We start from the raw sequence: 144179 nt of genomic DNA on the forward strand, positions 1-144179 counted from the left end.
AATTTTGCGTTTAACTTGGGAAGTCCGCCACCGAAACGTTTCCATTACTTCATCATGCCTTCGGGACTGACTGCTTGTCCAAATAACAAGTTTTCCAATGGCGCAAGTCGTTCATGGAGGGCCGAGAGATCACCGACGAACCTCGTAGTGGACGGCCATCAACTGCACGAGTCGACGAAAATGTGACGCGTGTGCGCGGTTGTTTGAACTCTGACAGACGACTGAGCCTTCAATTGATAGCACAAACTCTAAACATGTCAAAAACAACCGTTTTCCGCATTGTGACCGAAGATTTGAACACGAGAAAGGTGTGTGCCAAACTCGTTCCAAAAGTGTTGAGCGACGAACACAAACACATGCGAGTGCTTCAGTGCCGAGAAATGTTGGAAATGTGTGAAAATGATCCTCATTTTTTAAACTCAGTTATCATTGGTGATGAGTCGTGGATTTTTTAGTACGACCCTCAGGCAAAAAGACAGAGTTCAGAGTGGCACACCACATCGTCGCCCCGTCCCAAGAAGGCACGCACGAGCAAGTCCAGGATCAAAACCATGCTCATTGTCTTCTTTGATGTCAGAGTCATTGTCCACCACGAATTCGTACCAACTGGAACTACAGCGAACTCAGCTTTCTACTTGGAAGTGCTAAAAAAGACTGAAATGAAGGACTGCCAAACCGACATCAAGGACACGTGGAAAGTTCACCACGACAATGCGCCGAGCCACAGTGCCTTCTTTGTCAATTACTTCCTGGCTAGGACCAAGACCCCATTGGTTCCCCAGCGTCCCTACAATCCTGACCTGGCTCCCGCTGACTTCTTTTTGTATCCTCAGTTAAAAGGAGTCATAAAAGGAAAACAGTGGGACATGATTGAAAGCAACCAGGAGCACGTTACATCAGCTCTAAAGGACATTCCGGAAAAGGCATTCCAGGATGCCTTCCAGGCATGGAAACACCGCCTCCAGAAGTGTATCGACGCCAGATGGTGCTATTTTGAAAAGTTTTGATTATTTGTACGAATATATTCAATAGATGATTTTTTATGAATTTTGTCGCATTACTTATGGAACGCACCTTGCAGCAATATGCCAAGAATTAACCCATAGTCTGTTAAATATGTGTGATAAATCAAAACCAATATAACGGCTGAAATATTTCACATGAGAATTTAACTATAATATACTACACTGATGAACCAAAGAAACTGGTACATCTGCCTAATATTGTGTAGGGCCCCCGCGAGCACGCAGAAGTGCCGCAACACGACGTGGCGTGGACTCGACTAATGTCTGAAGTAATGCTGGAGGAAATTGACACCATGAATCCTGCAGGGCTGTTCGTAAATCCATCAGAGTACGAGAGGGTGGAGATCTCTTCTGAGCAGCACGTTGCAAGGCATTACAGATTTGCTCAATAATGTTAATGTCTGGGGAGTTTGGTGGCCAGCGGAAGTGTTTGAACTCATAAGAGTGTTTCTGGAGCCACTCTGTAGCAATTCTGGACGTCTGGATGTCGTCTTGTCCTACTGGAATTGCCCGAGTCCCCCGCAATGCACAATCGACTTGAATGGATGCAGGTGAGCAGACAGGATGCTTACGTACGTGTCACCTGTCAGAGTCGTATCTAGACGTATCAGAGGTCTCATATCACTCCAACTGCACACGCCTCACACCATTACAGAGCCTCCACCAGCTTGAACAGTCTGCTGCTGACATGCAGGGTCCATGGATTCACATCCGTACACGTCCATGGGTACGATACAATTTGAAACGAGACTCGTCCGACTAGGCAACATCATTCCAGTCATCAACAGTCCAATGTCGGTGTTGACGAGCCTAGGCGAGGCGTAAAGCTTTGTGTCGTGCAGTCACCAAGGGTACTCGAGCCCATATCGATGACGTTTCGTTGAATGGTTCGCAAGCGGACACTTGTTGATGGCCCATCACTGAAATTTGCAGCAACTTGTGGAAGGGTTGCGCTTCTGCCGCATTCTCTTCAGTAGTCTTTGGTTCCATTCTTGCAGGATCGTTCTCGGGCCGTAGCGATGTCGGAGATTTGATATTTTACTGGGTTCCTGATATTCACGGTACAATAACGAAATGGTCGTAGGAGAAAATTCCCACTTCATCGCTATGTCGGAAATGCTGTGTCCCGTCGGTCGTGCGGCGACTACAGCACCACGTTCAAACTCGCTTAATCTTGATAATCTGCCATTGTAGCAGCAGTAACCGATCTAACAACTGCGCCAGACACTTGTTTTATACAGGCATTGCCGACAGCAGTGCCGTTTTCTGCTTGTTTACATATCTCTGTATTTGAATAGGCATGCCTATACCAGCTTCTTTGGCGCTTCAGTGTATATTGCAAACGAAAGTGCTCGTTGCTGCTCTCTGAAGTAACATCTGCACAGTAATATTGTTTCATTATTCGTTACCTTACATAAACTCTGAAAAAGTCTGCTATTCACGATAAATTACAAGTGTGTTTTGGATGGCGATCTTGAAACTAGTCGAAAGTGGCTTGTTGAGCCAGTTTTAAAAGTTGCTGCAAGCAAGTTGATGACAACATGGCAACCCTCACAGTGGCTCACATAATAATTCAGACAGACGTGGTGTGTTATACTTCCCTCCGAGTCAGTGATTTCAGTGATAATAAAGCACTAGCGTAAGGTTAATACAATTTCCTGTAAGGAAAGTAACAACAAAATGTCCACCGTACTTCTAAGGAACACTCCAAATACAAACACAAGAATGTACAATCACAATCAAAAACAAAATCAATATTGCACAAAATTATTCGGACACTTTTCCTTCTGCTTAGGGTCCTAAAGTTCAGTATCTGGCAGGCATTCTTTTCACCTTAATTATTTCTCTGAGACGACTTGGAATGCTCTTCACTAATTTCCGGATGTACCGGAGAGATATTTTCTGTCACTCTTCTTTCAGTCGCCGGCCGGTGTGGCCGAGCGGTTCTAGGCGCGTTAGTCTGGAACCGCGCTGTCACTACGGTCGCAGGTTCGAATCCTGCCCCGGGCATGGATGTGTGTGATGTCCTTAGGTTAGTTAGGTTTAAGTAGTTCTAAGTTCTAGGGAACTGATGACCTCAGATGTTAAGTCCCATAGTGCTCAGAGCCATTTGAACCATCTTCTTTCAGTCTGTTTTTCAGCTGTTCTCTAAATGTGATTGGTGCTTTCCTTATTTCCTTATTAAGTTTGTCTCAAAGGTACTCAATAACTATCAGGTCTGGTGACTGAGGGGGCAGGTAAAGCGCCTTTCGACAGTTAAATAATAACCACATCCTCACATACCAGGTCGCTATCTTGAGAAAACTGAAAATGTTTCCTCATCCCCATGTTTTTGGCGCTCTTTTGGAAATTGTCCCTCAGTATTCTCAGGTACTGAAATTAGCCCACTTTACCCTCTATAAAAACCAATTCACCAACAACATTGCCGGCCACGGTGGCCGAGCGGTTCTAGACGCTACAGTCTGGAACCGCGCGACCGCTACGGTCGCAGGTTCGAATCCTGCCTTGGGCATGGATGTGTGTGATGTCCTTAGGTTAGTTGGGTTTAAGTAGTTCTAAGTTCTAGGGAACTGATGACCTTAGAAGTTAAGTCCCATACTGCTCAGAGCCATTTTTGAACCAACAAGATTTGTCGACATGCAAGCCGACACCATTGCATGTCTACCGCCATATTTGACAGTTGCTCTGAGATTTTTCTCTTGAAGCTCAGTATCAAGTAGTCGCCAAACCATTATCCTCCCACCAGATGAAATGGGTTAAGTTTACTCCGCCATATATTATCGTCTCTAAGCCGCGCGGTCCAGGGCGTCTTGTCACGGCTTCCCCCGTCGGAGGTTCGAGTCCTCCCTCGGGCGTGGGTGTGTGTGTGTGTCGTCCTTAGCATAAATTAGTTCAAGTTAGATTAAGTAGTGTGTAAGCTTAGGGACCGATGATCTCAGCAGTTTGGTCCCATGAGACCTTACCACAAATTACCAGTTTAAAATTATCGTCTCTAACATATTCTTTGCCAAATAGCCTTCTCTCTCTTTGACTTATTTTGCTTATGAAGGGCTTCCGTCATGCAATACGGCGGTAAAAGTTACCTCTTCTGAGCACCCACCGTATATTTCGCGATGCACTTCCTTTCCGATGTCTTTGGCAGTATCAGTAGTGAGTTTTGGAGCACTCAACTAGAGTTTTTTTTTAGTTTTCCTGATGATGTAACACTCTTCTGGCATAGAAAACGTTCTTGGACGTCCCTTGCGCGGTAGATTGTCAATCCTATCTTCCTCCGGGGGATCTGCTGATTGTGTAGGAAACTGTACTTTTCTTCATTTGTACCATTTCAGCATTTTTACAACTTTTGCCTTTACCATGGTGTTAAATTGCTAGCCGCCGCTGTTCCAGCGAACTCTATCTTCCTCTGCGGCCCATCGTTACTTCAGCGCACTACCTCGCTTTATGTTTAAGTTCACATTGTCCGTGGCTCTTCTACAAACGGCCTCTGTGGGACAACTGAACGTGTCCGAATAACTTTGTTGATGCACGTTAACGCCGTTCGGAGGTTCCAGTCCCCTAGAACTTGTAAGTAGGCTGTTTAAGTTTTCTTTATGTAAGTACGCTGTTTATGTTTTCTTATTGGCAACGTTACGTAGCGCTCTATATGAAAATCACTGGCTGTGCTGTGTGCAGTCTGTGGCTAGTTTGCATTGTTGTCTGCCATTGTAGCGTTGGGCAGCGGCAGCTGGATGTGAACAGCGCGTAGCGTTGCGCAGTTGGAGGTGAGCCGCCAGCAGTGGTGGATGTGGGGAGAGAGATGGCGGAGTTTTGAAATTTGTCATGAACTGCTATATATATTATGACTATTAAGGTAAATACATTGTTTGTTCTCTATTAATATCTTTCATTTGCTAACTATCCCTATCAGTAGTTAGTGCCTTCCGTAGTTTGAATCTTTTATTTAGCTGGCAGTAGTGGCGCTCGCTGTATTGCAGTAGTTCCAGTAACGAAGATTTTTGTGAGGTAAGTTATTTGTGAAAGGTATAGTTTAATGTTAGTCAGGGCCATTGTTTTCTAGGGATTATTGAAAGTCAGATTGCGTTGCGCTAAAAATATTGTGTGTCAGGTTAAGCACAGTCATGTACAAATGTTCTAAGGGGACGTTTCATATGTCGACCCTTAGCCTAGGATACCTCACTGGAATCTTCTGATTTTTTCTTGTAGTTTGTGTATTTAGTGTAGCTTTTGTTTATTGCTAGCGCGTAATTATAGAGAGAATTTCCTTGGTAGTTGTGGTTTTTCATTGTTGCACAGTAAAACAGTTGTGGCATGCATGTAGATTTGCACCAAGTATTTCGCAGCTGCAATTAACTAGATATTATTTTCAGTGCTATGTTAATGTGTTCTCTTATTTTTGCTATTCAAATTGTGCTTCACTGTGTTATCGTGTGAAATATTCTCACAATAATGGCGTGTGAAAAATGTAATACTAGGCTCCAAAGTAAACTGAGAAATAATAGTGACGACGAGCGTAGCTTATCAGCGCCACTGGGTAGTGAATTAACAGACATTCGAAGTAGTAATTTGGTAACTGTGCATAGGGAGATGGAGCGGGCGGCAAATAATGCTGTAGACAGTCAAACAGGTAGTGAACAGGGAAGCATTATCGATCGATCGGTCGGCAACAGCTCGCCTCAGGAATCCGAAATGATAGGACACAATTTTGCAAATACTGTAGATTCAGGTTTTGCGTCCTCACCGTTTTCTCAAATAAGCCAAGACACATTTTCTGCTTGTCAAAATGTGAATGTTGCTGGTGCAAATGCACTGCTGAAAAGCGTAGAGGAACAGATTACAGACACTAATGGATTGTTATTACAATTAATGCAACAAATGGGACAAAATCTTCAAAAGTTAGACACAATGGAACAGAATCTTCAAAAGTTAGACACAATGGAACAAAATCAGAGACAAACACAGCAAAAGCTGCAAAAGTTAGACACAATGGAACAGAATCTTCAAAAGTTAGACACAATGGAACAAAATCAGAGACAAACACAGCAACAGTTAGACACAATGGAACAAAATCTTCGGAAGTTAGACACCACACTTGAACAAACACGTGAAGATTTAACTACTGAGTTACATAACATTGAATCGAAATGTCAAAAAGTCTGTAATGACGTAAAAACACAGATTTGTGAGCATTTTCAGCCTATTTTTTCGCGGCATGAAAATGCATTGCAGAATCACGAAGCAGCCATAAAAGAGCTGCAAACCATTGTTCATGAAAATCATGAGACCTTGTGGGCTAAAATTGACTCAGTTGCATCTACCGATTCAGTTACGCAAAATTCAGGAAAACTTAAAGAACACAGTAGACTCGATTTCAACACAAATGGACACTCTGAAACTTGGTTCAGAAAAACACACTGAGGAAATGTGTTCACTATCGGAGAAAGTAGCTGAACTTTCAGATCAGGTCACTAACTTATTTACAAAGGTAGATGATGATCTGAATGACACAAGACCCGTAGCCTTCACTGACACAGAAGAGTATGAACAAATAAGAAAATTCAAACAAAATCAAAATCAAATCAATACACAGTACAAAAGAGAAATCCGGGAAGTACAAGATCAGTTGACACAGGTAATACAAGAATTACGTATTTCAGAGGACACTCGCGCCCCAATACGGGAAGAGGAACTTAGAAATACGGAAAAGCCACAAAATAATAACACAGGGCATTTCGGTAATTATGAAAGGAATTGGCAAGGTGCACCGAATTTTGAGATGGAACCGCCGACACGACGTAACAATGACCGATATGTGACTCGCCGACATTATGATTTTGACTATAAGCTGTTCATTACTACACGTAAATTCAAAACATTTAAGAATTCTGGCAATGACATTCATCCACAAGCGTGGCTCCATCAATTCTCTCATTGTTTACCTCCCAACTGGTCATTGGAGCACAGGTTAGAATTTGTGTGTGGCTACTTGGAGAATGAACCAGCTGTAAGAATGCGATCGGTCATTCACGATTGCCACGGTGAAGGAGAATTTTACCATGCCTTCCTCTCAGCATATTAGTCTCAAGCCACACAAGACCGAGTAAAACATGGCATCATAATGATGAAACATTTCGAACAATCTGAATTTTCCAGTCTTGTGAAATATTTTGAAGACATATTGCACAAGAATCAGTACCTGTCAAACCCATACAGCCCCTCAGAACTCATCCGCATTTGCTTAATCAAACTGCCTGAACATTTACGACATATTATTTTAGCAGGACGTTGCAAAGACGACATTGAAGCTTTTCAGGGACTCTTACAAGAATTAGAAATTGACACGGACAGTCGCTGGATGCGAAAACGGGAAAACAATCACTACAGGGCACATCCGTCACAATTCCGTGACGACAGAAATAATAACTGGACACGACAAGGCTATTCTCACAACGTAAATCGTGACCAAAACAGACACCACCCATATGACAACCACTGGCAGAGTAATAGTTACAGAGAAAGATCGCATTTCCGTAGTAATGAATATGACAGAGACAATCATAGAAACAGACAATTTGGCAACCAGAACTATTATTATCACAGGAGACAGAATAACTTCAGACGCAACGCTCCACCATGCAGTGATAATTCAGGGAGAAATTCTCCACCACATGACCGACAAACAAGAAACTATGTAAACTACCGACAAAACGACAGACGTGAATTTCATCAGAACTGGCGGGGTTCTAACAGAGCAGAGCCCTTTCAGCAAGGCGAATTTGTAGAAGTTAGGCCTCCTAATCCCAGTAACGACGCGCGCCAACAAAGAAACAGACAATAACTCGCACCGCAGGCAGCCACATGCGCCCGCTGGCTCAGGGAAAAATAACATTGACGCTAACCTTGAGCAAAATTCCAGTATTCTTTACCGATGTATACCACATGATAATTGCGTTAAAGTTGAAACTCTGCGCGCTATAAAGGGCAAAAGGTTTACACTACATTTCACATGTAAAACCGTTTATTGAAAGATAATCTGCTTTTTAACTTTGTCTTTGCCATAAAACGTTTCACTTCACGTTACTAGTATGCTTTAGAAACTGTTATCATGCAACTATGTTTTGAAGTTAACTATCCACTCTAGAACCTAGGGTACATATTTAGACAGTAATTACCACTGCATTGTGATAGTGAACAGAGGACACAGTGTTACTGTGTGTGCACATTCTTGCTTGTTAGTTGCACGATCCCGTAACGACTATGAGGCTCACATACTTGGAACTTATACCAGCACTGCTAATGAGATTTTCATGCAATATTTTTGTTTGCTTGAGAGTGGATTCTGGATTTGAGGTGCTTTCTGTGAAATACCAGATGACACAGTGGTTAGTTTATGTGACAGCTACACGATTTCATCACGACGCTACTAATGAGTGACAATTTACAATGTTGCTTTTGCGGTGTTTCTGTTTCATATCTGCACAGTTTTTCTGAATTCTTCTGGAAAGTAAAACATGTTTAATAGTAACTTTTGTGGTATAGCTACAATGAGACAGCCTCTTTCGTAGCACAACAATACGTTACAGCACAGTACTTTCTTCATCACAACAATAAGCGTAATAACTAAGAAATACATACGCAAAGCATTTCACTTTTGTTTATCATGAGGTAAGTACATTGACTTCTGCAGAACTTAGCTTTCGGAGGACGATAACTACGACACTTCCACAGAGATTATCTTACAGCAAGACGCACATTTAGCGTTACAGGACACGTATTTAAGTGATTAATTTTGTACTTAACACATTTATTTTTAAAGATTTTTGAATTACAAAGAAAGTTGTCCGTGATACATTTCATTCCATTGCTGTAATCTGTAACACCTGAAGGTATAATTACATTAATCCTCAGGGGGGTACACGCCTACTTTGTGTACCATGTGTTTGGCAAGCACAAGGAGCCCTAGCTAATATGGTATTTGCTTATACAACTTTACACATCGGTACCATATTTCTCTAAAACATAATTACACAGCTATCTGATCATTTAACAGAGAAACAAACTTTTTTTTTACTACATCAGTGACATGTTTACGCAATTAAACAGTTGGATAACTTCACACTTATGAAATTGTATTCTGTCTGTACTTTGCAAACTGTTCATATTTTTTTGGACCCATTGTGATACTGTGAGAGCTTTGAATGATGTATTTGGTATGAGATCATGATTTTTAAAGTACGTTTGAGGTAGATGACACTACTGAAATGAGCAGAGAATTTTCTTTAGGTTTTGAAATTATTGCAGAAAGCTACGACGTTTTTGAGAATTGACTGAGATGTTATGATATTTTTACAACGACAATGTGTATTATGCTGTAAGATTTTGTTTCTACACATTTGGAACGCAAATTCTTGACCTGTGAAATATTTTTATATGAGACTGTCACTCTAGCGGAAACTGCTGTCGTAAATATTTCCGTAAGAAAGTTAAGTGACCACCTGCACGTGCGTCGTGGGTGCACAGCTGTGTCAGACACCTGGAGAACAAGCCTTTTCAGACGCTCAGGTAGAAAAAAAAAAGGGGAAGCCATTATCCTCGCTTTTGACATACCTTTGTAGAAAGCACCGCAAACACGACACGCTTACATCTGCACACCTGATTATGACAAGCGTCTTTCTCTAGAATTGAGGGAATTTTTACTGCGTTATGAAATGCCATATGGCTAATGAATGATGTTTCATGCCGTCCTTTGTACATATTTGCTCATTTTCTTTAATATCTAGTTTCTAGCTGCACTGCAGCATAGGTTAAAATAAAATTTAATATATGTACTAATATAGTTATTTTATGCCTACAGATCCAGTCAATAAGAAATTTATGATCTACTTCCAAGAAAACGAGGGCACATAAATAGACATTTCCCTTCACAGGAATTGCATAAATAATTTCTTTACGATTTGGTAACTTATCTGCTAGTGTAAGTTCTCGTGATGCATCACTTTAGTGTTAAGATGTGACATAGGTATTAAACATGGCCATTTTTACTGTAATATTTTTTTCTGCTTGAGCTTTGTCATATATAGATATAAGTTTTATATTTTTTATATTTTTTATATTTGCTGCTGCTGTTTGCCAGGCACAGTGCTACTGAATTTTAAATTGTGTTACTCTGCTAAGCTAGTTTTACTATTGATTTATTTTTCTTGTTGCTGCACATTGGCTCATATTAGTTGTAATGTTGCATTGCTTGGTAATTTAGATTTACTGTAGCTTGCTTTGCAATTTTCCATTTTTTTTGCGTTGCTGTTTGTGTTAATTTGTTATGTGCTGCTGCATTGCCTCGTCCCTTAGTTTAGCATCTGAGCTCAGTAGATTTAAGTTAGCTTAAGAGGAGTAGACTATATAAGAAACTAAGTATGATGAATTTATAAGAAATGCATTGAGAAACTATCAGAAAATGGTCTGGCAAAAAAAAGGATACTGTACAGTGGAGAAAAACTATTTTTGACAGAGGATGTGAACAGAATACAGAAAGCAGGCTTAGATAGGACTTTTGGGAATAATGATGAACGAAGGGAGATCTCCATGCAAAATACTGCAGTAAATCAAACCCTGTCCTTTCCTTTTGTGTCATCCCTCTATATGTTTGTGTACCCTTGTGTATTTGTGTTTTTCCTGTCTTTATGTGTTTAGCTGATGAGAGCTGTGTTGTAGACATTTTCTAATATTCTGTTATTTACTTTGTAACGACGTGTAGACATTATTTATACTGTTTGGTTGCTTACATGTGAAGGTGATGTTTCAAACGTTCTTCTGATCTTTTATGTATTTACTTATGTCATAATTCCTGTAACACTGATGTATATGTTAGTTCAATTCTTTTGTAAAGCCCATATTACTACAAATGTTATCTGTATTGTTATGTTTTTAATGATGTATTTTGTACCTTTGTCATTGTATTCTTATGTTATAAAATTGTAATTGACAGCAGTTCATCAAATTAAGTAACTTGTAAGTTCCATTTCACTGCACACATTTCTGTTGGTCATAGTATATGGACAATATGTGAGAAGTAGGGACTGATAGTGTTTGCACGTGTGTTAATAATTCAGCAAGGGACTGGATAACAGCATTGCTGGTTCTAAGGACAATTCAAAAAACTTTGTGAGTGCACGAGTGGTGGTTTATGGACTTACTATTTTCTCTGGAAGACTCTTCGATGGTGATTGTGCACCTGCACAGTCGTAACAGATGGCTGCTGGCCGTCTCTACAAGGACTACAGTGGGTCTGCATCTTTGATGCCCAACCAATACCACAATCTCCACCAGAACTATAGTGGGCCTGTCCACAATTTCTACAAGGACTGCAGTGGGTCTGCACCTCTGGTGGCCCACCAATACCACAATCTCTACCAGGACTACAGTGGGTCTACTCTGTGATGACCTACCTACCAATCTTCTTCAAAATGTCGAATGACTCTGCTGTGGGTTTGCTGTGTTGTGGCCCATTACCTGTCAGCATGTCAAGTGTCAGCACTGTCCTTCCGTTGGAAGGACAACACTACTTCTTCAAGACTGCACGAAAATCCACTACTTCTGTGTGCAATTACTTTTACTAATGAGACTTTGTGAAAAAAAACTGTAATTACTATTATGATGAATGATCAGGACTATCTTTATGGACTGTGAGAAAATTTTAGCTTTTGACCAACATTGTGTTAATAAGTGTGTGCATTTGATATCTTTGTTATTGTAATTATGAAAAATTTTTTCAAATCATTATTGGCCACGGCCCAAAAATATTTTTTAAAATTTTTTGTGGGGAGCATGAGGGCTATGTAAGTAGGCTGTTTATGTTTTCTTTATGTAAGTAGGCTGTTTATGTTTTCTTATTGGCAACGTTACGTAGCGCTCTATATGAAAATCACTGGCTGTGCTGTGTGCAGTCTGTGGCTAGTTTGCATTGTTGTCTGCCATTGTAGCGTTGGGCAGCGGCAGCTGGATGTGAACAGCGCGTAGCGTTGCGCAGTTGGAGGTGAGCCGCCAGCAGTGGTGGATGTGGGGAGAGAGATGGCGGAGTTTTGAAATTTGTCATGAACTGCTATATATATTATGACTATTAAGGTAAATACATTGTTTGTTCTCTATTAATATCTTTCATTTGCTAACTATCCCTATCAGTAGTTAGTGCCTTCCGTAGTTTGAATCTTTTATTTAGCTGGCAGTAGTGGCGCTCGCTGTATTGCAGTAGTTCCAGTAACGAAGATTTTTGTGAGGTAAGTTATTTGTGAAAGGTATAGTTTAATGTTAGTCAGGGCCATTGTTTTCTAGGGATTATTGAAAGTCAGATTGCGTTGCGCTAAAAATATTGTGTGTCAGATTAAGCACAGTCGTGTATAAATTGTTCTAAGGGGACGTTTCAAACTCCTTTCTCTTTCTTCTTTTAGTGGTCAATCCTGAGGTTGGTTTGCAGCACAGCGCCATTCCTCTCTTCTGCCTGCCTTCCTCTTCATTTCCACGTATGTGTTACAACCAACGTCACTCATGATCTGTTGCATGTATGATATCCTTGGTCGCCGCAGCCGATTCCTTCCCTCAATAGCTCCTTCTGCTATTGTTCCAATGATGTTGCTGTGTCGTAGGATGTGCCCTATACGTTTGTCTCTTCTTGTTTGGATGTGCCTCCACAGAGATCTGGTTTCCTGTACTCTTCCAAGCACCTCTTCATTTGTTACTTTGTCTCTCCAGCTGATCTTCATCGTCCTTCTATAGCACCACATCTCCAGGGCCTCTAGCCGTCTACTCTCTTCTCTTCCAATTGTCCAAGTTTCAGATCCGTATAGGGCCACACTCCAAACGAAACTTTTCATGATACGTTTCCTTATTTTCAGACTGATGTTGCTGGTGAGTTAGTTCCTTCTCTGATTAAATGCAGTTTTGGCCTTTTGTATTCTGGTCGCAATTTCTTTCCGGCTTCTACCATCTCTTGTGATTTTGCTTCCCAGGTAAAAGCATCAGCAGTAAATCCTAGAACTTAGAACTACTTAAACCTAACTAACCTAAGGACATCACACACATCCATGCCCAAGGCAGGATTGGAACCTGTGACCGTAGCGGTCGCGCGGTTCCAGACTGTAGCGTTTAGAACCGCTCGGCCACACCGGCTGGCAGTAGGTTAACTCTATCTCTTATTTCTAATCCCATACTATTACATTTACGAGGCCATGTTCTAAGGCTAATATCTATATAGGTTTTTAATAATGATGCTGACATGGGACAGCCCTGTAAAAGGCATTTGCTTGTTATAAACACGCAGTTGAGAATTATTAAACTTGTTTCAAATAGTCACTCGTTCGCACTTTAACGAAGAACGGCGCGTTTCGTCATGGGATCATTTAGTCTGCGCCAGAGCGTTACCCAGATGATAATATTCCACTGGCAGATTTGGAAGAGTGGTGTTGAGCATCATGGAGAGATTTACTATTGAAACAGCGAGAGAGCACTTTCCGGGAAGAGTCGGACAACATATTACTTTCTCCCACCTACATCTCGCGTTGTGACCTCGACGAGAAAATTCGGTAAATTAGAGCCAATAGAGTGGCTTTGCGACAAGCATTCTTCCCACGCGCCATTCATGAGTGGAACTGGGTAGGGGAGTGTAAGTTAGTGGTGGCCACACAACATTAGGTAAGCTGCGGGATATGATCTGGATATATACGTAGAAGAAAACAAAGGACCTTCAAAAGAAGCTACAACATTTGTAGTTCTAAGTACATCTCCTGTCGGAATATACAGTAGTATTAGAAAACTTTATCAGCACAGTTCCAAAGAAAAATTTGCTTCACTATCAGTTAATAAAGATAACGATATTGAATGGAATAATATTAAGAATTGTATTATCTAACCAGGGTCAGAAACACTTGGTAAAAGGATGAAAACAGATGGGAAAAGATGACTTAGGTCTTGGAACACAGAAATTAAAGGGGCTATTAAAGAAAAAGCGGTAGAGTATTTGAAGTTTCTATAGACAAAATATCCAAGAGTCGGGAACTTCTTTACATACAGGGTGTCTCAGGAGGAATTTTCAATACTCAGGGATATGACAGTAAGAACCATTCGAAGCATAAAAGTCCAGTAAACATGGGCTCTAAAAGGCATGCCTTAACAGGTATTAGCACAACTTCAGCTTCAATATCGGGCAACAAATCTCTTCTACTGCAAGCCCTTTTCTTTCCATGTTTTGGTATGTGATAGTATGGAATAAAAAAAGAAAAAAATCCAGTAAACTTGGACGCTAAAGTGCATATCTTTAACAGTTGTGAGCAATTGTTCGTCTTCCCTACAGTGAAACACGTCTCTCCTACTGAACGAGTGCTCATAGCTCTGAAGATGTTAGCCCTTTCTCAGTGCATGAAAAATAGGTGTTCTTGGTCTTTTTCAAGTAAAATAAAAATTAATGCTAAATATGATGATACAGTTTTATTTGTTACACTTCTGACTTTAAGAAATCATTTTAATGTCCACATCGGAGTCCCCCTAAAACTGCTGCACCGGCAGATAACCAATGTTATCGGCGAAAATTTCTGAAGCCCTCGTTTTGGAAATTTAACAAAATGATTTGGTATAACTCATCTTCAATACATTTTCTGTCAGAGTATGTAGGGTTACCGAAACATAGTAAGTTCTACAAAATGATGACGTGTGTCATTTTCTCCGCCCACAAAATGGAGATAAAAGCGTCCATCGAAAACAGACTTTTGAAGATAATGCAGAACTGTTACAGAAGGAATTCCATTTAGAATGCCAGCACCAAATCCGATCAAAATCGTATGTACCCGTCTCAAGTTATGTTTCCCAACAATATGAAAAATACGGTTTCGAGAAAAACGCGTTTAAAGTTTTGGGTTATTTTTTTGTAGTTAAATTAAACATAACTCTAGTCAGCGATCCCTCGACCATACAGCAATCCTTCCAGATCAAAAAGGTTCTCCTCTATCTACTTCGCAGCCGTGGTGATTTTGCCGGTCTCCTTGGCAGCTTCTGTCATCCGCTGCTCCGTTCGTGCGATATGCTTTGCGTAGAATAAACCTAGGTAAAACACAAAGGTGGGGACTATCGCCCATTCTTTTAATATTTTTATAGACTTCATTCTTTGTAGATTGTACCATTTCCTCCTTTCTGCGTAATTGCTGTAGTGTTAATTTAGTTATTTCGTGTAAGTCAAAGCAGATTGCTACGTGCGGTTTGAAATACGCGCGCAGACGTCAGTCGCTAACTGCAGCGATGATAATGTAAGGTAGCAGTTTAAATTCTGAGTATTGTTTATGCAACGTTATGCATATTTTGAGCGCGAGTAAATGCGCCTTAAATATACGTAGCGTGACTTAATCTCAATACGCAGACAAAAAGTTATTTATTATCAATGGAAATATTACGCTCTCTTTCAATGAATGACAAGAAACGTAAGCTGCAGCTAACTCGGCAATAATATAGAGCATGATATGATTTATTTTCTCAGCAAATTAATCTAATGTTACACAGAGAGAAAGAATGTTACAAACACCTGCGTGTGTTTGAAATAATTGCAAAGAATTTCTTTAGCTTTATCGTTATAAGAACTGAGTAAACTTTTAATGCTTGGAATTAACTGAAAATATTTTAAACCAGAGGTGAAGGCTCACCTGAGCTTTCCGAATAAGTTTCGTAATCAAAATATTACCTAACTTTGATATTGAAAATGGCTGTAAAAATTCATGAAAGCACTTAGAATTATTTTCCTTTGCGAGTGAAACTCGTAAACACTGAAATATTTTTTAGTAGACGTACTGGCGGACTCAGCGCCACCGAAACAGTCGAACCCAGATGGGCAATCGACAGCAATATTATCATTATCTTTAAATAAATTTCACGTGGTGGGAGAGGCATTTTTGGAAGGAATCATAAGATACTTTCAGTATATTGTAACCTTACAGCTCATACAGATAGCTAGTTACACACACATCGATCTACAGGAGAGAGAGAGAGAACAAGCGAAAAACAGAGAACAAACAGGGGCAAGAAACAAGGCTTTGTGTATATACAGGGTGATTCAAAAAGAATACCACAACTTTAGGAATTTAAAACTCTGCAACGACAAAAGGCAGAGCTAAGCACTATCTGTCAGCGAATTAAGGGAGCTATAAAGTTTCATTTAGTTGTACATTTGTTCGCTTGAGGCGCTGTTGACTAGGCGTCAGCGTCAGTTGATGCTAAGATGGGGCCGCTCAACAGAAAGCTTTTTGTGTTATTGAGTACGGCAGAAGTGAATCGACGACAGTTCAGCGTGCATTTCGAACGAAGTATGGTGTTAAACCTCCTGATAGGTGTTGTATTAAACGATGGTATAAACAGTTTACAGAGAATGGGTGTTTGTGCAAAGGGAAAAGTTCTGGACGGCCGAGAACGAGTGATGAAAATGTAGCACGCATCCAGCAAGCATTTGTTCGCAGCCCAAGAAAATCGACTCGCAGAGCTAGCAGAGAGCTGCAAATTCCACAATGAACTGTATGGAGAGTCCTACGAAAAAGGTTAGTTATGAAACCTTATCGTCTGCACTGTCTGCAGCTGATAAGATTAAAAGAATCGATTTCTGTGATTTTATCCTTGCTCAAATGGAAACAGATGAATCTTTCGTTTCAAAGATTGTGTTTAGTGATGAAGCAACTTTCCACACTAACAGGGAAGTCAACCGTCACAATGTCTGTATATGGGGCACTGAGAATTCGCGGGAAACAACTCAGTATGGACGTGACTTGCCTAAGGTGAACGTTTTCTGTGCCATTTCAGCCAATAAAGTTTTTGGTCCCTTTTTCTTCGAAGGTGCTACTGTAACTGGACTACAGTATCTGGAGATGTTAGAGAATTGGCTGTTCCCTCAGCTCGAAAAAGAAGCACAACAATTCATATTTCAGCAGGATGGAGCGCCACCACATTGGCACTTATCTGTCCGTAACTACCTGAACGTCAACTACCCGAGGCGATGGATCGGCCGCCAGGCAGCTCGTGACAGAGCACTTCATCACTGGCCTCCAAGAAGCCTTGATCTTACCCCCTGCGATTTTTTCTTATGGGGGGTATGTTAAGGATATGGTGTTTTGGCCACCTCTCCCAGCCACCATTGATGATTTGAAGCGAGAAATAACAGCAGCGATCCAAACTGTTACGCCTGATATGCTACAGAGAGTGTGGAACGAGTTGGAGTATCGGGTTGATATTGCTCGAGTGTCTGGAGGGGGCCATATTGAACATCTCTGAACTTGTTTTTGAGTGAAAAAAAAACCTTTTTAAATACTCTTTGTAATGATGTATAACAGAAGGTTATATTATGTTTCTTTCATTAAATACACATTTTTAAAGTTGTGGTATTCTTTTTGAATCACCCTGCATATTACACTTGAAGTTCCATGTTTTCATGGAACGTATTGAAATATAGTATTCTTTGCGATCAATGGAAAATATTTACAATATTTGTATCATACTCGACAAAATGGCTTATAATATTACAGGTACTATTTTCTCTTTTTTACATTTCATTCATATCAGTTGAATAAATCGCGTCATACATTTGATAGGCCTTCAGGTGATGCCACAAGATGGAAATTTGATATAAACAAAGAAATTAAGACGACAAATAATAAGTGACTGGCAGTGCTTCTATTTGCGGACGATCTCTTTATTATTCACGCTAATGAAGATGATCTCCAAAGATCACAGCTGAACGAAATATGCCAGAAATATAATTTAAAGGTTCTTACAACAACACGAAAATAACCGCACACCGAGGAGAATATACGGTCACATCAAAAATTATTTTAGAAAATTCAATTTTAGTCTCTTGAATCTGTTACTTAGGCTGTGAAATAAGTTTTAATTTTGTCTCAATAATAAAAATAAAGATAACAATTTCCAATGTGTCTGTGGTAGCATTACTGGAACATTGGGTCATTAAGTACAAAGAAATATTACTACAGAAGTAAATACATTATTACCACTTAGAAATCAAGAAAATGAAATTAAAACGGCAAAGACGAGGTTCTTGAAGGGCATGAAGGGCTTCACAAGAAGAGACAGGATTAGAAATGGAGGTACTAGAATAGAATAGAATTTAATATTTTCAACAGCAATGAAAAAATTCAAAAGTGTCGTGAAAATTGGAGACAACACGTTACGAAAATGCCACGTCATAGAATTTCCCAGAAAATCCTGAACTACAAGCCGAATGAGAAAGAGATACTGGAACTTCTCGGAAGACATGGGAATTGTTTTGTTATTGAGATCGGAACTGGCAACAGCCTAATCCTTGCGAGGAAAGTGTCGACGACGGCATTTGAAAACGGAGTTCAGCATTTCTACTTTTGCGTTGCTATTGTCTATTACAGAGTCCCTCTCTCATCCGTCCGCATCCGGACATTAACTTTGGTACCACTAGCAGCTTTTACATAGGATTTGAATTTCTCTGGTTTTTGTCAGAGGTCTTTCGATAATATTCGACGACGTGCAAGGAACCGAGGGGCACATCAGAAGCACCAGCCGATACGGGAACCCAAGCAATACAAAGGAAAAGGAGATGTCTTTCCGTCGGTCTCACGGGGTAAATTTTGATCCCGAGAACTGCACGGCATGGACGCCGAACTGGTGCCGCTGAGAGCAGCTGCAACCTTAAACTGGCAGCCTCTGTCGGTCACTTCGAGGTTTCCAGTAAGACGTTGGTACCAGGACTACCGTGAGCACGGGGGACTTGTTGTCCACTCGTGTGAAAATGTAGCATAGCAGTCTCTTCAGCCGTCCTCACACGAGGCGTGCTTCTCATCGCGAACCACGCCAGCCGCGATGTCCGTCGTGACTGCTTCATGCTCTGAAAAGACCTCCCTGCATCTCACGAAACGTGCTCCTCACCGTGTTTTGCGAACTTAGCGCTCTCCAGCGGCAGTTCCAGGCTGAATATGGCGCGTAAATCACACAGTTTCTTTACGAAAACGGACGCGCGTAAAATAGATGCTTTAACTCTGTAAGCGATTGTAGAAAAAGAGCAGAAAAAACTGCAAGGAAGACTCTGGACTTGTCGATGGCTTGAACTGTGAATTGCTGATAGAGGAAAACTACGTAATACTGTACAACTATCTGAAACACATACTAGTAGAAGTTATTCGTTAACTAAATTAAATCATCATCCCATTTTCGATGTTTTTCAGATGTGTGTGAAATCTTATGGGACTTAACTGCTAAGGTCATCAGTCCCTAAGCTTACACACTACTTAACCTAAATTATCCTAAGGACAAACACACACACCCATGCCCGAGGGAGGACTCGAACCTCCGCCGGGACCAGCCGCACAGTCCATGACTGCAGCGCGTAAGACCGCTCGGCTAATCCCACGCGGCTCCCATTTTCGGTTTTGAACTGAATATAGCTTAAGATAATAATCTGATATCAGTCTGAGCATGCATAATATCCATATTCTCGATGTTGCATTTACCGCGATCACACTGAAGGTACGTAATTCATCATATAGATTTCAGGATCGAGAAGCTGCTTACCATTACTGAGAAAGATGTTTACTGGCAAGATACAAACATGGGGCAGGCCATAAAACCAACAGATAGGTGTATATGGTGGTCAGAATCAGCGTGAAAAGCTTGTAAGGGTGTTGGAAGGTAGGTTGTGGCGAGAAATGATTTATAGGAAAAAAATTCGATACGTTGGGATCTATCCGAGTTAATAAGCATTGAAGACAGCCAATCAGGCCCTTGCGTGCGCGGATTCAAGCATCCCCCCAGAGACAGTGTTTCTTCGTTTGTATTCGTGAAACCGAAGAAGAGAGCGATACAAAAACTGAACATTGGTCGGTAGTAAGGATCGAAGCCAAGCCAAAAGCCGAACACATTCCACCCTGTTTTTCAGACTATTTCTGACTACCCTGAATATACACTCCTGGAAATGGAAAAAAGAACACATTGACACCGGTGTGTCAGACCCACCATACTTGCTCCGGTCACTGCGAGAGGGCTGTACAAACAATGATCACACGCACGGCACAGCGGACACACCAGGAACCGCGGTGTTGGCCGTCGAATGGCGCTAGCTGCGCAGCATTTGTGCACCGCCGCCGTCAGTGTCAGCCAGTTTGCCGTGGCATACGGAGCTCCATCGCAGTCTTTAACACTGGTAGCATGCCGCGACAGCGTGGACGTGAACCGTATGTGCAGTTGACGGACTTTGAGCGAGGGCGTATAGTGGGCATGCGGGAGGCCGGGTGGACGTACCGCCGAATTGCTCAACACGTGGGGCGTGAGGTCTCCACAGTACATCGATGTTGTCGCCAGTGGTCGGCGGAAGGTGCACGTGCCCGTCGACCTGGGACCGGACCGCAGCGACGCACGGATGCACGCCAATACCGTAGGATCCTACGCAGTGCCGTAGGGGACCGCACCGCCACTTCCCAGCAAATTAGGGACACTGTTGCTCCTGGGGTATCGGCGAGGACCATTCGCAACCGTCTCCATGAAGCTGGGCTACGGTCCCGCACACCGTTAGGGCGTCTTCCGCTCACGCTCCAACATCGTGCAGCCCGCCTCCAGTGGTGTCGCGACAGGCGTGAATGGAGGGACGAATGGAGACGTGTCGTCTTCAGCGATGAGAGTCGCTTCTGCCTTGGTGCCAATGATGGACGTATGCGTGTTTGGCGCCGTGCAGGTGAGCGCCACAATCAGGACTGCATACGACCGAGGCACACAGGGCCAACACCCGGCATCATGGTGTGGGGAGCGATCTCCTACACTGGCCGTACACCACTGGTGATCGTCGAGGGGACACTGAATAGTGCACGGTACATCCAAACCGTCATCGAACCCATCGTTCTACCATTCCTAGACCGGCAAGGGAACTTGCTGTTCCAACAGGACAATGAACGTCCGCATGTATCCCGTGCCACCCAACGTGCTCTAGAAGGTGTAAGTCAACTACCCTGGCCAGCAAGATCTCCGGATCTGTCCCCCATTGAGCATGTTTGGGACTGTATGAAGCGTCGTGTCACGCGGTCTGCACGTCCAGCACGAACGCTGGTCCAACTGGGGCGCCAGGTGGAAATGGCATGGCAAGCCGTTCCACAGGACTACATCCAGCATCTCTACGATCGTCTGCATGGGAGAATAGCAGCCTGCATTGCTGCGAAAGGTGGATATACACTGTACTAGTGCCGACATTGTGCATGCTCTGTTGCCTGTGTCTATGTGCCTGTGGTTCTGTCAGTGTGATCATGTGATGTATCTGACCCCAGGAATGTGTCAATAAAGTTTCCCCTTCTTGGGACAATGAATTCACGGTGTTCTTATTTCAATTTCCAGGAGTGTAGAATGAGATTTTCACTCTGCAGTGGAGTGTGAGCTGATATGAAACTTCTAACATTAAAACGGTGTGCCGGACCGAGACACGGAGGCTTCTAGATAGTCGTTTTTCCCTCACTCTATTTGCGAGTGGAACAGGAAATGAAATGACCAGTAGTGGTACGTGGTACCGCCGCCATGCTTGAGGAGTAGATGTAGATGCAGTTTTGCTAAAGAAATTAGTTGAATCGTTTCTCAAACTAGAGGTATTATACTTGAATTAAGTTAATAGAGTTCTATTTTCGTCAGCTGGTGTAAGTCTTGTTTCTAAGGAAAATACGTTTCTGCTACGACTAAGAAATGATATGAGACACAGTCTGACGGTTTAAACCCAGGTCCGGCCACCCAGCTTTAGATTTTCCGTGATTTCCCTAAACCGCTTCAGGCCAATGCCGGGATGCTTTCCTTGAAACGGCGAGGCTGATTTCCTTCCCCATCTTTTCCCAATGCGATGGGACCGATGACCTAGCTTTGGTCCCTTCCCCCAAAATCAACCAACCAACCAACCAAGACACCGTCTGGGGACGCATGAATCTGACATCTAAGATTCTTAGGTCCGTTTTGTGTCTACAACTAATACGATTGTAATGGAAGACCAATTTCACGTTCTGTATGGATTGCGTCCATGTATGTTTGTGGGTATCTTTTAGCGAAAACTATCCATAAGCAATTTTTACTTTCTGTTGTTCACATAAACGAATTTGTCTTTCGCCATTATTATTCATTGTAGACACTCTGTAGCATCCTACTACGGCGACATTATATTTGGAACCCGTTCTATTACTTAGGTTACCAATTACAAACGTCTCCTTACAATTTCCAACCTTAGCCAAAGTTGTCGCCAGACCAAAAAAGAAATTGTCCATTCACTACTTACGGCAAGGTCTGTTGGGACGTGCGGTGTTATGATTACGAAAGAATGATTTCTCACGTCGATACCCACAGTCTGTGGTTGGTTTGGCCCCAAGATTTTATACAGTTTTTGTACTTCTTTTCAACTGCTAGGGATACTCCCCTCGGGCTTTTTCTTCTTTTGTACACCACTATGCGTACGACGTTTCCATCTCTTTCCTCTCTTCCTTTCCCTACTTCAACGATCTCTTTGAGAGCTGCTATGTCCGTATCATGCCATTCTAAATGTTTAAATACTTCTCTTGTAATCGATATACGTTGAACATTCCGCATCAGTAATTGTCAAGTCCGTTTCCTCAACAGTTTCCATAATATTTTTGATAGCCCACGTGTTAGGATTTTTTTAGAAATTTTTTATTTTGTGGTTTGTTTCATGACTGACGAGCTACAAACCCATGGCGTCAATCCCCAACCTCGAGAAGCAGGTCATTTTTCTGTCGGGGAGTTTTCCCATAGATTGGTTGTCTTTCGTTACTTAAGGCAGCAATTTCGTTTTTAAAGGTCTCTATTTCTGCCAGTTCCATAGTACTGAAGTCCACATCACTAGGCAAGGAGACTGTGTTATACCAAGCAGTAATGGTTCCTCAGCAGATCTTATCCACCGATTATTTACACTACTGGCCATTAAAATTGCTACACCAAGAAGAAATGCAGGTGATAAACGGGTATTCATTGGACAAATATATTATACTAGAACTGATATATGATTACATTTTCACGCAATTTGGGTACATAGATGCTGAGAAATCAGTACCCAGAACAACTACCTATGGCCGTAATAACGGCCTTGATACGCCTAGGCATTGAGTCAAACAGAGCTTGGATGGCGTATACAGGTACAGCACAATTACCACAGTTCATCAAGAGTAGCGACTGGCGTATTGTGACGAGCCAGTTGCTCGGCCACCATTGACCAGACATTTTCAGTTGGTGAGACATCTGGAGAATGTGCTGCCCAGGGAAGCAGTCGAACATTTTCTGGTGTCCAGAAAGGCCCGTACAGGAGCTGCAACATGTGGTCGTACATTATCCTGTTGAAATGTAAGGTTTCGCAGGGATCGAATGAAGGGTAGAGTCACGGGTCGTAACACATCTGAAATGTAACGTCCACTGTTCAAAGTGCCGTCAGTGCGAACAAGAGGTGACCGGGACGTGTAACCATTGGCACCCCATTCCATCACGCCGGGTGATGGCGATGACGAATACACGCTTCCAATGTGCGTTCACCGCCATGACGCCAAACACGGATGCGACCATCATGATGCTGTAAACAGAACCTGGATTCATCCGAAAAAGAAATGACGTTTTGCCATTCGTGCTCCCAGGTTCGTCGTTGAGTACACCATCGCAGGCGCTCCTATCTGTGATGCAGCGTCAAGGGTAACCGCAGCCGTGGGTTCATGCTGCTGTAAACGTCGTCGAACTGTTCGTGCAGATGGTTGTTGTCTTGTAAACGTCCCCAACTGTTGACTCAGGGATCGAGACGTGGCTGCACGATCCGTTACAGCCATGCGGATAAGATGCCTGTCATCTCGACTGCTAGTGATACGAGGCCGTAGGGATCCAGCACGGCGTTCCGTATTACCCTCCTGAACCCACCGATTCCATATTCTGCTAACAGTCATTGGATCTCGACCAACGCGAGCAGCAATGTCGCGATACGATAAACCGCAATCGCGATAGGCTACAATCCGACCTTTATCAAAGTCGGAAAAGTGATGGTACCCATTTGTCCTCCTTACACGAGGCATCACGACAACGTTTCACCAGGCAACGCCGGTCAATTTGCTGTTTGTGTATGGGAAGTCGGTTGGAAATTTTCCTCATTTCAGCACGTTGTAGGTGTCGCCACCGGCGCCAACCTTGTGTGGATGCTCTGAAAAGCTAATCCTTTGCATATCACAGCATCTTCTTCCTGTCGGTTAAATTTGGCGTCTGTAGCACGGTGTAGCAATTTTAATGGTCAGTAGTGTAGGCGTTCATTCTTTCCGCGCGCTATACGATATTGGAGTAATAGAGAATTGTGAAGGTGGATCGATGAACCCTCTGCCACGCACTTAAATGTGATTTGCAGAATATCCATGTAGATGTAGATGTTTACGTCGCATAACTCGTATTATTATTACGATTTTTTTCCCGTCAGTGTGTATTATTTCTCACAAGTGAGAATTTATTTGGAGCATATTGTTAAGGAAACGCCGCCGAATGCTGGCTAGGGCTGCTGGCGTTATCGCGGCACTAAGAACGGCAGTCATCTTTTCGAGCAGTTGTTGGACATGCCGGGACACGGCCGAATCGAGCAGAGCCTCGGCGTCGGCTCCCTGCTCTGTGGCAGACACTCCAGTGGTTCAGAGAGCCTGTATAGGGAGAGAGTGGCCATAGGTGAAGTTGCCCGTGGTTGGTTGATTATCTTTGGCAGAAAAATGGCGCGAAACGTCTCTCGCGCTTCCTATGTGCGCCGTGCTTTTGAGTTGAACTGAAGTTCAGAGGGCTTTTGGAAACGATTAAAAGGTATTTGAATTATTGAGAGACTTGTTATGCGTTGTGCATGCATGTTCGATTTAGTTGTATATCGTTTTTAGTACGTAATTAGCGTTTGCGATCTTAAATACTAGTTGAAATAATGAAGCGTTTTGTGGTGAAGTCGGTAGGCCTACATGTAACATGTAAACACGTTAGTAATTGTACAGTTTTGTTTTGACATCTGTAATTCGTTCTGCAGACGTTCGTAAACGATGCCAGGTTGTGCTACATTTGGTTGTTCCAATAGAGGCGAAGGTGGATTTCGCATGTCAGCATTTCCACGCAGTGAAGAGAGACAAAAGCAGTGGGCACTCGCAGTCAACAGGGCTGACATAAATCAAACAGGAGCCTTGTGGAAACCAACCAAGCACTCTTATCTATGCGAAGTAAGTCGTTTTTGCTTTTTACTACATACAAAACGACTTGCAATACACATAGTTAAATTTGAAAACAGATCTGTAAATTGGCTGTGTGAAAATTATTATAACACATTATTCTTATAAACAAAGGCATTAACGAATGATTTCGTCATATTGTCTTGTGCTTTTGATTCGGCGAGTGAGTACTCCACTACTCCACTACTGGCCATTCAAAAGTCCCGCCCGCAGTTTGGCAGAGAAATGGCCGCCGTATCTTCCGGTTGGCCACTCTCTCCCTATACAGTCTTTCTACGGTGTACCGTCACCTTTTTTTTGTGTAACATAGTTTAAGATCAGTCCCATCGTCTTCGACGGTTTGACGCGTTTTGTTGTGGTGTTATTTGGTTTTAGCGCTGTGGTGGCACCTTTTGTTTAAACTTTTGGGGACAGGATCGTGCCAATCCGCAGGCATAGGTGGGGTTCTGCGCACCGTTGGGACGAGGCTTTGGTTTTACGTTCCTCCATGCGTTTTCTAGCGTTGTCGTCACTAGGTCAATGTTCCCTTGCTGTCTTGGTTTGACTTATATCTAAGATGACTTATTTAGATGTCCTAATCTTCTAGCCTGGGTTTGTGGGTAGTCTATTTTAATTGATAATGCGCCATGAAATTATCCTACATCCCATTGATCTAATATGTTGTTGTGGTCTTCAGTCCTGAGACTGGTTTGATGCAGCTCTCCATGCTACTCTATCCTGTGCAAGCTTCTCATCTCCCAGTACCTAATGCAGTCTGTATCCTTCTGAATCTGCTTAGTGTATTCATCTCTTTGTCTCCCTCTACGATTTCTACCCTCCACGCTGCCCTCTAGTACTAAGTTGGTGATCCCTTGATGCCTCAGAACATGTCTTACCAACCGATCCCTTCTTCTAGTCAAGTTGTGCCACAAACTCCACTTCTCCCCAATTCTGTTGAATACCTCCTAATTAGTTATGTGATCTACCCATCTAATCTTCAGCTTTCTTCTGAAGCACCACATTTCGAAAGCTTCTATTCGATTTTTGTCTAAACAGTTTATCGTCCATGTTTCACTTCCATACGTGACTACACTCCATACAAATACTTTCAGAAACGACTTTCTGACACTTAAATCAATACTCGATGTTAACAAATTTCGCTTCTTCAGAAACTCTTTCCTTGCCGTTGCCAGTCTACATTTTATGTCCTCTCTACTTCGACCATCATCAGTTATTTTGCTCCCCAAATAGCAAAACTCCTTTACTACTTTAAGTGTCTCATTTCCTGATGTAATTCCCTCAGCGTCACCTGCCTTAATTCGACTTCATTCCCTTATCCTCGTTTTGCTTTTGTTGATGTTCATCTTATACCCTCCTTTCAAGACACTGTCCATTCCGTTCAACTGCTCTTCCAAGTCCTTTGCTGTCTCTGACAGAATTACAATATCATCGGCGAACCTCAAAGTTTTTATTTCTTCTCCATGGATTTTAATACCTACTCCGTATTCTTCTTTTTTTTTCCTTCACTGCTTGCTCAATATACAGATTGAATAACATCGGGGAGAGGCTACAACCCTGTCTCACTCCCTTCCCAACCACTGCTTCCCTTTCATGTCCCTCGACTCTTATAACTGCCATCTGGTTTCTGTACAAATTGTAAAAAGCCTTTCGCTCCCTGTATTTTACCCCTGCCACCTTGAGAATTTGAAAGAGAGTATTCCAGTCAACATTATCAAAAGCTTTCTCTAAGTCTACAAATGCTAGAAATGTAGGTTTGCCTATTGATCAAATACGAGGTAGTAATTAGCCTATTCTAGGCGATTATATATGGGACGTCTTTTGCAGCTGGTGGGCCTAGTTGTAGGTTGCTGGCTCCACAATGCTTCGTGGGACTCATTGTTTGTGCCATGTCTTAGGTTGGATTGTGCCGATGTTTTGTAGCTGTCTACTGGTTTGTCTATACATATCTAGCTCTTTCTAGACTGCTGTGGCCAGCTTTTCTTCTGCAATTTCGATTGTGCCCATCTCCAGGGTTTTGTCTACCTCCACTGCGTTGGCTCGCTCTTGACTACACATGGCGCTGACTCCCCCGCTGTGAACCAGATGGCGGGCTCGGGGCTCCTGTCCCCCACTCTCACTAGCGGATCACCGCTAACGGGTTATTTCCGTCGTGTGCCTACTGCGTCCGCCTCCTGCGGCGCTGCCAACCGCCTATAATTGCCTATAATTGTCGCTACTCAGCGTGAAAGAGGACCCCTCACTTTGTTCTTCCTCGCTCTTCGTGATTCCCTCCCCCCCCCCCCTCTCCCGCTCGCTTTCTCTCTCTCTCTCTCTCTTCCCCCCCCCCCCCCAGCCGCCGACAGTGGCGGTCACGAAAACATGACACCTCAAGGTCATCTCAACGTCCTACAGTACTGCCAGTTACAATTTCAAATGTTACGAAAAATTCCGAAAAAATATTAGACATGTCTATTTTTTATGTAGAATATAAAGGAGCACTTTCCAAGAGAAAATTCTTGCGAGTTGCTATAAAAAAAATAATGTAAATACAAACTAACGTTACAAGAAATCCTGAACAAAAGTATCTTTTCTATATCTACATCTACATCTACATACATACTCCGCAATCCACTATACGGTGCATGGCGGAGCGTACCTCGTACCACAAATAGCATCTTCTCTCCTTGTTCCACTCCCAAACAGAACGAGTGAAAAATGACTGCCTGTATGCCGCTGTACGAGCCCTAATCTCTCTTATCTTATCTTTGTGGTCTTTCCGCGAAATGAAGTTGGCGGCAGTAAAATTGTACTGCAGTCAGCCTCAAATGCTGGTTCTCTAAATTTCCGCAGTAGCGATTCACGAAAAGAACGCCTCCTTTCCGCCAGAGACTCCCACCCGAGTTCCTGAAGCATTTCCGTAACACTCGCGTGATGATCAAACCTACCAGTAACAAATCTAGCAGCCTGCCTCTGAATTGCCTCTATGTCCTCCCTCAATCCGACCTGATAGGGATCCCAAACGCTCCAGCAATACTCAAGAATAGGTCGTATTAGTGTTTTATAAGCGGTCTCCTTTACAGATGAACCACATTTTCCCAGAATTCTACCAATGAACCGAAGACGGCCATCCACCCTCCCCACAACTGCCATTACATGCTTGTCCCACTTCATATCGCTCTGCAATGTTACACCCAAATTTCTTAACATTTTAGGAAGGTGAATCTCAACAGCCGTCAAGTAATGTATCAGACACATGTTTCACCATCAGCTGCTTTTATTTTAAACAAAAATATCAACCATTTTCAGTCATGGGCCATCTTCACATATAAGGGTTAACATGGTTTAATGCACCACATTACATTTGTCAGTACTTAAGAAATGTGTAGAGCATGTCATGAATATCAATACACGACACAGAACTCTTAGAAGCAAACGTACTAATACCAAGTGTACACAGAGCTTATAATCCTGATCTTCTCTTCAGTACTGATACTAACTGTACATGGAGCAGTACTGAAGAGAAGAGTAGTTAGGTAATGGGGGAGCTGGGACACATTTTGGGACGTATATACGCAGCTAAGGTTAGCTGCGGTACCGTACCCAAGCTGCCGTCACTTGTCATCTGTTCATTATGTCACACTTGGCAACCTTCCAGCTGGTGAGCTACACAGGCACACACACACACACACACACACACACACACACACATATTAGAATACACCAGATGTTGCAGATGTGTTTTTTTTATGAAGGACATTGCTTGGACTCATCTCTTTAAACGAGAGGGAAAAGTAAAACAAATAAAAAAATATTAAAGCAAGGCTTTTTTAAGTGAGAAAATGTTTATTGCAGGATTAGCTTACAAATAATTTTTCTATAAACATACATAGAATGATGAATTAATAGACTACATTTCATATATTAATCAATAATAGCAGCTTCTCGAAGTTCTTCCTCTATTGAAATAATTTCATTGTCGTGCGAGTTTTTGCCGGCTGTTTTTGAAGCAAGCAGGAAAACTAAACGTTCGACAAGTTCATTAGGGTTATTCCAGTGAATGTAGTCAGTACGTGATTTAGTGGAGTACCTCTTTCAGTCTTTAATGTCAATTTTTTCTTTTTCTTCGTCTTTTTTATCTTCTTCTTTGGCAGGTTCATAGTAGATTCCTTTTACTGCATGTTTTTTACTTTTGATTTTCACCGCTTTGTCACTTTTGTAATCATCATCTTCTTCTAGCGGCTGTGAAAGGGGTCTAAATGTCTCCTCTAGCGCAGACTTGGTTTGAGCTTCTCTTTTGTGAAGAGCTAACAGCTTTCTTCGAATGTTCTCTCGAGCTTTGACGATCTGTTTTTTTAAGATTAATGTTTCTTTCGATAGACGAAGAAGAAGAATTCCGAAGCATATTGTCATTGCCAACCGATCAGTCACCATCTGAACATAATTTAAGTGATTCCTTTAATTTATATAACATGATAGTCAAATTCGGCATGAAGTGACTTATTTCCGATTACTAAGCGATCGGTTCTGGTGAACTTGAATCTGTCTCCCTTGCGTACAGCAATCTCTGTGTTCATCGAAAGTTGGCGGATGTCGCCATTCAGTTCCAAGACAACTGTTCCGATATCTGGGCTAATAGAGCGCAAAGTAACTTCGCCATCATAGGGTAATATATATTCATACTGACCATTGTGTAAAACGTAAGCCAATTCGTTGGGATCTCCCGAAGGAATGCTGTCAATTCTAAGAATGAAAGAAAACCTCAAGTTTGCTTGCTTTTCAAAATATCCTTTCGTTATCACATCTGAATCCAAAAACGGTTCACGTACATTTGTAATACGTTTGTTCTGAACGTCTAAAACGCGTTCAGTTACATTAATCAGGTCAAAAAACTCTTCAACTTTTGCAGCCATAAAGACACGTACATTGTTTGTTAGCTCATTCAAGCTGCTAAGCTGATTTTGCAGCTTATGAAACAACAGATCAACATACAGTTTACTTGCTACATCACTCCTCTGTGGCTTTGCCATCTCAGAATCGATTTTTTCCTTCACACGTCTCACAGAATTTTCAATTCTTCTTCGAGTATCGTCAACATATTTTTTCGTAGCTGCATCATGATCAGTTGCGGGATCAGCTAAATTACCGATAGTTGTACGATTCTTGAGCTTAAGTGACCTTTCAGTTACATCGAATGCGTGTCTTTTTTCCATTGCGTTATCTACATAGGCTTTCGTGCAAGCGTCATGATTCTCAGCAGGTTCATGCAAACCACTTAAATGTTTATTATTGAAATACACTGCTGCGTCAGTAGCATATATGGTAGAAAAGAAAGAAGCCATCTGCTGCAATAATTTTGCCAAGAGAGTATCAGTATAAGATTTTGTTTCAGCATTTTCATTTACTTTTGCTTTCGGCGACAAACCTTCACTATTCGTATCTGTTACGTGTTTCTGAAATAACTAATGTACTTTATCGATAAGATCTGTTATAACGTTGGAGTATGATTGGAATTTTGAATCCACATACTTTTTATTAGCAATGTCATTACTGTACTGAGGATCTACCACCAGAAGCAGAGTGTTGCTGCTGCTGTTGTTGTTATTGTTGCTGCAGCTGATGCTTGATGATGATGATGATGATGATGTTGCCTTTGCAGAAGCCATGGCGTTAATAATCTGTGTTGCTCCACGATTCGAGTTAAATACAAATATAATTGTCAAAATTTACTCGATAACGTCCAGTGTTTAAATTATCATCTTTATTAATAACGAGAAAATCATAGGTGTTCCCACTCCATGCTCGCTGACACATTTCAAGGAATTCATTGAATGTCATATCGGGATTGACATGATCACTGAAGACATGCTTCAAATTACGCTCATCTTGCTTGAAGAGCACAATAACATTAGCATTATCTCTGATTAATTGCTTTGGGATTTTACTGTATGTTTGACATAAATAGAAGCTGTCTATACCATAATGGCGTCCCATGGAAAAGTAAGCTTTCATGTGATCTTCTTTGTCACAAGTAATGTCATCAAATATAAAAACTGAAAGCGGACGTGCTTGATCTGGTGATATAACATCTTCCTTACTGGAAAATGTAAAATACCCAATATCATTTAGGTTCTTTAAAACTTCTTCTAGAAATTTGTACTTGTATTGTTGCAGCGATTTGGAAAACACATAAACGTTCTTAAATTTGAGACCATTTTCGTGAATTGGGAGATTAACAACCACATTTGTTTTTCCACAGTTGGAGGGGCCTGCTACTATACATCTAATCGTATCAGGAAATAGATCACCATGTCTACGATCTTGCATTAGCACTCCATCTCTGTGTTCAGTAATAGGACCTATGGGAAGCTGAAGTACATGTTTCTTGAAATGCATCTTCAGGCACACTAATAAGTCTTCTCGTATTACAATTGCTAATATAAGAGAACATTCTAAACTGTAAAAGACCAGTCTTTAGTTAACACTCGAGCAATGAAGATGTGTCACAGTAACAACAATAAACAGAAGAAAAAGAAAAGGAAGAAGAAGCATGGTGGTTCTCTTCTTAATCGCATGATTAATAAGTTACCTGTCGAACTTCATTTGCCTGGTTACTCGTACTGCGGTCCAGGGACAATGTTAGAGGAACGACTCAAAAGAGGTGACACTGGTATCAATCCACTAGATGAAGCGTCTAAAGAACATGACATAGCGTACGCAACTCACCCACACAGTTTCCCTGACAGACATCGAGCAGATCGAATTCTGGCTAGAAAAGCGTGGGGCAGAGTAAAGGCAAAAGATGCCAATTTGAAGGGAAAGTTGGCTGCTTTAGCTGTGACCGGTGCAATGAAAGCTAAACTTAAAATGGGGATGGGTGTGAAGAAAAGGTTGAAAGCAGCTGGTGCAGTACTGAATAACATAATTAAAAAAGTTCGAAGTGGTCTCAAATATGTGAAGCCAGGCAGTAATCTGATGACAGTTGTGAAAGTAGCTCGTAAAATTGCTTCACAAGTTGCACCGACAAAAGCCATGGGGAAATTGCTCGACAAAGAACGAATAATACCTATTCCCAAAACAGTTGGAATAATACCTCTAATTCCAATATTTGCTGCTTTATCGGCACTCGGAGGACTAGCCGGAGGTGCTGCTGGAATTGCTAAGACAGTTAATGATGCAAAGAGTGCTCGAAAGCAGTTAGCTGAAATGCAAAGGCATCATCGTGTACTTGAGGCAATTGCTTTGCGCGATGGAAAAGGACTGTACTTAGGTCCATACAGGAAAAATGGATTCGGTCTGTATCTAACTGGTATAAATGGAATGAGGAAAAAAAATTTCTCCATAAATAGCCTTCCTACAAGGCCACTTTCCAACATTGACTTACAGCACTATGCTAAAAAGCTGCAGATACCACACTTTCGAGGTGTCTTTATGAGAGATACTTTACCTTCAAAGTCTAACACTCGTGAGAGTGCAATTATTAATCTTAATACCGAAGATGAACCAGGTTCACATTGGGTAACTTACAAAAATAAAGGTAATATTGTGTACTATTTCGACAGCTTTGGAAATTTACCACCTGCTCCAGAAATAGTAAGATATCTGAGAAACTGTACCATATAATATAATTACAATACGTTTCAGTCACTTAACAGCCAGAGATGTGGTCATTTATGTTTAAAGTTTCTGAATTCCAAATAAAACAGTCAGCTTTGCAGGTCACTGTTTCAGTCTAACAATGGACATTGAACACGGCATAACGTTAAGTCTGACGGGTAAAGAGTCACTTCTAACTGCTGTCTTCAATCCTGCACTAAATTTATCCTCTCATGTTTACGAAATTGCTCTGCTAAACCTTTTTACGTATAATTCCATCCCAAATATTACATCAGCAAACAATAATTTCTACTTCTACAACTATTTAAACGATGTAGAAATTTTGGACAAAGTTAGTCAGCCACATGGAACATATGAACTGCATGACATTTTTTCAGCGTTAATGAAAGAAATTGAAGCATACAACTTGAAGATTGTCAATGATAACTCAATCAACAAGAAAAAATATGAAGTACAGTTAAATATTTCCTTCAATAAAACACTGAATCAATGTCAGATTAAGAGTAATGTTACTATTGATTTTAATATCTCTAACAACATAGGTTCAGTTTTAGGTTTTGCAAATACTGTAGATGACAAAAGAGTCACGAAGACGGCTGAATATGCAGTTAACATTCAAAGTGTTAACGTCTTATGTGTTGACTGTAATATCTCAGGAGGGTCGTTTCACAATGGAGAACCTACACATACATTACATCAGTTCTGGCCTACTGTCCCACCAGGATATAAGATTGTGGAAACGCCGAATTCACCCATTTACATGCCAGTAGTTGCAAGATACGTTTCAGAATTAAGTGTGGCAATTAGAGATCAAGACGGGAATCTTGTGGATTTTGACGGGGAAGAGATAACTGTTCAATTGCATTTGAGGAAAATACGTTAAAAAAAAGAGAGAAAGGAATGGGTATCATATACCAACAGGATGCCTGCATAAGCAAAGACACTAGATGTCTTGACAATGTGAGCCACAATAACAACAACAACAACAACAAGAATAATAAGAAGAAAAGAAAAGCAAAGAAGAGGAAAGTGAAAAACGTTTTAACTCCGAACAATAGACAAATACTGTCATCACTGGGATATAGAGTGCTATAAATACTGAGACATTTCTCTGTAACCTCTCATTCGAGTCTTCCGACTTTCACTGATCAAACAGAAGGAGGTTAAGGAGGAAAAGAATATGTTGAATGTTAGAGAAAAAATTCTCGTCGACGACTCGGTCAGTCGTCTTCAGTATCATAAGTATAAACCTTTTGGTCAACCAACTTTTGCTCAGAACAATTCCATATCAATTGTTATACAAAATGAAAATACTTACCTGCTGCCCTCTGAGAGTCTGCTGTACATAGAAGGACGACTTGTCAATGCAGAGGGAAAGGGAAAAGCTACTGATACTGAGTTAACAAAAAACTGCGCGCTTCATCTGTTTTCAGAAATTCAGTACCGTCTCAATAACCAAATTATCGACCATGTGCGTAATCCTGGAATTGCAGCATTAATGAAAGGATATGCATCTTTTACCTAGGTGAAGCAAACTAATTACAAAATGCCGGATGGGGGACAAGAAGTGAATTGAAAGAGTTAGTCGATAACGATGGACGTTTCAATTTTTGCATTCCGCTTAAAATGATCTGAGGCTTTGCAGAGGATTACAAAAAGATAATTTTAAATGCTCGTCATGAATTGGTACTGAATCGTAGTAGACAAGATATTAACTGTATTGTCTCAGAAACAGCAGATACCAAATCGAAAATTGTGTTGGAGAACATGCACTGGGAAATGCCACATGTCCAAGTTTCTGAAAAGCAACAAATATCACTGTGGAATATTTTGAAAAATGCTATCAGTCTCAGATTAGCTTTTCGTCACTGGGATTTGATTGAAAGCATTGCACCAGAAATTAACTCCTGGACATGGCAAATTAAATTTAATACAGCCCTTGAAACCGCAAGGTATGTAATATTGGCTTTTCAGTCAAATAGAAATTCGATTACTGCTGACTCTAGTGTATTCGACAAAATAAACATATCAGACTTGAAAGTATATTTAAATTCATCTAAATTCCCAAAGGAGAATTTTGCTGTCGATTTTGACACTAAGAATACAGCACAAGCGCTTGAAATGTACGCGAATTTTCAGTTACTGTATTATGGAGACAGTGGTGTAAGAAGAAGAGGAAATCCACTCATGAACCGTACCGAATTTCAGAACTGTCCTATATTTTTCATTGATTGTTCACATCAAGACGAAACACTGAAATCTTCCATCGTTGACATGAAGATCGAAATAGAAACAAAAAAAGCATTTGCAAAAAATACAATAGCTTACTGCTTGGTCATTCATGATTCAGTAATTGAAATGACTCCATCAAGCAATGGGTTGCAAAGCGTACACAGATATAAAAGGAAGTGCTTCTCAACCATTTCATCATTACTGTGCTACATCGTCGGAGGGGAAGAAACAGGACAGAAAGAACAAAGTTTTGATAATAATACCAGTTCAGACAAGAGAGTGTTAGTGGCAAATTTAAGTGCTGGAAGTGAATGTATACTACAGGTTCTAGACACAGAAGCCTCTTTCAATGCATTGAACTCTTCCATTCAATCACTACTAAAAGAAAACAGTGACTGTAAAACGCTGGTGTTTTCACAAGACCTACTGTGTCCGTTTGTCTTAAGTATTCTGCAACAAATTATTCCTGAAGATGTCGAAATGCTCCGACTGCAAGACTATGGATTCAACTGGTGTGCTGGAAAGAAAGAGGGAGCTACTACTTTTATCGCTGATGCTGATGCTAACTTCTTGTTCGAGTGGATTAAATCGAAAAACATTTGGAAAGTGCTTTCTGAAATTTATAAGAAACTTGTCCAGTGTCAACATTTGAATGCAATTGATTGTTATTTATTTCCTACACAACTGTTACCATCTATATGTGATATTTCACACAACTTTCACAGGTTGCCACAAGTGTTTATTTCTAAGTATCAGCATTGTTATAAGCATTACAACTTGAATGCACATTGTCAGATTGATGGTCCACCTCCTATTAAAATGAACTGTAGAGGTTACAGAAAGGAACATCGTGATGAAATGAAAGAAAAATAATGTAATATGCATTTTTATTTTCACACAATAAATCAGTTACAAATCACATTTTTTTGTTTTTCTTCCTTGCTCAGTGTAAATCAGTTACAAAACATTTTTTGTTTGTTTTCACACAATCAATCAGTTTCAAAACATATATAATGTATTATGTATAGAAATCAGTTTTCACACAATAAATCAGTTTCATATCATATATAAGGCATTACATACAGAAATCAGTTTTCACACAATAAATCAGTTTCAAAGCACATATAATGTATTATATACATAAATCAGTTTTCAAACAGTAAAAAAAAAAATAAGAATCATCATCTTTCTTTAGGCGATAGTGACCCCAAGCTAAAGTATTACTTTTATCAGTAAGTATAAATCGTTTATCGTCTTGAGCTGATAAACCTAGCTTGTGCTGTTCAATAATGTATACAACATGACTTTTGGACTGTATAACATACTGTGTGGTAGATTTAACATCTGAATTCAATACACAGTTTTGGTAATCATCAATGGTCAACTCGTTGACAGAAGATTGCTTCAGACCCTTTGCCCTACACATTACACGTTGTGACTCAGTCTCAAGAGCATACATTTTAGCTCGCAGACCTATAAATTCTGTTATAGGATCACCATTTAATTCATCTTTTAATAACCCTACCACTTTCTTATTGACAATTGGAAGATTATATTTGTTACCTACAGGATAACCTGAGGTATCAAACCATTTATGAACATCAGTCTTAATATCTTCATAAATATTGGAAGTTTTAATGTGGTAAATTAAGCTATCAGTATCTGTATAACACAGTTTTACATGATTTGCTGGGAACTTGTTTAGTATGTAGTTATAATGAAACTCTATGAGAAGAGTCTTTGATATATCTGAAATATCCATACCTACTGCTATTGGTTTATCAAACACAAAATTAACTTTATTTAGTTCAATACCAACTAAATTTTCATTGAAAATTACACTCCTTTTGAAATTAGGTTTAGCAATCAGTGCAGCTGCTCCATATCTACCACCCCAGCATGTTGATAATATTATATCTACCATTTTTCTTACATTTTGCATGGTTTTGCCGAAAACACTGTTATTCATAAGTTTGAAGAAATTTTTTTCAGTCATTAATTGCTCTCATACGTTTCTCTGAATTAATGACAATGTATGGTTTCATCCATGGCGCTTGCTTGAATGATAGTATTCTGTGAATCTTTCGCAATTGTAACTTATATTGTAAGCGCTTTTTTAAATTCCTATAATGTATTACATAATTTTTCTTATCATACAAAGTAGAAATTAACTTTTTGGAGCACTAGATTTGGTACTGTTACAGTCAGTTGTGTCCGCAGCTCGTGGTCGTGCAGTAGCGTTCTCGCTTCCCACGCCCGGGTTCCCGGGTTCGATTCCCGGCGGGGTCCGGGATTTTCTCTGCCTCGTGATGACTGGGTGTTGTGTGATGTCCTTAGGTTAGTTAGGTTTACGTAGTTCTAAGTTCTAGGGGACTGATGACCATAGCTGTTAAGTCCCATAGTGCTCAGAGCCATTTGAACCATTTGATTTTTGAACAGTCAGTTGTTGTCGTTGTTGGTGGTGGTAGGATCTTCCCAGGACACAGTGGTAGATCGGAATGCAGATCATGGATATTTTCAGGATATTCAAGATCTACTTCTAAAATATATTCTACATCAGAATCATCTGGCACTGTTGTCACATCAAAAGTATCTAATAACGTTTTTGAGTCAATCCAAGTAAAGTCTGACACAGGAAGGTGTTGCATCATTGACCAGCTGTAAAGGCTATTAACATCAAGATAGATAATGTAAGAGTCATCAATATTTGCATTATAATTAGACATAAATCTGTTGTTTGCAACAGCATGCCGACAAGAGCAATGAACAATCCCACCTCTAATACCTCGCTCAATAAACTGAAGTTGCTCAATGTCAGTAATAAGCTGTAGTTCTATTTTGCTAGTTTTAAGTAAAGCATTCCATGCCAAGCCAGGAGAAGTAACGTAATGAGCAGGGTCTAACTCATATGTTTTAATGCACAGGTTGCGGAAATTCTCAAAAACGTCAGACAACAGCAATACATCAATTTTCAAATATGAATCAGAATACTCTCCTAGTGTTTTACATTTGAATAAATGCCATACATCACATGCTCTTTGGTAATCGGATTCCGAGACAGTTCTACCGCCTGTCAATAAACTTTTAAAATTTTCAATTGGAGGTAAGTGGTCCTCTAGTAAAACAGATTCATTGCTCACATACTCATATGGGAATATACCTTTTTGATTGACTAAATTAAACTCTTGATCATCGGGAAAGTATTTCCTAATTATCTTGAGTTCCTCTGGTTTCAAGTATGAGGCACACTTTTCAAGCGAGCATGTCAGAAAATTTAAGGAATCTATGAATCGAAAGTTTATGCTACATCTCCTACCTCGGTGCATTACTGGAATGCTCTTCGTAAATGATTTATACTTTTCCATGTTTGATGGTAGAATGGAAACAGGGCCTGGATTTAATGTAATTTTTTCATCATCGTCGTTATCATTATCATTATCATCAACAGGCACAGTTTTTTCGCAAATGCTTGTCATCAAGAAATGCCCGTCGTAGTTTGTCAGATTATGAAACACTACAGGTACCGTAAAATGAGGTTCACGTTGCAGCCGGCATGAGCCACGCCTCTGTAAACGCCTGTGAAATGACAATGGTCACGATGCTTCACGTCATCCTCCTGAAAGGGTTTCTCACAAATGTGACAATCCTTCGCAGAACGAAAAGCTAATTCTTCCTCAGCGCTGATAATCATCTCTTTATTTCGCGCTAAAAAGCCATTCACAATGTCAGCGACTGCATAGAGCTGTTGAGTAAACCAATCCATGCAATCACGACCTCTGTACAGTTTAAACTCTGAATATTCATCATTGTAGGTACAGTGAATATAATAGGCTATACTGAATGGAGTATGTAAATGTACTTGATTTGAATTAATACTACGACTACAAGTAGCAACTTGTTCTAGCATGCATTCCGTATCGGCATATATTATAAAAGGCAGCTTTAGCTTGTTTCTGAAGTTGCTAAATTTTACGTACTGTTTCTCACCACTAGGCATAACACTGCTAACTGGCTTAAATTGTACGCAGTCGGTCAAGTGTACATCTAACTTTTCTTTGGAATGAAAATAACAAAGGTAGCGATGACAGACCACTATAGATTTATTATGACTAGTAATGCTATAATGCGCCAGCTTTGACAAGTTTTTTATATAATAGATATGGTAAATATCTGTGTTTTTGACCTGTAACATTAATAGATTTACATGAAAAAACAAAACAGAATATTCGCTTCCAGAGCATTCGCAGAGGGAGTGAGAGCGAAAGAAAGAGAGAGAGGGACGAACTGACGCCGCCGCCTACTGATATTGTACCGATGCCAAAACCAAAATCAGAGTATCCTTTTCCAAAACATTCACGGAGGTAGTGAGAGTGAAAAAAAAAAAAGAGAGAGAGATGGGCAAACTAACGCCACCCCTACTGCTGTTATGCTTAATGTTGTTGTTGATATAAAAGAAACATTGTTGAGTGCAAGGAATATACACTCCTCGAAATTGAAATAAGAACACCGTGAATTCATTGTCCCAGGAAGGGGAAACTTTATTGACACATTCCTGGGGTCAGATACATCACATGATTACACTGACAGAACCACAGGCACATAGACACAGGCAACAGAGCATGCACAATGTCGGCACTAGTACAGTGTATATCCACCTTTCGCAGCAATGCAGGCTGCTATTCTCCCATGGAGACGATCGTAGAGATGCTGGATGTAGTCCTGTGGAACGGCTTGCCATGCCATTTCCACCTGGCGCCTCAGTTGGACCAGCGTTCGTGCTGGACGTGCAGACCGCGTGAGACGACGCTTCATCCAGTCCCAAACATGCTCAATGGGGGACAGATCCGGAGATCTTGCTGGCCAGGGTAGTTGACTTACACCTTCTAAAGCACGTTGGGTGGCACGGGATACATGAGGACGTGCATTGTCCTGTTGGAACAGCAAGTTCCGTTGCCGGTCTAGGAATGGTAGAACGATGGGTTCGATGACGGTTTGGATGTACCGTGCACTATTCAGTGTCCCCTCGACGATCACCAGTGGTGTACGGCCAGTGTAGGAGGTCGTTCCCCACACCATGATGCCGGGTGTTGGCCCTGTGTGCCTCGGTCGTATGCAGTCCTGATTGTGGCGCTCACCTGCACGGCGCCAAACACGCATACGACCATCATTGGCACCAAGGCAGAAGCGACTCTCATCGCTGAAGACGACACGTCTCCATTCGTCCTTCCATTCACGCCTGTCGCGACACCACTGGAGGCGGGCTGCACGATGTTGGGGCGTGAGCGGAAGACGGCCTAACGGTGTGCGGGACCGTAGCCCAGCTTCATGGAGACGGTTGCGAATGGTCCTCGCCGATACCCCAGGAGCAACAGTGTCCCTAATTTGCTGGGAAGTGGCGGTGCGGTCCCCTACGGCACTGCGTCGGATCCTACGGTCTTGGCGTGCATCCGTGCGTCGCTGCGGTCCGGTCCCAGGTCGACGGGCACGTGCACCTTCCGCTGACCACTGGCGACAACATCGATGTACTGTGGAGACCTCACGCCCCACGTGTTGAGCAATTCGGCGGTACGTCCACCCGGCCTCCCGCATGCCCACTATACGCCCTCGCTCAAAGTCCGTCAACTGCACATACGGTTCACGTCCACGCTGTCGCGGCTTGCTACCAGTGTTAAAGACTGCGATGGAGCTCCGTATGCCACGGCAAACTGGCTGACACTGACGGCGGCGGTGCACAAATGCTGCGCAGCTAGCGCCATTCGACGGCCAACACCGCGGTTCCTGGTGTGTCCGCTGTGCCGTGCGTGTGATCATTGCTTGTACAGCCCTCTCGGAGTGTCCGGAGCAAGTATGGTGGGTCTGACACACCGGTGTCAATGTGTTCTTTTTTCCATTTCCAGGAGTGTAGAATAAAAAAGGTATGCCAGATTGGCTTAGTGCGCTCTCATTGGTCAGCAACTTGTTACGTCACCCGGCAGCCAGACGGCAGCAGTCTCCGTTTGTAGAATATGAGAGATTGCAAAATAATTGTTTTCACGTCTCTTCTCTTCTCATATAACCTAAAGTTTCGCGCTCACAGGGTTGAACACACTTCATGTTAATATTATATACAAGGTTTCCGAAAGAAATGCGTTAAATATTAGTAGTAATGATGATATATAGCCACGCAAAACTAGTGGCCGATGTTCGCATCCGCATTCATGCTCGTGTTTTAGGCATCTGACTACGGTAAATGTTTTACAATTGGGTACTGCCTATTTTACACATGTTTTTGTAAATAAAAAGATAGTAATATTCGAACTTACCTTACGAAGCTGATGCAGAAGCTATGTCGAAGATGCTGAAGGCGACGCTGACCAGAGCCGATTCTTCCTTGCCGAATTCCGTTTCAATACATCAATTTTGGCGCTTTTGTTTAAATGTCTAATCCATATAAAAGTTCTTGTTCTGACATATAACTGAACTATTCTGCTATTAAGTTCGGGAAATTTCGCACTTATATGATCTGCTAAGGTTGCCATCACTCTATTACAATGAGAAATATTTGATCCATGAAAAGCAGCAAATATAATTTCTAACTCACGTATTTTAGCAAACCAGTCAGTAGAGGCAGAAATGAGGCCCCGTTCTGAAATAATAGTAATCCAGTCTTCCTTCAGACTTAATTCTGTATCAACAACAAACTGCCCTGCTGTATTTCCCAAAGAATTGTCAACGTTTTTGCACTTGAATGCTGTATATCCTGCTAGATATTTTAAAGCATCGTCATTCACGTCTTCACTGGTACACACTGAATCACTGAGCTCGAAATCTAAGAGCAAGTTTTCGTCATCTGTAGCGACGTCAAATGATTTATCAGTTACTCTGATACATAAATCACTCGAGAGAAAGATTTTTCCTCAGTTTCATCAGCTGGTGTTGGGTGGTTTTCAGAAGCAGAATTCTCATTTCTGTCCTCTGAAGTCGAAGCACCGGAAGACGAAGGTATTTCACTTGCACTTCCAGTCAGTATCAATAAACTAATTCTGTTTTTCACCTCGAAAAGTGTGGGATTGTTGTAAAAGACACGAAGGCCACGGATTCTGGAAAAGAAATTTTCCAGACAGTCTTGATTAAGTCTGGCTGTCAATATATAAGTAGCTCCGGAATCTTTCAAGTCATTGTAAAATCCAAAAAGTGAATTTATTGATATACTGAATCACTTCTGAAACGGGGGAAGACTGTTTCTTTTTCCTATTCGCATATTAGAATACATTTCAAGAAGTCTTTTTAGAGAGTTTTCCTGACTTCTGATATTAAACCCGTAACCACTTCCAAGGGGAGCTTTCTCATCTTGAGGGTATCTCGAATTCAGCACATCGAAAACATCGTTCACGAGCTCAATGAAGCTTCCTTCGCGATCTTTATGCAGAACATATCTCACAGCTTGGGCAGTGCGACGTGAAAATATCTGTGCAGCCCTTCGGACATTCTGACGATCCCGTCCACTAACGTTAAGATGAACCTCCGATACGTGGTGACTGATCGAAAGATCGCCTTTTGATGTCGAAGAAGATCTTCTATAACCATTTTTGTAATCACAGTACCATCAGGCAAAGTGATTCCGTCATCAAGAAAATGATTTCTTAATAATTTAAGCAAATGTGGAACATCAAAAATAACCCAGACTTTTCTGCTATGATCAACAGGGTTTGAAAAGAATGTCTGGGATGTAGACACACCAAGTTGCTTCCACACATTCCTATTTTTTGGTCCCATGTCACACGTAACAGCTACGATATGGAATCCTGTTGTTGCAACTTCTTTTATGACATTCTGCAACAAATCACTAGACATTGCAACATCAAAGTTATAATACACTGGCTGCTTCCTCTTTGAAAAGAAGCTGCGAACCATGGCGACTTGGACATTGTTGTGTGCTCCGAGTACTACATCGTCGGACGAATCGTAAGTCACACGACCGTCAATGCTCATCTCGTCGAAGCTTAGGACAGCAATCGCCTCTAATGATGTGAACATTTCTGACCTACCTTTAATTAACTCCAAAACTGGTTTCAAAATACCTGGTCGGCACTTGAACTCTTTCGTCCATGTCTGGAGTGTTGACCTGCAGGGAAAAAGATAATTCTTCCTCCTCAGATAGGCATATGCTTTAGGAGACAAAGCTCTAAATGTGAGAGCACCACTTTGCTTGCTTCCTCTTCTTTAACAGGCAACGAATTTGTCCTGGTGTGAAACACTGAGAAAGTGTACTTCTCACCTCCGAGCATACACATTTGTGCTTCTTAGTGTGAGATACATTACGTTTTATACAGGGTGTTTCAAAAATGACCGGTATATTTGAAACGGCAATAAAAACTAAACGAGCAGCGATACAAATACACCGTTTGTTGCAATATGCTTGGGACAACAGTACATTTTCAGGCGGACAAACTTTCGAAATTACAGTAGTTACAGTTTTCAACAACAGATGGCGCTGCAAGTGATGTGAAAGATATAGAAGACAACGCAGTCTGTGGGTGCGCCATTCTGTACGTCGTCTTTCTGCTGTAAGCGTGTGCTGTTCACAACGTGCAAGTGTGCTGTGGACAACATGGTTTATTCCTTAGAACAGAGGATTTTTCTGGTGTTGGAATTCCACCGCCTAGAACACAGTGTTGTTGCAACAAGACGAAGTTTTCAACGGAGGTTTAATGTAACCAAAGGACCGAAAAGCGATACAATAAAGGATCTGTTTGAAAAATTTCAACGGACTGGGAACGTGACGGATGAACGTGCTGGAAAGGTAGGGTGACCGCGTACGGCAACCACAGAGGGCAATGCGCATCTAGTGCAGCAGGTGATCCAACAGTGGCCTCGGGTTTCCGTTCGCCGAGTTGCAGCTGCGGTCCAAATGACGCCAACGTCCACGTATCGTCTCATGCGCCAGAGTTTACACCTCTATCCATACAAAACTCAAACGCGGCAACCCCTCAGCGCCGCTACCATTGCTGCACGAGAGACATTCGCTAACGATATAGTGCACAGGATTGATGACGGCGATATGCATGTGGGCAGCATTTGGTTTACTGACGAAGCTTATTTTTACCTGGACGGCTTCGTCAATAAACAGAACTGGCGCATATGGGGAACCGAAAAGCCCCATGTTGCAGTCCCATCGTCCCTGCATCCTCAAAAAGTACTGGTCTGGGCCGCCATTTCTTCCAAAGGAATCATTGGCCCATTTTTCAGATCCGAAACGATTACTGCATCACGCTATCTGGACATTCTTCGTGAATTTGTGGCGGTACAAACTGCCTTAGACGACACTGCGAACACCTCGTGGTTTATGCAAGATGGTGCCCGGCCACATCGCACGGCCGACGTCTTTAATTTCCTGAATGAATATTTCGATGATCGTGTGATTGCTTTGGGCTATCCGAAACATACAGGAGGCGGCGTGGATTGGCCTCCCTATTCGCCAGACATGAACCCCTGTGACTTCTTTCTGTGGGGACACTTGAAAGACCAGGTGTACCGCCATAATCCAGAAACAATTGAACAGCTGAAGCAGTACATCTCATCTGCATGTGAAGCCATTCTTCCAGACACGGTGTCAAGGGTTTCGGGTAATTTCATTCAGAGACTACGCCATATTATTGCTACGCATGGTGGATATGTGGAAAATATCGTACTACAGAGTTTCCCAGACCGCAGCGCCATCTGTTGTTGAAAATTGTAACTACTGTACTTTTGAAAGATTGTCTGCCTGAAAATGTACTGTTGTCCCAAGCATATTGCAGCAAACGGTGTATTTCTATCGCTGCTCGTTTAGTTTTTATTGCCGTTTCAAATATACCGGTCATTTTTGAAACACCCTGTAGATGTAGCTTGCTTTATAACTTCTTTCGTGGACTTAATTCTTTGTTCCAGTCGAACATTTTTAATCTTCAAACGAACCAATTCTTTCTTCAGTGCTTGAATTTCATGGTCTTTAAGTGAAATTAGCGGATCAGTAAAAACGTCTGTGTTGCTGGATTTGTCCAGCTTACTTTTCTTTGGAGATAAAGTTTTCAGTGTTAAGAGAGCTCTTTCTCTTACTGTTGTAGTGTCACAGCGACGTTCTCTCTCTGTTAGAACACTACCGGTAACATTCCCGGTGCTGGGACCTGGAACTTCGAATATATTTCCGTGCCAGTTTGGTATTTTTAGAGACGGAACAGCATTATCCTGTAGCTGTTTCCGTGTAGGTAGACCTAACAATTCATTCTGCAAGTCGCGTTTCTGATCGCTTTCAGAAAAATGTTCAGAACAAACTCTTGCATTATTAACGTTAATTTCGTCCTCTCGTTTACAACGAGCAATCCATTTACGCTATAGCTCAACATTTTTTTGGAAAACGATGATAAATTAAGCCTTCGCTCTTACGTCCACTATTACTACATTCAGCAACTGCACAATACGACGTATTTGTAGACATAATTCCAAGAACGAAGCTACAAGACTCATAGAACAATTCCTTTCCAACTGAACACTCGGCAGGACGAGAATTACACACAAACTAACGTGTAACACGAACTCACATGCACGCCTTCGATTGAAATACTGAGCGACACCGTTGTAAATAAACTGCAGTAGCTGCCAGGTGACGTCACAGCTCGAGATTCATCATGGCGGAGAAAAGAGTGGGAGGTCGCATTTGCACTCCCGTGGGGTGGAGTGGTCCGTGAACCAAAACAGAAACAGTCAGGTGCTACTGCTGCTACTGCTAATTATGAAACCACCTCCTAAAGATCTGCGTATGGCAGGGGTGGGCAGGAATCCTGCACATGTGCGGTGCACTTGGACGCGTGCAGTTAACAGGTGTTCCGCGTGCACACAGGGGCAAGCTGGCCACCCGCTTATCTCCCATCCCCACCATACCTTCTGTCCGCTCCTTCCTCTGTAATGAGTTTTGTTTCCTAGCTTGGTTTATTGAGTGAATGAATAAGGTTAGTAGGAGTGCTTGAAAGAAATCATGGTTTGAAAGAGTACCTATTACCTACAATACGTTTTATTTAATTATCACAGGTGGAGTTTACAATACGTTTAATATCTGGAACAAAATTTCTACATACAGACAAACACAAACAGTTACGTAAATTTTCATCACTGATGTTTGCTCTTAACCGAGACTTATTAATTCAGCAAATGGTTTTCCAGCTCTCGCTATATTAAGCGCAGTCTTATAACTTGCACATACCGCTGGGCTATTATTGTTGTCGGCCTGAAAACTTGAAAACAGTGCTCCATAAAATGTTAAATCAGTTAGATGAGAGACATGACGAGAGAAAGTCGCAGATCTCTCGTGACAACAGCAACTACGATAAACTGAAATGGCTCTGAGCACTATGGGACTTAACTGCTGTGGTCATCAGTTCCCTAGAACTTAGAACTACTTAAACCTAACTAACCTAAGGACATCACACACGTCCATGCCCGAGGCAGAATTCGAACCTGCGACCATAGCGGTCGCGCGGTTCCAGACTGTAGTGCCTAGAACCACTCGGCCACTCCATCCGGCCAACTACGACAGATTCATCTGGTGTTGTCAGATCGCTCTTCTTAAGCTCAGTCAATTCCCCATCCGCTCAGAATCCGACAATAAACTGTACTCGTCCTTGTGAAATTTATTATAATGGCCTTCAATACTAAACTTCTGTTGACCAGCGAGAATACTGCCACATATTAAACATTTCGAATTTTCACGTTTTTGCACAAAGAAAAAATGATTCTCCCATTACATTTTAAAATATAGCAAATCTCCACTTCTCCGTTTCTTGAAATACAACGTTCACTACATAGTGCTCGCTTCGCATCAACGTCCGCAGCTTAGCCTGGCACTACACTGCCGCAACCTGCCGGCTGTCGTCACAGTCCCGGTCGACGCCTGCACGCGAGCAGCACACGTGCAGCGCTGTGCGCTCGTGAGCCGCGTGCAACGTTTGCCCGCCCCTGGCGTATGGCTTATAAAGTAAACTTTGGCAACGATCTCTGCCCTCCTCAGGCACTGAGGTACACGCTGAAGACCAGAAATAGGTTATACGAACAGTCTCTGGCATGTGTACAAATGGTAACGGTTTTTTTTTGTCCTCCTCCACGCAGCCTCCAGCGTGATGATGGTAATAGCAGTATTACGTAACACACGTGTGGCGTGGAGGACATGGCATTGACCTCCTCCGCGTGTGCACAGCAAAAAACGCTGCGACAGCTGCTCCCCGCCACTTGCTGGAGAGCTGGGGGGCCACGCTTGCTGATTTTATTTCAGATGTTCCGAAACAGATGCCAAACCTCCTGCCCGCGTTCTCATCGCTGTTATTATTATTGTTGGTATCTGCTGGCTCCCTGCGTGCACATCACGTGCTTACACATACAGTTTAGCTTCTGGAGGAAGAATGATACTATTTTCTGCATTTTACAGCACGTCTTCCGAAAATAATAATGAATTTCCTTTCGTTTTCTTCTTCTTCTTTCAACTATAGATGTTAATAGTTTAGCAGTGCTAGCAGGAAGACTGTGATATGATGAGAGGAGGGGAATAATAATAAAAAATAAGGTTGCTCGTACACATAACACATAAAACGAGATGCTTTTTAGAGAAGTACTATCAGTCCATATTGTTCCACTGAGCAGGTTTACGCTATTGTAGTTTCTGTAGAATCAATCATCATCTTGTCGTGCTTCAGGTAACAGATATTTTCTTGTCACATACGCACATACAACGATTCCAGTCACAGCAGTAGTAAGCCACCGCTGACTTTTCTTTCTTTTTTTTTCTTTTTCCTCTTCCTCTCACAGAATGAAGATAGCATTCCTAGATCTGCAAGGATTCAAAGATGATGCAAATAATTCTGTGCCTAAACAAGCAGCTGCTATCATAGTAGATGGAATGCATGTTATTGCAGAGGAATATGTCACTATTGCTGAAGTTGTAGCCTTTAACAGCCTATCAGAAAAGACTCAGAAGATAAACTCGTGGCTGACACGTAATCATCACCACGAGCACTGGGGAATGGACGGCGTGTCATTACTTACTGCAAGGAATACTTTGTGGGAGTTGTGTAAATTCTGTGATTATATTATGGTAATGGGACAAGAAAAAGTAGAATGGACATCTGCTTTACTGGGTGTGCATCATGGATAGAGTCAACATGCAGCCTTTCGAGTGTCCTTGATTGAAAACTCTGAGAACATCTTTTAATATTCCTGAAGATCGATTGTTAGCAAAGACTAATGCAAGACTTATTATGAGATGGTACTTTGAGAATAATAAAAATTCTTCTTAGAATATATGTGTGTTCTTTCGTTTTTATTTTTTTATTTCCCTCCCTTCTTTTTCTTCCCGCACTCCAGTCCATATAAGCAATCATTTCATCAAAATTCTGTCATTACAAAGATATATTGTCTTCCATAAGGAACGCGCATTAAGGAGAGAGCATGATGCAAACTGCAATTGCTCATGAGCTTCACCGTCCTGCTCGTCGAACGTATCCTAGGAGACCGGTTATCACAAAAGGACTTGATGATCTCCATCAGGCAGACTTAGTTGACATGATTGCATATTCAAAATGGAATTCTGGATATAAATATTCATTAACAGTAATTGATGTTTACTCCAAATACGCGTGGGTTGCTGCTCTAAAGACTAAATCTGGTGTTGCAGTTGCTGTTGCGATTAAAAATATATACACAAAAAGCAAGCGAATCCCAGTACATTTACAAACTGATCTTGGGAAAGAATTCTACAATACTAGTTTTAAAAAGTTAATGCAACAACTCAGAATTAATCATTATTCCACTTTTTCAAATAAGAAAGCTTCTATAGTCGAACGCTTTAACAGAACTCTCAAGGGTCTTATGTTCAGAAAATTTACTGCTCAGGGCTCATACAAATGGGTTAACACTGTACAAGATCTGATCACACAGTATAATCACACGAAACACAGAACAATTCAAATGAGGCCAGTGGATGTAAAAGATAATAGCCTTCTATCTACTGTGTATTACAAAATCAAAATGATTGATCCACGTCGCTCAAAACTCAAAACTGGTGATTATGTCAGAATTAGTAAACAGAAAACAGTCTTTGACAAAGGATACACTGCCAACTGGTCCACGGAAATTTTCAAAATACGTGAAGTGCAAGAAACCAATCCGAGAACATATCTCCTTGAAGATTACAAATCTCAGCCCATAGCTGGAGCCTTCTATACAGAAGAGCTACAAAAAACAGATGACAAGCGACGGCAGCTTGGGTACGGTACCGCAGCTAACCTTAGCTGCGTATATACGTCCCAAAATGTGTCCCAGCTCCCCCATTACCTAACTACTGAGAAGAGAAGGACTATAAGTATTATATTGTACAAAATATTGAAGAATTCAATATTTTGTACAATATAATACTTATAGTCTTGATCTTCTCTTCAATACTGCTCTGTGTACACTTACACTACTGACCACTAAAATTGCTACACCAAAAAGAAATGCAGATGATACACGGGTATTCATTGTACAAAGATATTATACTATAACTGACATGTGATTACATTTTCACGCAATTTGGGTGCATAGATCCTGAGAAATCAGTACCCAGAACAACAACCTCTGGCCGTAATAACGGGCTTGATGCGCCTGGGCATTGAGTCAAACAGAGCTTCGATGGTGTGTACAGGTACAGCTGCCCATGCAGCTTCAACACGATATCACAGTTCATCAAGAGTATTGACTGGCGTATTGTGACGAGCCAGTTGCTCGGCCACCATTGACCAGCCGCTTTCAATTGTTGAGAGATCTGGAGAATGTGCTGACCAGGGCAACAGTCGAACATTTTCTGTATCCAGAAAGGCCTGTACAGGACCTGAAACATACGGTAGCGCATTATCCTGCTGAAATGTAGGGTAGAGCCACGGGTCCTGACACATCTGAAATGTAGCGTTCACTGTTCAAAGTGCCGTCAATGCGAACAAGAGGTGACCGAGACGTGTAACCAGTGGCACCCCATACCATCACGCCGGGTGATACGCCACTATGGCGATGACGAATACACGCTTCCAATGTGCGTTCACCGCGTTGTCGCCAAACACGGATACGACCATCATGATGCTGTAAACAGAAACTGGATTCATCCGAAAAAATGACGTTTTGCCACAGGCGCTCCTCTCTGTGATGCAGCGTCAAGTGTAACTGCAGTCATAGTCTCCTCGCTGATAGTCCATGCTGCTGCAAACGTCGTCGAAGTGTTCGTGCAGATGGTTGTTGTCTTGCAAACGTCCCCATCTGTTGACTCAGGGATCGAGACGTGGCTGCACTATTCGTTCAGCCAAGCGGATCAGATGCCTGTCATCTCGACTGCTAATGATACGAGGCCTTTGGGCTCCAGCACGGCGTTCCGTATTACCCTCCTGAACCCACCGATTCCATATTCTGCTAACAGTCACTGGATCTCGACCAATGCGAGCAGCAATGTCGCGATACGATAAAACGAAATCGCGACAGGCTACAATCCGACCTTTATCAAAGTCGGAAACGTGATGGTATGCATTTCTCCTCCTTACGCGAGGCATCACAACAACGTTTCACCAGGCAACGCCGGCCAACTGCTCTTTGTGTAGGAGAAATAGGTTGGAAACTTTCCTCACGTCAGCACGTTGTAGGTGTCGCCACCGCCACCAGCCTTATGTGAATGCTCTGAGTAACTAATCATTTGCATATCACAGCATTCTCTTCCTGTCGGTTAAATTTCGCGTCTGTAGTACGTCATCTTCGTGGTGTAGCAGTTTTAATGGCCAGTAGTGTAGTATTAGTATGTTCGCTTCTAAAAGTCCTGTGTCTTATACTGATATTCATGACATGCTCTACACATTAAGTAACGATAAATATTATGTGGTGACTTAAATCATTTTTACCCTTATCTTTGAAGAGGGTCCATAACTGAAAAGTCGCCTAATTCTCGTATATTCCGTGGAGAGCGGCGATGAGCTCTGACTTCATGGTCAATCACATTCCAGATGTGTTCGGTCGGCTTAAGATGTGGCGTGTTGAAGAGCCAAAACATCAACTGGATCTTGGCATCGTGTGCCTCGAACCACTCAAAGCACTCCTGGCCTTGTGACATTGCGCATTATCTTGTTGAAAAATACCACTACCGTAGGAAAACATGATTGCCATGAAGGGTTGTAGGTGGTCTGCAGCCAGTGTACGATACTTCTTCGCTGTCATGATGCCTTGCACGAGCTCCACTGGAACCATGGATGCTCACGTGGATGTTCCTCAGAATATAATGGAGCCGCCGACAGCTTGTCTCAGACCTGCAGTACAGGTGACAAAACGCTGTTCCCTTGGAGGACGACAGATTCGAGCCCTCCCATCGGCATAATTCAGAAGCTACCGGGATTCATCAGACCATGCAAAGCTCTGCATCACCCAGTAGCGATGGTAACTTGTCAATTTGAGAGGTGTCATGAGCCCCCTCTCATATTTCTATCTTACGATTCCCCTCTCTAATTGCATGCAGTGGAAAGTTGCTATTCCTTCATACGCGGACTTCCCACGCAGCATCTCTCGTCACCCGGGTGGTCCAGTGACAGGCGGGCTCGGTTGACTTTGAATGGGTAAGCCGAGAGGTGTGAGGGAGTCGAGTGAATGCTTTCCAGACGCCGACATTGTCAAGAGGCACGCCCGCAGGGCCTGAAGTAGTGGCTGGGCTAGAGGTTCCGTTACTTCACAGAAACTTAGCGAAAACACTTTCTGGCGCTCTACCAGCGAGGCGTGGGAATGACTTGTGTACCCAGGCAGCTGTGGCGGGAAAATTCCCGCGCTTTCTGCAAAATAGTAACTGTGATTGGCATGCTCAGGGCATAGCTCCGTGACGTAGCAAGATCGGCGCAGAAATTGGCGCCAAGAATCTCCATTGGTGGAATGGTAGTGTTCCGGCAATGGAGTGGAATTTTCCGCCGGTTTTCGAGTTGCTGATTGGAACGTTTAACCACGGCCACTGTCGTGGGGGCGGGAATGTTCTGTGTTCGGTTTTGTACGGGTGCTCTTGTGAGTAGTCGGCTCTCGCCTTTCGGTCGAGGACGTCGAAGCAACCAGCCAACGGCTCCGGTACGCCAGATCGCGTCCTGGCAGTCAAGAAGACAGTTTGGTAATGTATATCCCCAGCACCGGCAGATAGGGATTTTCCTAGGTGATAATCAGAGCTCAGCAGAGCGCGCCTGTTCGTCTTTTTTTTTAACTTTGTTCTGTCTTGGGTAGCAGCAATTAAAGTTGGGTTGGCTATGTGTTTTCTCTAAGATTTGAGTTGCAAGGAATTGGCTGCACATACCACTTCGTCATAATCCTCACAATCTAGTTTAGGGACAACTTCACATTCACAGCGTTTGTTTGAGTATCCAATTTGAGCCAATTTGATATATTGTAAATGTTTCATGTGTTTTTGTTTATTATTTTGTCTTTAGTCTTAATAAACCATATTGTTATTTTGGACAGAACTTTCATTCTGTTAATCGGTAGAGCAACCCCATCATTCCTCACTATGTTAATGGAACCTTCGTTTAATTAACTCATTTATCAAATTAAATTATTGCAGGTGCCAAACACTCTTCTACTCCACTGGCAGGGTCGATTAGAGTCAGTTCGCGTATTTTTTTTATCCTTGTGCAACAGAAAAAGTTGAAGTTAGAATAGGGGGGCTTAGAGCATCATGTACATATGTAGATTCTAGAAGAATTTAGTGTTAAATACACTGCTAGCCCCGGCACCTCGCAAATTTCAGTCGTAGTTGTGGATGTCGTGGTGTTAACATTGGCACATGTATGGCTCTTCAGCTGCGGAGGACCATCGTCAGGAGGGTTTGGTGCACTGTGTGTTCAGACACACATGTACTCTGCCCAGAATTGAAGTCTGATGTTAGTTTCACCACAGTTCGCCACCTGTCATATTTTACCAATCCGCCGAGCCTGTGACGTCCGACATCTGTCATGATGAGCGGCCACCCAACGCCACGTCTGGACGTGGTTTCACCTGGGGTTCGCCACATGTTGAAGACACTCACGACAGCACTCCTTGAACGCCCAGCAAGTTCTGCAGTTTCCGAAGTGCTCGTGGTGAGTTTCCCGGCCATCACAGTCTGTCCTCGGTCAAACTCAGATAGATTGTGTGACTTCGCCATTATACACGTGGACAGCACGCTCACTGTTACTACATGCACCGTGTGTGTGTCTGACTAGCAGACATTCCTCACCAGGTGACGCTACTATCGCCTGGATCGATTTATATCGATAGCTAGTTGGTGGCCATAATGTTCTCAATGATCAGTGTATATCCGCGATGCGAAAATTTATCTACAACTACATTTATACCCCACAAGCCACCCAACGGTGTGTGGCTGAGCGCACTTTACGTGCCACTGTCATTACCTCCCTTTCCTGTTCCTGTCTCGTATGGTTCGTGGGAAGAACGACTGTCGTAAAGCCTCCGTGCGCGCTCGAATCTCTCGAATTTTACATTCGTGATCTCCTCGGGAGGTATAAGTAGGGGGAAGCAATATATTCGATACCTCATCCAGAAAGGGACCCTCTCGAAACCTGGACAGCAAGCTACACCGCGATGCAAAGCGCCTCTCTTGCAGAGTCTGCCACTTGAGTGTCCTAAACATCTCCGTAACGCTATCACGCTTACCAAATAACCCTGTGACGAATCGCGCCGCTCTTCTTTGGATCTTCTCTATCTCCTCCGTCAACCCGATCTGGTACGGATCCCACACTGACGAGCAACACTCAAGTATAGGTCGAACGAGTGTTTTGTAAGACACCTCCTTTGTTGACGGACTACATTTTCTAAGGACACTCCCAATGAATCTCAACCTGGCTCCCGCCTTACCAACAATTAATTTTATATGATCATTCCACTTCAAATCGTTCCGCACGCATACTCCCAGATATTTTACAGAAGTAACTGCTACCAGTGTTTGTTCCGCTATCATATAATCATACAATAAAGGATCCTTCTTTCTATGTATTCGCAATACATTACATTTGTCTATGTTAAGGGTCAGTTGCCACTCCCTGCACCAAGTGCCTATCCGCTGCAGATCTTCCTGCATTTCGCCGCAATTTTCTAATGCGGCAAATTCTCTGTATACTACAGCATCATCCGCGAAAAGCCGCATGGAACTTCCGGCACTATCTACTAGGTCATTTATATATATTGTGAAAAGCAATGGTCCCATAACACTTCCCAGTGGCACGCCAGAGGTTACTTTAACGCCTGTAAAAATCACTATTGATGTGTTGCTACATGCGTCACGCGAGGTGAGATAGTGGGCGAGTCAGATGTGGACCAGTTGTCTGTCTTTTGACCGACTGCCGTGACATCACCAGCGTGCACGTGACTTCAGATCTGGGGTAGGAAATATCACGTCTTAAATACATTGACATACAGGGTGTTTCAAAAATGACCGGTATATTTGAAACGGCAATAAAAACTAAACGAGCAGCGATATAAATACACCGTTTGTTGCAATATGCTTGTGACAACAGTACTTTTTCAGGCAGACAAACTTTCGAAATTACAGTAGTTACAATTTTCAACAACAGATGGCGCTGCGGTCTGGGAAACTCTATAGTACGATATTTTCCAAATATCCACCATGCGTAGCAATAATATGGTGTAGTCTCTGACTGAAATTACCCGAAACCTTTGACAACGTGTCTGGCGGAATGGCTTCACATGCAGATGAGATGTACTGCTTCAGCTGTTCAATTGTTTCTGGATTCTGGCGGTGCACCTGGTCTTTCAAGTGTCCCCACAGAAAGAAATCACAGGGGTTCATGTCTGGCGAATAGGGAGGCCAATCCACGCCGCCTCCTGTATGTTTCGGATAGCCCAAAGCAATCACACGATCATCGAAATATTCATTCAGGAAATTAAAGACGTCGGCCGTGCGATGTGGCCGGGCACCATCTTGCATAAACCACGAGGTGTTCGCAGTGTCGTCTAAGGCAGTTTGTACCGCCACAAATTCACGAAGAATGTCCAGATAGCGTGATGCAGTAATCGTTTCGGATCTGAAAAATTGGCCAATGATTCCTCTGGAAGAAATGGCGGCCCAGACCAGTACTTTTTGAGGATGCAGGGACGATGGGACTGCAACATGGGGCTTTTCGGTTCCCCATATGCGCCAGTTCTGTTTATTGACGAAGCCGTCCAGGTAAAAATAAGCTTCGTCAGTAAACCAAATGCTGCCCACATGCATATCGCGGTCATCAATCCTGTGCACTATATCGTTAGCGAATGTCTCTCGTGCAGCAATGGTAGCGGCGCTGAGGGGTTGCCGCGTTTGAATTTTGTACGGATAGAGGTGTAAACTCTGGCGCATGAGACGATACGTGGACGTTGGCGTCATTTGGACCGCAGCTGCAACACGGCGAACGGAAACCCGAGGACGCTGTCGGATCACCTGCTGCACTAGCTGCGCGTTGCCCTCTGTGGTTGCCATACGTGGTCGCCCTACCTTTCCGGTACGTTCATCCGTCACGTTCCCAGTCTGTTGAAATTTTTCAAACAGATCCTTTATTGTATCGCTTTTCGGTCCTTTGGTTACAGTATACCTCCGTTGAAAACTTCGTCTTGTTGCAACAACACTGTGTTCTAGGCGGTGGAATTCCGACACCAGAAAAATCCTCTGTTCTAAGGAATAAACCATGTTGTCTACAGCACACTTGCACGTTGTGAACAGCACACGCTTACAGCAGAAAGACGACGTACAGAATGGCGCACCCACAGACTGCGTTGTCTTCTATATCTTTCACATCACTTGCAGCGCCATCTGTTGTTGAAAATTGTAACTACTGTAATTTCGAAAGTTTGTCCGCCTGAAAATGTACTGTTGTCCCAAGCATATTGCAACAAACGGTGTATTTCTATCGCTGCTCGTTTAGTTTTTATTGCCGTTTCAAATATACTGATCATTTTTGAAACACCCTGTAAATATCTTTGCAGCCTGGGAGTTATTAGCTACTGTTGTATACAGGGGATAATTGCGATAGTTATGAAACTACATACAGTGTAATGTGAAGAGAGAGAGAGAACAAAGCTAAATGTTTGTGTGTAGGTTGTTCTGTAGAGTGCTGCTACTTTGTAGAAGTAATGAATTTTATGCTTTCTTCTACACCATGGAATTCAGTTACTGCCTAATAATGATCGATTGTTGCTTGCGGTTATGAAGACTTGTTGTATACTTGTAACGTGCTGGATACTAGATGGTTCTGGTTACGTGATCTTGGCGTCACTTTCGATTAGGACTTCTAAATTTAGAGCAGATACTGACGCTACTGTTAAGATCGTGTTACATGATTGACTGGTTGTTGCTGAGCCGCACCAATACACAAATGAACCTGTGTAATATCGGAATCTCTGTGAAACTGCCAGGATCCTATGAGTCTAAATTACGACTACATATATTGACACCGTCCCCATATGGCTGTTTCCGAAGCTCTGCGCAGAAGAAACATATTTTTTTTTCTGACAGGTATCCAGGAAATCCGAATCTTTGATCCATTTTTGCACGGCATTTTACATGGTCCTCCACGTGAGCTAGACACTGTTGTCTCCAAAGTGTTCGACAGATTTTAGTTACACAGCCGAAGCGATTCTGAGTCACTGGCTGAATGTGCTTCATTCTTGCTTAGTGATGTCCGAACAGAGATATGAAATTAGGATATTATGGGCTCAGCGAACACTTATAATAGTTTTACATATATGTCTGCCATGTAAACACCATTTCTCGCCATCAAATGCAAGTCCTACATCCCGTCAAGGTCATACCGTCAAGTAAGGATACTTTAGCGAGTGAATAACTCCTCAAACGTATCGATTTTCTTGTGTCTTCGAGCTGTTTACGTGAATTGTGCGTTGATGGCTGTCACAAGTGCAATAATGTCTCGTGAAACGAACGTCTCCGAATTGTTTTGTTGTCTTCCTTAACTAACATAATTGGGGCGCATCTCTCCTCAGTCAGCACAAAATCAGATTAACAGAAGAGATAGAGAAGATCCAATTCTAAGCGGAAGTGCTCATTACGGAGACGCTAAAACAGCGGATCTCCATCCAGTGGTGTTCGCTACAAGATAGGATTTACTGTACGGATCTTGGTACGGAAAAAAGAAAATATATCATTGTGATGAAGTGTTAGAATCTCTTTTCCGAGAATATCTCAAATGACTAAGAGGAAAGTTAAACAAAATTCCAAGAGTGCGTGTATTAAGGTGGTCATCAACGGCACGCTTGAGACAGATGGCGCTGGCGGCAGTCGGCACCCCCGGGCGACTGTTATTTCAACTAGTGGGCCATAACTCATTGTAATAACCATAATTCATAGCGAAGATGCCGGACACTTGGAGAGGAGGGCAGAGCCGTTTCTACCGCAATTTTGATATCAAATTTATATCAAATTAATTGAACAATTAATTACCCCACGACCACCCCAGGATGGCATTACGGATTTTCCCCAGGCGGCACGAGGATCCTCCCTACTCCCCTCCCCCATCTGTCGTACTGGCGGGAATTTCGTATTTTGTCGAGAATTTTTTTTTTTAAAAAAGTTGGGAATTTAAAAATAGCAGGAATTTCTTTGTCCCGAGGCTGCACTGACGTCCCAGTCCCACCCTCCACACAAGAATTGGCATGAAATTCACAATATAGGGTACCCTTTCTGGGGATCGAACCCAGGTCCTTCACAGCCAGATTTTCAGTCTCTGTACAACTGCAGGAGAGGAAGGTTAGATCAGTGTAGTTTATTTATTTTGAGTGGGAATCTGAAGTAAAGATCGGTCCTAGTGCTGTAAACACCGGTACCTCTAATACCCAGTAGCACGTCCTCTTGCATTGATGCATCCTTGTATTCGTCGTGGCATACTATCCACAAGTTCATCAAGGCACTGTTGGTCCAGCTTGTCCCACTCCGCTACGGCGATTCGGCGTGTCTCCTTCAGGGAGGTTGGTGGGTCACGTCGTCCATAAACAGCCCTCTTCAATCTATCCCAGGCATTTTCGGTAGGTTTCATGTCTGGAGAACATGCTGGCCACTCTAGTCGAGCGATTTCGTTATCCTGAAGGAAGTCATTCACAAGATGTGCACGATGGGGGCGCGAATTGTCGTTCATGAAGACGAATGCCTTGTCAATATGCTGCCGATATGGTTGCACTGTCGGTCGGAGGATGGCATTCACGTATCGTACAGCCGTTACGGAGCCTTCCATGAGTACCAGCGGCGTAGTTCGGCCCCACATAACGCCACCCCAAAACAGCAGCCGGCCAGTGTGGCCGCGCGGTTCTAGGCGCTTCAGTTTGGAACCGCGTGACCGCTACGGTCGCAGGTTCGCATCCTGCCTCGGGCATTGATGTGTGTGATGTCCTTAGGTTAGTTAGGTTTAAGTAGTTCTAACTCTATGGGACTGACGACCTCAGATGGTAAGTCCCATAGTGCTCAGAGCCATTTGAACCAACACATTCAGCTAGCAAGCGGCACACATTACGGTGAGCAGAAGACTTCCCCAATAACGTAATGATGCTAGGACGAAACAGTAACACGATAACCAACAGTAAACGAATGTTCCAAGATGGATAGAAGTGAGTGGTAATAGTGCGTCTTAGGAGGAGAGAGACATAATTAAAAACACACACACACACACACACACACAGACGACAGCAACTTCTATATTACAATACGTCTGCACAGTAGCCTTGGTTCTATAGGAAGACAAAACAAAAAAACAAAAAAAAGCAGGTGCGGGTATCACAGTATCGATTTTCTTGTTAAAGCTACACGTGGTTTTATAAATTGCGGGTGCAAGTTTAGTATTTAGGTACGATATTGATTTGTATGATTCATTAAAAAAACTAGACTTTCGCTACCAGCTACAAAAGCCGCAACTGCACCTTGGTTGTGATCACAGTAATAGCGTACTAACCACTCGGTGGTAAGTGCAGGATCGTGCCACCGGAATGCAGGACGAAAAATGGTTCAAATGGCTTTGAGCACTATGGGACTTAACGTCTGTGGTCATCAGTCCCCTAGAACTCAGAACTACTTAAACCTAACTAACCTAAGGACATCACACACATCCATGCTCGATGCAGGATTCGAACCTGCGACCATAGCGGTCACCCGGTTCCAGACTGAAGCGCCTAGAACCGCTCGGCCACACAGGCCGGCGGAAAGCAGGACACCACATGGTGATCATCTTACCGAATTTTTATAAAGTGATGACATGTCCACAGTGTACCGTCTCCTGCAAAAACTTCTAAAACAGGTAGTTCAAATGGTTCAAATGGCTCTGAGCACTTGGGACTCAACAGCTGAGGTCATTAGTCCCCTAGAACTTAGAACTAGTTAAACCTAACTAACCTAAGGACATCACAAACATCCATGCCCGAGGCAGGATTCGAACCTGCGACCGTAGCGGTCTTGCGGTTCCAGACTGCAGCGCCTTTAACCGCACGGCCACTTCGGCCGGCTAAAACAGGTAGTAAAATATTACAAAACCCACAAGTGAAATTTGTCGATGACAAATAAAAAATACGTGTGTTTATGTATGTAAAAGTGTTAGTAATGATGAAATACAGTACTGGACTTAAAAATTGCTACACCAAGAAGAAACGCAGATGAAAAACGACTATTCATTGGACAAATATATTATAGTAGAACTGACATGTGATTACATTTTCACGCAATTTGGGTGCATAGATCCTGAGAAATAAGTACCCAGAACAACAACCTCTGGCCGTAATAACGGCCTTGATACGCCTGGGCATTGAGTCAAACAGAGATTGGATGGCGTGTACAGGTACAGCTGCCCATGCAGCTTCAACACGATACCACAGTTTATCAAGAGTAGTGACTGGCGTATTGTGACGAGCCAGTTGCTCGGCCACCATTGACCAGACGTTTTCAATTGTTGAGAGATCTGGAGAATGTGCTGGCCAGCGTAGCAGTCGAACATTTTCTGTATCCAGAAAGGCCCGAACAGGACCTGCAACATGCGGGCGAGCATTATCCTGATGAAATGTAGGGTTTCGCAACGATCGAATGAAGGGTAGAGCGCCGGGTCGTAACACATATGAAATGTAACGTCCACTGTTAAAAGAGCCGTCAATGCGAACAAGAGGTGACCGAGACGTGTAACCAATACCATCACGCCGGGTGATACGCCACTATGGCGATGACGAATAGACGCTTCCAATGTGCGTTTACCGCGATGTCGCCAAACACGGATGCGACCATCATGATGCTGTAAACAGAACCTGGATTCATCCAAAAGAATGACGTTTTGCCATTCGCGCACCCAGGTTCGTCGTTGAGTACACCATCGCAGGCGCTCCTGTCTGACGCAGCGTCAAGGGTAACCGCAGCCATGGTCTCAGAGCCGATAGTCCATGCTGCTGCAAACGTCGTCGAACTGTTCGTGCAGATGGTTGTTGTCTTGGAAACGTCCCCATCTGTTGACTCAGGGATCGAGGCGTGGCTGCACGACTCGTGACAGCCGTGCGGATAAGATGCCTGTCATCTCGAGTGCTAGTGATACGAGGCCGTAGGGATCCAGCACGGCGTTCCGTATTACCCTCCTGAACCCACCGATTCCATATTCTGCTAACAGTCATTGGATCTCGACCAACGCGAGCAGCAATGTCGCGGTACGATAAACTGCAATCGCGATAGGCTACAATCCGACCTTTATCAAAGTCGGAAACGTGATGGTACGCATTTCTCCTTCTTAGATGAGGCATCACAACAACGTTTCACCAGGCAACGCCGGTCAACTGTTTTTTGTGTATGAGAAATCGGTTGGAAATTTTCCTCATTTCAGCACGTTGTAGGTGTCGCCACTGGCTCCAGCCTTGTGTGAATGCCCTGAAAAGCCAATCCTTTGCATATCACAGCATCTTCTTCCTGTCGGTTAAATTTCGCGTCTGTAGCACGTCATTTTCGTGGTGTAGCAATTTTAACGGCCAGTAGTGTATTGTTTTGGAATGAGAAAATTCTGCACTTTTATGTGTTTTGAACTTTAAAGTATTAATAATATATATATATATTTCTGTGTAAACAATACTATGAATTACAAGGACTATGACTATATTATGTCATGGAATTTCTATAATTGTAAGGTAAAGACTTGGTGAATAGAATGATCGTTCTGGCGTCAAATGTCGAACTTGCTTCTGTAATGGAGCTTCTGAATGCACGAATTTGTTAACTGTACGTAAGATTTTTCAAAATATGTGTATAAAAAGTATTTGTCCCTGGCAAGTATAATATGAAATATAATTAATCACATGATTTTAGTCCTTGACTTACAAGATAACAGGAAAAACCACTGCAAATATTTGGCCATCAGAAAAAGAAAATAGTTTGTGCAGAAAATTTTTCATTCATGACTTGTGCAAAGGTAAGAAATTATAATTTGAGGCTCCGGCTTGCCTAAGAGTAAATCACTGACAGGTAAAAATCTTGTTTTCATTGCCGTAAATGTTATTCAACTCATAATTGACAGTATAAAAGGTAGGTGTTTAACAAAGAATTTACGTAACATTGAGCATAATAGTGCAGCTACGTAGTGATTATATCGTATCTCTCCTTGCAACAATATTTATTTTTAAGGACATTAGCTACAAATATTTTAAACAAACCACGCGTATTTTTGAGCTAGTCGCGTGTGTTGACAATGTAAGTAAACAGTTATAATCCAGATTAGAACCTTTACTCAGAATTATTTGCCTTTATAGCAACATTTATGATTGTTAGCGTATATTTTAGCCGCTAATGCAAGCGTGCGAAATATGAGCGACCTCACGCGTTAAAAACATTTTCATCCACGATTCTAAACGTAACAAACTGATACATTTTATAAAAAAGGAGAAAGAGCTACAGAGACGATATAATCAATTGTAGGTGAGTAACTAGATACGTATCTCGTCTGCGAAGATTTAAAAAATAGGAGACACTGGTAGTTTCACTTGTATTTTTCTTTTTAACGATTGCCGATGACAGTGATATAACAGATTCCAGATCATCCTTGTACTTTACAGAGTCATGTATGGTTTTAATACTAATAATAATCATGTCTTTTTCCCGTGTCTAGAAAACCTGCACATATCTCTTCCATCGGTGTTTCACCGTCTTGATTTAAACAACGCATCACAATCGATGTTCTCTCCATCAAATAAAGACGGGAACCGTGTAGAATGCACACATACACACACACACACACACACACACACACAGCGAGAGAGAGAAAGAGAGAGAGAGATTGTGTGTGAAATCTTATGGGAATGAACTGCTAAGGTCATCAGTCCCTAAGCTTACACACTACTTAATCTAAATTATCCTAAGGACAAACACACACACCCATGCCCAAGGAAGGACTCGAACCTCCGCCGGGACCAGCCGCACGGTCTATGACTGCAGCAAGCGCCTTAGAGAGAGAGAGAGAGAGAGAGAGAGAGAGAGATATAGTAAAATCTGTTGTACCTCTACAGCTAGACATGCACTGAAATCGCAATGACCCACGCCAAATCAGTATGTCCCTTACCACCAGACAGTTTGCTCACTTCCCACCAACATCATTTTCTTTTGCACATGTCGGAACACAGCTCACAATAACTTTACACTCCAGCACATACGCATTTTAGACAAGCAATGCAATTCTCCTTTGTATCCGTGAAACATCCGAAAAAATTATGGTGTGTCCGCATTCACTACAGCTAGATGTGGCTATTCTTCTTTTGTAGGAAATTATTTCACATTTAGGTATTCCAGCCAGTCATATTCGAGAACACATTGCCGGTATTTTCAGTGAGCGCTTCCGGGAGGTGTTTGCATCCCGCCAAGACTCTCTCAAACTAGTGTTGTGAAACGCGGATATCCGGTACTACGTGATACGGATACCGAACGAAACGTGCACTGTACTCCCATTGCAGTGAGGTAACTACTGTTCCGCGGAAATTGGCTGCCAACCAGAGCGACAAATCTCATCGTAAAGTGCGTATCCGGCATTCAGATCACACGAATTCGATGGCTGAGGAGTGCTCCTCAGACGACAGTTAATTACACGGCTAATGATTGGTGTATTTGTGTGGGTTGATGGTGTAAAATGCACTGAAAAGTGCTACAGCTATGTTTACTAAATTCGACTGGACGAGCACTTACATTTACTGAACTGACTATTCATTACAGCAACATGGTACTGCAGTGCTAGTGAAATACGGGAAGAGAATTTATTAAGGGTAAGCATGGTGTCATCTCCTGAGCTGAACAGTCACCCAACGTCTTCAAATTGAATGACGGACGAGTCTTTCGAAACGGGCTCCGATGATTGCTATACTTTCATCTGCCTAGCTTCAGATACTTTTGAGAGGGTACATATACGGTTAAATTCTGTCTCTGATTTCAATGCAGATCAGTTGGTGAAGTGAATTTGCTGTCAACGTACAAACTTATAAACCCAAATACAGACTATTTCAGAACGGGAGCTATTGATCGATGTTGTCATATTAGGGAACTAATAGACAGGGAGTAGTGGACGCGATTCCCTGTCTTTGTTAGCGGCCACTGCTGGGGTCCTCTTCGCACTCCCCATCGCTCTGTGGGCGTGCAGCAAAAGGAGTATTTGTTCTAGCCAGCAGTGAAGAATCGTCAGCGGCCCTCTCTATAATGACCTGACACTAGACTTGGCCACTGTTTCTATGTTTCGATACAGTGTATCGGTACCTGGAACTGTTTCAGTGTTTCGGAACGGCTATGGTTCACAATTTCGAAACAGAGGTGTTTCATTCCACCCCTGTCTCGGATCTCGAGCCAGACACAGAAACTGTATCGTTCTTTCAAAATAAGACTGTTTCAGTCCACCTGCGCCTGGAACGGAGTAATTGTATCGAAACAGTGATGTTTCATTCCGCTCTGTGTCGGACGAGATTCGTGCTCGGCACAGATACTGAAACACAACATACCACTTCATGAAACACTTTCAAGAGTGTCGAAATCTTTAGACAAGCAATAGCATGAAGCTTAAGATATCCGAAAATAAAGCTTCGTTTCTAGCTGACTGTCCTCTTCCGAAATGGCGTTACATGCTTTATAAACACTAACCAAACAATAAAACAACGCATACTATTCACATTCAAAATAATAAATATGTGAAAATCATTCAGTTAAATTACACTTTTTTTATAACATACGCTTCTCTGTTCATGTACAGTAATCATATTAAGAAACGCAAGTAAGACTACAACATTTTAAATAAAAAAAGGCGTAGAGTGATAGTTATTAGATATGTACATAAATTTGATGTAGGTATAATTGCAAGCAATCTGTTTGATATATCACTGATAGTGTAATGGTGAACGGGAAGCATAGTAAATTTATAGTAACGGTTCGAAACACCTTGAAACACAAAAATTTTTTTCTGTTATATTTTGTTGTTTATTCAAATTATTTGGCGTTATTTGTGAGTCTATAGTCACTGTGTCTATTACCCACAATGATTCCCTTTGTGTGCATGGAAATTAGCAGGATGGGTATATTAGCCCTACTAATGAAGAACCTCCAGTTCCGTTCGTGGTGGTTCTTCTGTCTTCAGCGAAGGCTTTCCTCAGCCAATTGAAAAGTATGAAAGTCTCATGAAAGCGCCTAAGTGATAGTTTCATACTTTCTGCGATATGATTAGCGCTCTCGCACCTCATTTGTGTTTATATGGACATACTTATACAGTAGACATTCAAGATGATAAAATGTGTAGGTTTATTAGATTACAAAACACAAACTGTTTCACTGTTTCGAAACACCGTATCGAAACATTATATTGTACTGTTTCATTTGTTTCGAAACATTTACGTGTTTCAGTTTGCCCATCTCTACCTGACACTACACAAACAATGGCTTACTCGACAGAGGCAGCGGTGTCATTGTCGGTGGACTAGCGCAGCTGCGAGCTCTGTGTTTCTTATTTTTCAGCTCCAGCTATACATCGATGTAGTGACCGCTCTAACAGTTGGCGACTACAAATTAAATACTTTGAAAGTGGATCACGATATTTGTCTTAGAGAAACGACGCTTCTCCAATGGTCTACAGTTGGCGGGACCTTGTGCTTGTGTGTGTGTGTGTGTGACGCCCGCGCCCTTATGAGTGGATTGCTGCTCCCGCACACACACACACACACACACACACACACACACAAAATACGTCTGCGACTTGCAAGCAACTCAAACCCCTCCGCTTATATACATATTTTCAACACTAAACGAAATTCATCGCCAGAAATACTGCATTGAGGTTCCCACGTACAGAAGTACATAAGTAGGCAGACAACATCGCTGGTGAATTATACATTTCCGCTGTTGATGAACACTATTCGCATTGCTTTTGTAAACGATCGGCATTCTGATAGAGCGAATGAAATGGTTATGGAGCGCTCGTCAATTACAAGTAGCTCTCACGCTAAATGGGAGTGATTGCAGCAGCCTCTAACAGCAGACGCTCGTTTTACATGTTAGCAGCCCGTCTCGCGCTCCGCTCCTCTTTTCATCGAATTCAACGTCTGAGTCGACTAAATGAGAATCCATTCTGCAAATACCCCTTTTAAACCCCCTTGATGTAATTATGTCATTGATCTGACAGGGGGGGGGGGGGCAGAACATCTATTATTACAGATTCTATCTATCTATCTATCGCTTGATCCTTGTCCCGCATTTACGCAGGGTCAGCCATCGTTAATCGGATTTGGCATGTTAATGGTTAAGGGGTGGCCGCATGCCCTTCCTGCCGCCACCCCGTACCCCCCCCCCCCCCCCCCCGGGGACGGAATTAGTGTATGGTTAAGGGGTGGCCGCATGCCCTTCCTGCCGCCACCCCGTACCCCCCCCCCCCCCCCGGGGACGGAATTAGTGTACCCCAACTGTCTGCGTCGAGTCTAATCCATGGAATAGTGCGAATGTGTTCAGATGTCTGCGAGCCGTCTAACTGAGGCGGAACAGGGGGACCACCCCAGTATTCACCTAGCGGGATGTGGAAAACCGCCTAAAAACCACATCCAGGCTGGCCGGCACATCGGCCCTCGACGTTAATCCGCCGGGCGGATTCAATCCGGGGCCGGCGCGTCTACCCGAGTCCAGGAAGCAGCGCGTTAGGGCTCTCGGCTACCCTGGCGAGTATTCAACACTCTTAACTATTTAGTATTATCATTCCAGGTTTGGTGTATAAGGCTGTGCAGCTACAGGACGTAAGCTAACCATTCGGGACGTATTCCAGCAGGCAGTCCCACCCGCAGCTAGTCGGGTATTTACAGGGCAGCTTGTCCAATAGCGATGTACTCGACCTACAACCTGCCCCCATCAACTGGCTAACCATGGCTCTGTCTCTCGTCCACAGCCACTACGGTTCCATCAGTGATCCACATTATCGTTGAGCTGATCATGGCTACGAGGATTTGGCGCAAATCTCTCTTTCTCCTTAATTACCAACAATTGGTGTGTCTATTCATCCACACATATATGTAGTTCGAAAGACTATGATTCTTATATCTTTTTCCAGCACAAAGCGATGAACGGCTGGAGCTCGTCCACACTTTTATGTGGATCGGAGTAGCTGAAGAAGAGGAAGAAGACACAATCTCCACAGTTGCCACTGTGGAGTTCAATGTGTACTGTGTTACGGCACTTTGATCTACGTAGAGTGGCGTGGCGGGACGCGACTCTAATCTGTTTATCGACAATAGCCCTGCCTTCAAGACTAGACACATATCGTCCCAGTATTAATGTAAATCGTTAAATTTAAGCCCAAGATGTTTAATTGTGTGAATCTAATGGTAACTGCGCACGAACTACTAATCCGACTGCCGCGCGGGATTAGCCGAGCGGCCGGCCGAAGTGGCCTTCCGGTTCTAGGCGCTGCAGTCTGGAACCGCGAGACTGCTACGGTCGCAGGTTCGAATCCTGCCTTGGACATGGATGTGTGTGATGTCCTTAGGTTAGTTAGGTTTAACTAGTTCTAAGTTCTAGGGGACTAATGACCTCAGAAGTTGAGTCCCATAGTGCTCAGAGCAATTTGAACCATTTTTAGCCGAGCGGTCTGGGGCGCTGCAGTCATGGGCTGTGCGGCTGGTCCCGGCGGAGGTTCGAATCCTCCTCGGGCATGGCTGTGTGTGTTTGTCCTTAGGATAATTTAGGTTAAGTAGTGCGTAAGCTTAGGGACTGATGACCTTAGCAGTTAAGTCCCATACGATTTCACACACATTTGAACATTTTGAACACTCATCCGACTAAAACAGAAGTACACAGGTTACATGCCCTCTTGCACCATACCCACAGTGACAATACTACACTCAGCAGTAGTATGGCAATGTGCTGAGGTGGTGAATGATAAACCCACTTTAGCATCGGTACTTGTCGTTATAATAATTGGGATTTGATTAAATCTCGTGCACACTGCACGTTATCTGAAACATAAATACGCTCGTTCCATGAGCGAGCGAATTAAATGGTTATGGAGCGCTCATCATCAAATCTCAGTAAAATTGCTTACGTTATAAGTTATAACCCATAACTTGGGCAATGGCGTTATTATTCAAAATTTAAATGATTAAAACCTCTTAATGACAAACCAACAAGTTTATAACCTGAAGTAGCTACAGCTATCGCTGGTTATTTACGTTATTCACGCTAACGCTCGGTATAGTTTACTATGCGAAGATCTTTCACTCACTTCTATAAAACAAAATCACCTAAAACGCGTAATAAATATTTGCCGTGAACAAATTTTCACATACTTACGGTAGATCTCAATTTCGCCCACCCTTCTGCAGTTAAATTTAATAAACTGTTTCTTATTACTATAATTTCGAGCGTAGCAACCAAAGCTATAATTTCATTGCAAACCAGCCATTGTTATCTCTGCGATACTATTAACTTACGATCTGTAAATGTTATTTATTATTGCCTCTTTTCCTGATTTCTTTCTCTTTAAATTCTTGAAGTAACCGTTAAGTGAATAAAGAAGTAATACCTTTACCTTTTCTTAAGTGAAATCTATTTAAATCCCTTTTCTCTAGTTACTGATTTTAAATCTTCATAACATCTCAATAAGAGATTGATTCTTTGAGTCTACCTCTATGAAGCCTCGAATAACTGACTTACCTTTGCAGGACTGACTTTTAACCACTTTGTATCACTGTGGCTTTTTATTATTTACGCCACTTGCGTGTCTTTCAGTGGTGACTCAAACTTTTCCAGTGCCGGACTAAGGAAGTGCTGGGCCTGTAGCAAATTCTGACAGTTGGGCCCGTGGTTGGTGTTTAAGTCATATGGTTCAGGATATAAAATAAAACAAGATAGTTGCAAATAAACTTTTCTCGATTTAATTTCGGAAAATTTAGAAATAATACAAGTTAGATCAACGTATCTGTACAAATCGTATTCAACGCTCATTATACTGAGATCATTTAGACATTCCTGTCCAGTCGTATTTCTTAATTCATTTTTAATGCGCTTTAACGTTGAAAATTAACGTTCTCCACTGCAGTTGGTGATTATTAAAGGTAATTAAACGCGTAAGGCTATTTCTACGTATCGAAAAAAATGGAAATGAGCAGATGGCATCGTTGGCCGGGAGTCCCCTATGCGGGGAATTTCGGCCGCCAAGTGCAAGTGCAAGTCTTATTTCAGTCGACGCCACATTGGGCGACTTGCGAACCGGTGATGGGGATGAAATGATGATGAGGACGATACAATACCCAGTCCCCGAACGGAGAAAATCTCCAAGCCGGCTGGGAATCGAACCCCGGCCCGCTTGCATGGGAGGCGAGCACGGTACCACACAGCAAAGCAGGCGGACTACATATGGAAAACACAATCCTAGCGAATTTTCCATAAAAAATTTGTAAATTTGTAGTTCAAAAGCTTCGTTTTTTTCTGTCAACGGCAGCTATATCCGTTTTCAGTAGCTGTGTAGGTACATGGTGAAATACCCCCTGAAAGGTAAAGTTAAAATTTATATATATAAAAAAGACACAGCCATCGACCATAAACGTCTGCAAAGATATTAATTATTAATGCGCGGTAAGGTGCAGACAAATGAACCAGAAACGTCACTCACTTTCCCTTGTACTTGATTTTGTTTCACTCTCTCGTATGTAGATGTATGGTTAAGATGTATTGCTCGAAATGTGACGTGCTACGAGTGTTATGTATTATATGTGATTCAGAATACGAGAAGGCTTAACAACAGTATTAAGTATTTTTATTGCAGTGAAGTGGAACCAAGTTGGGAGGATTTTCTTCAGTTTTTGACACGCACAGGTGTCCGGGGAGTCGGCTGTCTGCATCTACGATTGAAATATAAGAGAGGAAGTCCGAATAGCCCAATTTCGTACATGCACAACATTAACTAATAATGCAATTGTTCTATACTTAATTTTTTCCATTTATATTTATATTTTATTATAATACACAGCTCAGGGAACTGTACCAGTTTGTCGCCTAGCGACCCTTCTATACCATCTCGATTAGCATTCACGATATTAGGAGTTCTTTTCAAGATCTCTTTTGCTGTAAGAGCTTTAAATTCCTGTAAAATTCCAAAAACATTAGTCCATGCATTTAGCTAATGCTGCCAGTACTTTGTCAATATTATCACAATAAACACCTGAAATTCAAAATGTGCTCCAGGTGTTTGATTTTCTACAACTTCATCGAATGTAGTTGACCCACTAAAATGGCCATACTTTGTATTTCGTTTGTGTCTTTTTGTTGCTTTTTGCTGAAATTCCTAATGAGGGATTTGGCTTTTACCTCAATTTCTGAATATGTGAACCTCATTGCCTGGATATATTCATGTAAGGATGAAACGTCCCCTCAGAAAAATTATACATGACTGTGCATAAACTGACACACAATATTTTTAGTGCAACGCAATCTGACTTTCAGTAATCGCTACAAACAATTGCCCTGACTAACATTAACCTATACCTTCCACAAATCACTTACCTCACAAAAATCTTCGTTACTTGAACTACTGCAATTCAGCGAGCGCCACTACTGCCAGCTAAATAAAAGATTCAAACTATTGAAGGCACTAACTACTGATAGGCAGAGTTAGCAAATGAAAGATTTTGATAGAGAACAAACAATGTATTTACCTTAATAGTGTTGAAAATTCATAATATACATAGCAGTTCATGACATCCAGTCTTAAAAATTTCAAAACTCCGCCATTTCTCTCCCCACATCCACCACTGCTGGCGGCTCTCCTCCAACTGCGCAACGCTACGCGCTGTTAACAGCCAACTGCCCAACACTACAATGGCCAACAACAATGCAAACCAGCCACAGACTGCACACAGCACAGCCAGTGATTTTCATACAGAGCGCTACGTGGCGTTACCAATATAAAAACATAAACAGCCTACTTACATAGCCCCCATGCTCTCCACAAAAAATTTTACAAATTGTTTTGGGCAGTGGCCAATATAGATTTGAAAAAAATTTTTCATAATTACAATAACAAAGAAATGAAATGCACACACTTATAGATACAATGTTGGTCAAAAGCTAAAATTTTCTCACAGTCCATAAAGACAGTCCTGATCATTCATCACAGTACAATTGCAGTGTTTCTCTCAAAGTCTGAGCAGTAAAAGAAAATGCACACGGAAGCAGTGGATTTCCATGCAGTCTTGAAGAAGTAGTGTTGTCCTCCCAACGGAAAGACAGTGCTGACTCTCGACATGCAGACAGGTAATGGGCCACAACAGAGCAAACCCACAGCAGAGTCATTCGACGTTTTGAAGAATATTGGTAGGTAGGTCATCACAGAGCAGACCCACTGTAGTTCTGGTAGAGATTACTGTATTGGTGGGCCACCAGAGGTGCAGACCCACTGTACTCCTTGTAGAAATAATGGTATTGGTGGGTCATCAAAGATGCAAACCCACTGTAGTCCTTGTAGAGATGGCCAGCAGCCATCTGTTGTGACTGTGCAGGTGCACAATCACCATTGAAGAGTCTTGCGGATAATATAGCAAGTCCATAACCACCACTTGTGCACTCACAAAGTTTTTGGAATTGTCCTTAGAACCAGCAATGCTGTTATCCAGTCCCTTGCTGAATTATTAACACACGTGCAAACACTAACAGTCCCTACTTCTCACATATTGTCCATATACTATGACCAACAGGAATGTGTGCAGTGAAATGTAACTTACAAGTTAATAATATGATGAACTGGTGTCAATTACAATTTTATAACATAAGAATACCATTACAAAGGTAGAAAATACATCATTAAAGAACATAACAAGACAGATTACATTTGTAGTACAGGCTTTCCAAAAGAATCGAAATAACATATACATCAGTGTTACAGGACTTATGACATGAGTACACACATAAAAGATCAGAATAACTTTCGAAACATCAACTTCACACATGAGCATTAAAACAGAACAGAATAAATAAAGTCTAAACTTCTTTACAAAGAAAATAACAATGTATTTGAAAAATTCTACAACATAAATCTTATTAGCTAAACACGTAAAGACAGGAAAAAGACAAATACACAAGGGTACATAAACACATAGCGGAATAATACAAAAGGAAAGACAGGGTTCGTTTTCAGTGTAATATTTGGTACTGCAGTCCAACCCAAAACTTCATTCCATAGATCTTTCCTCTTATTTCAACATTTGTTTCCACCAAAAAAAATCCTATACAAGCATGCTTTCTGTATTTATATGTTCACATATTTCTTACCTCATTATTTATTTTCCATTATCTTACCTTATCATTTATTTCCAAGAAAATCCTACCTAAACCTGTTGTCCCTAAACCCTACTTTTTTGTTCATATCCTCTTTCAGAATACTGTTTTGGCCAAACCATTTTCTTATAGCTTCTCTATGCATTTCTTCCAATTCATCACAACTCGATCTCACATATAGCCTACCCCATCTTAAGCTAACTTAAATCTACTGAGCTCAGATGCTAAACTAAGGGACAAGGCAATGCAGCAGCACAAAACAATTAACACAAACAGCAATGACAAAAAAATGGAAATTGACAAAGCAAGCTATAGTAAATCTAAATTACCAAGCAAATGCAACATTACAACTAATATGAGCCAATGTGCAGCAACAAGAAAAATAAATCAGTAGTAAAACTGGCTTAACAGAGTATTACAAAGTGAAATTTAGTAGCACTATGCATGGCAAACAGCAGCAGCAAATGCAATAACTTATATCTAAACATGACAAAGCTCAAGCAAAAAAAATATTACAGTAAAAATGGCCATATTGAATACCTATGTTACATTTTAACACTAGAGTGATGCATCACGATAACTTACTCTACCAAAAAAATTACCAAGTAGTTGAAAAGAAAATTATGTATGCAGTTACTGTTATTAATCCCTTCTTATTGTTCTTTCCATTCCAAGTGCTCCTTTTTCAAAGAATATGGATCATAAAATTATTATTTAATAGATCTGTTGGCAGAAAGTGTTCACATTAGCAAATGCACTTAATTTTATTTTATAAAGCCAATGCTGCAACACAACTGGAAACCAGATATTAAACAAAATGAGCAATCTCTCAGCTACAAAGACAATAGATGTAAAATGTTTCTCATATTTCATTAGGCATTTCAGTAAATATCATAAATTAAGAGCTCCACAGAATAATCATATGTTTTCAAGTTTGAGCGTGTCGTATTTGCGATGCTTTCGACAAAGAAATGTCAATAGCGAGGATAATGGCCTCTTTTCTTTTTTACTCCCCCTGTGCCTCTGAAAGGCACACACTAATGACTTTTTTCCAGGCGACTGTCACACAGCTGGGTGCCCACGATGCATTACGTGAAGGGCACTTAACTTTCTTACCGAAATATTTACGACACCAGTTTGCACTACAGTGACAGTCTCATATAAAAAATTTCACAAGTCGAGAATTTGCGTTGCAAATGTGTAGAAACAAAATCCTATGAATATAACAGTGTGCAAAAAATTTTCGCCTGCATTGTGATACATTCACGCATTTACACACATATCATAACTCTTAAAGTACGATTCTCAGCTTATTGATCATAAACATACCACAACAGCATAATACACATCGTCGTCGTAAAAATAACATCATAACACCTCAGTCAAATCTCAAAAACGTCGTAGCTTCTTTCAATAATTTCAAAACCTTCAATAAAGTCATCTACCTCAAACGTACTTCAAAAATCATGATCCCTTACCAAATACATCATTTAATTTCATGAGTGTGAAGTTATCCAACTGTGTAATTACGTAAACATCTGTCACTGATGTAGTAAAATAAATGTTTGTCTCTCCCAGTTAAATGATCAGATACCTGTGTAATTTATGTGTTAGAGAATTATGGTACTGATGTGTAAAGTTGTATAAGCAAATACCGTATTAGCTAGGGCTCTTGTGTTTGCCAAACACATGGTACACAAAGTAAGCGTGTACCCCCCTGAGGTTTAATGTAATTATACCCTCAGGTGTTACAGATTACAGCAATGGAATGAAATGTATCTCAGAAAACCTTAGTATCATTGTACTTCAAATCTGTTTAAAAATAAATGATTTAAGTACAAAATTAATCACTCAAATATGTGTACTGTAGCGCTAAACTGTGCATCTTGTTGTAATATAATCTCTGTGGAAGTGTCGTAGTTATCGTCCCCCGAAAGCTAAGTTCTGCAGAAGCCAATGTACTTACCTCATGATAAACAAAAGTGAAATGCTTTGCATATAGATATCTTAGTTATTATGCTTACTGCCATGATGAAGAAAGTACTGTGCTGTAACGTATTGTTGTGCTACGGAAAAGGCAGTCTCATTGTAGCTATACCACAAAAGTTACTACTAAAACATGTTTTACTTTCCAGAATAATACAGAAAAACTGTGCAGATATAAAACAGAATCACTGCAAAAGCAACATTGTAAATTGTCACTCATTAGTAGCGTCGTGATAAAATCGTATAGCTGTCACATAAACTAACCACTGTGACATCTGGTATCTCACTGAAAGTACTTTAAATCCAGAATGTATTTTCAAGTAAACCAAAATGTTGCATTAAAATCTCATTAGCAGTATATGTTCTAAGTATGTAAGCCTTATAGTCGTTACGTAATCGTGCAACTAACAAGCAAGAATGTACACACACAATAACACTGTGATGTCTGTTCACTATAACAATGCATTCGTAATTTCTGTTTAAATAAGTTCTCTTGGTTCTTGATTGGATATTTAACTTCAAACATTGTTGCATGGTAGCAGTTTCTAAGTCTGACAATGCATACTAGAAATGTGAAGTGAAAAGTTTTATGGCAAAGACAAAGTTAAAAAGCAGATTATCTTTCAATAAACGGTTTTACATGTGAAATGTGGTGTAAACCTTTACTCTTCCTAGTACGAAGAGTTTCAACTTCAACGCAATTATCATGTGGTATACGTCGGATTCTGTAAGGTCCATTGTAAACTAGAAAGGATTTGTGACTCAAGTGTTTCTTCTTATTTGACAATGAATGAGCTTTAATGAGAACTTTCTGACCAATATATAATTTCTTTGCATTCGCTTTACCATGTAGTTTTCTCCTTTTGTCTGCTGCATATTTTATATTTATAATAGCCAAATCAATTATGTCTTTGTGTCGAAGTTTACGTGTATTCGGGAAAGGTACAAGCTCTCTGATTCTGTTCGGTGGTTCTTCATTCTTCAGTACAAGAGTAGGTGGTAAAGCAGTGGAATCATGAGGCATTTCATTCAGCACATTTTGAAATAAGTGTAAATATCTGTCCCAATGCTGATGCTTTCTGTGACAATAAAGTCTCCAAAGCTTATTGATTTCTTTCATAATCCGTTCAGACGGGTTACAATGTGGAGAGTACAATGAAATAAAAACAGGTTTGATTTTATGATTCCAAAGCATGCGTGACCAAACAGCAGATCCGAATCGCGGTCCGTTATCTGAAATGACTTTAGCAACGTGGCCAACTTCACTTAAGAAATTTTTAACAAAGGCGTTGGATACAGACCGCCCAGTGGCTTTACGTAATGGAGTGAAAGAAACAAATTTTGAAGTAAGTTCAACAGCGACTGGAATATACGAAAATCCATTCGACGTTCTGACAAGGGGTCCCAAGAGATCAACAGCAGCAAATTCTTTTAATTTAGAAGGAACAACGGAGCACGATGTGAGATAGTAGATGGTTTCACCTTTTGACAAAGTTTACAAATAGACAAGACTCTTCGAATTCTCTTTTCCATATTGTTAAAATAACAAGTCGTCCGAAGAATATGAAAATATTTTCGTGGGCCAAAATGTGCGTAGCTGAAATGAATGTACCAAATGAGCTTATTAACAAAATCGTGAGGAATGCAAAGTACCCATAGCTTGTCATCAATAGCGCAGCGTTTGAACAGTATGTTGTTTCTAAGCAGATAATAATACCGAATCTGCGTGTGTGTCTTTTCAAGCCATTTACTTTTGATGTCTTTCCAAATCGGATCTTTATCTTGAAACTTCCTGGCAGATTAAAACTGTGTGCCCGACCGAGACTCGAACTCGGAACCTTTTCCTTTCGCTGGCAAGTGCTCTACCAAAGCACGACTCACGACCGGTACCCACAGCTTTACTTTTGCCAGTACCTCGTCTCCTACATTCAAAACTTTACAGAAGCTCTCCTGCGAACCTTGCAGAACTAGCACTCCTGAAAGAAAGGATACTGAGGAGACATGGCTTAGCCACAGCCTGGGGGATGTTTCCAGAATGAGATTTTCACTCTGCAGCGGAGTGTGCGCTGATATGAAACTTCCTGGCAGATTAAAACTGTGTGCCCGACCGAGACTCGAACTCGGGACTTTTGCCTTTCGCGGGCAAGTGGTAGATCACTTAATCTGCCAGGAAGTTTCATATCAGCGCACACTCTGCTGCAGAGTGAAAATCTCATTCTGGAAACATCCCCCAGGCTGTGGTTAAGCCATGTCTCCGCAGTATCCTTTCTTTCAGGAGTGCTAGTTCTGCAAGGTTCGTAGGAGAGCTTCTGTAAAGTTTGGAAGGTAGGAGACGAGGTACTGGCAGAAGTAAAGCTGTGAGTACCGGTCCTGAGTCGTGCTTCGGTAGCTCAGTTGGTAGAGCACGTGCCCGCGAAAGGCAAAGGTCCCGAGTTCGAGTCTCGGTCGGGCACACAGTTTTAATCTGCCAGGAAGTTTCATATCAGCGCACACTCCGCTGCAGAGTGAAAATCTCATTCTGGAAACATCCCCCAGGCTATGGCTAAGCCATGTCTCCGCAGTATCCTTTCTTTCAGGAGTGCTAGTTCTGCAAGGTTCGCAGGAGAGCTTCTGTAAAGTTTGGAAGGTAGGAGACGAGGTACTGGCAGAAGTAAAGCTGTGAGTACCGGTCGTGATTCGTGCTTCGGTAGCTCAGTTGGTAGAGCACTTGCCCGCGAAAGGCAAAGGTCCCGAGTTCGAGTCTCGGTCGGGCACACAGTTTTAATCTGCCAGGAAGTTTCATATCAGCGCACACTCCGCTGCAGAGTGAAAATCTCATTCTGGAAACATCCCCCAGGCTGTGGCTAAGCCATGTCTCCGCAGTATCCTTTCTTTCAGGAGTGCTAGTTCTGCAATGTTGGCAGGAGAGCTTCTGTAAAGTTTGGAAGGTAGGAGACGAGGTACTGGCAGAAGTAAAGCTGTGAGTACCGGTCGTGAGTCGTGCTTCGGTAGCTCAGTTGGTAGAGCACTTGCCCGCGAAAGGCAAAGGTCCCGAGTTCGAGTCTCGGTCGGGCACACAGTTTTAATCTGCCAGGAAGTTTCATATCAGCGCACACTCCGCTGCAGAGTGAAAATCTCATTCTGGAAACATCCCCCAGGCTGTGGCTAAGCCATGTCTCCGCAGTATCCTTTCTTTCAGGAGTGCTAGTTCTGCAAGGTTCGCGGGAGAGCTTCTGTAAAGGTAGGAGACGAGGTACTGGCAGAAGTAAAGCTGTGAGTACCGGTCGTGATTCGTGCTTCGGTAGCTCAGTTGGTAGAGCACTTGCCCGCGAAAAGCAAAGGTCCCGAGTTCGAGTCTGGGTCGAGCACACAGTTTTAATCTGCCAGGAAGTTTCATATCAGCGCACACTCCGCTGCAGAGTGAAAATCTCATTCCGGCTCTTTATCTTGTTCGTGAGCAATGTCCTTTAAAGAAGTGGTGATGAAGTTTTCAAAGGCGACTTTCTGAATGTAAAGAATACTGAAATTTTTCTCGAGGTTGCCTTCTGTGTTACTTTTCTCAAGCCCAGCCGGTGCGCGTGACAGTGCGTCCGCAACAATGTTCTCCTTGCCGGGAATGTAGACTATTGTGAAGTGGAATTCTTGCAGATGCAATGCCCAACGTTGTAACCTGTCATGATTTTATTTTGAAGACATAAGAAATTGTAATGCACGATGATCACTGTATACTTTTACGTGCTTACCAGAAAGAAAGAATCGGAATTTGTTAAATGCCCAAACTATAGCTAATGCTTCTAATTCAGTAACGGAATAATTTTTTTCAGCAAAAGCAATGGTTTTCTGAACATTAGTGTCATTTTCTGTGGCTTCTTGAAATAAATGGGCACCAAGACCGACTTTAGAAGAATCCGTGCTAAGTCAGAAATCTTGTGACAGATCTGGATGAGCTAGTATTGGTGCGTTAAGTAGCGAGTCTTTCAAAGAATTGAATTCCAACTGTGCTTATTCGTCCCAGTTCCTAATAGTATTTTTTTCCAGTGAGAGAACAAAGTTTTTGTGTAACTAGAATTTGCATATTCAGAAAACGACGGTAAAAATTTACAAGACCTAGAAAACTGCGGACTTGTTTTTTTTTTATGGATGGAACTGGAATGGCTCTGATTGCTTCTAACTTTTCAGGATCCGGCTGAATGCCTACAGAAGAAGTAATATGTCCCGAAAACTTCACCTTTGTCCTACCGAGTTCAGACTTTTCCAAGTTAACTGTAATTCCAGATTCTGCAAAAATATTTAACACGCTGTTGAGGATGCGATTGTGTTGTTCCCATGAGGCTTCTGCTATCAGAATATCGTCCACATATAAGGCGATGTGACGTTTTAAGAACTCAGGTAATATAGAATTTAGCCCACGAATGAATGCTGCCGAAGAAATGTTCAAAACAAAAGGAAGTTTCCGAAACTGATAACAAAAGCCGGAACAAAGTAAAGCTGTGTATTTTCTACATTCTGAATGAAGTTCGATTTGATAAAGGCTGGATCTGAGATCAATAGAAGACAACACTTTACCACCATTAAAATTTTGAAGAAGTTCTTCTAACGTTTGCGGCCTGTCTGTTTCAGGAATGATGATAGTATTAATTTGTCTCGAATCTAAGACAAGCCTGATCGATCCATTTTTCTTCTCAACAACATGTAATGGATTGTTGTATGAGCTTACTGCAGGCTCAATAATGCCCTCGTCAAGCATAGATTGTATTTCTGTTCTAACACGGTCCCTAAAATGCCCCAGAATTACGTATGGTCTAACACAAAATTTAGTATGCTCACGAACACGAAATTGGTATTGAAATCCCTTGATTATTCCTGTTTTGTGAGTAAAAACTGTGGAATGTGCTTGTAAAATCTCAAAAATGTCTTGCCTATCAGTGTCATTACAATTCTCAATTGTTTGAATTTTATTCTGAATTAACTCGTTAGTATCAAATGCGCTGTCGATATCATCCCTGTCAGTACTTGCAGAGTGATTGTTAGTGTCAAGTTCCGTCGAAAATTCCGAACTGTTGTCGAACAGGAAGTAAAGCCGATTAATTTCTTCGTCATGGTTTGAGAGCCAATCTTCAAATTTCAAAGCTATTGACTTACCTTCTTTCTCTAAACTTATTTCAGCATCGTGAAAGTTTAAGATTGCTTTGTATTCATTCAAAAAGTCTACTCCCAATATAATATCTGTCGACAATAATGGAACAATAAGAAAGTTCATAGAGAAGCTGTGGCTTTGACATAAGAATTCTAAGTTGGTTTGTTGGTGTACATCTACTCTTTTTCCAAAGATTGCACCTTGTAATTTAATCTTACGTAACGGAAATTTGGGACAATCGTTCGATTTGTTGCATTTGCAAAAGGCTGTTTCACTAATTACTGAAATGGGACTGCCAGAATCAAGTACTGCCGCAAATTTTACATCATTTACTGTAATGTGAATCACAGGATATGTAATGTTGTTACGTTTTGCGTCGTGCTCCTGGAGTAAGCTGTCCCTAATGTCTTCCATTTTTACGTAATATTACTAGCTACAACAGCTGCGTCGTCAGTTTCATAAGTACGTTTTGTAGCTGCCAGCGGTATGAGTCATTGCCTATTGTCTATTTGATGGCGTGCGTCGTTATTGGGATTTGAAGATCTAACTTCTAAAAATTCACGTTGTCGAGAGGGCCCTGCTCTGTTTGAATCCCGCCAGTTCTGATGCAATTCAGGTCTGTCATTACGATCATATCGTCTGTCGTCATGTTGGTACATTCCATAGTTCCTTTCTTGTCGGTCATGTGGTGGAGAATTTCTCCCTGAATTGTAACTGCGCGCTGGACCATTGCATGTAAAGTTATAATTATTTTGGTTCCCATATTGTCTGTTTGTCTGATTGTCTCTGTGATAGTCACTACCGCAGAGAGGTGATCTTTCCCTGTAATTATTACTACTCTGCCAACGGTTGTCATATGGGAGGTGTCTGTTCTGGTCACGATTTGTGTTGGGAGAATAGCCTTGTCGTGTCCAGTTATTATTTCTTTCATCACGGAATTGTGACGGATGTGATCTGTAATTGTTGTGCTCCTGTTTTCGCGTCCCGCGAGTGTCAGTGTCAATTTGTAATTCTTGTAAGAGTCCCTGAAAAGCTTCAATGTCGTCTTTGCAACGTCCTGCCAAAATAATATGTCGTAAATGTTCAGGTAATTTGATTGAGCAAATGCGGATGAGTTCTGAGGGGCTGTATGGGTTTGACAGGTACTGATTCTTGTGCAACATGTCTTCAAAATATTTCACAAGACTGGAAAATTCAGATTGTTCGAAATGTTTCATCATTATGATGCTATGTTTTACTGGTCTAGTGTAGCTTGAGACCAATATGCTGAGAGGAAGGCATGATAAAATTCTCCTTCACTGTGACGATCGTGAATTACTGATCGCATTCTTTCAGCCGGTTCATTCTCTAAGTAGCCGCACATAGATTCTAATCTGTGCTCTAATGACCAGTTGGGAGGAAAACAATGAGAGAATTGATGGAGCCATGCTTGTGGATGAATGTCATTGCCAGAATTCTTAAATGTTTTGAATTTACGTGTAGTAATGAACAGCTTATAGTCAAAATCATCGTGTCGGCGAGTAGCATATCGGTCATCGTTACGTCGTGTCTCAAAATTCGGTGCACCTTGCCAATTTCTTTCATAATTTCCGAAATGCCCTGTGTTATTTTGTGGCTTTTCCGTATTTCTCAGTCGCTCTTCCCGTGTTGGAGGGTGAGTGTCCTCTGAAATACGTAATTTTTGTATTACCTATGTCAGCTGATCTTGTACTTCCCGGATTTCTCTTTGGTGTTGGGTATTAATTTGATTCGGATTTTGTTTGAATTTCCTAATTTGTTCACACTCTTCTGTGTCATTAAAGACTACCGGTTTTGTGTCATTCAGATTATCATCTACCTTCGTAGATAAATTATTTAGCTGATTTCTCTGATAATGAACTAATTTCCTCCATATGTCTTTCTGAACCAATTTTCAGAGTATCTACTGTGTCCCATAAGTTTTCCTGAGTTTTTGCAAGTTGCGTAACCGAATTGGTAGTTGCAACTGAGTCAATTTTAGCTTGCAAGGTCTCATGATTTTGATGAACAATAGTTTGTAGTTCTTTTATGGCTGCTTCGTGATTCTATAATGCATTTTCATGCCGCGAAAAAATAGGTTGAAAATGCTCACAAATTTGTGTTTTTACGTCATTACAGACTTTTTGACATTTCGATTCAATGTTATGTAACTCAGTAGATAAATCTTCACGTATTTGTTCAAGCGTGGTGTCTAACTTCCGAAGATTTTGTTCCATTGTGTCTAACTTTTGCAGCTTTTGCTGTGTTTGTCGCTGATTTTGTTCCATTGTGTCTAACTTTTGAAGATTTTGTTCCATTGTGTCTAACTTTCGAAGATTTTGTTCCATTGTGCCTAACTTTGTAAGCTTTTGCTGTGTTTGTCCGATTTGTTGTATTAATTGTAATAACAATGCACTGGTGTCTGAAACATGTTCCTCAGTGCTTTTCGGCAGTGAATTTGCACCGGCAACATTCACATTTTTACAAGCGGAAAATGTGTCTTGACTTATGTGAGAAAACGGTGAGGACCCAAAACCTGAATATACAGTATTTGCGAGATTGTGTCCTGTCATTTCGGATTCCTGAGGCGAGCTATTGCCGACCGATCGATCGATAATGCTTCCCTGTTCTCTAATTGTTTCACTGTCTACGCCATTATTTGCCGCCCGCTCTATTTCCCTATGCACAATTACCAAATTACTACTTTGAATATCTGTTAATTCATTACACAGTGGTGCTGATAAGCTACACTCGTTGTCACTATTATTACTCAGTTTACTTTGGTGCCTAGTGTTGCGTTTTTCACACGCCATTATTGACACAATATTTCACACGATAACACAGAAAAGCACAATTTGAAGAGCAAAATAAGATAACACATTAACATAGCACTGAAAATTATATCTTGTTAATTGCAAGCGCAGCTGCGAAATACTTCGTGCAAATCTACATGTATGCCACAACTGTTTTACTATACAAGAATGAAAAACTACAACTACATTGGAAATTCTCTCTACAGTTAATCGCTAGCAATAAAAAAGGCTGCACTAATTGCACAAACTACAAGAAAAAATCAGAAGATTCCAGTGAGGTATCCTGGCAGGGTCGCCATATGAAACATCCCCTCAGTGCTTAAACTGACACACAATATTTTTAGCGCAACGCAGTCTGACTTTCAGTAACCACTACAAGCAATGGCCCTGACTAACATTAACCTATACCTTCCACAAATCACTTACCTCACAAAAATCTTCGTTAGTCGATCTACTGCAATTCAGCGAGCGCCACTACTGCCAGCTAAATAAATGATTCAAACTACTGAAGGCACTAACTACTGATAGGCATAGTTAGCAAATGAAAGATTTGGTAGATAACAAACAATGTATTTACTTTAATAGTGCTGCAAAGTCATAATATACATAGCAGTTCATGACTTCCAGTCTTACAAATTTCAAAACTCCGCCATTTCTCTCCCCACATCCACTACTCCTGGCGGCTCACCTTTTAATATTTTTTTTGTGGGATCTAAAATTTAAAAACCTCTTTCACACCGGCCTGATTTAGCTTCACTGATCAGGATAGTAAAAACATGCGTATGTTAAGGGAATTTTCAATCACAAAGCTGGCTTATCACATTCATACAGTTTAGTACTGTTCTATCCTGATTAAATTGAGCTTAACTTAAATTCCATAAGGCAGTGAAGCAATTTCGAAGTCTCGGTGCGACGAAAATTGTCAGTCGATCTCCTGGAAACATTTGTAATAATTATTAACTTTCGGTGATCACATGGGGAAGATCTGCTGGTAAGACTGTGTTAGCCTATTTATTTGAAGTAACTGGATATCTTGAGCATACAAAACGGCAGGTTCGTCCAGTGTAAATCAGACGTTCCCCACTGATCCCGTGCAACACAGCGGAATAAGCAGATACTGTCAATAATAATCAGTTAAATAATACGCGAACACACTTACTTTAGGTTAGTTCATGTATTAATCTCCTTCTCATACAGAATCTCATCAAGATGGTGACTAGCTCAACAATACATACATATACATCCTCCTTCTTTCATGACTAATCGGCAAGAATTCCTTCATTCTTTTCATAAGAGAAAACATAGACAGCAGAGACGCTATTCCATGGAATAAATGGCCGCTCCAAGGAATAATTGGGCTTGAAACTACTTTGCATTGATAATCAGTAAAATAAGAAGAGATATTTCGAGATATTTCGAGATATTTACTGAGTTATATAATTTATAAAATTTCTGAAAATATCGCGAAGAGACGGCTGCAAGAGACATTACATCGCCCCTCGCAGCGAGCAAAGTTGATATGTATCCACTTTGCGAGCTAACTATTGGCTTAGCTAACTCGTTAGAATTTGTGGAACATGTTGTCGTTGTTGTGGTCTTCAGTCCTGAGACTGGTTTGATGCAGCTCTCCATGCTACTCTATCCTGTGCAAGCTTCTTCATCTCCCTGTATCTACTGCAACCTACATCCTTCTGAATCTGCTTAGTGTATTCATCTCTTGGTCTCCCTCTACGATTTTTACCCTCCACACTGCCCTCCAATGCTAAATTTGTGATCCCTTGATGCCTCAAAACATGTCCTACCAACCGATCCCTTCTTCTAGTCAAGTTGTGCCACAAACTTCTCTTCTCCCCAATCCTGTTCAATACCTCGTCATTAGTTACGTGATCTACCCACCTTATCTCCAGCATTCTTCTGTAGCACCACATTTCGAAAGCTTCTGTTCTCTTCTTGTCCAAACTAGTTATCATCCATGTTTCACTTCCATACATGGCTACACTCCATACAAATACTTTCAGAAATGACTTCCTGACACTTAAATTTATACTCGATGTTAACAAATTTCTCTTCTTCAGAAACGCTTTCCTTGCCATTGCCAGTCTACATTTTATATCCTCTCTACTTCGACCATCATCAGTTATTTTGCTCCCCAAATAGCAAAACTCCTTTACTACTTTAAGCGTCTGATTTTCTAATCTAATTCCCTCAGCATCACCCGACTTAATTCGACTACATTCCATTATCCTCGTTTTGCTTTTGTTGATGTTCATCTTATACCCTCCTTTCAAGACACCATCCATTCCGCTCAACTGTTCTTCCAAGTCCTTTGCTGTCTCTGACAGAATTACAATGTCATCGGCGAACCTCAAAGTTTTTACTTCTTCTCCATGAATTTTAATACCTACTCCGAATTTTTATTTTGTTTCCTTTACTGCTTGCACAATATACAGATTGAATAACATCGGGGAGAGGCTACAACCCTGTCTTACTCATTTCCCAACCACTGCTTCCCTTTCATGCCCCTCGACGTTTGTATTCCTTTTTGCCTGCTTCATTTACTGCATTTTTATATTTTCTCCTTTCATCAATTAAATTCAATATTTCTTCTGTTACCCAAGGATTTCTACTAGCCCTCGTCTTTTTACCTACTTGATCCTCTGCTGCCTTCACGACTTCATCCCTCAGAGCTACCCATTCTTCTTCTACTGTATTTCTTTCCCCCATTCCTGTCAATTGTTCCCTTATGCTCTCCCTGAAACTCTGTACAACCTCTGGTTCTTTCAGTTTATCCAGGTCCCATCTCCTTAAATTCCCACCTTTTTGCAGTTTCTTCAGTTTCAATCTGCAGTTCATAACCAATAGATTGTGGTCAGAATCCACATCTGCCCCAGGAAATGTCTTACAATTTAAAACCTGGTTCCTAAATCTCTGTCTTACCTTTATATAATCTATCTGATACCTTTTAGTATCTCCAGGATTCTTCCAGGTATACAACCTTCTTTTATGATTCTTGAACCAAGTGTTGGCTATGATTAAGTTATGCTCTGTGCAAAATTCTACAAGGCGGCTTCGTCTTTCATTCCTTCCCCCCAATCCATATTCACCTACTATGTTTCCTTCTCTCCCTTTTCCTACTGACGAATTCCAGTCACCCATGACTATTAAATTTTCGTCTCCCTTCACTACCTGAATAATTTCTTTTATCTCGTCATACATTTCATCTATTTCTTCATCATCTGCAGAGCTAGTTGGCATATAAACTTGTACTACTGTAGTAGGCATGGGCTTTGTGTCTATCTTGGCCACAATAATGCGTTCACTATGCTGTTTGTAGTAGCTAACCCGCACTCCTATTTTTTATTCATTATTAAACCTACCCCTGCATTACCCCTATTTGATTTTGTATTTATAGCCCTGTAATCACCTGACCAAAAGTCTTGTTCCTCCTGCCACCGAACTTCACTAATTCCCACTATATCTAACTTTAACCTATCCATTTCCCTTTTTAAATTTTCTACCCTACCTGCCCGATTAAGGGATCTGACATTCCACGCTCCGATCCGTAGAACGCCAGTTTTCTTTCTCCTGATAACGACGTCCTCCTGAGTAGTCCCCGCCCGGAGATCCGAATGGGGGACTATTTTACCTCCGGAATATTTTACCCAAGAGGACGCCATCATCATTTAATCATACAGTAGAGCTGCATGTCCTCGGGAAAAATTACGGCCGTAGTTTCCCCTTGCTTTCAGCCGTTCGCAGTACCAGCACAGCAAGGCCGTTTTGGTTAATGTTACAAGGCCAGATCAGTCAATCATACAGACTGTTGCCCCTGCAACTACTGAAAAGGCTGCTGCCCCTCTTCAGGAACCACATGTTTGTCTGGCCTCTCAACAGATACCCCTACGTTGTGGTTGCACCTACGGTACGGCCATCTGTATCGCTGAGGCACGCAAGCCTCCCCACCAACGGCAAGGTCCATGGTTCATGGGGGGTTGTGGAACATACGTTCCTATAAATTTAAGAAGTTAGTGGGATTTTTTTTTTTGATGACAAGAATTGAAAGAGATTTGGAATCTTCGTTACCTAGATACCTAGTTGTTGCTTTCACGTGTACTGGGGCATACCCGCATCCCACGTAGACAACCAGGGAAGATGGACTTATATAGTTGTTAATCAGGTCTACCTATTCAGGAACTGGCCTTCACAGGGAAACCCCGAAAAACCTGGAGGCTTAGACCCCAACTAGGCATCACAGATGATAGGAAAGACAGAATAATTTAAAAATTTGAGAGATATTCTAGAATTCATAGAAAAGATAATATCTGCCTCACAGCCAAAAAAAAAAAAAAATCTTTACACATGCAAATTTTTACAATCTTCTGAAAATTTTCTTCGTCGATGTCTTGCTGAACTGTGGTGAAACTGATCGAACAGGAACATGGGACACAGCACGGAGGACAGGCGTCGCATTGACGTACCGGACAGGAGATGTAACGGATTTGAGAGACCAGAAGGAACCTCAGGAACAGGTACTCAGGATTGTGGCATGAAACAATCGAAATTCGTCTAAGGAATGGTCAACTATTAAAGATTCCTGGAAGAGAAGGGTTAGTCAAATTTCTCCAGATTCATTTTAAACTAAAATATGGACCTGATCCATCCAACCTTCCATCTGAGGAATGGGAAAATCCATTTGTCTTATACTTTCCACACCTAGATGTTTTAATCGATACTGTAGTTGCACAATATCACAACTCCAGATCGGAAAACAATTTTGAAAACATGAATAATTTCATCCATCTTCTTGAGTAAGCCGAAAGGTTCTAATCCTGGTTTTAATTATTTATTTATTTTTTTGTTGGCTTTTCTAGGTGGAAGTAGATCTGAATCTTTCCTAATTTGGTTTCAAGTATGAATGTGGATAGCATGTCAGAATGTTAAAAACTTTGTTATTTGAGACAATTTCCAAAAAAAATATATCTTACTCATATATGATTGAAATGAAATTTTGCTGAAAGAGAACGTTTAATTAAGTCTTGCTGCATGACCTCTCCAGCTGAAATTAATCTTTGTTAATATTTTATACTCCGATTGCCGTATTTTCTCATGAACATATATGAATGCAATATAACAATAAACAAATCCAACTGGAAAATAACACATTATTATAAATTCAATGAAGAACTTTCTTATAAACTCTAATTTTATAAACACACACTAAGCTAGTTAATTAAATTCTCTTGAATAGAATTTAGCTCGCGCCAAAAAAAACCAGCGAGTCTTTATATCTGTGGACAGTAGCACTCGATTCTAATTTCCTAACTCGGTTCATTTGTTCTCCTGTGAACTGTCAGTTTACAAACACAAACTTCACACTCAAGCGCCGTATTCGATCATGTAGTTTCAGTAAACTTATTCTCACTGGAGATTAACACTCACTGAATGTATATTAAACTGAATGTATATTATTTCACACGCACAAGCTTCGTTGGTGATCATCGTGTAGACAGATAATCCGTTAAGTCTTCACAGCAGCAATAGCTACAGTTCCACTTACTTTTCTAAATATTCCTATACTATCACAGAATCACAGAAGCAATCGCTTACTGTTCATTAAACTATCAGAGATGCTTGAGTTTTAATAAATCGACGAAAAAATGAAGCCAAGCCTATAAAGCCTTTCAGTTGTCTTCTGTTTCTTTGAGTTGAAAAATTTTTTATCGCACTAATCTTCGCTTCTGTTGGGAGAATGCCTTTTGCATTACTCATATGCCCTAAGAATTTAATTCTCTGTAGAGAAAATTGGGATTTTTTTAGATTTGCGGTTATACCAGTTTGTTTGAACACAGCAAAAATCCTCCTAATAAGTTGTACATGTTCCTCCCAAGTTTTACAGGCAATTAGTAGATCGTCCGCAAAAATTGTTATTCGACTACATAGTTCTGGTCCTAGGGCGTAGTCCAACACAGAAATAAAAACTCCAGAGCTGATGTTGAGATCAAAGGGAACAACCTTGAACTGATAGCTTCTCCCTCCATAAATAAAAGCAGTATATTTTCTTGAGTCCTTGTCTAACTGGACTTGCCAGAACGAACTTCTCAAATCAATACTGGTTAAATAGGATACATCTTGAAATTTCTGTATTAACTCATCGATGTTCTCCGGATGTGTGTGCACGGGTACTATAATTTTGTTAATTTCCCTTGCATCTAATACCAATCGAACTTTTCCTCCTGGCTTTGGTACAACAAGCAACGGAGAACAATATGGGCTGTTCGACGGTTCAATAAGATTCCAGTTTAACATTTTTTGTATCTCTTCCTGAACTGGTTGTTTTAATCGCCAGGGAATGGGATAGTGTGTGAGGCAAAATGTCTTATGGGACTTAATCTGTAATGTACAAACATATCCTCTAATAATTCCGGGCTTTTCATCGAAAACTGACTCATATTCTGTTAATATATTGAATAATTGTTCCCTCTAACTATCCGTTAGGCAATCTGACTCAGCAATCTTCTGTTCGACTGTTTGTCTGAAATCCTCTACTTGAATCGACTTGATCGGTAGTCGGTACCTACTATTATTTTCAGCACAAATCAACTGCACAGCAGCACCACGGAAATATCGCTCATACACTGCCTCCTTTCTCAGTAAGATCAGTGTAACAAATTGATCTTCGATTTTAAAATGCACCTTTCCTTCTACCAAGTCCAACTTGCAATTGCAGGCTTGCAAAGTTCCAATGCCAAGAATACAATCTACTAACAACTTTTCCACTACAAGGAATGTGCATTGTTTAGCTACATTTCCCAATTTTATCTCTATAAGCGTTTGTACTTACAAGGACCTATAAAGTGCATATCCGGTGCTCAGATCTTGATCATATGGCTGCAGCGAAACGCTAGTCGCTTGCAAGCATTCTAAGATTCTATTCCATGCGACACATTGTTTCTAGTTTCCAACCAGTCCCTAAGCCTGATTTCGGCACTATACCTTTTCATGCATATTAGTCGATTTCTCATACAAAACCTGTTTGATCAGAAGAAAACCAAACAAAAGTGCCTCTTTAGCATCAGCTCGGGCCGACCACCTGGAGCCCGATAACCTTTTCAAAATCGGAGTTTTAGTACTATGATGTCTGCCCCAATAGCTGAACGGTCAGCGTGTTGGCATGCCACGCACGGAGGCCCGGGTTCGATTCCCGGCTGGGGTGGGAGATTTTCTCACCTCAGGGACTGGGTGTTGTGCTGTCCTCATCATCGTTTCATCACCGTTGTGGACACGCAAGTCGCCCAATGTGGCGTCGCACTCAATAAGACTTGCACTTGGCAACCAAACTTTCGCCTGGAAACTCCCGGCCACTGAGGCCATACGATCCTTTCAATTTTTTTCCAGTACTATCATTTTTCAGTGCTTTCAAAATAAGACCCCATCGATAGGTAGAAACGGAAAAAAAATGTACAGGGACTTTCAAGGAAATCAAAGAAAATGGATGCTTCTGTATAACATTCTGCTCCACACTTGGAGACCAAATTTAGCGAATGTGAGAAACAGGGAACATATTCAGCGTACTTATTTATATTGTTAATTCGTGCTTCTAAGCCGATGCACCTGCCACTTATTTTACTGGCATTGTCATAGCTTTGCCCATGGCAATCTCTGATATAATGGCATTCTCTGTTACAAAAAAAAAAAAAAAAAGTAAGCTTTGGTAGAATTCTTCAGCAGTACTACCTTCCATATCCAAAAACTTCACAAATCTTTCCACTGGTCCGGATGGTAGGACATGGAACACTATCAGAACAAGTTGATCCACGTGAGATATATCAGGAGTAGAATCCAATGAGACTGGATAGTATTTGAATCTCTTAAATAATATGATCCGGTATGGCTGATGCAATTAGATGGATGAATTCCTCGCACGTTGTCTTTGACAAATATGATGCATGACCCTTTCCGTTATTGCATGAATTCGTATATGTTGGGCCAGAAACACATCAAATTTGGATAGTAATTCTAATAACCCCAAATAATTTCCACTGTAGTGTGCACCAACAATTTCATCACTACCTCGATATGTTAGACCTTGCTCAGCTAAAAGACTTACAACTGCAACAATTCGTTCTAAGAGTGTTCGCCAATACTTTTGTTTCGCTCTCAGTTTGGCTTGAATCGACACGTGCGTCCTTGTTTTTTAGAACTATATACTTTCATTGAAAACAAAAAAAACTACTGTTCGTATACTGAACTTCGCTACTTCCTTTCATAATCCAAAAATCTCTGTCAAAGTTGCTTGGCAAAATCAGCAATATCGTTCGAATGCATATTACTTTTACTTTGTGTTCCACTTGTACAAGATGCAGTAACATCGGAAGCCTGTAACATGTTTTCGACTTCTTTTTTTCTTGAAGACGAGGTCTATGGGCCGATAGGACTTCCTATGCTTTTTAATTCAGTTTGGCTTGGAGACTATATGGCTGAACTGAGAAGACTTCTCCTCCACCTGAACATGGAGGCCCAACGGTACCAACCGGCCGGAGTGTCAATGGATGCGGATGTGGAGGGGCATGTGCTCAGCACACCATTCTCCTGGCCATACGTCAGTTTCCGAGCCCGGAGCCGCTACTTCTCAGTCAAATAGCTCCTCAGTTTGCCTCACAAGGGCTGAGTGCACCCCGCTTGCCAACAGCGCTCGGCAGACCGGATGGTCACCCATCCAAGTACTAGCCCAGCCCGACAGCGCTTAACTACGGTGATCTGACGGGAACAGGTGTTGGCTCCGAGAAGACTTGCCGTCTGTTTAATTGCTTTATAACTTGTGGAAAACGTTACTCCATCGGAAAAAGTTGCATACTCTGATGAATCTTCTTGTTGTATAACTATCACCCTTACAATCAACTGCAGCTTTCGTATTTTGTTCATTTTCTGTTTGTTCGGCAAAATCAGTCTGAACATTAAAAAACTCAGACAGTTTACGTGTTTCAGATATAACAGCATGTGTATTCCCTTCTTTTCATCTCAGAGTGGGCCGAACCGGCAGTCGCCTTCCAAGAGTTTAGACCAGGCTGTTCCAGCTCGTGGGCTCCGTTGTGAGCCGCGGGGCGCTCCCTGCTCCAGGGAGCCGTGTCGCTCGCTGCGACCATTCAAGTGGGCCGGCACGCCGGCACGTGGCACGGCTGGCTGAGGCAGGCGGCAAGGCAAGCGTTTTGACGTGCCAGCTGCGTCTTACAAGATCGACAACCTCATACTCTTAGGTGCTAAGATGTGGTGACATACTACACCAGGAAATACGATGTCCAGCAAATAAATAAGAAACAACTGTTTTACAAGAAATTGCGTACTAAATTTATTGGGCCTCTGCAGCTTGAAATTTTCTTTTCATTACAAGATCGGAAATATCAGTCGTCAAAGTGTTCGCAGCGTTAACGCGGAGGATGGCCTTCATTGTTGCTTCCTGAAGAAACGATCGTTCCTTGCTTTTTACTCTTTTCATTGCTGAGAAAAGCTGCTCACAATAGTAAGTAGATCCAAACATGCACATGATCTGAGCCGCATTGTTGTGTAGCTTGGGAAATGTTTTTTGCTGTAATGAACGATACCATCGTGACAAATGCAACGTGTTGTAGTACCTCAATTTCAACATAGTTGAATTTTGCAAGTCAATAATCTCCAATTGTACTGACGATGACATGTCATCGGAGGAAACTGAAAAATGAGTTCTGAACACCTTAAGTTCTATTTCCAAACTAGTGAGGTGTCGGAATCGTGTTTCAAACGACGTGGTGAGCTGTTTTAACTTTGCTTGGTCATCGCCGAAAGTAGTACCTTCACGTAGTTTTAAAGAAGCAAGACTATTGAAGAACGTTAAATGTCCATTACTCATCTGCCTCTCAAATAAACGTAACTTTCCCATGAACGCTTTGATTTGGTCGTGCATGTCAACGATTAGCTGCCCTTTGCCCTGCAATGACAGATTTAAATTATTCAGGTGCACAGTTAGGTCAGCTAGGAACGCCAGGTCTGATATCCATTTTATATCTTTCAGACAACGCATTTCTTCCTCTTTCATTTCGAGAAAAAGGGATATTTCCTCACGAATGGCAAAGAAAACATCAAGAACTTTTCCCCGACTCAGCCAACGAACTGTACTGTGGTAAGGTATATCCCCATACTCTGCTTCCATATCTTTCAGGAATCCTTTGAATTGGCGATGATTCATACCGTGACGCCGCACAAAATTCACACACTTCACGACATCTTTCATTACGCCTCCTAGCTCTACTGTTTCAGCACACAGTGCCTCTTGATGAATAAAACATTGAAGAGTCAAAATGTCTTTCCCGAATTCGTCCCTGAGTTTATTTTTCAAACGAGAAGAAAAACTTGGTGACGCCCGATAATTTGTGGTGCACCGTCTGTCGCTACAGAATGGAACATATCCCACGGCAAATTCATATTGTCCACTGATTCACAAACAGCTTCAAAAATGTCACGTCCTGTTGCGGTGTAATCGAGTGGTACCACATCCAAGAGTTCTTCAGTTACTTGAAGACGTGTATAATGTCGTTGTATATTGTACCTCTTCGCAGAATTAAATACTTTATGACATACAACACGACCTTCCCTCTCAATGGATAGAAAGGTATCCTCCAATAGAGGTACAGGGCTCCCACGACTAGTCATAGCTGTCATTGAAGACGGATTATTGCGTCAGTTGCAGCTGCATGCGGCCAGGGGGCAGTGAGTTCGCTTTCCCCCTCCACGCGGGCTCCGAGCTGTCGCAGTGAGCGCTCTGGAGCGCTCCGGCTCCCTGGAGCTCGGTTGGAACAGCCTGGTTTAGACTACTACAGCTTCGCACCTATGGGGATCTATTGAATCTATGCCCATAAAAATTATGCAGGAAGAAGAAGAAAACGAGTTGAGAGTGAGTTCTCAGCTGTTACCTACCCATCAATACAAATTCAGGCACATCTTTAAATTATTCGTAATGAGCGCTCTCAAGAAAACATAATCCACTTGACTTCATGTTTTATATATAATAAATGTCGGCTTCTACAAACGACCGAGCTTGAGAATGTGGGCCTTATTGTGAAAGTATGCCGTTAAGAGCTGACTGCTCTCGTGCACACAGACTGTTCGTCACTCGCTATGCCACACTGCTGCGATTTTAGACCTAAGCGCGAAGTACAAACGTAACCTCGACTTAACGGCTACCCACGAGCTACAGCGCGGCACTGCCAGGATTTGAACGGAAAGACGGCCCAATTGACAATGTTGAATGTAAAATAGCGAGAGCTAGTAAAGGCATGACTGGCTAAAATCATTGTTTTCCGGCTATTTCACATGCAAATGGAAGCGTATGGGCTTTTCTTTGCGTTCTTATTTGTATGTTTCAGTTTCGTTACAGATATCGTAGACAACTTTCCAAATGAAGATGCAAATAATGGACTGTCGTTCGATGCTTCTTTACAACCTCCAATGGTGGTAAGGTCAATGGACGCTAAAATCAGGAAGTAAGTGATAATGAAGACTGTTCTGAAGATATAAAATCATCAGTAATAGCTCGAGATGTTCGTTCGCCGGATGCAAGTCTTTCGATTTGACGCCACTTCGGTGACTTGCGCGTCGATGGGGATTGGGGATGAAATGATCATGATTATTAAAACACAACACCCAGTCCCTGAGCGGAGAAAGTCTCCGACCCAGCCGGGAATTGAACCCCGGCCTTTAGCATTGACATTCTGCTCGCTGACACGCAGCTACCGGGGGCGGAAAACAGCTCGAGAAGATAGTGAAGGAGAATACGAAACGGTCTCTCACTTTCTGGAAGACTAAAAAGAAGAGAATCTTTCAGGGTCGTTAAGAAGATTTGTAAATTATTTTACCAAAAACGATCTGTAAATTGACAGTAAATAGGGTAGAAAGCGAAGTCGCGTGTGCAAATGTTTTTAAAGGTCAACATTATCGATCTACATGAATTTAATATAGTATGCTACAATAACGTGACGATACGCGGCGTTAATATATCGAGCAATGGGACATTATAGCCACAATGCAAGTGGGCCGATTTTCTAAAAATAATCTGTTACGTGGTTGTACATATGCAATAGGAGTCCTATTGCGGCGCGAAGGGTAACCCATCTTACTACAACAAAAGAACTATGTATTATTAGGAAACAGTCGTGCCGGCCGGTGTGGCCTAGCGGTTCTAGGCGCTTCAGTCTGGAACCGCGCGACCGCTACGGTCGCAGGTTCGAATCCTACCTAGGGCATGGGTGTGTGTGATGTCCCTAGGTTAGTTAGATTTAAGTAGTTCCAAGTTCAAGGGGGCTGATGGCCTCAAACGTTAAGTCCCATAGTACTCAGAGCCATTTTGAAACAGTAATATTCGCTGTGTGTGAAGAATTTTTGAGCGAGACGCTAGTTACTATGCCTACGTGAGTTTTCGATAGACAGGATATGTATAAGCGTATTTTCATTTTAGAAATCACGTTGGTCGTTCTCCTATCAAAAAGGGACGAAAGACGACAGACTCGGGCAGCCCGTGCTTCAGTAATACTATATAAAGCTACACAACATGCCGACGGTGTCTGCAGATCGTCACTTGCTGTCGCCTCTGTTTCTGCTTTTAAAAGAAGCGAGGTCCATACTAGGGACACGAGATGGGCAAGGTTTGTTTTATGGGGATCATATTTTAGCAGATAGGTCATTTTATAGACTAGGAATACTGACGGATGTCGGAGAAGACGTATTTTCTAAAATCATACAAGATTACAGTAGATTAGTTTTCATTCTGTAATAGTTTTCAGGTCACAAAACCTTGTCAGTGAATGAAGAACATGGAACTAAAGAGTCTGCCGTTTCCGGGATGACGATAAAGATTGCCTACTGGTTTAGAGTTGTCACAAGTCTGACTTTCTCCGGATTTGTCTTCGCATTGACCACACCCGAGGCTGTCCATTGCGGGGAGGGACTATCTCGGATAAGACCGGACTTGTTTCTGTTGTCGGAGAAATTAGAATGATTGACAACAACACATTAATAGACACTCTATGCTAAAAATTTTCTAAATTGTGACAGTTGTGTGCGTAGTTTCGTTCAACGGACATTAAAAAAAGCTAGTGCCACGCACACGTAACCGCTCTCCTGTACACGTATTTGTTTCGCCACTTCCCGCGAAATATAGTTTTGAGACTGTACACGTGCTTCATTAGTCTGTAACTGGTGGCAGAGACGTCTTTGCTTTGTACATATTTATGGGCGACTAGCTTTCACCCGTGACTTCGTCCACACGTAAAAGACGCTGGCGGGGGCGGCGCCTTACGGGACATTGCCGTCCTGCATCTGCATCTACATCTACATCTTCATGGGTATTCGGCAAATCACATTTTTAAGTGCCTGGCGGAGAAATTATAATTCCCTATTATTCCAATCTCGTATAGCGCGCGGAAAGAACGAACACATATATCTTTTCGCACGAGCTCTGATTTTCTTTATTTTATCATGGTGATCGTTTCTCCCTATGTAGGTCGGTGTCAACAAAATATTTTCGCACTCGGAGGAGAAAGTTGGTGGTTGGAATTTCGTGAGAAGGTTCCTCCGCAACGAAAAACGCCTTTGTTCTAATCATGTCGATCCAAAATCTTCTATCATTTCAGGGACACTCTCTCTCTTATTTCGCGATAATAATGTGCTGCCCTTCTTTGAACTTTTTCGATGTACTCCGTCAATCCTATCTGGTAAGGATACCACACCGCGCAGCAGTATTCTAAAACAGGACGGACAAGAGTGGTGTAGGTAGTCTCCTTAGTAGGTCTGTTACATTTTCTAAGAGTCCTGCCAATAAAACCCAGTGTTTGGTTAACCTTCCCCACAACATTTTCTATGTGTTTCTTCCAAATTAAGTTGTTCGTAACTGTAATTCCTAGGTAGTTAGTTGAATTTACGGCCTTTAGATTTGACTGATTTATCATGTAACCGAATTTTAATGGATTCCTTTTAACATTCACGCGGATGACCTCACACTTTTTGTTATTTAGGGTCAACTGTCAATTTTCTCACCATTCAGCTATCTTTTCTAAATCGTTCTGCAATTTGTTTTGCTCTTGTGATGACTTTATTAGTCGATAATAACCTAAGACGGCTGCTCAGATTGTGTCCGAAATCGTATATATAGATAAGTAACAGCAAAGGGCTTGTAATACTACCTTGGGGAACGCCAGAAACCACTTCTGTTTTGCTTGATGACTTTCCGCCAGTTATTACGAACTGTGACCTCTCTGACAGGAAGTGACAAATCCAGTCACATAACTGAGACGATATTCCTTAAAGACGCAATTTCACTACCAGCCGCTTGTGTGGTACAGTGTCAAAAGCTTTCCGGAAATCCAGAAATACGGAACTGATCTGAAATCCCTTGTCAAAACTGCTCATCACTTTATGTGAATAAAAAGCTAGTTGTGTTTCACAAGAACGATGTTTTCTAAACCCATGTTGACTATGTGTCAATAAACTGCCTATTGGCTTCTGTCTCGGGTTCTTCGGCCGACGTTCATCTAATGATTTCACCAGCACGAGTGGATGGCATTGTCAAAGCTTAGCCCTCCATTGCCGGTGGTGAACTGGAGCCGAGCTCGCGGCCGCAGACTATATGTACCTGTCGCGCCAACGTCCGCGGGCTTGTCTGCGGTCATTTCCGGTGCGGTTCTTCTCTTGCTACCTGCGACGGTCGTTCGCTGCAGTACCGGAAGCCAGGATCCGTTTACCATAAGGCTTTCCTCTTTCTTGTTGAAACCGTTCGCGTGTTTTTGTATTTCTACAGCTTCTCTGAACAAGCGCGTGTGTCGGCCACAGTGGCCGATCGGTTCTAGGCGCTACAGTCCGGGACCGCGCGACCGCTACGGTCGCAGGTTCGAATCCTGCCTCGGGCATGGATGTGTGTTATGTCCTTAGGTTAGTTAGGTTTAAGTAGTTCTAAGTTCTAGGGGGCTGATGACCTCAGAAGTTAAGTCCGATAGTTCTCAGAGCCGTTTGAACCAAGTGCGTGTGATAGTGCTTCTCTACAGCCAGAACTTCCGTGTCGGGGAATTTTATTACGTGGGCCGGTCTCACTCAGTGCGTGCTCTGCCACTGTCTTCGACAGTATCTCCATTGCTAACGCGGAGAGAAGTCATTGATTGTGTCTTGTCACTAGCACACTTTACATACGACCAGAATCGCTTTGGATTTTCTGCCAAGTTTGGAGACAAAGTTTCATTGTGGAAGCTTGTATAAGAATCTCGCATCGAAGTCCATGCTAAATTTCGAGCTTCTATAAAAGATCGCCAATACTGGCGATTTCCGATATGTTTAAATTTGGCATGTTTGTTTCGTTGTTTCTGTAACAGTACGAGGGCAGTTCAATACGTAATGCAACACATTTTTTTTCTCGGCCAGTTTTGGTTGAAAAAACCGGAAATTTCTTGTGGAATATTTTCAAACATTCCCGCTTCGTCTCGTATAGTTTCATTGACTTCCGACAGGTGGCAGCGCTGTACGGAGCTGTTAAAATGGCGTCTGTAACGGATGTGCGTTGCAAACAACGGGCAGTGATCGAGTTTCTTTTGGCGGAAAACCAGGGCATCTCAGATACTCATAGGCGCTTGCAGAATGTCTACGGTGATCTGGCAGTGGACAAAAGCACGGTGAGTCGTTGGGCAAAGCGTGTGTCATCATCGCCGCAAGGTCAAGCAAGACTGTCTGATCTCTCGCGTTCGGGCCGGCCGTGCACAGCTGTGACTCCTGCAATGGCGGAACGTGCGAACACACTCGTTCGAGATGATCGACGGATCACCATCAAACAACTCAGTGCTCAACTTGACATCTCTGTTGGTAGTGCTGTCACAATTGTTCACCAGTTGGGATATTCAAAGGTTTGTTCCCGCTGGGTCCCTCGTTGTCTAACCGAACACCATAGAGAGCAAAGGAGAACCATCTGTGCGGAATTGCTTGCTCGTCATGTGGCTGAGGATGACAATTTCTTGTCAAAGATTGTTACAGGCGATGAAACATGGGTTCATCACTTCGAACCTGAAACAAAACGGCAATCAATGGAGTGGCGCCACACCCACTCACCCACCAAGAAAAAGTTTAAAGCCATACCCTCAGCCGGTAAAGTCATGGTTACAGTCTTCTGGGACGCTGAAGGGGTTATTCTGTTCGATGTCCTTCCCCATGGTCAAACGATCAACTCTGAAGTGTACTGTGCTACTCTTCAGAAATTGAAGAAACGACTTCAGCGTGTTCGTAGGCACAAAAATCTGAACGAACTTCTCCTTCTTCATGACAACGCAAGACCTCACACAAGTCTTCGCACCCGAGAGGAGCTCACAAAACTTCAGTGGACTGTTCTTCCTCATGCACCCTGCAGCCCCGATCTCGCACCGTCGGATTTCCATATGTTTGGCCCAATGAAGGACGCAATCCGTGGGAGGCACTACGCGGATGAAGAAGAAGTTATTGATGCAGTACGACGTTGGCTCCGACATCGACCAGTGGAATGGTACCGTGCAGGCATACAGGCCCTAATTTCAAGGTGGCGTAAGGCCGTAGCATTGAATGGAGATTACGTTGAAAAATAGTGTTGTGTAGCTAAAAGATTGGGGAATAACCTGGTGTATTTCAATGCTGAATAAAACAACCCCTGTTTCAGAAAAAAAAAATGTGTTGCATTACTTATTGAACTGCCCTCGTATTATGACCCGTTTTGTGTACCAAGGAGGATCAGCCCCGTCGTTTGTTAATTTATGTTGTATAAATCTCTCATTTGCTACCGATATTATTTCTTTGAATTCAACCCACATCTGGCCTACGCTTACATTATTAATTTGGAAGGAGTGGAGATTGTCTCTCAGGAAGGCGGCAGATGATATTTTATCTGCTTCTTTGAACAGGTATATTTTTCGCTTATTTTTGGAGGATTTGGGGATTACAGTATTCAATCTCGCTATGGCAACCCTGTGTTCACTAATCCCTGTATCCGTTTTGATGCTCGTTATTAACTCAGGATTATTTGTTGCTAAGAGGTGACGTGTGTTTTCAAAACCGTTTACTATTCGCGTGGGCTCGAAATAATATTCAGAGAATGCGTTTAGCATAATTTCGGATGATATTTTATGCTTACCTCCGGAATTAAACATATATTTTCGCCAACTTATCGAGGGAAAATTAAAGTCACCACCAACTGTAATGGTATGACTCGGGTACGTGTTTGAAACGAAACTCAAGTTTTCTTTGAACCTTTCAGCAACTGTGTCATCTGAATTAGGAGGTTGGTAAAAGAATCCAATTATTATTTTATTCCGGTTGCCAACAATGATCTCTGCCCATACTAACTCACAGGAAGTATCTACTTCAATTTCACGACAAGATAAACTACTTCTAACAGCAACAAACACGCCACCGCCAACCGTGTTCAGCCTATTCTTCCGGAACACTCTTGGGATCTTCGCAAAAATTTCGGATGAGCTTATATCCTTAAGGAATCTAACGGTTACGTTGGTTCACTTGTGGCTGGAGGCGATACTTAAACGTTGAGAACAACACCGTGAAAGAGTGAAGAAATTACATCGCTGCTGGAACTATTCTATGTTCAAATGGCTCTAAGCACTATGGGACTTCACATCAGTCCCCTAGACTTAGAGGTACTTAAACGTAACTAACCTAAGGACATCACACACATCCATGCCCGTGGCAGGATTCGAACCTGCGACCGTACGGGCAACGCGGTTTGGACTGAAGCGCCTAGAACCGCTCGGCGAGAGCGGCCAGCAGGAGCTATTCTACAAATGTGTTATGGATATCGATAAACTTACCCACCGTGTTATGCTTACTGGTGATAGATCCAAGTCACTTTCATTTACGTTGACCATTCGATGTCCTGTATTACGTTCCTGCCTTTGTATGTACTTAGTATAAGTCTCTCTCCTCTGGTTAACATCTGCGCCGTGTTTCTCTCAAGCGATGTCTCCTGATTCTGCGTACCCTTTGTTTTATACAGCTTACATGCAGTATTGGCTAGTGCTCTTTGCAGTTACGAGTGCCTATCAATGCACGTGAGGTTCACTGTAAAAATGACATTGTCTGACTGTTATGAACAGGTATTTGTTTAGTGTGTGTGTGTGTGTGTGTGTGTGTGTGTGTGTGTGTGTGTGTGTGTGTGCGCGATCCACAGACCTAATTTCATATTTATTATTTAATTGAAGCGCCACACGATAGCCCTGCATCCCATTCGCTACAACCACAAATATGGGAACCATCAAGGTGGTATTTGCCACCATGCGAGGATCAGGAGGAAGAGGAGAAGGAGGGGGAGAATGAAGAGGAGGAGAAGGGTAGTGACATAGAATTTCTGTACGAAGTGCTAAAAATAGAGAAAATGTGGTATAATATTTTAAAGAAAACTTGTTGTTTTTCTAACTCTCTCTCTGCAAGACCAGTCCCTTACAACAAGGTCTACCACAGCAGAAAATGTGTGTTCATGACACTTTTTTGCTTTAGAAATACGTCCAGTGATGCCTCTGGGGCTGTTAATTGCATCGCAGCAACACCAGGAACTGTGAGCAATCGCGGCACCAACAGTGCTGTTGGCAAAGAGCGCAATGCCGAGACAGAACGTGTCGTACATAACCGTCAGCTGCCTTCGATATACACGTCAGTTTGCCGCACAGCTTCTCCCAATCTACACTCCTGGAAATTGAAATAAGAACACCGTGAATTCATTGTCCCAGGAAGGGGAAACTTTATTGACACATTCCTGGGGTCAGATACATCACATGATCACACTGACAGAACCACAGGCACATAGACACAGGCAACAGAGCATGCACAATGTCGGCAGTAGTACAGTGTATATCCACCTTTCGCAGCAATGCAGGCTGCTATTCTCCCATGGAGACGATCGTAGAGATGCTGGATGTAGTCCTGTGGAACGGCTTGCCATGCCATTTCCACCTGGCGTCTCAGTTGGACCAGCGTTCGTGCTGGACGTGCAGACCGCGTGAGACGACGCTTCATCCAGTCCCAAACATGCTCAATGGGGGACAGATCCGGAGATCTTGCTGGCCAGGGTAGTTGACTTACACCTTCTAGAGCACGTTGGGTGGCACGGGATACATGCGGACGTGCATTATCCTGTTGGAACAGCAAGTTCCCTTGCCGGTCTAGGAATGGTAGAACGGTGGGTTCGATGACGGTTTGGATGTACCGTGCACTATTCAGTGTCCCCTCGACGATCACCAGTGGTGTACGGCCAGTGTAGGAGATCGCTCCCCACACCATGATGCCGGGTGTTGGCCCTGTGTGCCTCGGTCGTATGCAGTCCTGATTGTGGCGCTCACCTGCACGGCGCCAAACACGCATACGACCATCATTGGCACCAAGGCAGAAGCGACTCTCATCGCTGAAGACGACACGTCTCCATTCGTCCCTCCATTCACGCCTGTCGCGACACCACTGGAGGCGGGCTGCACGATGTTGGGGCGTGAGCGGAAGACGGCCTAACGGTGTGCGGGACCGTAGCCCAGCTTCATGGAGACGGTTGCGAATGGTCCTCGCCGATACCCCAGGAGCAACAGTGTCCCTAATTTGCTGGGAAGTGGCGGTGCGGTCCCCTACGGCACTGCGTAGGATCCTACGGTCTTGGCGTGCATCCGTGCGTCGCTGCGGTCCGGTCCCAGGTCGACGGGCACGTGCACCTTCCGCCGACCACTGGCGACAACATCGATGTACTGTGGAGACCTCACGCCCCGCGTGTTGAGCAATTCGGCGGTACGTCCACCCGGCCTCCCGCATGCCCACTATACGCCCTCGCTCAAAGTCCGTCAACTGCACATACGGTTCACGTCCACGCTGTCGCGGCATGCTACCAGTGTTAAAGACTGCGATGGAGCTCCGTATGCCACGGCAAACTGGCTGACAGTGACGGCGGCGGTGCACAAATGCTGCGCAGCTAGCGCCATTCGACGGCCAACACCGCGGTTCCTGGTGTGTCCGCTGTGCCGTGCGTGTGATCATTGCTTGTACAGCCCTCTCGCAGTGTCCGGAGCAAGTATGGTGGGTCTGACACACCGGTGTCAATGTGTTCTTTTTTCCATTTCCAGGAGTGTATTTGAACGATTCCCACCTTCGTCCCTCACTATACATTTTCAATGTGCATTATAACTTTGATGCCACTGTCAACTGCCGTAACGACGTTGACACACATGTTCTGTATTTGGTGTGTAATAGAGTTTTTACGGTGACAGCAAGTTCAAATCACCAACTGATCTGCACTGTATTCAGAAAGTGTGCTGGTCTTCAGTCTTTTGTCCGCCTGTGACTGATTTCCGTAGACTGGAAACAATATATCATTGCCGGCAGACGGATCTCTTTGAGCACCATCAGTGACAGGATAGAACAGGCCTTATCAAATGGTTCAAATGGCTCTGAGCACTATGCGACTTAACTTCTGAGGTCATCAGTCGCCTAGAACATAGAACTAATTAAACCTAACTAACCTAAGGACAACACACACATCCATGCCCGAGGCAGGATTCGAACCTGCGACCGTAGCGGACGCTCTGTTCCAGACTGTGGCGCCTAGAACCGCACGGCCAGTCCGGCCGGCAGGCCTTATCCGTGCTTGCGGTGAGGAGAGGGAGGCATGAGGTAAGACTGGTTCTAAATTAACAATTTGTCCATTATATTTGGACTGTTGAGCTCCGTGGCCGTGGATAATGATATTTCACTGTCAAAATACAGCAACCAGCCACTTTTTAATGCGTTTTATTTATGCCAATATGCATTTCGGGTTTGCACCCATATTCAGCTGGCAAATTACATGGATCTTCAGTTACTACAGTAGTACAATCTCGACAGCAGTTTGGATGCTGCAGCATGCCTGTGCAAAAGCAACGATTGCAATCATTTACTTCAATTTCGCGAGTTTAAAGTTACGCACTATCAGTTGTTCATTTTACTTACATTCTCCTCTCCTTGTATTTTCTTGGCTTTTCTTCTTTTTTGCAACAACACAAACACTTTTTATCACGTATTTTACACAGGCGCACTGCGTTATCCGCCATGTTGTCGACTGACAGTTTTTGTTCACATACAAACGGTTGATCTATGGACAGAGTTATATTTTTCGAAAGTTTTGAGGTTCTAAGAAAAGCTACTGTTTTCTAAACATTGACTTGGGTGACAGAAGTATTCTAAGTATGATGTATACATTTTTTTTTGCAGTATTGAAGATAATAAACTAACATAACACATTTGTACAAAGCAGTAATTCATACATTTACAATATAACAAAGGTAGAATTAAGATTTTTATGTTTTATACTATTACATGCATTTGTTGGGCTTATATTAGATTATGTTATTTCTTGATTGTGCTTAGTAAGTGGTTTGATAAGTAGAGGGTGGAAGTTTCTCAGAAATATTCGGTTTGGCAGCTCTGTTTGGTCGTTAAGTATGTCAGAAGGGGATGCATGTTTATGTGAATAAATTTCGATTTCTTCTAGGAGGTTCATTCTTTTTCCTTTGTTGGCTAGGTGGAGAACTTGTAGGTTATGGGATATGTCTGTTACTTGATGTTCTTCTTCTGCTACATGTTGGGCGAATGTGGATTTATTTAAGTTTTTTAAACGAAGAGCATCCATGTGTTCTCGAAACCGTATGCTGAAGTTTCTCCCTGTTTGGCCTATGTATGTTTTTGGACATGAGTTGCAGTTAAGTTTGTATATTCCTGATTGATTGTACGGTTTGGTATTATTTTTAATGTTATGGATAGCTTTGTCCTTTATTTTGTTATTTGTATAGTAGCTGATTTTGATATCTGTTCCTCGGAACAGGTTTGCTGTTTTATATGACAGCTTTCCTACAAATGGCAAGCTTACATATTTTTCTTTTGGCTGTGTTGTGGTATTCTTTAATGTTGTTTTGTTATTGTATTTGTTTATGTGGGGATTTATCTTAGAGTTTAGTTCATCTATTAATTTTGGATTGTAACCATTATTGTAAGCAATTGCTTTGATGGTGTTTAGTTCTTCTATTTGGTCATCTGGTTCTAGTGGTATTTTTTGCATTCTGTTTAGCAATGCTCTGCATGAAGCCGTCTTATGTTGGTTAGTCCGTGGCCACACATCGGTGTGAACACACGTGCAGCTGCCGTCCCTCTCTCCTGGTGCGATCTTTTTACGGTTGGTTTTTGTGGTAGTTGTGTTATTGCAATGATTTGTTGCACTATGACCCATTGTTTACAAGTGTTGGTTTCTTCACTACAGTTTCAATGTGTAATTAGAACAGTGAAACATTTTCCCTCAGCTGTGGTACTGCGGATTGGCCTTACTACGCTTCAGTGATGGTTTGTTGACCTGTCCCTTCTTACTACACTCCTGGAAATGGAAAAAAGAACACATTGACACCGGTGTGTCAGACCCACCATACTTGCTCCGGACACTGCGAGAGGGCTGTACAAGCAATGATCACACGCACGGCACAGCGGACACACCAGGAACCGCGGTGTTGGCCGTCGAATGGCGCTAGCTGCGCAGCATTTGTGCACCGCCGCCGTCAGTGTCAGCCAGTTTGCCGTGGCATACGGAGCTCCATCGCAGTCTTTAACACTGATAGCATGCCGCGACAGCGTGGACGTGAACCGTATGTGCAGTTGACGGACTTTGAGCGAGGGCGTATAGTGGGCATGCCGGAGGCCAGGTGGACGTACCGCCGAATTGCTCAACACGTGGGGCGTGAGGTCTCCACAGTACATCGATGTTGTCGCCAGTGGTCGGCGGAAGGTGCACGTGCCCGTCGACCTGGGACCGGACCGCAGCGACGCACGGATGCACGCCAAGACCGTAGGATCCTACGCAGTGCCGTAGGGGACCGCACCGCCACTTCCCAGCAAATTACGGACACTGTTGCTCCTGGGGTATCGGCGAGGACCATTCGCAACCGTCTCCATGAAGCTGGGCTACGGTCCCGCACACCGTTAGGCCGTCTTCCGCTCACGCCCCAACATCGTGCAGCCCGCCTCCAGTGGTGTCGCGACAGGCGTGAATGGAGGGACGAATGGAGACGTGTCGTCTTCAGCGATGAGAGTCGCTTCTGCCTTGGTGCCAATGACGGTCGTATGCGTGTTTGGCGCCGTGCAGGTGAGCGCCACAATCAGGACTGCATACGACCGAGGCACACAGGGCCAACACCCGGCATCATGGTGTGGGGAGCGATCTCCTACACTGGCCGTACACCACTGGTGATCGTCGAGGGGACACTGAATAGTGCACGGTACATCCAAACCGTCATCGAACCCATCGTTCTACCATTCCTAGACCGGCAAGGAAACTTGCTGTTCCAACAGGACAATGCACGTCCGCATGTATCCCGTGCCACCCAATGTGCTCTAGAAGGTGTAAGTCAACTACCCTGGCCAGCAAGATCTCCGGATCTGTCCCCCATTGAGCATGTTTGGGACTGGATGAAGCGTCGTCTCACGCGGTCTGCACGTCCAGCACGAACGCTGGTCCAACTGAGGCGCCAGGTGGAAATGGCATGGCAAGCCGTTCCACAGGACTACATCCAGCATCTCTACGATCGTCTCCATGGGAGAATAGCAGCCTGCATTGCTGCGAAAGGTGGATATACACTGTACTAGTGCCGACATTGTGCATGCTCTGTTGCCTGTGTCTATGTGCCTGTGGTTCTGTCAGTGTGATCATGTGATGTATCTGACCCCAGGAATGTGTCAATAAAGTTTCCCCTTCCTGGGACAATGAATTCACGGTGTTCTTATTTCAATTTCCAGGAGTGTATGTATCAGTGTACAAGTTTCTCAGCAGCTATAGCAAGGCGACTCCTCGGGGACTTTGGAATTGCGCTAAGTTGTCGAGAAATAAAGAGAGCACCATTTATTTGAATTTCGAGCATCAGGGCTGCAGGGTTGTTGTTGAGTGAGGCGTACAGCAATGCAGTGGGAGGCGTCGATAGTGAACTCCAATACCAGTGAGAGAAACACGCGTCTGTAAAAAAGCATGTCCGCAGCTCGTGGTCGTGTGGTAGCGTTCTCGCTTCCCACGCCCGGGTTCCCGGGTTCGATTCCCAGCGGGCTCAGGGATTATCTCTGCCTCGTGATGACTGGGTGTTGTGGGATGTCCTTAGGTTAGTTAGATTTAAGTAGTTCTAAGTTCTAGGGGACTGATGGCAATTGATGCTAAGTCCCATAGTGCTCAGAGCGATTTGAACAATTTTTTTTTTTAAAACGCATAGCTGTCGGCTCGTGAAGTCCTCTCCTGTGCTGTGGATTGACAGGCCATTTCAGAAACAGAGACAGCTCCAGCACAGGCGATAGTCTCTATTAGTAGTAAACTGCGTCTTCAGTCCATCCCGCTTCACCACCATTATTTGCTGAAAAGCATTCCCCATACGTTCGTCCATTATCACCTCCCGCGATTCCTCATGTAGGAGCCTATAGACGCAGTCCTCAGCTGCGTACCCACTAAACGCCTATCTGTCCAATACCAGTATCTCGTCAGTTGTGCACATTTCCCTGCCAATTCACAAGTAGAGCAGAGAAATGTATTCGGACTTGTAGGTAAAGGGATCAACCTATGCAGAGTTACTTTTTACACTACTGGCCATTAAAATTGCTACACCAAGGAGAAATGCAGATGATAAACGGGTATTCACTGGACAAATATATTATACTAGAACTGACACGTGATCACATTTTCACGCAATTTGGGTGCATAGATCCTGAGAAATCAGTATCCAGAACAACCACCTCCGGCCGTAATAATGGCCTTCACCCGCCTGGGCATTGAGTCAAACAGAGCTTGGATGGCGTGTACAGGTACAGCTGCCCATGCAGCTTCAACACGATACCACAGTTCATCAAGAGTAGTGACTGGCGTATTGTGACGAGCCAGTTGCTCGCCCACCATTGACCAGACATTTTCAGTTGGTGAGAGATCTGGAGAGTGTGCTGGCCAGGGCAGCAGGCGAACATTTTCTGTATCTAGAAAGGCCCGTACAGGACCTGCAACATGCGGTCGTGTATTATCCTGCTGAAATGTAGGGTTTCGCAGGGATCGAATGAAGGGTAGAGCCACGGGTCGTAACACATCTGAAATGTAACGTCCACTGTTCAAAGTGCCGTCAACACGAACAATAGGTGACCGAGACGTGTAACCAATGGCACCCCACACCATCACGCCGGGTGATACGCCACTATGGCGATGACGAATACACGCTTCCAATGTGCTTTCACCGTGATGTCGCCAAACATGGATGCGATCGTATTCATCCGAAAAAATGACGTTTTGCCACGTGCACCCAGGTTCGTCGTTGAGTACACCATCGCAGGCGCTCCTGTCTATGACGCAGCGTCTCCGAGCTGATAGCCATGCTGCTGCAAACGTCGTCGAACTGTTCGTGCAGATGGTTGTTGTCTTGCAAACGTCCCCATCTGTTGACTCAAGGATCGAGACGTGGCTACACGATCCCTTACAGCCATTCGGGTAAGATGCCTGTCACCTCGACTGCTAGTGATACGAGGCCGTTGGGATCCAGCACGGCGTTCCGTATTACCCTCCTGAACCCACCGCTTCCATATTCTGCTAACAGTCATTGGATCCCGACCGACGCGAGCAATGTCGCGATACGATAAACCGCAATCGCGATAGGCTACAATCCGACCTTTATCAAAGTCGGAAACGTGATGGTACGCATTTCTCCTCCTCACACGAGGCATCACAACAACGTTTCACCAGGCAGTGGCGGTCAACTGGTGTTTGTGTATGAGAAATCGGTTGGCTGGTTCAAATGGCTCTGAGCACTATGGGACTTAACATCTATGGTCATCAGTCCCCTAGAACTTAGAACTACTTAAACCTAACTAACCTAAGGACAGCACACAACACCCAGCCATCAGGAGGCTGAGAAAATCCCAGACCCCGCCGGGAATCGAACCCGGGAACGCTACCGCACGACCACGAGATGCGGGCAAATCGGTTGGAAACTTTCGTCATGTCAGCGAGTTGTAGGTGTCGCCACCGGCGCCAACCTTGTGTGAATGCTCCGAAAAGCTAATCATTTGCATATCACAGCATCTTCTTCCTGTCGGTTAAATTTCGCGTCTGTAGCACGTTATCTTCGTGGTGTAACAATTTTAATGGCCAGTAGTGTATTTTGAGTACGTCTACCACTAGTTTCGAGAGCTGTTGTGGATCTTTTCCCCAGCAGGATAACACTAGTCGTATGACATCGTCAATTTTTGAGCTGTATTGCGATTGAGCCATGCTGCGGCTCGCTTTGGTGCTGTTTGTAGGTTTCCGTCTTGTGTTGCAGGCCAGAAGGTATTGTTTAGTTGACGTGGTTGCGGTTGGTTGTCTTCTTCTTGTGTTGATTGGCGCCACTCGGTTTCGCAACCGTTGCCTGTCTGCTAGTGGCAGCAGCGACGGTTAGCGTACTGTTGCCCTATCGTTGTTGTTTTTCCAGGTCGTGTGAGTGGGCCAGTTCGGTTGGGGACTCAGAAGGAGCCAGGTCCGCGCAGTGCCAGAAGGTGCTGAGACTGCTGGCGGTGCACATGGACTGCCGAATGGAAGGGCTGTGGTCACCAGGGTGAACGACTTCGTCGTAAACCGGATCCTGCAGGCTTTAAGATGAGTGCATTTCAATTCAAGTAGAGAGATACCTCCACCATTGTGACATCTCGGGATTCTCCATTGACTTGGGTTCGTGTTGCTGCTCGTAGTGTCGCCGAGGCGACGAGCAGCGAGTGTAGTGCTTGGGGAAGGCGGATCTGATTAGCTTTCCTCGACTTGTTATTACAGTTTACTGCTTTCAGGTTGTTATAATTTGTTAAGTTCAACCAGCGGTATTTTTCCTGCCTGGTGGCCGCTAACGCCCCAGTTACCTGCCCTGTGGGTTGGTGTATGTAACGGCAGTGTACTTTACCTCGCCTTGCTGCTGCTGTCGGGTAAGGCGTGTACTTTCGACAGCTTTCTTGATTGGAGGCCGGTTGGTGATTTTTTTTCCTACTCTGGTAGTAGTGATTCCTTTCTCGTTCTGGGTGCTCTAAACACTGTATTCTGCGATGTAGTGAATACCGCCGGTTCCGGCTTTTTCGTATTGTTCCATCGTTGTATTTGGTTTGTTGGACGACAGGTACTTTCAGCAAGTTATCATTTGTCATTCGTTGGACTGCCACTAGTCTGAGTTACCATCTTGTGAAGTGAATGCAACTCTTGGCTGCCTATCTCATCGCTCGTGAAAGTGTTTGTTGCTGGACCTTTCTCAGAGGTCGATTCCTTGAGCACCGTTTGTGACTGGTCCTTGTTTTTTTATTATTGTATTATTTTTATAATGCCTTGTAATGCCTACATTAAAGGTTATGAAGCCTTCTGCTGTTTTTGTGGCTACTTACCTGTAATATTTTAATATTTGTAAGTTGTAAATTGCAGCGAGTTCTTAAACGTTCTTAATTTATTGCCATTCTGGTCATATAAGGCCTTCAGCCATGATCACATTGGCTTGTTTTTAAAAATTATCTGTTGTATTTTTATTTTAACTGTAAGGGTTGTCTTACAAGATTTACCATCATTTTATTTTCACCCGTTTGGTGATCAGTTGCTTGTTTCTTTAAAATTAACCTTTGCTATTGTATTTGCTGTTTTACGGCAGGTGTCTAAATTTTTTACTATAATTGCCATTCCTGGCGTGTAAGGCCTTCAGCCGTAATTGTGGCTATTTGCCTTAAAATTTTAATTTGGTATCGGTATTTTTAGCAATAAGCCTTAAAGCCTTATTTATTGCCATGTCTGGCGTCTGATGCTTTCTGCTGTGTTTATGACTATTTACCTGTAATACGTTAATATTTGTAAGTTGTAAATTGCAGCGAGTTCTTAAACATTCTTCATTTATTGCCATCCTTGGCGTATAAGGCTTTCAACCGTGATCACAGTGGCTTGTTTTTAAAACGTTATGAGTTGTATCTGTGTTTTATGGTGATTGCTAAATTGTAACGCCCTGAAAACACCATTATTTTACACAGTTGTTCATTCCTTCATTAATAACTTGTGGTTTTTTTCTTTATTGTTGAGTATGGAATTACCGTTTTGAAATAAATGTGTATAACTATAGAAGGCAACCAATAGTAACTGACTACGGCCCTGTCCACGATTGTAACCGAATCCTGTCTTCCCCTGACTACCAGGTCTCAGCGATTGTAGGCGCTCCTTGTGTAGCGCTTTGCATGTAATTAGGACTGATCTTCGTGATTAATTACGTAATTAGAATCGATCTTTACTTCATTTTCCCACCCAGAATAAGTAAAGTACACTAATCTAACCTTCCTCTCCCGCAGCCGGACAGAGACTGACCATTTCCCTGTGTAGGGCAGTGCACTTGGGCTTTCCACCCAGAAGGACCAGCTTTCCAGCCTGGGAAAGCGCACCCGCCATTTTGAATTTTCCACTAATTCCCGCGCGCGGTCGGGTGTGGGACGTCAGCACAGCCTTGGGCAAAGAAATTCCCGACATTTTGAAATTACCACCATTTTTTTTAAATTCTCGCCTAAACTCGATATTCCTGCAGGTGGAGCGGGAGGAGAAGGGGAGGTTGGGGAGGGGAGGGAAGGGGGTGGAGAGCCACGTGCCGGCTAGGGAAAACCCATGACGTCTTCTCGCGGCGGTAGTGGTAGTGCTGGTGGTGGTGGTGGTGGTGGTGGTGGTGGGGGGGGGGGTATAATTACTTTATGAATTAATTAATTTGATATCAATTTGATATCAAAATTACCCTAGAAACGACTCTGTCCCCACTTGCGCTCATGTTTACCCAGATGTTATTTAATGGTCAAATCATTTTAGCCTAAAGTGGTAATTATCATCATAAATATGGTAATTTTGTTTACGTTTTATGCCTGCTGGCTCCGTATGTCCTGTCTAATTTGCTAGCCCCGTGTTGGTTAACGTAATCGTTAACCTCCTCTTCTGCCTCCATCCCTCGTGTGTGAGGAACATTTAAGGGGCTCCGGAAAGGCTCAAAATCATGAAAAGTTCAATTTTTACTTTTTTGCGTTTTCTGAATCTGCAGACTATTACCTTTTAATAGATATATAATTTATTCAATTCCGAAGACTACAACTATTTTTAATTTTTTTTTGAAATGTGTTCTACATGGGCGTGACCCACTGTGGCGCTGTTAAACTGCTGTCAAATGGTGTTATTATTAACGTCCGTGTTCATCAGGTACATTTTAGTGATGTGAGATAAAGTATGTGTTGTGACTAACCTGTGATGGTTCAATATATATCGCTGGTGTGATTGTCGATTGTTTCATGTTTATTTACTCTGTCGTTATCTCGAAAATATTCGTAATTAATTCTGTTTCTTGAGTCTCTGTTTTGTTGAAGTATAATAATGAGTAAAAGTAAAGTTGCTGTTGCGACTTTCAATGATGGCAACATTGTAAGGTGCAAGGTATTTAGAAATATGGGAATGAAGATAGGTTCTAACATGGTACGAGCGATGCTTGCTTTAGATAAGGAACGCCTTCGGGCTGCAGACAGGGCTGTAAAGAGTCTAGAAATACAAGCAAGAGTAAACAGGAGGAGGAACAAGAGGAAGCTGGAGGAGGAGTTTGCAGAGGATGAAGATAATCCATCCTATGGATCTGGAATGCACTAAAAAGTTAATCCAATCTTTGTCGCTCGATTCCCAAAAATTTATTTTCTCATACTAATTACATGTTTTCTAAGGATCTTCCAAACATATTTGTTTCAAACTTTCAGTAAATGTTACACAGTACCTTCTGCATAATTTAACAGCCTTTTTCCAAAAAACTGTATATTTTTGAATATATAAATAAAAAATTGCAAAAAAAGTGTTGTGAATTTTCATTACAATTGAAAAAAATCATCTTTAATAACTGAACTAAAATTTTGTAAAATCCCTGTGTCAATTTGTAGCCCATATTCCAATAAATAATCTGTAAAAAGTTCAACTTCCTACCTCAAATACTTTGTGAGGAAAGATGTAATTTATAAGCGTTATTTTAACATTGCAAGTATAGGGCGTTCCGGAGCCACTTAAGTTCAAATGGCTCTGAGCACTATGGGACTATACATCTGAGGTCATCAGTCCCCTAGAACTTAGAACTACTTGAACCTAACTAACCTAAGGAAACCACACACATCCATGTCCGAGGCAGGATTCGACCCTGCGACCGTATCAGTCGCGCGGTTCCGGACTGAAGTGTGTAGAACCGCTCGGCCACCACTGCCGGTAAAGGCTTAAGACTTTTAGTTACTGGTCTAAACGTCTCTGAGAGAGAATGATATCGCTCCATCTGTTCTAATTTTAGAACTCGTAATTTATGCCGAAGAGCCTTTCGGCCATCGGTTACTTTGCCTTTTGTTGACATACTGTTATGTACTAAACTGACTTCGAGATAGTGAATAACTTGTTTATACACTAAAACTAAACTCCAGCCGAACAAGCCGTGAAGGCCCAAGGGTAAGACCGGCCGCCGTGTCACCCTCAGGCCACAGGCGTCACTGGATGCGGATATGGAGGTGGATGTGGTCGGCACACCGCTTTCCCGGCCGTTTCTTCAGTTTACGAGACCGGAGCCGCTACTTCTCAATCAGGTACCTCCTCAGTCTGCTTCGTAAGGGCTGAGCGCACCCCGCTCGCCAACAGTCCTCGGCAGACAGGATGGTCACCCATCCTAGTACTAGCCCAGCGGGACAGTGCTTAACTTCGGTGATCTGGCGGGAACCGGTATTACCATAGCGGCAACGCCGTTATAGACACACTGCGCAATATAATTCTAGGACCTCTTGCACGAATTGTCTCCCACTGTTACGTACAAGTTCGAAATTCGACTTGAAGGTGCCTACACCTTTCCCTATAATGGTGCCAAAGCGTGGCGCCCTGCGACTTCACACTCGGGCTCAACGACGCTTGAAACTGCAACACATGAGAAAAATTGGCCACAGCTCAGAAGTCCATGTCAAGTGTAAGCTGCGTTGATGATGTCACACTGCGACCAGATTTCACTACAATCCTGCCCAACGCCACCTTGGACGCGTTACACGATGGGAACGTCATCACACCCCCTCTTACCCACATTTCACCCCTTCTCTTGGCGCCTTTGCCATCGATTTCAGAACAGCGACGCCCAGCATTGAAATCACGCTGTTTTCTAGGGGTGTCTGAAGGAAACACTTCAGCCACACCACCGTTCAGAATCGACAGGAAATGGGGTCAGGGGGTGGCACGAAGGGCGTCAACGAAACGACCCCTGACCTAGGGGCGTTGTTTCCCATACATTTCGCAGAGCGATGAGCAAAAGAACGACGTTCTTGACAACCTTTGACATTGCCGCCACACTCTGACGTTTCAACCTCCCTCTAACCACATTGTAGGGCTGCATCCCCATTTAAAGTGACTGCAGCGCCACGGAGTGCAGCGCGACCGCAATTTTTGCTCTCGTGTACGTATTGGAATCATTAGGGATTCGACGAAATGTGAACTCGATTTGAAGCAGCAAAGGCTGCCTTTGCTTTTTTCAGACTCACGTTTCGCGTCCTCCTGTGGCGTAATATTTAGGGGGGGGGGGGGCACATCAACGCTAGCGAGAATAAAACGGCGAAGGGTCCCTCTGAGAGACAGTATTGTAAATACCAATGATTACAAGGAATCTTAAAGGGGCAGTTCGGTTCCGGTCTAAAAATCCTAGCTGGCAACGTTTAGATGTAGTCGAGCAAACTAAGCTGTATTTATATAAACATCAAGAAGATTGTAGATTGTTATACGACAGAACTATTATTTAATACGTATCTGAGAAAAATGCCATTTACATACTGCTACCTGTGTCTAGGCCGGTTGACAGCAGGTGTTCCGTTTGGCTTTCCGTTTCGCCCGTATATAAATACAGCCAGACAGACAGTAAGAAGAGACACTTCGCAACGAGACATCAATCTGTCCTTGGGTTCATTGTGCCTCAGGTGACGTCAGAGTTGGCCAGACTAGAATGCGTTTTCGGTAAAAGTAGGAAGTGAACCCGCGGCGACTGTACATCATCTGACATTACGACTTATCTTAGAAGAAAGATTAAGGAGAGGTAAACCTACGTTTCTAGCATTTGTAGACTTAGAGAAAGCTTTTGACAATGTTGACCGGAATACTCTCTTTCAAATTCTAAAACTGGCAGGGGTAAAATACAGGGAGCGAAAGGCTATTTACAATTTGTACAGAAACCAGATGGCAGTTATGAGAGTCGAGGGACATGAAAGGGAAGCAGTGGTTGGGAAGGGAGTAAGACAGGGTTGTAGCCTCTCCCCGATGTTATTCAATCTGTATATTGAGCAAGCAGTAAAGGAAACAAAAGAAAAATTCGGAGTAGGTATTAAAATCCATGGAGAAGAAATAAAAACTTTGAGGTTCACCGATGACATTGTAATTCTGTCAGAGACAGCAAAGGACTTAGAAAAGCAGCTGAACGGCATGGACAGTGTCTTGAAAGGAGGGTATAAGATGAACATCAAAAAAGCAAAACGAGGATAATGGAATGTAGTCGAATTAAGTCGGGTGATGCTGAGGGAATTAGATTAGAAAATCAGACGCTTAAAGTAGTAAAGGAGTTTTGCTATTTGGGGAACAAAATAACTCATGATGGTCGAAGTAGAGACGATATAAAATGTAGACTGGCAATGGCAAGGAAAGCGTTTCTGAAGAAGAGAAATTTGTTAACATAGAGTATAGATTTAAGTGTCAGAAAGTCGTTTCTGAAAGTATTTGTATGGAGTGTAGCCATGTATGGAAGTGAAATATGGACGATAAATAGTTTGGACAAGAAGAGAATAGAAGCTTTCGAAATGTGGTGCTACAGAAGAATGCTGAAGATCAGATGGGTAGAACACATAACTAATGAGGAATATTGAATAGAATTGTGGAGAAGGTGAGTTTGTGGCACAATTTGACAAGAAGAAGGGACCGGTTGGTAGGACATGTTCTGAGGCACCAAGGGATCACAAATTTAGCATTGAAGGGCAGCGTGGAGGGTAAAAATCGTAGATGGAGACCAAGCGATGAATGCACTAAGCAGATTCAGAAGGATGTAGGTTGCAGTAAGTACTGGGAGATGAAGAAGCTTGCACAGGATAGAGTAGCATTGAGAGCTGCATCAACGAGTCTCAGGACTGAAGACCACAACAACAAAGCAAACTAAGCTGTATTTATATAAAAATTAAGAAGATTTTAGATTGTTATACGACAGAACTGTTATTTAATACGTATCTGAGAAATAGGCCATTTACATACTGCTTCCTGTGTCTAGGCCGGTTGATATCAAATTTCCGTTTCGCGGTCCGCTGCGCCCGTGTATAAATACAGCCAGAGAGGCAGTAACAAGAGACACTTCGCACTGAGGCATCAATCTGTCCCTCGGTGCATTGAGCCTCAGCTGACGTCAGAGTTGGCCAGACTAGAATGCGTTTTCGGTAAAAGTAGGAAGTGAACCCGCGGCGACTGTACTTCATCCCGGATCGCTTAAAATCCACCGGAGCAAGTGTTTGCGTGCCGCCGATGATGTCGACAACACCGAGATTATCGCATGTGGCGAGATTATTTTCCGCCTTTAAGGCGAGCAATTAACTTTTGGTGATAAGAAGTCAGAGCGATAGATCTTTTACTTGGAACTTCCGGTAGAGGATGCCTCTGAACTGTTTTCGATAGATATATTGAGAGGTGGCATGAGCCCCCTCTCATATTTCTATCTTACGATTTTCCTCTCTAATTGCATGCAGTGAAAAGTCGCTATTCCTTCATGCGCGGACTTCCCACGCGGCGTCCCTCGTCACCCGGGTGGTCCGGTGACAGGCGGGCTCTGTTGATCTGGAAAGCGTTAAGCCGACGGGTGTGAGGAAGTCGAGTGAATGCGTTGCAGACGCCGACATTGTCAAAAGACAAGCCCGGAGGGGTCTGAAGTAGCGGCTGGGCTAGAGGTTCCGTTACTTCGCAGAAACTTAGCGAAAACACTTTCTGGCGGGCTACCAGCGAGGCGTGGGAATGACTTGTGTACCCAGGCAGTTGTGGCGGGAAAATTCCCGCGCTTTCTGCAAAATAGTAACTGTGATTGGCTTGCTCAGGGCATAGCTCCATGACGTAGCAAAATCAGCGCAGAAATTGGCGCCAAGAATCTCCATTGGTGGAATGGTAGTGCCCCGGCAATAGAGTGGAATTTTCCGCCGGTTTTGGAGTTGCTGATTGGAACGTTTAACCACGGCCACTGTCGTGGGGGCGGGAATGTTCTGTGTGCGGCCTGTACGGGTGCTCTAGGTAGTCGGCTCTCGCCTTTCGGTCGAGGACGTCGAAGCAACCAGCCATCGCCTCCGGTACGCCAGATCGTGTTCTGGCAGTTAAGAAGACAGTTTGGTAATGTATGTCCGCAGCACCGGCAGATAGGGATTTTCCTAGGTGATAATCAGAGCTCAGCAGAGCGCGCCTGTTCGTCTTATTCTAACTTTGTTCTGTCTTGAGTAGCAGCAATTAATGTTGGGTTAGCTGTGTGTCTCTCTTAAGATTTGAGTGGCAAGGAATTGGCTCCACATACCACTTCGTCTTAACCTCACAATCTAGTTTAGGGACAACTTCACCTTCATAGCGGTTGTTTGAGTATCCAATTTGAGCCAATTTGATGTATTGTAAATGTTTCATGTGTTTTTGTTTATTATTTTGTCTTTAGTCTCAATAAATCATATTGTTATTTTGGACAGAACTTTCATTCTGTTAATCGGTAGAGCAACCCTATCATTCGTCACTATGTTAATGAAACCTTCGTTTATTTAACTTATTTATCAAATTAAATTATTGCAGGTGCCAAACTCTCTTCTACTCCACTGGCAGGGTTGATTAGAGTCAGTTCACGTATTTTTTTATCCTTGTGCAACAGCAAAAGTCGGAGTTAGAATAGGGGGGGCTTAGAGCATCATTTACATATGTAGATTCTAGAAGAATTTAGTGTTAAATACACTGCTAGCCCCGGCACCTCGCAATATCAATATTATTATTAGGGATATTATTACATTCCGCGCATGTGAACTTTTACAGAATACATCAATAAGTTAAAACTCAAAACTTTTATTTATTATCACAGCCCCTGATCCCGCTGAGTAAATATCAAGTAGAAACTTTTTCTTTCAGTGAACACAAAAAGTAATGTGGTCTTCCAGACTGGAAATTGTGGTCAGTATGTTCTCCATCGCTTTCTGGCTGACCGCAAAAATAGTTCTCAGACTCTTGTGAACTGCGAGGGTAGCTGTAAAGCCCGCACAAACAGTAATGTGTTTTCATAGCGACGAGCAGTCCATTACAGGAATGTTACTGTCGTGTAACCACTCTGCCACAGGCCGTACATTATGAACAGGTGTTCGATCGTGTTGAAAGACGTAATCTCCATCCCCAAATTGCTCTTCAACAGTGGGAAACAAGAAGGTGCTTAAAACATCAATGTAGGTCTGTGCCGTGATGGTGTCACGCAAAACAACAAGGCGTGCAGGCCCCCTCCATGAAAAACACGATCACACCATAACACCACCGCCTCTCAATTTTACTGTTGGCACTACACACGCTGGCAGATAACGTACACCGGGCATTCGCCATACCCACCCCTTGCCATCGGATCGCCACATTGTGTACCGTGATTCGTCACTCCATACGATGTTTTTCCACTGTACAATCGTCCAATGTTTTCGCTCCTTAAACCAAGGGAGGCGCCGTTTAGCATTTACTAGCGTGATGAGTGGCACATGTGTGAGCATGAAATCCAAGTTCCTCACCTCCTTCTGACTATCACAGTACTTCCAGTGGATCTTGATGCATTTTGGAATTTCTGTGTCATGGTCTGGATGGATGTCTTGTAAACTTACTACTTTCTTTCATAATCTGGACTTTAATAAAACTGTCAAAGGTAATGTTAATCACAACTCAGGGAGAAACTATCTAAATAACAAAGGATTTATTCATTCCCAACATTGTAACGTTGTTAATAGTCATACGACAACCGGTGATATTAAAAGATCATAATTAATGTTCGTCTGGTTGGGAATTTGGTAAGCTATATATATATATATATATATATCTAAAAGAGAATTTAAATAAAAAGTAATAAATCAGTTTATATTTGGAAATTTATTTTAACATTGATCATTGAAGTTTCAGCATATTAAACGTGAGTCATAACTAAGCTGGTGCCTTATTTAGGACTGTGAAAATGTGAGTTTGTAATCTTATGGAACACATCAAATGTGGAGTCAAGATTGGGAGACTGCATACAACACTGCATTCATAAAACAACACACAAAGAACGTTGAAACATATGCAAGAGAAAATTAACCACTACCAACCGATTCAATTTTCACCCAAGGAAGTTACGTTCGTAGCACAATCCTGTCCGTCATGTAATTACCACACACTCTTTGTGAAATCTTCCCAAAAAGAATAGCTGAGGGCTACTTTGATGATTACACCACATGCTTCACGTGGTCAACTTAGTTTACACAAAGAGTGTAACTCCACAGTAATTTTGATAATTAAAATAACTTAGATCGAAAAGCAATTTACAAAAGAAAAACCTCGAACTGGTTACTATCGTCTTACTATTAACCTGATGGGTCAAACAATTGTATAACCACAAGGTACTGGTTTCACAAAGTACACCCCACGTGGGTTGAACATAAAGAAAAGTTGCTATATTGAAAATTATTGTCAAGACGAGACGTTATAATCTCACGCACATTCGCATTTAAGATTGATGAACTTAGTTAGAGTTACTGATCAACACGTGGTTCCACTTTACTCACAAAGTAGTGACAAAACAACTACCGGAATATATTCTGAACTTCACACGAGAATTACACTGCGCTGCAATTTAAGATAACATTAGATATTTTAGAGCTAAACCTGAAATAAAGGTGATTAAATTTTCATTTAGGCTGAACTTAAGAAATCCATTGTCTTACGGACTTAGCAGAGACGCGCTTAGCCGGAGATCTTACCACTTCAGACGCTCGCCACGGACAGACTGACCTTGTCCCTTTCTGAGGGGGGCTCGCAAATACAAACGGAAGTGGCCAGAGGGGCAGCTTCCTATACCAACATGACAAGCGACGGACAGGACCATACTAAGGATAGAAACCTCTTCGCTTTTAGAAAGCGTAGCTACCTGTTCCGACGTTGGTCCTACTGTTCTCTAGCAGACAGGCTTGTCTGCTACCCGCAAACACGCAACTAGAAATACATTTGCTCATTCATACTCTCACACAGAAGGGAAGGGGGATGACAGTATCTTATCATATACAGTATATAAAAGAAAGCGGATGTAGGTTCCGTATGAGACTGTGTGACATGAATTACATATAAACTGTGTTTTAAAGTGTAGTAGTGTGACAGATCGTTCTTGTTTATGTGTAAAAGTAACACGTTCCACTACTCAGTCTCCTCCCAGTTAGAAACGCCACAGTAAATTTTAGAAGAGGAATTTATGCCCTAAATGACAACAGATTTAAGAAATTAACGTGAAAGGAATCCAACAGAGACCTTTCAACATCGCAAAAAAAAAGAAAAAAACCTAAAGAAACGTCACACAAACATTTTCGTTTCACAAACGCTTTCACTAATGTGGGGTGTATGGCGGACAAATCGACCAGCTGAGGATCGAACACGACAATAACCAGAACACTGATCGCTTTGTCTGACTTCATACACGTGAATCCGGGGTATGGCACGAAACCTACGCCACCATCAAGCATCTATACTCTACTATTCCAAAAAGAAAAATACAGTTCGAAAGAGCAGGGTGCTGAGAAACATATTGGAGCCCTACGCCGTAGCAGCGAATACTTTACCGTTCTCCTGCTCATGGCGGCACACACGATGCGTTCGGCGAGTGAAGTCATGGACGGCAGCAATCTGTTATTAATAGCGTACTCGAAAAATGCAAGTTCGTGGTCTCGCGTTCAGGTAATTCGGAACTCAGATACTTCCCTATGAGCCTCTGAAACCCCAATGGTGGACCTGTTGGCTGGTCTGCCAAACCAATTTGACTCCGTCCCACGACTGTGCATGACGGAATATGTCAAATGTTTAGACGGCCGACTCAAGACAAATAAGTACACCCATGCCTCACTCGTTGTGTGTGTGATGCTAGATGCAGTACCTCTGATGGTTGAGGAGATGATTGCCATAGGCTCTAAGTGGCACACTAGCAAAGCACACAAGTATCACCGTTTAGGTAGTGACCTGTAGTTCTTTACTAGCGAAGCGCCAGTACAAGAGTGTCTTCTTCTCTTTCCCTCCACTTCCCTCGCCAGGTCATTAGCAAAGCAGATTTACATCTTAGACTTCTCCCACTTTAGCACAAGCCAGTCACGATCTGGAGCGCCGCATTTGAAGATGGGAGACTGCTCCCTGCTCTGCATACACCAATTTGACCAATCAGAGACTTTAAAGTTAATTGGGAGAAAAGAAAGAGAAGATTCAGCTTCGCGTCCAATTTCCCATGCATTTATGCCATGTCTTTTGCTAACAACATGACCAGGATGGAACCACAGCCCTCCATAAAAAAGCTGTTATCTCGCCTGTTGCGTCCCTTTCGAAGTTTCGAAAGAACGGCCATAAACTCGTTAAAAGCCTCATGCTTTCACAAATATGTTTCGTAACAGAGTCTGGACTCCTGGGCGCCAGTGACCTGTCCCACGGAAATTAGCAGAATGCTCACAGCTGTCTTGTCGGCTTCCTGCCTAACAAGGGCCCATCCTCTGCTTTATTGCTGGTCTACAATGTGCTGGCCACTGCAGCGGTGACTTGTCGGCACTAGTCAGTCTACCTGGACGTGACTGTTGACCGGCCGACGCCATCCAAACGTGTCTGCACAATGAGATCGCGGAACTTGGCAGTCCGGAAATCTTTCCACCCAGGTTCCGCAGAAAAACGCGCTCCCCTCGGCCCTGTACTTTGTACAGTGTACAGTGTACAGTGACTGCACTGTACACTTTTACTGCAGTCGTTTAAATCGGCACCCTATTCCTTTGAATGCAGATAAAGCTTACCGCTATTCCTTCACTAGAGCACTCAAACAAGAGCTTTAACTACTACCCAGCATTTCATCATTATGTATGAAGTCAGATCGTAATAAAGATCATCTTCCCTAAGAACATTAAGCAGCATGACACCGAATCAGAAGTGAGAGTGCCCCACAATCTCTCAGTATGCCTATTACACATTATGACCCTCTTCAACTGTCGTCAGTCTCAGTCAGTCAACAGACGAGGTCGGCCTGTACGCTTTTGTGCTATACGTTGAAAGATGGCTACACTGAGCCGTAGCCACAGCGCCAGAGATCGCGCCAGAGAGTTTTGTTCTGCCGCCTCCACTGGCAGTGATTATTGAGAAGTAGCGGAGTGCAGTGCTTGCTGAGATGTCGTAGTGAAGAGTTCTTGTCGAGAGGTCGTAGTAGGGAGTGCTTGTGGAGATGTTGTAGTAATGAGTGCTTGTTCCATGTTTTATGCAATTGTTTGATGGGCTACACAGCAGATGTTGTTCTAATGGAGATATTGTAATCATTAGAGTGCTTTTCATCAATATATATATAGGTAACAAACTCGCTTTTTTTTATTATTTCAATGTCTTGAATAATGCGTCATTACAGGTTCAGTCAACAAAGCATCTGGCTCGTGTTCTTGTGTTAGAGTGTAATTCTGGTTTTCTTGCTTAATTATAGTGTTTCTATTTTTTAATTACTTCAATATAAATTGTACTTAAAATTTCTTATCTTATTGAAGAAGAACCGTGCCAGATGTGTACGTTGAGTCATACTCCACACACAGAACAGTTATACTTGTGTTTTGTTGGGTTCGTAGGTTTTATAGTTGCTGGGGACTTAATTAATTAATTGTGTTAACGGAAGTTTTGTTTCATTCTTTGTTGTTATTCTAAGCAGTCAGATTGCGTACTAAAACCAGTCAGGGCCAACCGGTTACGAGACAGCGTAACCGGACAGACAGTAAAAATATTTGCATAAAAATTTAATTAAGCCCCCATGCAACGTGTCTCTTCACGTTTCCATTCCACTATCACATCGGAAACAGTGGACCTAGGGATGTTTAGGAGTGTGGAAATCTCACGTACAGAGGTATGACGCAAGTGACACCCAATCACGTGACCACTTTCAAAGTCCGTGAGTTCTGCGGAACGCCCCATTCCGCTCTCTCACGATATTTAATGAATACTGAGGTCGCTGATGTGGAGTACCTGGCAGTAGGTGGCAGCACACTGCACCTAATATGAAAAACGTATATTTTGGGGGTGTCTGGATACTTTTGATCTCATAGTGCAGTCTGTAATGTACAAACCTTTTCACTTCTGCATAGCTATTGCGACCTACGCTATCTGATCAAGCGTATCCTGACATGAAACTTCCAGGCAGATTAAAACTGTGTGCCGGGCCGAGACTCGAACTCGGGACCTTTGCCTTTCGCGGGCAAGTGCTCTACCATCTGAGCTACCCAAGCACGACTCACGCCCCGTCCGACGATAATGGAATATTGTAAGTTTTAGAACCTGTTTCTTAGTGTATATATTTCGGTAGTAAGTACTATAATAATATTATTATTATTATTGTTATTACAGCTGTTGTCATTAATATTATTATTTTTATTATTATTATTGCCATTACTGCTATTGTCATTATTATTATTATTATTATTATTATGTATATTCATAGCTGAGGAAGAACATGATGTGGAGATGGTCAGGACATTCGTTGGTTCAGATACAGATGATGATCCTTCCTATCAACCGGTCAACACTACAGATCCTGGTGACTAGCCAGACAATTACTAACACTATGGCGGTTCCAGTTACTTTTCTTTTCCCTTCCTCTGAATACCTGTCATGTTACTGTTACAGACAGCAATAATGAACATGGAACGTCCCTTGTAAAGAGTGTCACAAAAAATGCTGAGGATGAAACTAGTGCACAAGTAAATCATCACCATCAGGAAGGGGAAATTGCAGATGACACTTCTGGTACTGAGAATAGTAAGAAAACAAGAAAAAGGAAAAGGGTAGCTGTTAAAGGGGAAGGGAGAATAAAAGAAAAATCAATCGACAGCATGGTAGGGCATATATTTCTATGACGAATTCTTATGTTCCTGCAAATTGAAGCCAAAAGATTGCTATAAATGAAACTTCCTGGCAGATTAAAACTCTGTGCCCGACCGAGACTCGAACTCGGGACCTTTGCCTTTCGCGGGCAAGACTCGAAAGTTTGGAAGGTAAGAGACGAGATACTGGCAGAAGTAAAGCTGTGAGTACCGGGCGTGAGTCGTGCTTCGGTAGCTCAGATGGTAGAACACTTGCCCGCGAAAGGCAAAGGTCCCGAGTTCGAGTCTCGGTCGGGCACACAGTTTTAATCTGCCAGGAAGTTTCACATCAGCGCACACTCCGCTGCAGAGTGAAAATCTCATTCTGGAAACATCCCCCAGGCTGTGGCTAAGCCATGTCTCCGCAGTATCCTTCCTTTCAGCAGTGCTAGTTCTGCAAGGTTCGCAAGAGAGCTTCTGTAAAGTTTGGAAGGTAGGAGACGAGATACTGGCAGAAGTAAAGCTGTGAGGACGGGGCGTGAGTCGTGCTTCGGTAGCTCAGATGGTAGAGCACTTGCCCGCGAAAGGCAAAGGTCCCGAGTTCGAGTCTCGGTCGGGCACACAGTTTTAATCAGCCAGGAAGTTTCATATCAGCGCACACTCCGCTGCAGAGTGAAAATCTCATTCTGTATCCAGACATATATTAGTGGACATTCATGAGGGGCCTTGCCATGTTTCACGTGGCTCCTCGCATCAGAGATTTGAGTCCTCTCCAGGGCATGGGTGTGTGTGTTGGCCTTAGCGTAAGTTAAAGTTAGATTAAGTAGAGTGTAAGTCTGGGGACTGATGACCTCCCTAGTTTGGTCCCATAGGAGCTTAACACCACCATTCATAAGGGATGCGTTCACCCTCCGATTTTATGACGGCTTCAACTGTGCTGGGGACACTTTCAATGAGGTGTATGAATGTCTATAGAGGAGTGGCAGCCCATTCTGCCTCAAGAGAAGAATCCAGAGGACATAGTGATTTTGGGCGCTGAGGTTTGGATAGAAGTCGGCATTCTAACTCAGCCCAGTGGTGTTCCATTTGTTTAAGGTTGGGAATCTATGGAGGAAAACCCATTTTAGGAATGTTATTGTCCACAGACCATTGCCTCCTAGATCCTGCATTGTGACTGGATGCACTGGCATGTTAATATAAAGAATTGTCGTCTTAGAACTGTTCCTCTATTGTACGCAGTCCCCAATCCCGTAAAATAGGTGCACATCCTTTCGGTATTTAGCGTTTTTCTTATGAGCAATAAGGGGACCACACACTAATCGACAAATAGCCCCATACCGTAACACCACATCCTCCCTTCTTCACTATTGGCACTACAAATGATGGTAGTTAACTTTCGCCGGGTATTCGCCACACCGAAACCGTTTCATCGGATTGCGACAGGATATAGTGAGATTCCATGCCATAGTTGTGATATCTATGTTCACACTGAGCTCACATTTCTCACTCACTTCGTGTTAGACCTTTCAAGGCACTTTTCTCCTTTCGCAAGTGTAAGCTGCTACGTCAGTCTGTCTCAATAGTGAGTTATCTCTCCGTATCAACCAGCAGAGCTGTGTAAACACTGGTTTCTGCGAAATCGATGTCATGCTTATCTCACGTGATATTGCGATGGCCATGCATCAAGACAGGCAGGCAGACATACTATTTATTAACTTTGGAAACGCATCTGAATCGCTATCGTATTACACTAATACTGATTAGCTAAAGTACTCTCGAATGAATTATCAAACGAAATTTATGACTCAGACGAGGATTTCTTGGTAGGGAAGACACAGTATGTAATCTTGGATGGAGAGTTATCAACGTAGACTATCTTATCAGAAGTATCTGAACACTTTTTAGTGTGCCCTTTCGCCTTTATTACGGCTTAAACGTCCGTGGGAAGACTTGCATTGAAGTACCTGAATGTCTGTGGAGGAATGGGCGCCCACTCTTCCACAAGAGCTGAAACCATATTGGGGTCTGGCGCGAAGTAACGCTCTAACCCGTCCCACAGGTGTTCCGTTGGGTTCAGTTCGGCACTCTGGGTAGGTAATTCCATTTTAGCAATGTTACTGACCTCAAACGCCTCGCACACGCTGCTTTATGAAGGTGTGCGTTGTAATGCTGACGCAAAGAACTGTCCCTCTACTATACACATTACACAATGGTGTAAAATGTTTTCACATCCTTCCGCGTTTACCGTTTTCTTAAGCGCAGTAGGTGCGTCACACCTTAACCACACAAGAGTAAAGTTCTATCTACTGACTTGGCAGAAATCCTAAGAAATTTTGGTCTCATGTTACAGCGGTAGTTGGATCAAAACAAAATTTCCGGACCTAAATGGTACTGAAACAGAGGATGACAGACTAAATGCCGAAATACTAAATGTCTTTTTCCAAAGCTACTTCACAGAGGAAGACTGCACTGTAGTTTCTTCTCTAGATTGTCGCACAGATGACAAAATGGTAGATCTCGAAACAGATGACAGAAGGATAGAAAAACAATCAAAATCGCTCAAAAGAGGAGAGGCCGCTGGATTTGATGCGATACCAGTTGAATTTTACACAAAGTGCCGAAGGAACTTTCCCTCCTTCTTGCAGCGGTGTGCCGTATGTCTCTAGAAGAGCGTAGCGTTCCAAAAGATTGGAGAAGGGCACAGGTCATCCCCGTTTTCAAAAAGGGACGTCGAACAGATGTGCAGAACTATAGACCTAAGTCTCTAATGTCGATCAGTTGTAGAATCTTGGAATGTTCGAGTATAATGACTTTTCTGGAGACTAGAAATCTATTCTGTAGGAATCAGCATGGGTTTCGAAAAAGACGATCGTGTGTAACCCAGCTCGCGCTACACGTCCACGAGACTCGGATGGCCATAGACACAGGTTCCCAGATACATGGCGTGTTTCTTGACTTCCGCAAGGCGTTCGGTACAGTTCCCCACAGTCGTTTAACGAACAAAGTAAGAGCATATGGACTATGAGAACAATTGTGTGATTGGATTGAAGAGTTCCTAGATAACAGAACTCAGCGTGTCATTCTCGACGGAGTGAAGTCTTCCGAAGTAAGAGTGATTTCAGGTGTGCCGCAGGGGAGTGTCGTAGGACCGTTGCTATTCACAATATATAAAAATGATCTTGTGGATAACGTCGGAAGTTCACTGAGGCTTTTTGTGGATGATTCTGTAGTATATCGAGAGGTTGTAACAATGGACAATTGTACCGAAATGCAGGAGGATCTGCAACGAATTGACGCATGGTGCAGGGAATGGCAATTGAATCTCAATGTAGACAGGTATAATGTGGTGCGAATACATAGAAAGAAAGATCCTTTATCATCCTTTATCATTTAGCTACAGTATAGCAGGCCAGTAAGTGGAAGCAGTTAATTCCATAAATTATCTGGGAGTAGGTATTAGGAGTGATTTAAAATGGAATGACCATATAAAATTAATCGTCGGTAAAGCAGATGCCAGACTGAGATTCATTGGAGGAATCCTAAGAAAATGCAGTCCGAAAACCAAAGGAAGTGGGTTACGGTACACTTGTTAGCCCACTGCTTGAATACTGCTCAGCATTGTGGGATCCGTACCAGATAGGGTTGATAGGAGAGATAGAGAAGATCCAACGGAGAGCAGCGCGCTTCGTTACAGGATCATTTAGTAATCGCGAAAGCGTTACGGAGTTGATAGATAAACTCCAGTGGAAGACTCTGCAAGAGAGGCGCTCAGTAGCTTGGTACGGGCTTTTGTTGAAGTTTCGAGAACATACCTTTAGCGAGGAGTCAAGCAGTCTATTGTTCCCTCCTACGTATATCTCGCGAAGAGACCATGAGGATAAAATCAGAGAGATTAGAGCCCACACAAAGGCATACCGACAATCTTTCTTTTCACGAACAATACGAGACTGGAATAGAAGGGAAAACCGATAGAGGTACTCAAGGTACCCTCCGCCACACAACGTCAGATGGCTTGCGGAGTATGGATGTAGATGTAGAAAATATTCCACACCATATCGCCACCTTGTCTGTACTTTCCTGTAGGCATTACACATGACGGCAGGTAACATTCTCCAAGTCTGCGCCAAACCCATCCTCTGCCACTGGATTTCTACAGGGAAAGCGTAATTCATCACTCCAAGTCACTCGTTTTCAGTCATACACAGTCCAGCGGCATAGTTTTACACCAACTCCAATGGCGCTTAGCAATGGCGACGGAAATGTGTGTCTTTTGAGGGATTGCGCAACCAGTCTACTGCGTTATTTGTATTTCCCTACGGACAGTCATTACGCTAATCTTGAGTGTTGGTAGTACTTCGGAAGCCACGAGTCATTCCTTCCGCTGATATCATGCGATTTTTTACTATCACCCTGCGCAATGGTCGACTGTTCCTGTCCGCCAGTACGTGAGCTCTGCTTGGTCTTGGGTGGTGTGTGATTGTTCCTTCGCGTTGATAATTTCATGGGCATTTCTCTAGTATTTGGATGTCGTGAACATTTAAGCGCCTTCGAACTGTTTGAAATTACAAGAGCGCAGTCTCATCAGAGATTCCGTGTCGCCTGGAGCCTTGCTTGGACCAACTTACACTACTGGCCATTAAAATTGCTACACCAAGTCACAGAGACTCCATAGGTAAATCAAGAGGTAGACGTTGGTTCATTGTTGGAGTACCAGGGAAATTCAATGAGTCTACAGAGGAGGCTGCTTACAGATCATTCGCATAAAAAGAAAGTCGTAGATCATCGCCAAGGGCTGGTAATAAATACTTCTTTATTACAACCGGTTTCAGTCCTTGCGGTAGAAGTATGGTGCTGGCAAGGCTGGGTTGTACAGCTGACTCATGAAACTTTCCCGTTCCTGACGTTTCGTCCAGAGCTGAAATGGACATCTTCAGAGGAACCCCTGGTTCCGCTGTGTCTTGGCGACTGACGAGTCGGACAGCGAAGATCGACATAAATACTGTGACAGTGGCGGGTGGTCGAAGTCCAATAAGTGATCGACAGAGATAATCGTTGTCACAGATAAAACTTAACTATCGATTGTCGGCTGTCAAAGATAAAACTTATCTATAGATTCTGTAGAGCCATTGCACGTGCATCAACAAGTTTCATGGCTTCTTCTTTACTGTTAAAATTACCTCAATTTTTATATGTTTCTGTGGCTTCTCTGTGTAGCCACGGATAATAGTTCGTCACTCTATACAAAATTTTGCTTCCACAAAACTTAAGTACATCATTTCCTGGCGCTGCTATGGCTATTTTTCTATATTCCCTACTTCGGAAAGACTTTACGTTCCTTCTGTCATGTATAAGCGGTTCTCTTGATAGTTCTTATGTGTTCCTTACCACATGCTCAAGGAATCTTTTATACTTCGCATGCCCATAGAGGAGGTTATTTATCCTCGAAAAAGCGGGGTGCTCGGTATATTTTCAAAGTTGGTCTAGCGTTAAGAACTGAAAACTTTTATGAGCCACGGCCGTATAACTCGAAAGACTCACCAGCAGCTAAGTCGTTCGGTCGTGACAGGCTTCATCGTGTGGTAGAACTATGACTTCTGCAAATACTTACAAGCCTTGGGGCACCAACTTCACAAAATATGTTTTAAATCAGCGGCTATGAGGTGCTGGAAGCACGCCCTGGACAGTTTATTTTCCAGTAAATGGGTTAACAATACACAGACTACGGGATTACAAGCACACATCGACAGGTGTACTGAAATCTGCGCCCAGCGGAATTTTCGCCCAGAAAGGGTCGAGGAAGGGTCCAGTAATTCCTTACCCGGCAGGTAGAATAGCTGAGGGACGCTACGTAGAGGTTTCGGAGCTCACATTTTCAAGCCATGCTATACAGAACGCTGCAAACTAAGGTCAATTTTAAGAGTGAATGGGCAGCACTCTACAATAAATCGATAAGCGTTACAAAACATGGAACGTATGTTAGATTCAGTTCAGGATTCTAGCCGTTTGATTCTAGCCACTGTGTAAAACACATTTTGTGAAGGCGGTGGTGCCCCACAGCTCCTAAGTACACTCCTGGAAATGGAAAAAAGAACACATTGACACCGGTGTGTCAGACCCACCATACTTGCTCCGGACACTGCGAGAGGGCTGTACAAGCAATGATCACACGCACGGCACAGCGGACACACCAGGAACCGCGGTGTTGGCCGTCGAATGGCGCTAGCTGCGCAGCATTTGTGCACCGCCGCCGTCAGTGTCAGCCAGTTTGCCGTGGCATACGGAGCTCCATCGCAGTCTTTAACACTGGTAGCATGCCGCGACAGCGTGGACGTGAACCGTATGTGCAGTTGACGGACTTTGAGCGAGGGCGTATAGTGGGCATGCGGGAGGCCGGGTGGACGTACCGCCGAATTGCTCAACACGTGGGGCGTGAGGTCTCCACAGTACATCGATGTTGTCGCCAGTGGTCGGTGGAAGATGCACGTGCCCGTCGACCTGGGACCGGACCGCAGCGACGCACGGATGCACGCCAAGACCGTAGGATCCTACGCAGTGCCGTAGAGGACCGCACCGCCACTTCCCAGCAAATTAGGGACACTGTTGCTCCTGGGATATCGGCGAGGACCATTCGCAACCGTCTCCATGAAGCTGGGCTACGGTCCCGCACACCGTTAGGCCGTCTTCCGCTCACGCCCCAACATCGTGCAGCCCGCCTCCAGTGGTGTCGCGACAGGCGTGAATGGAGGGACGAATGGAGACGTGTCGTCTTCAGCGATGAGAGTCGCTTCTGCCTTGGTGCCAATGATGGTCGTATGCGTGTTTGGCGCCGTGCAGGTGAGCGCCACAATCAGGACTGCATACGACCGAGGCACACAGGGCCAACACCCGGCATCATGGTGTGGGGAGCGATCTCCTACACTGGCCGTACACCACTGGTGATCGTCGAGGGGACACTGAATAGTGCACGGTACATCCAAACCGTCATCGAACCCATCGTTCTACCATTCCTAGACCGGCAAGGGAACTTGCTGTTCCAACAGGACAATGCACGTCCGCATGTATCCCGTGCCACCCAACGTGCTCTAGAAGGTGTAAGTCAACTACCCTGGCCAGCAAGATCTCCGGATCTGTCCCCCATTGAGCATGTTTGGGACTGGATGAAGCGTCGTCTCACGCGGTCTGCACGTCCAGCACGAACGCTGGTCCAACTGAGGCGCCAGGTGGAAATGGCATGGCAAGCCGTTCCACAGGACTACATCCAGCATCTCTACGATCGTCTCCATGGGAGAATAGCAGCCTGCATTGCTGCGAAAGGTGGATATACACTGTACTAGTGCCGACATTGTGCATGCTCTGTTGCCTGTGTCTATGTGCCTGTGGTTCTGTCAGTGTGATCATGTGATGTATCTGACCCCAGGAATGTGTCAATAAAGTTTCCCCTTCCTGGGACAATGAATTCACGGTGTTCTTATTTCAATTTCCAGGAGTGTATTTACAGACGTTATAGTTCTACCTCACAATGAAGCCTTAGCTGCTGGTGAGTCTTTCGAGTTGTATGGCCGTGGCTCATGTAAGTTTTCAGTTCCTAACGTTAGACCAACTTAGAAAATATACCGAGCACCCCGGTGTTTTGAGGATAAATGACATCCTGTATGGGCATGCGAAGTATAATAAATTCCTTGAGAACTTCAGAAATGAAACTTCCTACGACTATACAAAAATCATTTGACAATTGTCATGAGATTCCTGTAGATGGTACCCTTGCACAAATTTTATGACTAGGAAGATATTTTCCGAAACTAATCCCAACTTTATTTTGGCGCTAAGATTTTTCCTAACTTGGTATGTTTCAATAGCGTTATGAAAGAGAATTCTTTTTTTTCAGAAACCAAATAAGTTAAGAATCATCTCGGGCTCCCTATGAGTCAAGCACGACTGTCTATTTTAGTATTTCGTCAATAAAAAAATGGGCTAACTGAAAACATCGATATTGATGACGGTATTTCAAAATTTGCAGTCTAAAAAGAACGAAGAAATTCTGTGCTACGTGCCAGACACCTGTCAACAAGGAGATCTTCGGTTACTTGTTCTGCTTCCTCAATAATGTTCTGTTGTGTGTGTGTTTTTTTAATGATTTTTACTTAATCGTTTTCATCCATAGAGCACTGGTTCAAATGGTTCAAATGGCTCTGAGCACTAAGGGACTCAACATCTGAGGTCATCAGTCCCCTAGAACTTAGAACTACGCAAACCTAACTAACCTAAGGACACCACACACGTCCATGCTCGAGGCAGGATTCGAACCTGCGACCGTAGCGGTCGCGCGGTTTCAGACTGTAGCGCCTAGAACCGCTCGGCCACACCGGCATTGTACGGGATTGTTGGCCGGGAGACCCCATGCGGGGCGTTCGGCAGCCGAAAATGCAAGTCCTTTTTAGCTGACGCCACTTCGGCGACTTGGGGGCAATGATGATGAAAGACACACAACACGCAGGCATTTCGAGGCAGAGAAAATCCCTACCCCGCCGGGAATCGAACCCGGGACCCCGTGTGCGGGAAGCGAGAACGTTACCGCAAGACCACGAGCTGCGGACTATACTTTACTGAATCACGCATATGGAAATAAATGTTTACTGAATCAGCATATGGAAACAAATGTTGTATTTTGCGCCTTTTTGGGTTGCAAATTTGGGAGAAAGGGGCAGATGACAAATTACATGGCGGCACTGGGTACCAAACTACCAAGCTACGCCACTGCGTCTTTTGTTTGGCAGTAATGCAAAAGAAACTCATTATTTGCACTCCCAAAGTCGACGTTAATGGTGCATATTTGCGAAAACTTTTTTCTACAGCGTTTGACGTACCATACATAAAAAAATTCTTATTTACTTCTAGGAGCCTCTCTCCCTGCTCTTCCGCTAAAAACTATTATACTTTCTCCCAATTCGCCGACGCTAACAGAAAACTGCTGTCATCATTCATAGCTAGTAACACCGCTTTGAAGTCAGTTTCTTCTCTTGTCTGCGGATCTCCCTCATTTCCATGTGATTTTACCCGGTGGTAGTATAAAGTTCTCATCGTTGCTTGCTGCTCCGGCATTCCAGTGACAAAATCATTATGCAGGCAAGGCACCTCCTCTGATTATACTTTGGAGACAGAAGTCTCTTGTTGCCGTGCCGTTTTCTTTGCTTGGTTCAGTCTTCCTTACTTCCCACGGAGCGTCATCCGGGGCTCCACACTGATGCTCGAGTGAACAAACCACTGTCGAAGCCTTGGCTTTAAGCATTCAAATGGTTCAAATGGCTCTGAGGACTATGGGACTTAACCTCTATGGTCATCAGTCCCCTAGAACTTAGAACTACTTAAACCTAACTAACCTAAGGACAGCACACAACACCCAGCCATCACGAGGCAGAGAAAATCCCTGACCCCGCCGGGAATCGAACCCGGGAACCCGGGCGTGGGAAACGAGAACGCTACCGCACGACCACGAGATGCGGGCTTTAAGCATTCCTCGGCAGTGGTTTGCTTTCTGTACTGAACAGCGGCACGTCACAGTTGCGTCTTCTTTTGTTCTCTTTGCTATGTAAGAATATAACAACTTGGCTTACCATGAATAGTCGCTGAAACTTCCATATGGGGTCTATTGTAACAGAAATACACATGTCGCACAATGTCAACTCTACGACAGCTAGAGCCGTACTAAGACTGTTTGTTCTGACAGTCGGCTACTGTGGTAGAGGTGGTCTGTCAGGCTCAGTTCGGCCGTGTCAGCGGAGCAAGTAGTTTAGAGTAATTAGCTCGGTCCGGGCGCAGGTATGCGGTGATACAAAGGGAACAGGTACTGAGGGCAGAAATTTCACTGGGTGCAGTTTTCATGAATTCATATCAACAGAACTTACTTAATGGCAGCAAGCTGCACTGCACTTCTGTGGGAAACTGATTCTTAGTCATCCCGTACGGCAGGTAAGGCGTCCTTCCAGGAAAGGCCGGTTTTCCTACCACAAACACTACGATAGGCATTTAGTTTGCGGACCATCCCTTGGCGGAAATCAAACACGTTTCAGTCGGAGCAGATACGTGGCAGGTACCCGGCGCGGTGTTGCAAGATCTTGTCATTCCTGGCCCTATGAGGTATTGGAGCCCTAACGATACCAATGTCTGCCTGTTCGATTCGTTTGCGGCGACCACCTACAGGGAAGGTGAAAATACCGTCTCGCGAATAAATTGCAGTAGGGTACGGATTAAGCCGTCGTTGTACAGCAGTGAACTGCGATATTGTAACATAGTAGTGGAAATTTCCGCTGGCTACTTTCATGTCTTTCGGAGGCCCGGAAGCCTCCACACACAGGGCGGTAACACAAATAACAGATCGGAAGAAACGAGAGACGCGTAGCAAGTGATCAGCTTCCATAGGGAGGGACTACATGACGGAATGAAGATCGGAAGGCTTTCAGGGCAATAGGAGTTCCCCAGAGGTTGTGGAGACATCACGCGAGCTTATATAGACGACAACTTATGGGGCTGGAGGGATTCCGTTCTCAGACTCAGCTTCCGGCATCGTCTCTGCGCTACTGTTGAAACGTCCCCTTAGAAAAATTTATGAATTACTGTGCTGATAAACCTCTCACTCTATTTGATTTTCAAACAGCTGAGCAAAACTGAACGTACTCAGACATTTATCTCTTTACTTATTCTGATCATCACTAAGCTGACACACAATATTTTTAGCGCAACGCAATCTGACTTTCAATAATCCCTACAAAAGAATGGCCCTGTCTAACAATAACCTATACCTTTCATGAATCACTTACCTCACAAAAATCTTCGTTACTCGAACTACTGCAATACAGCAAGCGCCAATAGTGCCAGCTAAATAAAAGATTCTAACTACTGAAGGCACTAACTATTGACAGGCATAGTTAGCAAATGAAAGATTTTGATAGAGAACAAACAATGTATTTACCTTAATAGTGTTCAAAAGTCATTATATATATATATATATATCAGTTCATGACATCCAGTCTTACAAATTTACTCTCTCTAATGGACACACGTCCAGATCATCCGCTCTCAAAACTCCGCCGACTCACTCCCCACATCCACTACTGCTGGCGGCTCACCTCCAACTGCGCAACGCTACGCGCTATAGCGAATATTCCAACAATGCCAACCAGCCACAAACTGCACACAGCACAGCCTGTGATTTTCATACAGAGCGCTACGTGAGCTACCAACATAAAAAACCAAACAGCCTACTTACACTATGCCCTCGGGGCAGGACTTAGATATTCAAAGTGCCTAGTTGCACAGGCAGCGATGCCTCTCTCAGTTTTTCGTGTCTCAGTTACGTTCTCAGTATTTCAGAAGCTTGCAGTACATCATAGTTATTCCTTTGTACTTCCTTTTTAGATATGTACTTCCTTTGCATACCGAGTTCTCGTGTCCGAAACCTTTTTCAACTTGCACCTCTAATTCCAGAAAACTAAGAGTTGGAAGAGTCCACTCCACTTCTGGAAACTTAACATCAAGTTCACAGTCACAAATGTTCAAATGTGGGTGAAACCTTATGGGACATAACTGCTAAGGTCATCAGTCCCTAAGCTTACACACTACTTAACCTAAATTATCCTAAGGACAAACACACACACCCATGCCCGAGGGAGGACTCGAACCTCCGCCGGAATCAGCCGCACAGTCCATGACTGCAGCGCCTTAGATTCACAGGCACGACAGCTGAGGTGAGTAGGGTCGTGTTCACGACAAGACCGACGTTACTGCCGTCTGGTGGGAAAAAAGCGAGCCTCGCCCTCAAAAAACATGTGCGCAGAAAATACTGGTAAACATAGTGGTTGTTCCTGCCAAACTGAGGCAGTGAAATAAAATGGAAAATGTGGTGTCACCGCCAGACACCACCCTTGCTAGGTGGTAGCTTTAAATCGGCCGCGGTCCATTAGTACATGTCGGACCCGCGTGTCGCCACTGTCAGTAATTGCAGACCGAGCGCCACCACACGGCAGGTCTAGAGAGACGTACTAGGACTCGCCCCAGTTTTGCTAGCGACTACGCTGACGAAGCCTTTCTCTCATTAGCCGAGAGACAGTTAGAATAGCCTTCAGCTAAGTCCATGGCTACGACCTAGCAAGGCGCCATTAACCATATCTGAGAGTCTCACTTGTATCATCAAGAATGCTGTATACAAATGATGGATTAAATTTAAGTATTCCTGGAGCTACGTACTTTTCTTTATAGCTTTCATTACGTATCCTGTTCCAGACTTCACGCCAGCCGGCGTGTGTAACGCGTGCATTTCGGCTACTTCCGAGTGGCGTGGCTGTCTTGCTACGTCACAACAGAAAAAATAATATAATGCATCTACTGCCTTTTAAGTAATTCCTATCCAAAAGAAAGCAGGTGTTGACACATGTCAAAATTATCTACTATCAGTTTAATAAGTCACGCTTGCAAAATACTAACACGAATCCTTTACAGACGAATGGAAAAACTGGTACAAGCCGACCTCGGGGAGGGTCAGTTTGGATTCCGTAGAAATGTTGGAACACGTGAGACGATACTGACCCTACGACTTGTCTTAGAAGATAGATTAAGGAAAGGCAAACCCACGTTTCTAGAATTTGTAGACTTAGAGGTAGCTTTTGACAGTGCTGACTGAAATACTCTCTTTCAAGTTCTGAAGGTGGCAGGGGTTAAATACACGGAGTGAAAGGCTATTTACAATTTGTACGGAAACCAGATGGCAGTTATAAAAGTCGAGGGACGTGAAAGGGAAGCAGTGGTTGGAAAGCGAGTGAGACGGGGTTGTAGCCTATCTCCGATGTTATTCAATCTGTACATTGAGCAAGCAGTAAGGGAAACAAAAGAAAAATTCGGAGTAGGAATTAAAATTCATGGAGAAGAAATAAAAACTTTGATATTCGCCGATGACATTGTAGTTCTGTCAGAGACAGCAAAGGACCTGGAAGAGCAGTTGAACGGAATGGACACTATCATGAAAGGAGGATATAAGATGAACATCAACAAAAGCAAAACGAGGATAATGGAATGCAGTCGAATTAAATCGGATGATGCTGAGGGAATTACATTAGGAAATGAGACACTTGAAGTAGTAAAGGAGTTTTGCTATTTCGGGAGCAAAATAACTGTTGATGATCTAAGTAGAGAGGATATAAAATGTAGACTGGCAATGGCAAGGAAAGCGTTTCTGAAGAAGAGAAATTTGTTAACATCGAGTATAGGTTTAAGTGTCAGGAAGCCGTTTCTGAAAGTATTTGTATGGAGTGTCGCCATGTATGAAAGTGAAACGTGGACGATAAATAGTTTAGACAAGAAGAAAATAGAAGCTTTCGAAATGGTGTGCTACAGAAGAATGCTGAAGATTAGATGGGTATATCACATAACTAATGAGGAGGTAATGAATAGAATTGAGGAAAAGAGAAAAGAGTGGCACAGCTTGACTAGACGAAGAGATCGGTTGGTAGGACATGTTCTGAGGCATCAAGGGCTCATCAATTTAGTATTGGAGCGCAGCGTGGAGGGTAAAAAGCGTAGAGGGGGCCAAGAGTTGAATACACGAAGCAGATTCAGAAGGATGTAGGTTGCAGTGGGTACTGGGAGATGAAGACGCTAGTACAGGATAGAGTAACATGGAGAGCTGCATCAAACCAGTCTCTGGACTGAAGACCACAATAACAACGTATTATCCTTAAACGCTGGCGCGTTGACATCGGCGTGAAGATCTTTACCGAAACTCTGATGATGTGGCTGTGACTTGGCAAAGGAAAACTGTATAAAAGGCAGCAGATGGGCAACGTCTTTAGGTTTTGTCAAGAAATGTTTTTCACCATAATCATAAATTGGATACGAGGTGATTTTTTAGTCACCTCTTTCACGATACTCTTCAGTCTACAGGAAATTGCTGAGTACATATAAGGGCGCTTTTTGAGGAATTTCTCTCTTCAATTTTCGGAAGCAGCACATCGAAATTAACGATATCGACTGGTATTAAATGTAATGATTCAAAATAGCAATTTCGGCCTATCGTAACCTTCTCAACAGGCAGGTGGCAGATCGCAATTCATTGGTAGATTAGTATGTAAATGCAATCAGTCTAAAAATATATCGTTTGTACTTACTCGCGCGTCACATTTTAGTATATTGGAGGTCAAGTGTGTGGGATTCGTACCAAAAAGGGGTAAAAAACTATTTTTTTGTTTTTTGTTTTTGAGTCCTCATTCTTCTGGCCAGTTTGACACGGCCTGCCACAAATTCCTCTCCTGTGTCCACCTCTTCACTTGCAATCTACATCATCAATTATTTGGTGGATGTATTCCATTGTCTGTCTTCCTCTACAGTTTTTACCCTCTGCAGTTGCATCCGGTAACATGGAGGTTATTCCGTGATGTCTTAACAGATGTCCTACCATCCTGTCCCTCCCACAGACCGTAGAAGCAAATACACTGAAGCACTAAGGAAACTGGTATATGCATGTGTATTCAAATAGAGGTACAGGGCTATTACAAATGATTGAAGCGATTTCATAAATTCACTGTAGCTCCATTCATTGACATATGGTCACGACACACTACAGATACGTAGAAAAACTCATAAAGTTTTGTTCGGCTGAAGCCGCACTTCAGGTTTCTGCCGCCAGAGCGCTCGAGAGCGCAGTGAGACAAAATGGCGACAGGAGCCGAGAAAGCGTATGTCGTGCTTGAAATGCACTCACATCAGTCAGTCATAACAGTGCAACGACACTTCAGGACGAAGTTCAACAAAGATCCACCAACTGCTAACTCCATTCGGCGATGGTACGCGTAGTTTAAAGCTTCTGGATGCCTCTGTAAGGGGAAATCAACAGGTCGGCCTGCAGTGAGCGAAGAAACGGTTGAACGCGTGCGAGCAAGTTTCACGCATAGCCCGGGGAAGTCGACGAATAAATCAAGCAGGGAGCTAAACGTACCACAGCCGACGGTTTGGAAAATCTTACGGAAAAGGCTAAAGCAGAAGCCTTACCGTTTGCAATTGCTACAAGCCCTGACACCCGAAGACGAAGTCAAACGCTTTGAATTTTCGGCGCGGTTGCAACAGCTAATGGAAGAGGATGCGTTCAGTGCGAAACTTGTTTTCAGTGACGAAGTGATGGGGTTATATGAAAGATTCAGTGTTTAAACCTCCTCTACCAAGAAACGTGCCAGAACTGCAAGCTCGCATCAACGATGCTTTCGAACTCATTGATGGGGACATGCTGCGCCGAGTGTGGGAGGAACTTGATTATCGGCTTGATGTCTGCCGAATCACTAAAGGGGCACATACCGAACATTTGTGAATGCCTAAAAAAACTTTTTGAGTTTTTGTACGTGTGTGCAAAGCATTGTGAAAATATCTCAAATAATAAAGTTATTGTAGAGCTGTGAAATCGCTTCAATCATTTGTAATAACCCTGTGTATGTGAATAGACAGAATACGGCGCTGCCGTGGGCAATGCCTACGTGAGACAACACGTATCTGGCGCAGTTGTTACATCGGCTACTGTTGCTACAATAGCAGGTTACCAAGATTCAAGTGAATTTGAACGTGGTGTTACAGCCGGCGCACGAGCGATGGGACACAGCATCTCAGAGGTAGCGATGAAGTGGGGATTTTTCAGTACGACCATTTCACGAGTGTACCGTGAATATCAGGAATCCGGAAAAAAATCAAATCTCCACGTCCCTGTGGCCAGAGAAAGACCCTGCAAGAACGGGACCAACGACTACTGAAGAGAATCGTTCAACGTTGAGAGGTGGCATGAGCCCCCTCTCATATTTCTATCTTACGATTCTCCTGTCTAATTCCATGCGGTGGAAAGTTGCTATTCCTTCACACGCGGACTTCCTACACAGCGTCTCTCGTCACCCGGGTGCTCCAGTGACAGGCGGGTTCTGTTGACTTTGAGGGTAAGCCGACAGGTGTGAGGGAGTCGAGTGAATGCTTTCCAGACGCCGACATTGTCAAGAGGCACGCCTGGGCTAGAGGTTCCGTTACTTCGCAGAAACTTAGCGAAAACACTTTCTGGCGGGCTACCAGCGAGGCGTGGGAATGACTTGTGTACCCAGGCAGCTGTGGCGGGAAAATTCCCGCGCTTTCTGCAAAATAGTAACTGTGATTGGCTTGCTCAGGGCATAGCTCCGTGACGTAGCAAGATCGGCGCAGAAATTGGCGCCAAGAATCTCCATTGGTGGAATGGTAGTGCTCCGGCAATAGAGTGGAATTTTCCGCCGGTTTTCGAGTTGCTGATTGGAACGTTTAACCACGGCCACTGTCGTGGGGGCGGGAATGTTCTGTGTTCGGTTTTGTACGGGTGCTCTTGTGGGTTGTCGGCTCTCGCCTTTCGGTCGAGGACGTCGAAGCAACCAGCCAACGGCTCCGGTACGCCAGATCGTGTCCTGGCAGTCAAGAAGACAGTTTGGTAATGTATGTCCGCAGCACCGGCAGACAGGGATTTTCCTAGGTGATAATCAGAGCTCAGCAGAGCGCGCCTGTTCGTCTTTTTTCTAACTTTGTTCTGTCTTGGGTAGCAGCAATTAATGTTGGGTTGGCTATGTGTTTTCTCTAAGATTTGAGTGCAAGGAATTGGCTGCACATACCACTTCGTCATAATCCTCACAATCTAGTTTAAGGACAACTTCACATTCACAGGGTTTGTTTGAGTATCCAATTTGAGCCAATTTGATGTATCGTAAATGTTCATGTGTTTTTGTTTATTATTTTGTGTTTAGTCTTAATAAATCATATTGTTATTTTGGACAGAACTTTCATTCTGTTAATCGGTAGAGCAACCCCATCATTCCTCACTATGTTAATGAAACCTTCGTTTATTTAACTTTTTTATCAAATTAAATTATTGCAGGTGCCAAACTCTCTTCTACTCCACTGGCAGAGTTGATTAGAGTCAGTTCGCGTATTTTTTTTATCCTTGTGCAACAGCAAAAGTTGGAGTTAGGATAGGGGGGGCTTAGAGCATCATGTACACATGTAGATTCTAGAAGAATTGAGTGTTAAATACACTGCTAGCCCCGGCACCTCGCAACGTGACAGAAGTGCAATACTTCCGCAAATTGGGGGAGATTTCAGTGCTGGGCCATCGACAGGTGTCAGTGTGTGACCCATTCAACGAAACATCATCGATATGGGCTATCGGAGCTGAAGGCCCACTCGTGTACCCTTGATGACTCCAGAATACAAAGTTTTACGCATCGCCTGGGCTCGTCAACACCGATATTGAGCTGCTGGATGGGGGGAGGGGGGGGGGGAGATTCGTAGGAAAGGCGCAGACAGCTCAGAAGAAAGCAGAAACATGTGATCAGAGAAGTCAAAAACACCGGAATTGCCTGAGGATTCAGATTGACATTATACAGGGTGGGTCACCTAACGTTACTGCTGGATATATTTCGTAAACCACATCAAATACTGACGAACCGATTCCACAGACCGAACGTGAGGAGGGGGGCTAGTGTAATTGGTTAATACAAACCATAAAAAAAATGCACGGAAGTATGTTTTTTAACACAAACCTACGTTTTTTTAAATGGAACCCCGTTAGTTTTGTTAGCACATCTGAACATATAGACAAATACGTAATCAGTGCCGTTTGTTGCATTGTAAAATGTTAATTACAGGCGGCGATATTGACCTAAAGTTGACGCTTGAGTACCACTCCTCCGCTGTTCGATCGTGTGTATCGGAGAGCTCCGAATTACGTAGAGATCCAAAGGGAACGGTGATGGACCTTAGGTACAGAAGAGACAGAATGATCTGCCAACGTTGCTCCAAAATGTCCCACTCGAAACGCGTCGACATATCTGGTATCTGCATGATGGTGCACCTGCACATTCCGCAATTAACACTAGGCTGACCCTTGACAGGATGTTCGACGGGCGTTTCATAGGACGTGGAGGACGCATAAATTGGCCAGCCCGTTCTCCTGATCTTACACCTCTGGACTTCTTTTTGTGGGGTACGTTAAAGGAGAATGTGTACCGTGATGTGCCTACAACCCCAGAGGATATGAAACAACGTATTGTGGCAGCCTGCGGCGACATTACACCAGATGTACTGCGGCGTGTACGACATTCATTACGCCGGAGATTGCAATTGTGTGCAGCAAATGATGGCCACCACACTGAACATCGATTGGCATGACATGTTGGGACACACTCTATTCCACTCCGTAATTGAGAACGGAAACCACGTGTGTACGTGCACCTCACCTCTCATGGTAATGTACATATGCGTCAGTGAAAAAGACCAATAAAAAGGTGTTAGCATGTGGACGTAATGTGCTGTTTCAGTCTCTTCTGTACCTAAGGTCCATCACCGTTCCCTTTGGATCCCTATGTAATTCGGTGCTCTTCGCTACACACGATCGAACAGCGGAGGAGTGGTACTCAAGCGTCAACTTGAGGTTACAATATCTTCGGATGTTATTAACATTTTACAATGCAACAAACGGCACTGATTACGTATTTGTTTATATATTCAGATGTGCTAACAAAACTAACGGGGTTCCATTTTAAAAAAAAACGTAGGTTTGTGTTAAAAACATACTTCCGTGCATTTTTTTATGGTTGTATTAACCAGTTACACTAGCCCCTCTACTCGCGTTCGGTCTGTGGAATCGGTTCGTCAGTATTTGATGTGGTTTACGAAATGTATCCAGCGGTAACGTTAGGTAACTCACCCTGTATATGGTTAAACTAGTTTGAAACAAAATATTTAGCAACTGCTTGAAGAAAAACAAACTCATCCGTTTCATTGTTGTTCTAAAGTTTTCTTGTGACTTTCATCACAAAAAAGTTGTTTGGAAAGTGATGTTAAAGTGAAAACAGCATCATTAAGTTTTTAAGTGTGACATAAAGACATTTGTATTTAGGCTAGTGTGGCCTTTGAAACGATATAGTTTTTTATTATTCTATATTTAACAATCCTCTTTTACTAAAGGCAGTTCGTACATTATTGTCAATAAATTGTTTTCAAAAGAATCAAGTAAATATATAACATATTACAAAAAGATTGCATCATATAGAATCATATATATGATTCTTTTTTTATAATATATTATTGATTTGTGTGTGTGTGTGTGTGTGTGTGTGTGTGTGTGTGTGTGTGTGTATGCTCCACATCTCCTCCTAAACCATTGGACCGATTCCAACCAAACTTGGTACCCATGTACCTTATTGTAAGGTAACAACCACTGTGAGGGTAAGAACAACATACCTATCAAAGGAGCGAGAGAAGGGATGAAAAAGAAGCGTATCGTGTAACACGTGAATTTCCAGAATTTATTCATCCAATATTTGAGAATGACAGCACTTGATGACTTCATACAGGCTTTACACATAATTTAAAATCTTTACGGGTTTATTATTCGCTGACAGCCGCTACAAAATGATGAAAGGAAAAATGTTTATCGCTCACTATTTTTCCGCTGTTCATGCAGTAAGAGTACCTGACGAGGCACGACATTATAATTTATAACTTCTTTACATCTAACTGTATGTACCTACAATATCGTGTCATAGCACGATACACAGTTCAGGAGGTATGACGTTATAAATAGTGAGCTGCGCGAAAAACTGCAACTTCGTGCGTGGTGTTTAATTTTATTGGTTCGTTGCTACTAACTCTATTTGCAACACATTTTGTAGGCATTATGCACATATGCCGCTGAATGTACCTACAAAATTATATCACTGTACGAGACGTAGGTCAGAAGATATGACGTCATAAACATTAAGCGCAAAGCCAGACGCTGCGTGCTGCAAGCGCGGGCACACAGCTGTAAGTAATTGGCTGGACAACACCGGGTTTCTCCGGCAGTATACAAACGAAATAAGTATAAGATGTATATTTTGAGCTTGCAAAGCGCGACGCCAAATAGAAAAGGCTGGGAACCAGTGATTTAGAAGATCGTGTGGAAATCGATGAACACGTCTCCCCGCCGGCATTCAATATGCTACGCTGACGCCGTTTCCCTGCCGCAGCCCTTCAAGCAACGGAAGTTGTCGCGGGATAGCCTACACAGCACAGGTGTGCGGATGTTACGTGTCTGGTGTTGGCAACTGCGGGGCTTCTCGTGGGGGGGGGGGGGGGGCTCTGCTCTGAACGCACTCCCCACCGCCGTGGCAGTCTGGTCGGGCCGTGCGAAGCGCCAGGACGTACGGAAGCGGCGCACTGAAAACGCCGTCACACAGACCTGGAACTCGAACGTTAACGTTGAGCGTGCCGCGTTTCTGACTTCAGAGCGCGGAAAAAGCAAGCTGGAGAGTCTTTTCGACGGTGCAGAGGAATTTCATATACAGGGTGATTCAAAAAGAATACCACAACTTTAGGAATTTAAAACTCTGCAACGACAAAAGGCAGAGCTAAGCACTATCTGTTGGTGAATTAAGGGAGCTATAAAGTTTCATTTAGTTGTACATTTGTTCGCTTGAGGCGCTGTTGACTAGGCGTCAGCGTCAGTTGATGCTAAGATGGCGACCGCTCAACAGAAAGCTTTTTGTGTTATTGAGTACGGCAGAAGTGAATCGACGACAGTTGTTCAGCGTGCATTTCGAACGAAGTATGGTGTTAAACCTCCTGATAGGTGGTGTATTAAACGTTGGTATAAAGAGTTTACAGAGGCGATGGATCGGCCGCCAGGCAGCCCGTGACAGAGCACTTCATCACTGACCTCCAAGAAGCCCTGATCTTACCCCCTGCGATTTTTTCTTATGGGGGTATGTTAAGGATATGGTGTTTCGGCCACCTCTCCCAGCCACCATTGATGATTTGAAACGAGAAATAACAGCAGCTATCCAAACTGTTACGCCTGATATGCTACAGGGAGTGTGGAACGAGTTGGAGTATCGGGTTGATATTGCTCGAGTGTCTGGAGGGGGCCATATTGAACATCTCTGAACTTGTTTTTGAGTGAAAAAAAACCTTTTTATATACTCTTTGTAATGATGTATAACAGAAGGTTATATTATGTTTCTTTCATTAAATACACATTTTTAAAGTTGTGGTATTCTTTTTGAATCACCCTGTATTTTGACCATAGATCAATGAGATTTAAGAACGCCATCTACGTCACTTTTCAGTAAAGAATTGAGAGACGTCATACTGGATTTCAGTTGTAGCCCATTATTTGGT

Source organism: Schistocerca cancellata, chromosome 1 (genome assembly GCF_023864275.1).
Source record: "Schistocerca cancellata isolate TAMUIC-IGC-003103 chromosome 1, iqSchCanc2.1, whole genome shotgun sequence".
NCBI classification, from domain to species: domain Eukaryota; kingdom Metazoa; phylum Arthropoda; class Insecta; order Orthoptera; family Acrididae; genus Schistocerca; species Schistocerca cancellata.